Below are 127,941 nucleotides of genomic sequence, written 5' to 3'. Positions count from 1 at the left end.
ACTCAAAAAGACCTATGAGACTAAATTTGTTATGGTGGTAGAGATGAGAGTACTCTAGAAAAACAATGATTACATTTTTGCCAGGATCCGACACCAAAACATCTTGGAAACCATGGTCGTCAGCCATTCAGCAAATATTTAACAGACATCTACTAGGTGCTTTGGTGCATACAGAAAAGAAAGTAAGGAGACTGCCCTTCAAGGAGTTTATTTTTGAGTAGGGTCATAAATATCTATAATACTCTGAGAGATATGTGCAAAAAAGAGTCATAAGAACATTCAGCTCTCAGAGTAGAGTGCATGGAGACAATACTTCCAATAGCAGTGGTCAAGAATTCCAGTTACAAGTGTGCTGATCACATCTGTAATACTGGCACTTTGGGAGGCTGGAGCAGGTGGATTGCTTGAGCCCAGTGTTTGAGATCAGTCTGAGCAACATAGTGAAACCCCCTTCTCTATGAAAGACAAACAGACAGACAGAAAGAAAGAGAAAAGGAAGGAAGGAAGGAAAGAAGGAAAGAAAGAAAGAAAGAAAGCCAGCCAGTATGGTGGAGTGTGCCTATGGTCCCAGCTACTAGGGAGGTTGAGATAGGAGGATTGCTTGAGCCCAGGAAGTTGAGGCTGCAGTGAGCCACAATTGCGCCACTGCACTCCAGCCTAGACAACAAATAAGACTCTGTCTCATTAAAAAAAAAAAAGAAAATATTTAGATAGGCCTTGAAGTGTGGTTAGGATTGGTCAGGGGAAGACAGATATTGAGACACAAAGAAGCTTTTAGCTGAGTTTGTGGAAGTTTATCATCCTTAGAGGGTTTTTCTTTGGTAGGGGAGGAAAAGGGAGTAGTTTTGCTTTGTTTCAGCTACGTTTGCTTTATCCTAAGTTCAGTTCAGCCTAAGGGGGTTATCTCTCCTGAAAAGAAAGCTTTCCAATAAGAGGAGTAGGGTTACTTTACAGTAACATTAAGTATAAAATAATACATTCAATTCCACAAATATATATGCCATCCTTAATTCCTATATGCTCTGTAGAGGATTGCTGGGAGAAGTTGGAGAATGAGGAATGCACCAGAAGCCACAGGACTGGACTGTTTACATTTAGCAAAAGGAAGTGAAGGCCTTCTGCACAGTGGTAAGAGTGCAAGACAAACGGAAGGCAACCAAATGGTGAGTGAACAGTGTGGAAGGAGAGGCGAGGAGGGCAGACGGATATTCCCAGAACTATGCCCGTGATGGGAGAAAGGAGGTTTCAGGCAAACTGGTAGCCAGAGTTAGTTGGGTTCATTGAAAGTATCTATTTTATATATGTTATATATATTATCAGAGAGAGAGAGAGAGAGAGAGCAGGAGAGGGAGAGGGGGAAATGGAAAATGCAGTATCTTGTAGGATCTACTGTTAGAGATTTCCTGCCTTCCTCTGTAGTTAGTAAACGTCACTGCTAAGGACAGAGAGGAGGTCAGAGCAATGACAAAATATGTCAGAAGCTACAACTCGCTAAGAATTGTTTTCATCATTTCCTGGGGAATCAGCATCAGAGCCTTCTAAGATTGGAAGAGGTATTAGGGACCACTTAGTCGAATCCCCTTCTCACAAGTAAGGAAACTGAGGCCACAGGTAAAGTGGCTTTTCCAAAGTCAGATCGTGCACTCACTAGAGTAGACTCCTGGCCTCTCTAGTGGCCCTAGCCCACTGTTGTCCCCACTGTGCTATTCCACAAAATCACTAAATCTCACCTCTTTTTTTTTTTTTTTAATTTTTTGAGACAGTCTCCTTCTGTTTCCCAGGCTGGAGTGCCATGGCATGATCTCGGCTCACTGCAATTCCCGCCTCCTGGGTTCAAGCCATTCCCATGCCTCAGCCTCCCAAGTAGCTGGGATTATAGGCATGCACCACCATGTCCGTTTAATTTTTTTTTTTTTTTTTTTGTATTTTTAGTAGAGACAGGGTTTCACCATGTTGGCCAGGCTGGTCTTGAACTCCTGACCTTAAGTGATCCACCTGCCTCAGCCTCCCAAAGTGCTGGGATTATAAGCTTGAGCCACCGTGCTCTGCCTCACATCTTATTTTTCAAAGCCATGCTAATTTTGTATTCTTCTTTATAACATATACATTTTTGCTTTAGTATGAAAACAATGTTATTATGACTTTATCCAGAAAAACTGATGTTCATGAAGGTTTCACATAATTGCAAAACATTGTTTGAGTTAGGCTCCAGCTTGAGACCTGTGCAGCTCTATACCAAGACAGTGCTTCCTGTTCTGCCACTAGAATTGTTTCTCTGTGGTCCAGGAATGTAGGCTCTCCATGAAAATAAAGCATTTTCCTCTCCTTGCTGAAAAATCAGTTTTCATTAAGGCCTCACCTTGGCCTTAAGAGAGGAGAACCTCCTGTTCTCCCTATAGGGCAATCTGCTCCTGAACATTCACTTGTCCATTCAACAGGTACTTACTGAGTGCCTACTATGTGACAGATGTTGCACTGTGGTAAACGAGACAGCCATGGGCCCTGACCCTACTAAGAGAGATGGAATAAACTATGAGCAGACATTCGTGCCTTAAAAAAATTTTTTTTTAACTTTTGTTTTAAGTTCAGGGGAGTATGTGCACGATGTGCAGGTTTGTTACATAGGGGTAAATGTGAGTCATGGGGGCTTGTTGTATAGATTATTTCATCATCCAGGTATTATGCCTTTCTTGCCTTTTCAGTTCAGCCTTCATCGACTCCGCATGATGAAAATAGTAGTAAATCCTCTGTCTAGAAAAGTCAGTTGGAAAGCAAGAGATGATTCATAAAACGAGACCCTCGGCCGGGCGCAGTGGCTCATGCCTGTAATCCCAGCACTTTGGGAGGCTGAGGCGGGCAGATCATGAGGTCAAGAGATCGAGACCATCCTGGCTAACATGGTGAAACCCTGTCTCTACTAAAACTACAAAAATTAACTGGGCATGATGGTGTATGCCTGTAGTCCCAGCTACTCGGGAGGCTGAGGCAGGAGAATCGCTTGAACCCAGGAGGTGGAGGTTGCAGTGAGCCGAGATCACACCACTGCACTCCAGCCTGGGCGTCACAGCAAGACTCTGTCTCAAAACAAACAAAACAAGACCCTGAACAGCAACTTATCAGTCTGAATGTAATTTTCACTCTGCCAAGACAATGAAGGCTGAACTGAACTATGAGATGAGACATTCTACTTCATTCCATCCTATTTTTGGAAAGATGAGGTGAGTCACTTGTACAAGATCACTTGACCAATTAGTGCCAGAACTAAGACTAGAAAACAGGTCATCAGATTCTCCTGCCCTAGGAATTCTATGGCCAACTGTTGGTTGGGGACACCCAGAGTACCCTGCATGAGCTTTCTGCAGCGTCAGGCATGGGGTTGAGGGATGTGCCGACTTCTTAGGTGGGGCTGGTGAAATGTCTACGGTCTGACTTTACACAGCAGAAAAACATCCTCCTTAGGACTAGAATCTGAGCTGCTGCTGCTTTTGAATTTTGAATCCCTGCCTTGTCCTCGTAAAGAAAATGGAAGTTGGTGGTGTGTCTGTTCTATGCTGTGTTAGGTGTCAAGCCCATCGCCAAGAATAAACAGCTACAGTAGGTGAAGTGGGATTAAGATAGCCCAGGCAAACCCAGAGGTCAGGCACTTTCAATGGGGAACAGAGAAGCAGAAGGGCAAATGCATTGCCAGCGCTGTGATAGCTGCCTAATGCTTCATCCATAGGCTCAATGCTTACCTTTCCGTCTCGCCACGGAGCTCAGCGTCTCCCAGCACAGAGTACAGCCTATGCCCAGACACTAAAAGGCCAGTTATTGTTGAAGATTATGTAAAAAGGCTTGTTGGGAGCTCAAAACAAAAAAAATCACATCACAAAGTTCTGTTTGTTCCTGTTGTCAGACTGAGATATCAACTAGGGAAAGACGGAAGGAAAGACTAAAACCCTGTCAGATAGCACACGAGTCCATGTGCATGAGCCAAAACTGCCTGATCTTTTCATTACCACAGACCAAGCGACTGAGAGTGTTGCTGACTGAGCGGACTGTGTTCTCACTGTGTGATGAGGGCTGGAACTGGTGGGAGATTTTCACACTGGTCCTCATGCACTTCCTGGCTGGAGAAGGAGGTCCTCTTCTGTGTTTCTGTCTTAGTCAACAGTATCCTGCTCACTCAATTGCCCTTGGTGGCTCTGCTTCTCCCTCCACTCCTATATCCTGTCCATGATCTGGTCCTGTCTGTCCTTCCCGCTAAAGCTCTCGAAATCCATCTTCTCTCCATCTCCAATGCCACACCAAGCCACATTCACCTCTCATTCTCGATTTCTGCAACATTCTAACTAGTCTCCCAGCATCTGATCTTGATGACTGCACCCCGCCCCTCTACAAGCAGGGTATCTTTTCAAAGTGCAAATCTAATCTGTTTAAAACCATCAGTGGCTGGCCAGACGCAGTGGCTCAGACCTGTAATCCTAGCACTTTGGGAGGCCAAGAAAGGAGGATTGCTTGAGCTCAGGAGTTTGAGTCCAGCCTGGGCAACATAGTGAGACCCCATCTCAAAAAAAAAAAAAAATGAAAGGCCAGACATGGTGGCTCATGCCTGTAATCCCAGCACTTTGGGAGGCCAAGGTGGGCGGATCACACGGTCAGGAGTTCAAGACCAGCTTGGACAATATAGTGAAACCCTGTCTCTACTAAAAATACAAAAATTAGCTGGGTGTAGTGGCAAGCACCTGTAGTCCCAGCTACTCAGGAGGCTGAGGCAGAAGAATTGCCTGAACCCACGAGGTGGAGGTTGCAGTGAGCTGAGATGCCGCCATTGTACTCCAGCCTAGGTGACAGAGTGAGACTCCTCAAAAAAATAAAAATGAAATAAAATAATAATTTTTTAAAAATCAGTGGCTCGTAGGATAAAAACCAAACTCCTTAACATGACTTACAAAGTGCTGCCTGAGGTCAGTTCTTCCCACCTCTCTATCCTCACCCTGCTGTGTTATTCCCTTTGTTGTGCCCGGGGTGGCCACCCACCCTGCCATCCTCCCAGTTTCTCAAATGCCCCATTCGCTACTGCTTCAGGGCCTTCAGCATATGCTTCTCCTACCTGGAAGGCTCCTCCCACCACCTAGCCTAGATGATTCCTTAATATCCTTTAATTCCTCAGAGAGAATTTCTCTATCCCTCTGGCTAGGTCTGTTACATGCTCTCTTAGCACTGAAACTTTTTCTTTGTAGTATTTATGAAGTTTATTAAATAATTGCCATTTTCTTAATATCTGCCCCTTCTCATATATGCTCACAGTGAGGGCATATACTGTCTCTGTCAGCAGCATCAAGGGCAAGTCACTTGGCACGTGGTAGCCCCCAGACTTAGTTAAATGTGGGGAAAGACATCTTTCACTGGACCACCACTAGTCTGTGTATTTTTTTTTTTTTGGAGATGGATCTCTCTCTCTCTCTCTCTCTCTCTCTCTCTCTCTCTCTCTCTCTCTCTCTCGCTCACTTGGAGTGCAGTGGCACCATCACAGCTTACTGCAGCCACCATCTTCCAGGCTCAAGTGACCCTCCTGCCTCAAACTCCCAAGTAGATGGGACTAGAGGCATATGCCACCATGCCCAGCTATTTTATTTTTATTTTTAGTAGAGATGAGGTCTTGCTATGTTGCCTAGGCTGGTCTCAAACTTCTCTTTTTTTTTTTTTTTGAGACAAGATCTGTCTCCGTCCCCCAGGCTGGAGTGCAGTGGTGCCATCTCGGCTTATTGCAACCTCTGCTTCCCAGGCTCAAGTGATCCTCCCACCTCAGCCTCCTCAGTAGCGCTTTGGAAGGCCAAGGCAGATGAATTGCTTGAGCTCAGGAGTTCGAGACCAGCCTGGGCAACATAGTGAGACTGCCATCTCAAAAACCAAAACAACAACAAAATCAGGCACTGCAGGTGCATGCCACCACGCCCAGCTCATCTTTTCTTTTTTTAGTAGACACAGGGTTTTGCCATGTTGTCCAGGCTAGTCTCGGACTCCTGGGCTCAAGGGATCCATCTGCCTCAGCCTCACAAAGTACTGGGATTACAGGTGTTAGCTATTGCACCCAGCCTCTATTTCTTTTTTAATAATCAGATTGCTCAAAAGAGTTGTTCCCTGCTACTTTCTTTATACTTCCTCACTCTTGTACTCATTGCAGAATTGTTTCTGACTTCTCCACTTTCATAATAATAATAAAAATACAAAGAAGGTCCACAGTGACCTCAACATAGCTAAATTCAGTGAACATGTGTATGTAATATGTGTTGCATATGATATGTAAGGGTTCATACTGGGTAATCAAACAGGTAGAGACATCATTCCTGCCTTCCTGGAGCCCAGAGACAGGGGAGCTAGTGAGTGTCTACAATACAGGAAATCATTGCTTTATGGAAGTACATATAAAATGTGATGAAATCGCACTGCTTCTCTAGGCAGTCTGCTAGAGGAGATGATAACTACTTTTCTAGTAAGTCAGCTGAGCTCTTCAGCTAAGAATTGCAGGAAGAAAAGGAGACTGACAAAGTGAAAAATGCTGAGTGCTTTCAGAGAGAAGAGCACGGGTACAATGAGAAAAGAAAACAAGAGAACTTCCAAGGGGCGTGGAAAAGAGAGGTGCTCAGGGGATTCCTGAACAAGGTGATACTCGATCTAGATGCTGAAACATGAATTGGATGTGGACATTTTGGAAGTCAGGTGGCTAGAAACCTGGTAAGATTCCCTCTCTAAAAGACTGCAATATAGAAGGCAAGAAGTGAATTTCATCTCCAAGTGGGAAGGCCCCACTGATTTTAAGGAATTAGGGGTGAAATGGCAATAGCACCTGTGCAAACACTGAGTGATGTTTCCAGAGGATTGATTGTCAATTAGGTTATTTTCTACCTGTAATCACGTGCACTAAGTGTTTTTACTGAATGGGAAGCACAGAAGCAAAAGGGTAGGGGGAACACTAAGTGTTAATTCGTCCCTTGCAAACTGTCTCCATCTGCTCCATGCGACTTAATCTGTTCTAAATGAGGGAGGGACAATGTAACTGAACGGGTCTTTTGCCCTCTCTAGTTTCTACGGGTTTAACTGAAAAAAAAAAAACGAGGCTTTTCCTGCTCTGCTTCTTAAATGCCCCTCTCTACTCCTGTTTGGGTCTGTTGGCAGAAAGAAAGGGAACAATATTCCATTTGTGAGTGAAAAGAGGACACACGATAGAATGGTTTAGAAATGGAAACAATGCTCCACATAAAGGACTGCTCTTGGCTTCTCCCTCCCTGCACCCCACTGAGTTATTTTGAACTGTCAGGACACTTCCCTCCATCCATTGTCCCAAGGAGCCAGGAATGGTTTCTGTTGACTGGTTTTTAAGTTTCGGCCAATGTCACTATCAACTGGAACATCACAAATTAAAAAGCACGATGGCCCTAGGATGCGGATACAGAAAGCGAACATACAGAGAAAACGGAGAGGGAAAAAAGAATTTGAATTTTTGCTTTCTGGTTTCAGGATCAAGAATGTGAGTGTTGCTGGGGAGGCTTGCTGTGTTATGAGTCATATTGTGGCGGCTCTAGGATCAGTAATGAAAACATTACTGTGATGAGTGAGGTCTAGTCCCTGGCGGGGGAGTGTAGAGAGCACAAGGGCCTGCCTTGGGCTGGCAGCAGCAGATACACAAGACAAAACAATAAATAGTGAAGGTGAAGAAGGCAAGGAGGAAGAACTTAGTAACCCAGAGCTCTTTTGCCAGAGGAGAACAGCCTCTTTCACAGCCGCCTGCTAACCACTGGAAGTGGTAGGAAGGCAGGCCAAAAGAGGTTCTTTATAAAAGCCTAATCCCAGTTACGAAGTTTACAGGCTTCACGGGAGACATTTTGTCGTGTGTCATGCCACATGCTGTTTGAACGAATGAGACTCCACAAATACCTTATAATTTAGTTTCTCTAATAATCTCAGTGGGGCAATATCTTTTATCCTCAACTCTATGACAGATGTTGTAAGGGAAGAGATGGAGTCACCTAGCCTTGTGTGTGCATATGTTCTGTTAAGACATAATTAACATATGTTACCGTATCTCAGTTTGATGATTTTTTTGTTTTGATTTTTGCTTTTTTTTGAGACAGAGTCTTGCTCTGCTGCCCAGGCTGGAGTACAGTGGCGCGATCTCGGCTTACTGCAACCTCTGTCCTTCCAGGTTCCAGCAATTCTCCAGCTTCAGTCTCCCAAGTAGCTAGGATTACAGGTGCGTGCCATCACACCTGGCTAATTTTTGTATTTTTAGCAGTAGTGGGCTTTCACCACGTTTGCCAGACTGGTCTCGAACCCCTGACCAGCCTTGGCCTCCCAAAGTTCTGGGATTATTGGCATGAGCCACTGCACCCGGCCACTCAATTTGATGAGTTTTGACAATTGTATACATTCATGTGACCACCATCCAAAATAAGATATAGAATATTTCCATTATTGCAGAAGGTTCCATTGTGCTCCTTTCTAGCCTTCCCCATTTCCCATCCCCAACAAAACAACTGGCTTTCTGAATTCTATCGCTGTAGATTAGTTTTGCCTGTTCTTGGGTTTCATGTAAATGGAATTGGATGATAGGTAGTCTTCCCCTTCACGTGATGTTTTTGAGATTCAGCCACATTGGTGTCTGTATCAGTAATTTGCTTTTTTGTGAGTAATATTCCATTATATGAATGTATCACAATTTATCCATTCTTTTGTTTATTTCCTGGTGATAGTCATTTGGATTGATTAATATTTGCCTACCATAAATAAGGGTCTCTGGAGTGGGGAGGACATATGTTTTCATTTCTCTTGGGTAAATATCTAAGAGTGAAATTGGTAGTTCATAGGATCAGTGTAAGTCTACCATCATAAGAAACTTCCAGACGGTTCTTCAAAGTGGTTGTAACATTTTGCATTCCCACTAGAATGTATGAGAGTTTCAGGTATCCTGCGTCTTTGACCACAGGTAGGGTAGGGTTGTCAGTCTTTTTTGGTTTAGCCATTCAAGGGAGTGAAATGGTATATCACTGAGGTTGTAATTTGCAACTCCCTGATAATATTGATGTTGTGCACTTTTGCAGCTGCTTCTTGGCCAATCATATTTCTTATTTTGTGAAGTGTTTATTCAAGTCTTTTGTCCATTTTTTGAAGTGCTATTTGCCTTCTTATTGATAATGGGTAGGAGTTTATATATATATATATATATATTTTTTTTTTAAATAAAGACAGAATCTCTTTATGTTCCCAGGCTGGTGTTGAACTCCTGCCCTCAAGCAATCTTCCTGCCTTGGCCTCCCAAATAGCTGGGATTAAAGGTGTGAGCCACTGTGCTTATTATATATTCTAGATATAATTTTAAAATTAGGTTTATGTGTGTAGTTACCTTTGCTACTCTGTGGTTTGTGGGTTCATTTTCTTAATGGTGCCTTTTGAGGTCAGGAGATCAAGACCATCCTGGCTAACACAGTGAAACCCGATCTCTACTAAAAAAAAAAAAAAAAATACAAAAAATTAGCAGGTGTGGTGGCACATGCCTGTAGTCCCAGCTACTCTGGAGGCTGAGGACAGAGAGTCACTTGAACTTGGGAGGTTGAGGTTGCAGTGAGCCGAGATCGCGCTACTGAACTCCATCCTGGGTGACAGAGCGAGACTCTGTCTCAAAAAACAAAAACTGGGAAACAGGCTCATACCTGTAATCCCAGCACTTTGGGAGGCCAAGGCGGTTGGATCATCTGAGGCTGAGAGTTCGAGACCAGCCTGACCAACATGGAGAAACCCCGTTTCTACTAAAAATACAAAAAAAAAAGGTGTCTTTTAGTGAACACATGTTTTACATTTGTATACATATGTTCATATCTTCTGAGTTGGCATCTCCCTCTGTCACCCAGGCTAGGGTACAGTAGAGCCATCATTACTCTCTGCAGTCTTGAACTCTTGGGCTCAAGTGATCCTCCCATCTCAGCTTCCCAAGTAGCTGGGGCTATAGGTGTGCACCATTACACTCTGCTAATTTTTAAACTTTTTGTAGAGATGGAGTTTTGCTATGTTGCCAAGACTGCTCTGGAATTCCTGGCCTCAAGCCATCCTCCCACCTTGGCCTCCCAAAGTGCTGGGATTATAGGGGTGAGCCACCATATGTGGCCCGCAAAAAATTTTAATTTTATTGTAGTCTGGCATAATTTTTTTTTTTTTGGTTAGTGTTTTTTTTTGTATCTAGCCTAAAATAACCTTTGTCTACCTCAAGGTTGTAAAGATAGTGTATGTTTTCTTCTGGATGCTTCACAGTTCTTGGATTTATATTTAGGTGTATGATCCATCTTGAATTAATTTTTTTTTGAGATGGAGTCTTGCTCTGTTGCCCAAGCTGGCATGCAATGGCACGGTCTTAGCTCTGCAACCTGTCTCCCAGTTTCAAGAGATTCTCCTGCCTTAGCCTCCTAAGTAGCTGGGATTACAGGTGCACGCCACCACGCTCAGCTAATTTTTTGTATTTTTAATAGAGACGGAGTTTCACCATCTTGGTCAGGCTAGTCTTGAACTCCTGACCTCGTGGTCCACCCGCCTCGGCCTCCCGAAGCTCTGGGATTATAGGCGTGAGCCACCGCACCCGGACCCATCTTGAATTAATTTTTGTATATGAAATAAAAGAGGAATCAAAATTTATTTTTCCTCATATTGATTTTCATCTGTTCCAACAAATATTTCTTGAAAATACTTTCCTTTTTGGATTATTTCTGGACTATTGTGTTTCATCAATCTATTTGCATAACTCTATGTTATTATTTGTGTGTATGTTTTAAAATTCAGAATGGCAACTCTTTACACTGCTTGCTCCTCAAACCTAAGCATACAGTCATTAATAGTGTCTTATATTTGCTTGATACTTTTCAAGGTCTGTAGTTGGCTTATAGTAGTATGTTAGTAGTATTAATTAAATGCCTCTCATATATCAGTATTATTCTCTGCTCCTCTTTTACATTATTCATTTAATAGTTATAAGCCCTTTCACATAGGTATTATCTGTATGTTATTGATGAAGAAACAAAGGCATAATTAAATAACACCTAAGATCACACAGTCAGTCCTAGAGGTGGGATTCCAAACCAGCTCTTAGAGTTTTTGCCCCTCTCTCTGCTAGGGGCACAATGTGGTAATGTGATCTACTTGTAGCCAAAAGGTGCTCCTTGTACAATTTAGAAGGTATATTGTGTTAAGGTAAAATCTTAACTGTATATATATTTATGCAGCTAGTATTTGTGCTGGGTTTTTTGTTTTGTTTTGTTTTGTTTTTGAGACAAAATTTCACTCTTGTTGCCCAGGCTGGAGTGCAATGGTGTGATCTCGGCTCACTGCAACCTCCACCTCCCGGGTTCAAGCGATTCTCCTGACAGCCTCCCAAGTAGCTGGGATCACAGGCGTGCACCACCGTATCTGGCTAATTTTGTATTTTTAGTAGAGACAGGGTTTCTCCATGTTGGTTAGGCTGGTCTCAAACTCCCAACCTCAGGTGATCCACCTGCCTTGGCCTCCCAAGGTGCTGGGATTACAGGCATGAGCCACCGTGCCCCACTGCGCTGTTGTTTTTATCAGTGTATTGAGAGAAACTTTTGAATCTAAAGAAAAAAAAGGTGAAAAACAAAACAAGACATATTTGATGCTGTGGGAAGAAAGTGTTAGAAGTGAAATCTAATTGTTCATGACATGGAAGGCATAAACAGAGCAGCAAGCTGAGGAATCGGGGGAACTGAGGAAAAGTGGGTCCCATGTGCATTCTCACTGATCTGCCTCTTCCGTGGTCCCAGGTGTCTAATAAAATGAATAAATGCTCAGAATGCTGCCCCCTGCCTTTCTTTCTTGGGTCTGTAAATGACTCCAGTGAGGTGGGAGGTCCCCTCCATTGTTTCTACTTGGAGCCATGGACTCTTTAAGTTTTAATTTAAAAAAAAAAATAGAGCACCAAAGACATTTTCAAGAGAAGCCTTATGTTGCTTCTGAAAGCATTACAATGTAATCAAGAGTTTGCCTCCTTGAGTTCTTTGTAAGTTTGGTTGCCTAGAGAAACAGCCTGGCGGCCTCCAGGGTCATCACTGTGAACAAACAGCAGCTCCGGTGGGATGGTTCACACCTCTTAATCACTTCCAGCGCCAAGACTGCAGGAGTCAAGTGCACAGGAGGAAAAGCGCTAACCTGGTCGAACTAGTTTGACTTTTAAAATGAACCTGAATCATGTTTCTGCTCGCTTTTAAAATATTTCTGGAGTATCATTTAAATGCCACTTTACGCTGAGGCAATTCTTCTGAATGACCAGATGTTAAAAAAATAATAGATCAGATTCTGGTTCTGAATTTTTTCAGCAGCAATCATGAGAGTTGAGTTTTCATTCATTTGTCTGCTCATTCATTAATTCATTTATTCATCTATTCATCATCCAACAGGCATTCGTTGTGCTAAATTCCTTGTGCTAAATTCTGTTTGATGAATATTTGCAATCTTCATGTTATTGTTCAAGTGATCGCCTGTTTTTTGAGAAACAACAAACAGAAATAAGATTATGAAGGCCAGGCATAGTGGCTCATGCCTGTAATCCCAGCACTCTGGGAGGCCGAAGAGGGTAGATCACCTGAGGTCAGGAGTTCAAGACCAGTCTGGCCAACATGGTGAAACCCCATCTCTACTAAAAATACAAAAAATTAGCCAGGCATGGTGGCAGATGCCTGTAATCCCAGCTATGAGGCAGGAGAATCACTTGAACCTGGGAGGTAGAGGTTGCAGTGGGCCGAGATAGTGCCACTGTACTCCAGCCTGGGTGACAGGGACTCTGTCTAAAAAAATAAAAGAAATAAAAAAAGATTATGACTTTGCATAGAAATCAGTTGGGGGATGGAGAGGAGACAGAGAGGTCAGGATATTTTAACTATAAAATATACAGGGCCAGGCACAGTGGCTCACACCTGTAATCCCAACACTTTGGGAGGCTTAGGCAGGTGGATTGCTTGAACTCAGAGTTTGAAACTAGCCTGAGCAACATGCTGAAACCCCATGTCTACAAAAAATACTAAAAATTAGCCAGGTGTGGTGGCACATGCCTGCAGTCCCAGCTACTTGGAGTCTGAGGTGGGAGGGTGGCTTGAGCCCAGCAGGCAGAGCGGCTTGAGCCCAGCAGGCAGAGCGGCTTGAGCCCAGCAGGCAGAGCTTGCAGTGAGCCGAGATCATGCCACTGTACTTCAGTCTGGATGACAGAGCCAGACTCCGTCTCAAAAAAAAAAGTGTACATATACGTGTATATATACATATATATGTATATATATACACTTTTTTTGAGACATATATATGTATATATGTATATATATACACTTTTTTGAGACAGAGTATATATGTATATGTATATGTATATATGTATATACATGGCAGAATATAATTATTCTTATGGTTCTGTTTCAACAGTACGTTACCTTGGAATATTAGTCTCTGGATTTTAATGACATATTTGATTTTAGAACTCATCAGTATTTTTCCACTGGGTGGATCAGTACCTTTTGGGTGGCTTTGAGTACATTATAATATTGTAGTTTGCTTTTTGTGATGTAGTGAGTATTTGAGGGTACTGCAAGGCGAGTATTTGAGATACTTCATTTTTGAAATATTAATAATATCCCCAGTTTCATAAGTTGGTTATGAATGTAAGACTGACAAACAGATCTGACTTTTTGTGGAGGGGGTGGTGGGCAGGAGCAGTATTAAAATTTTCTTCTAAGTTTCTCTAAGTTTCACCAAATAACAGAGGCCTGTGTCTGTTGGTCAGCATTACTGGTTTGTGGAAGTGGCTTTACCCACTTGTATTTGCTCACAGTCATTTTCCAAAATACTTTTAGGTTTTTAGTTAAAGTGCTGTTGCCATGCCAGGTCCCTGAATTATGGCGGATATCTGAGGCCAGGACCAGGGACTGCCAAGGCTAGGCTGGGAATGGAACAATAGGAGAGCCAGACCCGAGAGCTGGCAGGACCCGGGAATGCTTAGAAACTAGCAGTTAAAGATGGAGTCTAGGGAACAGTCGAGAGTCACGCAAATGTTGGAGGTGCCCTTGGCTTCATAAGAGGTCGGGAGGAGCTGGCTGCAAGTAGCCTTTGAAATGGTGCCGAGTTTCTCCTCTGCCAGAAATCCTTTCCCCTGCACTCACTGTGTCAGGCGTGCTGAGCAGGGGAGCCCTGTGGGAAGATGGCCACCAACTCTAGAGAGGGGACCTGTGTGGGCTGCACAGGATTCTGGGGGGCTGACTAGCAGGGGCAGCAGTACTAGTCCTCTTACTCCTGGTCCTGTGCTCCTTCTAATACACCATGCTGCTGCTTCTGATCTGGAAAGCTTTTCTGATTCAATGGCGGCCCCTCATCTTCTTCCATCTCTAAGGAGATTAGTTAGTTACAAGGCAGGAAGTTGAATAGCGTCAGGCTTTAATCTCCTGGTTATTCTGAGGCTGTTTGATGTTAGCTCTTCCTTCAGACTAGGGCTTTGAAAGGGCTTTTTCTTTTTTTCTGTGATAGAGAAATGACCAGGACACAGCCATATATTAAATTCCGAGGGCCCTCACATCTGTTTGCTTTGTGTATCTGTGTACAAATATACATGATGATTCTTAGAGAACTTTGCTTTCTTTTTTCTCTCTCTCTCTTTAATGCATTTGTTTCTCGCTTCTGTTCCCTTTTAGCTCATTTTTATTCCATTAGGTTATAGCTGGGCTGATACTCTGAGGGTGCCTTCTCAGTCTGTGGGGTGAATCCAGGATTAAGAACACAGAGCCTGACAGCCCCGTTAATTGTTTACTTACTTACTGTTTAACACATAATATCAGGCTTGTTTCTCTGTTTCCTAGCAGCTGGAGTGAGAGATCCTCCCGCTCCACCATAAAACCTTCCTGCTGTAGCCTAAGGTGACATATCCAGCCTGAATTTTAGATTCTTACAAAACAAGTTCATATTTAATGTTTTGAAGAGCATCCAACTAGAGTAATAAAATACTATTTAGAACCAGTTTCTAGGGGTTCTATTTTACTAAAAAGAGAGCAAACTGCATAATCGCCACATCAACTGTTCTTAAATGGCGTATCAAAGAACTTCATAACACTGAAAACGTCATGTTTTTACTTGTTTTACAAATTCTATGATCAGTTTTATGGCATGTGTTTGTTTAGTAAATGTCTGATTTTACTCCGTAATACAAAAGTAAAAGCCACTTCTGTTTCTATACCATTACATAAATGTCGATCGTAGGTGTCATTGTGTCATTAGTTCCTATGTGGAATATGGGCCACAGTATGTGGGCTGCACCCCTCACCCATCGAGGTTTCCTTGACAAATAGGTATCATGATCTTTCTGTGAACAATCATACATTCCTGCATAATTAATTGAATCTTTGTGTTGTCCAAGAAAGAAAAACCCAGCTTTAGGATTTTAGCTTGGCTGAGCAGAAACAGCATAATGTTTTGCTCACAGGCTTCCAAGTTTGAATGTGGTATCATTTTTTCAAGCGATAATGGGTTTATCGTTCTGGGTTTGATCACCTCTGCCCTGTGATGTTTTCCTTTGATTTTCAGAGCACTCCAACCATTGTTCAATGGAAGACTCAAAAGAAGCCCTGTGACTCTGGAGCTCACATCTGAATAAGACAGTTTCGAAGGAGAGGGAAGAGAAGTTAGATAAAGATGAGAATTCGGAAGTGGAGAAGTAAGGTGAGAGTTTAGGGCAACATGCCTGCCTGGTGTATTCTAGAGATGCCAGCAAGTCCTATCACAAAAACCTGCAATTAAGCCTCAAAGCACGACAAATTTCCCTCTTATCCAGAGAGAATATTATATCTTTCTAAAGAGGAAGCATATGGAAGCTGCTGGGAAGGCCTTCCAGTGCGATTAAAAGGCAGATAGATCAGAGAACGCAGGGCTCCTGAAGCTGTCTGATCTCTTGCCTGTGATTTGTCTCAAGTGCAACTGACAGCCCCAACTAGCAATTACAATGCAGAGACTGGTATAGCTGGAGACTGGTCCAACAGGGAGGGAAGGCTTGACCATTTACATGCAGTTAATTATTAAGGACTGTCAGATGTCAGAATGGGAATTGGTAATATTGTGGTTAAACGCCCACCACATGTCTAATTCGAGTTGTGCCCACTACCTCCAGCACCAGTTCAAATTAAGTCTACATTAATGTCTGATGACTCACAGCTGTGCAGCATGCGACTCCTTGTACTCTGGGGGTGGGAGGGGGAATTTGCATACCAGTTAGTGCCAGATAATGATTATGAAAGATGTGCACTTCTCTTTGTTGGAATAAGTACCATATCAGCCAAAGCGATCGTTACTGTTTTAAAGCCATCTTCATGCTTAAGAAAATGTTGATCTGTAAATTAGCTTCTTGGTGCAATGAATTTAGTTTAAGAAAGGCAGTTCCAGGTGAAACAATTTGCATGTTGTCAATGGCTGCCAAATAAGCCCCATAGAGATCAGAATATGGCCAAAAGAGAATTGAAATAAAACCTGTCTCTATAATAATTCTCTTTTAAGCTTGATGGGAGTTTATGTTTTGGGCTGCCAAAATACTCTTTTTGTTTTTTTTGGATGATGATGATTTTGAATATGGTGCTCCGAGTGGGCCCTGGAGCTGTGGCCATGGTGTCCACCTGCCTAGCATTTGGTGAAGGGAGTTTTCTGGGGGTCTTCCACCATGCCAATGATCTCACAGCAGGGTTCTACCCATCCAGACAGGCAGAGAGCAGGTGTCACTCGGCTCAGAGGTGCACTCTGATGGTGGCCAGGGACTTCGGAAGCATTGAGAGCGATGGCTGATTTCCAGCAATCCAGAGGGCTGTATGGGGAACCCCTCATGCAGAAATATTTTGGGGTCCTGGGCAAACATATGGTTTTGTGATATGTGGTAAGCGGAGGGGAATGGAAATTGGTGGTGGGAGCCAGGTGGGCATATTGGCATTCCATGCTCTTGGCCATTCCATGGGCTGGCTTGCAAGAAACTCCACGCTAAAGAAGCTGGTGTTAGGCATTATTTCTTATGAAAAAATAAGTACTTCTGAGAAGACCAAAACAGGAATGTTTTGTTTATAAAACAGATGGTATAGACTGTCCTTTATTCAGAAATCATACCATTTTGCACTTTATAAACAAATTGATATGAAATCATTTCAAAAACCAAGTCAGAGCTTAAAAACTCATATTCATTCTTGGTACTAGAGGTGTTTTGTTTCCTTTTACTTAGCTAAAAATAAACATATGTTTAATAACAGACAGATGAAGGAAAAATAGGCCTTTGATAAGGTTTAAGCATTTTCAGTCACGACCAAGGAAGCATTTAGAAAATACAAAAGGGTGTGAATGTGTCACATGCTTGGGTTTCATGCTAAACAGACAGCAGGAGCTATGGAATGGAGACCTCACTTGGGGCCAAGAGACTATCTGTTTCCATTGAAGTTCCTAAAAAAACCCTTTGTGGGGAGGCGGCCTCCAAGTAGGAGCAGAGGGCCAAGTGCAGGCCTTAGCCTGGGCACTCTGGTTAGTGTTCCATTTCTGTCCTCCAAGTGGGTGATTAGAAAGCCCAAACATAATGATCTGTTATGGACAGAGATCACAGTGCCTGCGGTTTCCAGAAGCTGCTGCTGACATGGTCTTGACAAGAGCACCAGTTCAGGGGTCACTTGAGTTGGAGCTATGGGCTTGGCGCTGTGAGAAAACTTCAGTACTGGGGACTGTTGGGCATCACAGAGTGTGAAGTTGCTTTCTTTCTTCAGGTGTTTTGTCTGAGCTAGATTACTGCTTCTCTCTGCTCATCACTTATTTAAAGTAGAGTTATTTCCTGCTGGTACCCAGAGACTTGGTCATGACTACTGAAACCATAATGCTTCCTAAATAATAACGGCATACTGACTGTACAGCAATAATTCTGCCATTCGAGGCCCATCTGAAAGCAACAAGTATGCAGTATGCCTGCAATGCTTGCGTGATAGGACACCTGTTTGCAAGCTCACTTTTCTTTTTGGTCTGTTCCTCTGATTTCCTGTTTTCAGAAACAATAAATAGCCTGCCCTTCTGCTTTGTTAGCAAGTTTTCTGTCTTTCAAAACTGTAAGTTTGATGAGTTGTTTTAGATTTAATGCCACACTTCTTAAAGGGCCTGACTTCCTAGGTGGTAGATGCAGTAGAAAGACTGGGATAGAAATTACATTTGTGTCCTTATGTCTACTGGGTCCTATGAAAACTGGTACCCAGGAAAAAGGATAAATATTTGTCCCAAGATGATGCAAGTTGATAAATTTTTACTAAATTAAAAGGCAGCCTGCAGGAGCCACAGAACATACCAGTCAGTTTTGCTCTGGTGCTAGATATGGTGCCTTGCCTGGGAGTGAACTAGTTCCCCAGTCCTGAAGAATGAAGTCCACTGGGGTTGACGGGGTGACATTATCAGTTGGGAGGGATGGAGGGAAGCTGCCAAGTTTGGCCCAGCCTTGCCGTTTCCTCCTTTACCAGCTGGCCGGCCTTGAGCAAGTTATTTAGCTCTTTAGAAGAATCTCAGTAACTTGCTTTGCAAAGTCGAGGAAGTAAGAACACCCTCATAAGTTTGTTATGAAACGCCGTGACACAGTACACATGGGCATTATCCTAGTGCAGACACATGGCAAGAACTTGACTGATGTGCCTTTCTTTCCTCTGTCTTTCCCCCATTACTTTGTATCATAGTTATCTTAATGACAATATCTTTTCTTTTAGTTTGTATACAGAGTTTTCATAATAGTTTCATGCAGATGATTATTTTTGACAATGTAGTTCTTACTTTTTTAGCTCTTACCGAAAGTGTCACCAATGTGTTTGTAAGGTAACTATCTGTTTTATGTTTGTCTTCTTAGTATGTAGTAGCTGTTTGAGGACAGGGCCCATACCTGCCTAGTTCATTTCAGTATTTTTGGTGCCTCCTGTTACCTGGCACAGAGAACACACTCAAAACCTTTGTTGGGTAAATAAACGAACTCTTACAAAAACCCATACTCTCATGGGGTAGGGGAGAGAGTCCCGTTAGAAACATGGGTGCTTGGTGGACAAACAACGACAACAAACATACAAAAACCCTGTAGCTGTCCAGTCTCCCAGGTCTTCTGATTTCTGCTCTAATAGCCAATAAGCCTTGTTGCTTCTCAATGGCACTGGGTTTTCTCTGGCATGGTCTTGTCCAATACTTAGGTACCTGAGCTAGGGGTCAGTTCGGATGAAAGGACAGCAAGAACAAACAGTGAAAAGTTCATTAAACTACAAGCCTTATAATTTCTGCTTGGAAAATCTTGGGACAAATTAACCATGTGCCTTAATTATCAGCCTCATCTGGGTCATGTCTGCTCTAGGCTTCAACCCTGCTGAATTCTCTCTCATGTCAGGTTTTGTGTACATGACATTTCCTTTATCTTTATCCTCCATTGATACACACTCCCTGCTCTGCTTGCCTGACTCCTGTGTATTCTTCAGAGCTCAACCCAGAGGCCCCGCTCTGTACCACACACATTTAGGTTAGGTCCAGTTTTAGGTGCTTCCGAATTGTGTATTTCACCCTTTAGCTAAAGTGTATCATGCTATATTGTAATTTCCTTACTTATCTGTGTTCTTCTCCAAGCCTTAAGCCTCCAAAGATCAAGAAATAGGTTTATTTCATATGCTTAGGACCTGGAAGACTGCCTGGAATGAAATATTTGGTGCTCAAAAAATTTTGTCAATGGAAAGTCTAAGGTAGAAGGAGAAAGTCCCATGTAAATTCCTCTCTCTCACTGATAACCACTTTAATTTTTGGCAAGACAGATGACATCACCAACATAAAGACAATATAACTGTGTGTGTCACACAGACAATATAACGATATGAGGATTAGAGAAAATATATTAAAATGATGAAAGGCAACAGACTTTCAATTTCATTTGCAAACTAAGCCATGCCATTTACTTATCTTCCCCACTATGGATTGGCTTTTTGAAAATTAGATCAATGAAATTGGTCTGATCCCTCTGGAATTTATTATCCACACACTATTTGGATTTTTCTTAATACAGTTTTTAATCGTTTTTTTTTTTTTTTTGAGACGGAGTCTTGCTCAGTCTCCCAGGCTGCTGGAGTGCAGTGGCACAGTCTCAGCTCAATCTCTACACTGATTATTTGAGTTGCATGTGTCTCCATCACTTTGGTTCCATTTACAAAAGGAAATGAGGCCCACTCGCTTGGATACCTGCATTTTTCTCTGGTCTCCAGCACAGGTGAGCAGCACAGCCCTCATGCATCAGATCTTAGACAGGTTCTTTAGGAGCCTTTCAGTTAAGTGAAGTATGAGAACTTTCAGGGTTTCCAGGATCTAAGCAACCAGGAACAATTCCCCACTGTTTTCAGCAAGACAAACAGAAAAAAAAGAGGGGAGGGGAGAGAAAACCCTGGTCTCTGATAAATAACCTTTCCATATGAAGTGCACATCAGTCTGACACAAGTAATTAGCTGTCAGGTGCTGGGCTTTGCTGTCAGAGGCCAATTTTCAGATTAGTGTTAATTGCAGCCCCCTCCTCCTCGAGGGCCTTTGCTCCCACCCCTCAGCCCTCAGCAGGCTCCCTTCCCCAGCTTGCTGCCAGTGTGACTGTAGCCTAGAGTAATGGAGCTGGCAGGGTGGAATCAATTACTGGCCAGTGAAGATTTTCCCACAGGTCTGGGCTTGGGAAAGGAGGGCTATTCCTGCTGCCTAGACAGCTGGCCTGACTGTCCACTGGGAAAGGAGCCTACCCAAGGAGAGAGAGGGGCTTGCTCAGTGATGAACCGCTGACAGCCCATACATTATTGACAGGATTTGGCAGAGAAGGGCCTCTGCTACTTCTGCTTGTCCTGGTTCCCTTTGAGTTTTGTGCCTGCACTGACTACTGCTTTATCCCAGCATCTTGCTGCCCATATGAAAATACACACACAGAAAAACCCAGTACCTATTTGTTTATGGTCCTTTGTCCAAGAGGAAAAAGAAAAGGAAGATGGGATGGTGTTATTACAGTCTAGCAGCAATATTTGGAAATAAATTATTAGTGCAATTTTTGTACTTAAATTTTTTTGTCATGATGAGAGCCGTGCTTTGTATCATTTTGGTTCAGTTGTAGTCACCCCATGTAATTCATGATGGAACGTGTGCTGGTACCACCTGAGTTTTATGGTCACTTGCAAAGTTTTGAGACATTTTAAAATTTAGTCAGAAGATTCATGTAGGATTGCACTTAAAAAAATCCCAGGCCAGGCATGGTGGTTCATGCCTGTAATCCCAGCACTTTGGGAGGTTGAAGCTGGGGCAACATGGCGAAATCCCATCTGTACAAAAAAATACAAAAATTAGCCAAGCATGGTGATACACACCGTAGTCCCGGCTACTCAGAAGGCTGAGGTGGGAGGATCGCTTGAGCCCTCCCTTATGTGGGAGGTCGAGGCTGCAGACAATAATACAGTTTAGCCTGGGTGACGGAGCAAGACTGTCAAAAAAAAAAAAAAGAAATCCTGCCCCAGGTTTTCTGCTTAGTGATAATAATAAAATCTACATGAAGATGTTTTGTGTTTTGCTCTCAATTTCCACTATCATTTATGTCTTTATCTGAAATTTTGAGCAAGAATAACCACTTGAATGTAGGCAAACTAAAACCCCACAATGTTTTAATAGTACCACTGACTATTCAAAAGCACAGAGTTCATATTAAAGTACCAAAATCCATTTACAATAATATAAACATTTCAGAGTAACTTTAGTCTTTGAAAGATGCATTTAACTGTTCAACTTTCCATAAAATAGACATTAAAACAAGACAAGAAAAGTACACTGAAAGAATGATATAGAAACTAATGATAACAAATTACAACATTTATACAAGAAAATCTTTTCTTAATAACCTCCTAATTGATTTCCCTTTTATAATATGTTGTTTTAGGAAACTAACATTCAGGTTAAATTTTTTTCTTTTTCTGTTTTGTACATAAAATTCTATGGATCTAAGAGAAAGTTTAGCTGTATAATTGGAACAGTCTTTGATTACAGTTACTCAGTTCAAAATTAAATAAAAGTGGATAAATAAGCATGAGTGTGGAATGTAAAAAAAAAAAAAGTGGGATGTTGCAATAAAACAGGTTCGTATCCCTTGAGTGGCAAGTTTCAGATGCTAGGCCTAAAAGGTCTCTTGAAAACCTAACAAATGGGATGAGAAATGCAAGTTTGAGATTCACTTGGCCAAACCTCCTCTAATCAAAGAAAAATGATCATGAGAAAGTTCCCCTAGCTCTCCCTTGTAAAAAGTGATTCCCCGTTCTTTGCCCTGGAGGAAGGCTGGAGTTTGGGGGGCATAGGAGGTGAAATTAAGAATCAAGAATGCTCCCATCTATTCTGTGCATGGGAGGGGAGGGCTAACAGGTGACTTCTTTCAAACCACACCTGAGACAATGTTAAATGATTCTAAATCCTGGAATGAGGGGTTTGTGACCAAAGTTCTGTTGTGGAATGTCCTGGTTAAACTCTATGAAATCTTGAATCCTGGGTGACTGACATTTCAAATGATGTCAATAGTGTCCTTGCTTTATAAAAGTCCTTATCTAACCCTAGAAGAAACCCTAGGCAATACCATTCAGGACATAGTCATAGGCAAACACTTCATGAGTAAAACACCAAAAGCATTGGCAACAAAAGCCAAAATTGACAAATGGGATCTAATTAAACTAAAGAGCTTCTGTGCAGTAAAAGAAACCATCATCAGAGTGAACAGGAACCTACGGAATGGGAGAAAATTTTTGCAATCTATCCATCTGACAAAGGGATAAGTAATATCCAGAATCTATAAAGAACTTAAACAAATTTACAAGAAAAAAACAACTCATCAAAAAGTAGATGAATGATATGAACAGACACTTCTCAAAAGAAGACATTTATGTGGCCAAAAAACGAAAAAAAGCTCATCATTGCTGGTCATTAGAGAAATGCAAATCAAAACCACAATGAGATAACATGTCTCAGTAGTTAGAATGAAGATCATTAAAAAGCCAGGAAACAGATGCTGGCAAGGATGTGGAGAAATAGGAACGCTTTTACACTGTTGGTGGAAGTGTAAATTAGTTCAACCATTGTGGAAGACAGTGTGGCAATTCCTCAAAGATCTAGAACCAGAAATATCATTTGACTCAGCAATCCCATTACTGGGTATATACCCAAAGGATTATAAATCATTCTACTATAAAGACACATGCACACGTATGTTTATTGCAGCACTATTCATAATAGCAAAGATTTGGAACCAGCCCAAATGCTCATCAATGATAGACTGGATAAAGAAAATGTGGCACATATACACCATGGAATACTATGCAGCCATAAAAAGGATGAGTTTATGTCCTTTGCAAGGACATAGACGAAGCTGGGAACCATCATTCTCAGCAAACTAACACAGGAACAGAAAACCAAACACTGCATATTCTCACTCATAAGTGGGAGTTGAATAATGAGAACACATGGACATAGGGAGGGGAACATCACACACTGGGCCTTTCAGGTGATGGGGGGCTAGGGGAGGGATAACATTAGCAAAAATATCTAATGTACAGATTGATGGGTGCAGCAAACCACCATGGTATGTGTATACTTATGTAACAAACCTGCACATTCTGCACATGTATCCCAGTACTTAAAGTATAATTAAAAAGAAACAAAACAGCCCTATCAAATCATTCTGCCTTGGCTGGGTGTGGTGGCCCACATCTGTAATTCCACCACTTGCACTTTGGGAGGCCAAGGCATGAGAATTGCTGGAGGCCAAGAGTTCAAGACTAGCCTGAGCAACACAGCGAGACCTCATTTCTACTAGAAATTTTAAAAATTAGCTGGGTGTGGTTGTGGTTGTGCATGCTTGTAGTCCTAGCTGCTCAGGAGGCTGAGGTGGGAGAATCCCTTGAGCTCAGGAGTTTGAGGTTGCAGTGGGCTGTGGTCATTGCCACTGCACTCCAGCCCAGGAGACAGAGACCCTGTCTCAAAAAAAACAAACAACAATGACAAAAATTAAAACCAAATTATTGTGTGTGTTTTTTTAAAATCTAAGATGGAACAGTAGTTCTGTGATGTGATTCAATCATTCAATTTCTGTTTTTAGAACATTGACCAACTTTGTCCCATGATTTTGTTGGCTGCAAAATATTATTCTCCCTATTTTGAAAAAAATGGAGCTACACAGCAGGACTAAGGCCTGCTCTTCTGTGCCGCTGTAGTGTCCTAACAAACCTATTAGACCATTTATTACATTCTAAGGTTCCCAGACACTCACCTCCTCCATCAGAGGCCCTGCTGCCCACTGGGGCACTGTTTGAGGTGGGTCAGGTCTGTCAAGCTACTCATAGGACAACCTTCTCTAAATTTCAAATGATGGGGTGATATTTGGGGACATCTTCATCCCCTTTCTTTCTGAGATCAAGAGCTGTCACTTACTTCCAGGACTCTTCTTCCATTTAGGAGGAAGGAGAAGTTACCAAATACTCCAGTCTTCTATTAAGATGACACAGTGTGGCACAGAGAGAGGCAGGAAAAAGTTGTTATCGAAAATACTGGGCTATTTTGATTATTGGGAAGCATTTTAAAACAAAAGCTTTTGGATTATATATTTATAGAGATCATTTACACTTTGGTCATTCAACTCTATAATAAACATATCTATGTAGCAGGAATAATGTCTTTTATAAACATTCAGTTAATGCTTTTGAATTCCCTTCTTTGCATCTCCTACCATCTGATAGCTTCCCACCCCTAAGGAATCAAGTGAAAAGGGCAGATAGGGAGAGCCCTTAACAATGAGCTTGACTGGGTGCAGTGGCTCATGCCTGTAATCCCAGCACTTTGGGAGGCCAAGATGCGGGGGGATCACCTGAGGTCAGGAGTTCGAGACCAGCCTGGCCAACATGATGAAACCCTATCTCTATTAAAAATACAGGAAATAAAAATAGCTGGGCATGGTGGCAGGTGCCTGCAATCCCAGTTACTTCGGAGGCTGAGGCACGAGAATCACCTGAACCCAGGAGGCAGAGGTTGCAGTGAGCTGAAATCACACCACTGCACTCTAGCCCGGGCAGCAGAATGAGAGTCCATCTGTCCAAACAAACAGGCTTTAAACCAAGAAGAAAGGGGGATTGTTTTAGGTTCCTTTGGCTCTTCATTAGTCCCTGGAGAGCCAGCTTTTCCCAGCAGATTATGAAGATTGCCCCACAGTTTAAATGCCTCTTCAAAAGACCAAAGTGTTAAATTATTAGAAAGGTTGCCTCTTTGAGCCAGTTTTGGGGAGAAGGGGAGAGGGAGGAAGGGAATAGAGAAAGAGTGAAGATGGGTCGGGCGCGGTGGCTCACGCCTATAATCCCAGCACTTTGGGAGGCCGAGGCAGGTGGATCACGAGGTCAAGAGATCGAGACCATCCTGGTCAACAAGGTGAAACCCCGTCTCTACTAAAAATACAGAAATTAGCTGGGCATGGTGGTGCAAGCCTGTAGTCCCAGCTACTTGGGAGACTGAGGCAGGAGAATTGCTTGAACCTAGGAGGCAGAGGTTGCATTGAGCCGAGATCGCACCATTGCACTCCAGCCTGGGTAACAAGAGCGAAACTCTGTCTCAAAAAAGAAAAAAAAAAAAAAGAAAAAGAGTGAAGATGGGTGTTCCTTTCTCCCCTCTGTATGTTTCAGTCTTTGAGGGATAGATAAGTTAAAGTTGGGGACCACCAAGATCTGGGGTCTCTTTCCTCGCTTCTCATCTGGGACTTGGGAACAATTCACTTTGCTGGGGCCCAGTACCACCATTAAGCATAGTTCAGTCTGTGGGGCAGTGTGGTTAGATGGAGAGAGGGTCCACCTGGAGCTGCCCTTGGGAGTCAGTGAGTCCCCAAGGGGCCTACTGTGGGAGGATGAGGGGGTCTTTTTTTTTTTTGAGATGGAGTCTCTCCCAGGCTGGAGTGCAGTGGCATTATCTCAGCTCACTGCAACCTTTGCCTCCTGGGTTCAAACGATTCTCCTGCCTCAGCCTCTGAGTAGCTGAGACTACAGGCGCCCACCACCACACCTGGCTTTTTTTTTTTTTTTTTTTTTTTGCATTTTTAGTAGAGACGGGGTTTCACCATAGTGGCCAGGCTGGTCTTGAACTCCTGACCTTGTGATCCGCCCACCTCGACCTCCCAAACTGCTGGGAGGTGTGAGCCACTAGGCCCAGCTGAGGTGAGGAGGTCTTACAGTAATAACTGTAGGACTGGGAAGCCAAGTGGAAAATGGGGCAGAAACCTGGAGGAGTCAGTGGCCAACAAAAGCCAAGGGGAGGCAGATTCAGCAGGGAAGAGTCCCTGTGCCCTGACTGGCTAAGAAAGAATAGACTGCAAGTTTATCAGCTGCAGGATATTAGCAACGGACACCAGCTGAATGCTCAGGAACCACTCAAGCCAATGATTCCCTGACGGACCTTGGAACAGCCACCGTGCAGCTGGTCCAGAGAACAGCCGGCCAGTCCTGGGGCCCGGTCACCCTGCCTCCACCAGCTCAGGGGACTGCTGAGTACACAAGCCGGTCTTCTGGGCAGGACTGAGGGAGGAGAAGCAAAAAGGGAGAGACTAACCTAGCGAACTGGTTAAGCATATTGCACTGAATTAAAGCTAAGACGGAGATTTAGTTACTGTTTTCTCACTTCCTAGCCACTGGGGCCAAATCAAATCAAGTGCAGAGGAAACAATAAACACATTTTCTCTGCATGTCCGAGGTGCCGTGTATTTGCGGCCCCTCTACTCCCACAAGTTTTCTCAGAAACTGAAATCCTCTAAGCCCGGATCACACACGTCTACGTGGATTGGCAAGGTGAGCGAGGCCTCTGCTGCTCAGGCTTCTGTTTTCTCATGTGTAAAGTGACAGCAGATGTTAAGATGTTCTCTCATGTTTTTTTCACCCACAAAATTCTATAACTAAATAGGAAGAGAAAAATATGCTCCATGGTCCTGGGTGGGATGTGGTAGCGCTTTTCAAATCTTTCCACGAGTTTTCCAGTGGCAGAGAAGAGAGAGATTGTGCCTTCCAGGGTTGTCATGTTTATGGCTTAAAGCAGTCCCCTGCAGGCAGGAGATTTTTTTTTATATTTCTGTGTTTTATTTTAAAAAAAGTATATAGACCTTATATTTTATAAAATATGTATGTTTGTTTTAATACAAAAATAATGCTTTACGTACCATTGACTAAAACTGATGCACTGGAAGATACTCCACATTTAATCCTTGGCTTCGATTACTTTCTGGCATGCTGCTCTAACCCTGGGGAACACTTGTGAGAAGCCCGGGTTGGGAACACCGTGAGGATTCACCTAGGCTGGCATATTTTTCAATGTAGAAGGTCAAGTCCTAGATCTAGTGACCAGAAAGAAGAAACCACCCCCTGCCCCTACCTCTACCTTCTACCTCCTACCTCCTCATGGGGCTTCAGTTTCCCCAGGAAGAAACTGAAGGGTAGGGTAGCCCTTGAAGAAGAGCAAGCAGAGATACTGGTCCAGGTCTGGTTTTTCATTTTTAAAGACAGGATCTTGCTCTGTTGTCTGGGCTGGAATGCAGTGGCACAATCATAGCTCACTGCAGCCTCTGACTCCTAAACTCAAGCGATCCTCCTGATCCAGCTTCCAGTGTAGCTAGGAATACATGCATGTGCCACCACATCCAGATAATTTTTTAACAAATAACTTTTTGTAGAGATTGGGGCGGGGGTCTAACTATGTTACTCAGGCTGGTCTCGAACTCCTGGCCTCAAGTGATCTTCCGTACCTCAGCCTCCCAAAGCATTGGGATTACAGGAGTGAGCGTGGGATTACACAGCTCCTGGCTATGGTGGAATTTCATCACAACCCTAATCTGCTCCCCTTCCCCACTCCTCCTATTTCCATAAACACAGAGGATATGGCCCTCGCACCTCTGAATAGTTCTGGCCCCTTAAAGGTTTTGAAATATGTGTGTACTGTCAAAGGAGGCCAGGTTAATGACTTGTGGAAAATCCCGTCATTAACCAAGTCAAAAATACCAGTTTTGCCTTTTGCATTTTCAGTTTTCTTGCCTTGCTTTTGGGGATTAAATTCTTATCACTTAAAAAAAAAATTGAGGATAATAGCAAACCAACACAGAAACAGAAAACCAAATACTGCATGTTCTCACTTATAAATGGGAGCTAAAGCTGGGCGCAGTGACTCACACCTGTAATCCTAGCACTTTGGGAGGCTGAGACCGGGGGATCACCTGAGGTCGGGAGTTTGAGACCAGCCTGACCAACATGGAGAAACCCATGTTTGTACTACTATAAGTACAAAATTAGCCGGGTGTGGTGGTGCATGTCTGTAATCCCAGCTACTCAGGAGGCTGAGGGAGGAGAATCGCTTGAACCCGGGAGGTGGAGGTTGAGGTGAGCGGAGATCTCGCCATTGCACTCCAGCCTGGGCAACAAGAGCAAAAACTCTATCACAAAAATAAATAAACAAATAAATAGGAGCTAAATGATGAGAACACATGGACAGAAAGAAGGGAGCAACACACACTGGGGCCTGTCAGAGAGTGGAGGGTGGGAGGAGAGAGAGGATCAGGAAAAATATCTAATGGATACTAGGCTTCATACTTGGGCAATGAAATAATCTGTACAAAACCCCCACGACACAAGTTTCCCTATGTAACAAACCTGTGCTTGTAACCCTGAACTTAATATCAGCATTTGAAAAATAGAAATAAATAAATAAATCCATATTTCCACTAAATGTAGATGTAAACATCCAATTTCCTGAAGCAGAATATGCTATACATATTTGCTTCAAAATAGTAAAATAATAAGGAAAAAAAAAAGAATCAAGATAGAATAAGAATGAATATAACCTTCCAGGATTCTTTTGGGTAGTGTCCCTGCCCTGATTATGGCCGCTAGGGAATAAATGAATGTGTGTACACGTGTGTACACACAGGCGCTCATGTGTGCTTGCACACACTCAAACACACGCACATTCACCCTCACATGCCCCAACCACCACGCTAGTCTCACCCCACAGCAAACATGATGAATTCACATCCTGAGGGGGTGTACCACCAACAAAATCTGACCGGAGGAAACAATTTCAATTCAATCAGAGGCCTCCTGTGGTTGAAGTTTACAAGAAGTGCTGCCAAATCCCACTCTTTTGGCGGACAAACTGTGCAGACATCGGGCCTGTCGGGAGGGTGAGGCGAATTTCTTACTTTTAAAAAACAGTCAATCCAAGATGTTTGTATTATTTCAATACTGTTTTTCCTATGGAGCCAGGGGTTGCTGGGGTGGGGGTGGGAAGTTCTTTCCTTGTTCCTGATATTTTCCAGAGATCAAAATTAAAACACAATGCGCTAAGAGTAATCAGCAAGCCTTCAGAAGAATTGCATGTACTTTTGATTTCTATACAAACCCACACAACACTTCTTTAACCCTTAATTAGGTGCAGAGGTGCACAGCTGAGCAGGGAGATTTAGATCTCTGCACAGATATCAGCTTCCTAAACCTGCATATTTAGCTGGTAATTTGGAGGCCATAAACACCAGGAAGTGTTTTTCCTTTAGCTGTTAGCATTTGGTCCTGAAGAGGTAACAGAAGTCAATTTGTGGTCTTTGGAAAGTTTCTGTGTGAGACCCACAGCATGGACATGGGCTTGTAAGACTTTTGATTAACCATGCATCCTTCTACTCCAACAGCAAGTGAAACCCCACCTCAATGATCCAGGCACTGTGCCTGGTACTAGGCATACAGAATGATAACAGAAAGAATTGCCCTCAGGGAGCTTTCTGTCTAGAAGGGGAGGCACAAGCAGAGAATGAAATGCAGATTATTAAATGATAGGAGAAGTGGGTTCTTTAGGTTTTTCTGGGTAGCAAGGAGCAGAATGCCACTCAAATACCTCATATAAAGGCAACAGGAATCACATGGAACCAGAATCAGTTTTCTTGATAGGCTCTGGGCAAGTTGAAATGCCATGTCAAAATGAAGAAGAGGTGTAGGGTTCCAGGCAGTTCTTTTATTTTTTTGAGACAGAGTCTCGCTCTGTCAATCAGGATGGAGTGCAGTGGCATGATCTTGGCTCACTGCAACCTCAACCTCCCAGATTCAATCAATTCTTCTGCCTCAGCCTCCTTAGTAGCTGGGTGTAGCGTGCACCACCATACACGGCTGATTTTTGTATTTTTAGTAGACACAGGGTTTCACAATGTTGGCCATGCTGGTCTCAAACTCCTGGCCTTAGGTGATCCACCCACCTCACCCACCTCAGCCTTGAAGAGTGTTGGAATTTCAGGTGTGAGCATCTGGCCCAGGCAGTCTTAATAACTACTCTTCCCTCAGCCACACCTGTTGTGGTGACTCAGCTCCTCTCAGCTTTTTCCACGTCCTCTTCCTAATCTCACTCTACCAGAGTACCTTCCCTATGGCATGGCTCTGACTTACTCATTCTGGTTGCTTACCTATGGCTTCCCCTGACTGCCTTGGGAGATCTGAATACTGTCTTCTCTCTTGTGTCTTTCAGCTTCTTCGCCTAATACCAAATGTCCAATCTGACGCTCCAGATGAGAGGATACTATAGTCTCATATGGTCAACTCATCTCTTTTAGGCAAAGTTATTATTCCTGCCCACGTAGATGCTACCAATAGATTGAATCTCCTTGCATGGTCCTGTCTGCTGTGGCCACGGGACTGGGCATCCTGCATTGCAAGTTATGTGTGAGAGGTAGACACAGTGACTCCCTGAAGGGAGCTCTTGGACAGACCCCTAGTAGAGGGGACTGTGGCCAAAGCAGTAGCTGTGGATACGGACATAAACACAGAGGGTTATGGGAACACAGAGGAGGGCAACTAACTCAGCCAGGCAGCTTAGGAACAGCTTTGCAGAGGAACCTACCCCAACACTGAGCTCAAGGGAGGATAGAAAGTTGCTCCAGAGGGGGCCCTCAGGGCGATGGGGATGGAGGTAGAATAACAGTAACCCTGACAGAGGAAACTTTAGTGTGAATGTCGTGTGTGTGTGTGTGTGTGTGTGTGTGTGTGTGTGTTTTGGGGGGTGGTGGTGCTATTACAGTTGTTTGATTGATTGGTTTGGTTTTTTATTTTTATTTTTGAGATGGAATCTCGCTCTGTTGCCCAGGCTGTTGTGCAGTGGAATGATCTTGGCTCACTGCAACCTCCAATGCCAGGGTTCAAGCAATTCTCCTGCCTCAGCCTCTCGAGTAGTTGGGATTACAGGCATACACCATCATGCCTGGCTAATTTTTATATTTTTGGTAGAGACAGGGTTTCACCATGTTGGCCAGGCTGGTCTTGAACTCCTGACCTCAGGTGATCTGCCCACCTTAGTCTCCCAAAGTGCTGGGATTACAGGCGTGAGCCATCGCGCCCAGCTTGTTTGGTTTGGTTTTAACTCAAGCTGAGAATCTCTGCCTTTGCTTTGTAAAATTAGTAACTTATTCTAATTTATTATGATTACTGGCATCTTTAGATTTATTCCTTCCTCTTTTTCTGTAATTTCTATTTTGAGTCAATTTGGACATTTTCAAATACAGCAAGGAAAAAATTTTGGACTATACTTTGTGCTTGTCCTTATCCTCATTTTACAACGTGCTATCTTTTACTAGGCGCAACCCTGGCTGGAACCAAACAAAGATTATGAAAGGCCAAAAATGACCCAGGGGAATGGCTGGAGTTTGTGTCCCTGCAGAAAACAGGGCATTATGAAATTAACTTGTAATGGAGGATTGAAAGGCTTGGACATTTGGTTTTGAAAGTACACATTGTAAGCTTTTTTTTTCCAAAGTTATACATACTTGTAGTTTAAAAGTCCACTCGTTCCACAAGGGCTGCTCAGAAAAACAACAGCTTCCAATCTCCCTTCCCTGTTTTCCCCTTCCCCAAATGTAGCCACTCTCCTCTGTCAGCTGACTTTTTCTGTTTGCCTCCATATCTCTAGATAACATGATTGCAGAGCTACAGTTTGATTCTTCCTTCAGTTTTAAGAATTGAATCTTAACTTCCTCTTACGGAAGATGAGGATTTAATGCTCTTTACTGCACCCCACCCAGATAAATTTTCTATTTCCCCATGCCTAACCTTCTTAAAATGGTAATATTGCAATATAAGTAATGAACATATATGCTATTCATAGTAGAGCCATTTAAGAAAACCATGATTAATTTTTCTACACAATTTATTGTTTTCTCTGGTTAACAAGTGTTTTATTTTTCTCCATTGTATGGATTTGTTTCTTTTTCTTTTCATAGATTTAGGAATTCAATCCCAGAATCTCCATCATTTGTCTAATTACCTCTTGAAATGTTCATTCTCTCAAGTCCATCTTCTTAAAGAAGTTTCTCGTGGAGCTGGACCTGCTCCCGCTGGGCTGGTGACCTCTGTGACTGGTGCACAGCGGCCGTCTCAGATCTCCCTTCCCCCAGATTCCCATCGCCTCTCAATATTGAGCCTCCTGTTTTCCATCTCCTCTTTTTCATTTTGTTCTCTCGCTTTGCTCCAGAATACTTTCTAGCAGCTTCTTGAGAAAGAGTAAGTGGGAGGTGAATTTTGGTGTTGCGTGTGTTTGCTTCAGCTTTGAGCTGCCACTCAGTACTGCGTACTGAGTGGCTTAACAACACAAATGTATTTTCTCACAGTGCTGGAAGCTAAATGTTCCATATTAAGGCAGTAGCCGATTCAGTTCCTGGTGGAAACTGTCTTCCTGGCTTCTAAGCAGTAGACAGTACCCTTCTCGCTCTGTCCTCACAAGGCATTTCTTTGGAACGTGTGCCTAGGAAGGGAGAGAGAGACAGAAGAAAGACAGAGATAGAGACAGAAGAAATTCTCCCTCCTCCACCCTTTTTTTTTGAGACAGGGTCTTGCTTTGTCACTTAGGCAGGAGTGCACTGGCACAATCACAGCTCACTGCAACCTCAAACTCCTGGCCTCAAGCGATCCTCCTGCCTCAGCCTCACTGGGTAGCTGGGACTACAAGTGTGACACACCACGCCCAACTCAATCTCTTCTCATAAGAACATAAATCCTATTACATCAGGGCCCTGCCCTTATGACTTCATCTAAACTTAACTCTTCCTTAGAGGCCCTGGTCTCCAAATATAGCCACACTGTGGCAGGGGACGGGGGGTTAGGACTTCAACATGTGAATTTCGGGGGGACATAAACATTCAGTTCATAATACGTGTATTTTTTTTAAAGGACACCTTAATCTATTTAATATTTTCTTGTTATTTTGACAAGGTATGCAGTTCTAGGTGAGAAACAATTTTCTTTTGGGATTTAGAGGTCATCACTCCATTTATTGTTTTGGGTCACTTGCCCTGTTGCTATTGGGAAGTCTGAAGTCATTCTGATCTGTAATCGTTATTACAAGAACTGTTTCTCTGAATTACCATTTGTGAAATCTTTGTCCTCAGCCTAAAATTTAACAATGATATGTCTTCATGTGGTTTTATTTTCATTCATTGTGCTGGCACTTAGAGGCCTTTCTCAACCAGAAACTCAGATACATTTTGTTGAATTCTTTCTTTAATTATTTTCTTTTTTCTCCTCTGAAGTTCTCTTATTCTAGAACTTAAATTTTTACAGATTGCACCTCGTGGGTTGATCCTTAATTGTCTTCTCTCCCCACTCCCTGCCTTTTTATTTTTGTATTATCCTGGAATATTTCTATAACTTTAATGTCTAAACTTTCTACACAGTTTTTAATTTCACGTTTTAAACTTTTAAATTCAAACTTTTTAATTTTTTTAACTTGGGAAATAAAAATTATATATATTTATGGTATACAACATGATGGTTTTGATATATGTATGCATTGTGGAATGGCTAAGTCAAGCTAAATGATATCATATTTGTTTAATTTCAAAGGGCACTTTTTTGCTTTTTAGATGTTTCTTTTTGTTGTTATTTTATATCATTTTGGTTCTATTTCTCAGATTTATTTTTTTTTAACTTTTAGAAGATATTAATCTAAAATGTTTAAGGTCATTTACATTTTTTTTCTTTTACATGCATAGTCTTGAGTTTCTCTAAGACACTCTTTCTATTTGCAGACTCTGAAAGGATCTGGCCTTTCCCCCTCATCTCCACCCTGTTTTGGGTGGGCAGACCACCCTTTTAGAGCTGCTGGCCTAATTGTTGTGGCTGCAGTGAGGGCAACCAGTGGAATGGATGGTAGAGGAAGCAATAGTGCAGTGGGGAGATGTAAATGGAGAAGCGATGAAGATAAGGAGGACAGGCCTTCCAGGGCCCTTGTTCATAGCTCATAGAGATCAGCAATTACAATTGGATAATTACTAATTGCAAATTACAGACATTTATAAGAAAGTAGCTCATTTTAGAATAAGGTGTAAAGAAAAAGATACAATTTGATATCTGTATGAAATTCAACTATCAGTTAACCTTGCCTGTTCTAGCTCTAATTTCATCTCAGATGCAGAAGAAACAATCCTTCCTGACTCCATGTTTTCTGAGAATCAGTGCCTTTTAGCACACATGAGTTCTCTGTTTCTGGATTAAGAGATAGAATGTTGCAGGGTACTTGGTCAACAAAGAGCTGGATTTATGGCTTTTTCCAGCTTTTATTCATAAAAAAACCTCCTGGAAATAAAAGGCACTCTTGTGCCTTGTGGGCATTTCAGATTTGCTGTGAACATTCTTTACTCACTATGAGTACTTTTATTTTCTGTTTCATAAAGGAGAAAGGGCTTTCTGCTTTATGATATGAAAAATTGGAAAGGAAAACTACTTTGTGTTTGGTTTTTACCATTATCTTTTTTAAAAAAAACTTTTAATTTCACAGGTACATGTGCAGAATGTGCAGGTTTGTTAAATGTGTGTCATGGGGGTTTGTTGTACAAATTATTTAATCACTCCAGTATTAAGTCTAGTATCTTCTAGCTGTTTTTCCTGATCCTCTTCCTCCTCCCACCCTCCACCCTCTGATAGGCCCCAGTGTGTGTTGTGCCCCTTTATGTGTCCACGTGGTTCTCATCATTTAGCTCCCACTTATAATATGAGAACATGCCATACTTGGTTTTCTGTTCCTGCATTAGTTTGCTAAGGATAATGGCCTCCAGCTCCATCTATGTTCCTGCAAAAGTTAGGATCTCATTCTTTTTTATGGATGCATAGTATTCCATGGTGTATATGTGCCACATTTTCTTTATCCAGTCTATCATTGATGGGCATTTGGTTTGGTTCAGTGTCTTTACTATTGTGAATTGTGCTGCAATAAACATATACATACATGTGTCTTTACAATAGAATGATTTATATTCTTTTGGGTATATACCTAGTAACAGAATTGCTGGGTTGAATGGTATTTCTGTCTTTAGGTCTTTGAAGAATCACCAAACTGTCTTCCAGAATGGTTGAACTAAATTACACTCCCACCAACAGTGTATACACATTCCTTTTTCTCCACAGCTTCATCAGCATCTGTTATTTTTTGACTTTTTAATAATATCCATTCTGACTGATGTGAGATCTCATTGTGGTTTTGATTTGCATTTCTCTAATGATCAGTGATGTTGAGCTCTTTCTCATATGTTTATTGGCCACATGAATGTCTTCTTTTCAGAAGTATCTGTTCATGTCCTTTGCCCACTTTTTAATGGGTTTTTTTTTTCTTCTAAATTTAAATTCCTTGTAGAACCTGGATATTAGACTTTGTCAGATGAGTAGATTGCAAAATTTTTCTCCCATTCTGTAGGTTATCTGTTCATTCTGTTGATAGTTTCTTTGGCTGTGTAAAAGGTCTTTAGTTTAATTAGATCCCATTTGTCAATTTTTGCTTTTGTTGCCATTGCTTTTGGCATCTTCGTCATGAAATCTTAGCCCATGCCTATGTCCTGAATGATATTGCCTAGGTTGTCTTCCAGGGTTTTTATAGTTTTGGGTTTTTTTTTTTTTTTTTTGACACAGAGTCTTACTCTGTTGCCAGGCACCAGGCTGAAGTGCAGTGGTGCGATCTTGGCTCACTGCAACCACTGCCTCCTGGGTTCAAGCAATTCTCCTGCTTCAGCCTCCCGAGTAGCTGGGACTACAGGTGCGCGCCACCACGCCCAGCTAATTTTTGTATTTTAGTGGAGATGGGGTTTCACTATGTTGGCCAGGATGGTCACGATCTCTTGACCTTGTGATCTCCCCACCTCGGCCTCCCAAAATCCTGGGATTACAGGCATGATATAGTTTTGGGTTTTATATTTAAGTCTTTAATCCACCTTGAATTAATTTTCGTATATGGTATAAGGAAGGGGTCCAGTTTCAACTTTGTATTTATGGCTAGCCAGTTATCCCAGCACCATTTATTGAATATTTGATATGGATTGAAAGGATTCCCTATTTGTCAGGTTTGTTGAAGATCAGATAGTTGTAGGTGTATGGTCTTATTTCTGGGTTCTCTATTCTATTGCATTGGTCTATATGTCTGCCCTTGTACCAGTACCATGCTGTTTTGGTTACTGTAGCCCTATGGTATAGTTTGAAGTCAAGTAGCATGATGCCTCCAGCTTTGTTCTTTTTGCTTAGGATTACCTTGGCTATTTGGGCTCTTTTTTGAGTTGACATAAGTTTTAAAATAGTTTTCTCTAATTCTGTGAAGAATGCCGGTGGTAATTTAATGGGAATCACATTGAATCTATAAATTGCTTTGGGCAGTGTGGCCACTTTAATAATATTGAATCTTCATATACATGAGCACGGAATGTTTTTCCATTTGTTTGTGTCATCTCTGATATCTTTGAGCAGTGGTTTGTAGTTCTTCTTGAAGAGATCTTTCACCACCCTTGTATTGTTACAATACATGTATTGTAAAATATCTGTATTCCTTGGTATTTTATTATTTTTATGGCAATTGTGAATGAGAATTTGTTTGTGATTTGGCTCTTGGCTTGACTGTTGGTGTATAGGAACACTAGCGATTTTTGCACATTGATTTTTTATCCTGAGACTTTGCTGAAGTTGCTCATCAACTTAGAAAACTTTTGGGCTGAAATGAAGAGGTTTTCTAGATATAGGATCATTTTATCTGCAAACAGAGATGGTTTGACTTCCTTTCTTCCTATTTGAATGCCCTTTATTTCTTTCTCTTGCCCAATTGCCCTGGCCAGAACTTCCAATACTATGTTGAATAGGAGTGGTGACAGATGGCATCCTTGTCTTGTGTCGGCTTTCAAGGGGAATACTTCTAGTTTTTGCCCATTCACTATGATATTGGCTGTAGCTTTGTCATATATGGCTCTTATTGTTTTGCGGTATGTTCCTTCAATACCTAGTTTAGTGAGAGTTTTTAACATGAAGGGATGTTGAGTTTTATCGAAAACCTTTTCTTTATTGAGATAATCATGTGGTTTTTGTCTTTATTGAGATAATCATGTGGTTTCTGTTTCTGTGATGAATCATATTTATTGATTTGTATATGTCAAACCAACTTTGCATCCCAGGACGAAGCCTACTTGATTGTGGTGGATAAGCTTTTATGATGTGCTGCTGGATTCAGTTTGCCAGTGTTTTGTTGAGGATCTTTGCACTGATGTTCATCAAGGATGTTGGCCTGAAGTTTTTGTTGTTTTTGTAACTCTGGCAGGTTTTGGTATTAGGATGATGCTGGCCTCATGGAATGAGTTAGGGAGGTGTCCCTCCTCCTCAATTTTTTAGAATAATTTCAGTAGGAATGGTACCAGCTCTTCTTTGTATATCTGGTACAATTCAGCTGTGAATTCATCTGGTCCTGGACTTTTATTGGTTGGTGAGCAATTTATTACTGCTTCAATTTCAAAAGTTGTTATTGGTCTCCTCAGGGATTAAATTTCTTCCTTCAGTCTTGGGAGGGTGTATGTGCCTAGGAATTTATCTATTTCTTCTAGATTTTCTAGTTTATGTGCATAAAGGTGTTTAAATTCTCTGACGGTTGTTTGTATTTCTGTGGAATCAGTGGTAATGTCCCCTTTAATTCTGATTGTTTTTATTTAAATCTCTCTCTTTTTTATTATTCTAGCTAGTGGTCTATCTATTTTATTAATTTTTTTCAAAAATCAGTTCCTGGATTAATCTTTTTAATAATAATGTGTGTGTGTATATGTGTGTGTGTGTGTGTCTGTCTGTATGTCTCCTTCAGTTCAGCTCTGATTTTAGTTATTTCTTGTCTTCTGCTAGCTTTGGGATTTGTTTGTTGTTGTTATTCTAATTCTTTTTGTTGCGGTTTTAAGTTGTTAACTTGAGATCTTTCTAACTTTTTGATGTGGGCATTTAGTGTTATAAATTTCCCTCTTAACACTGCCTTAGCTGTGTCCCAGAGATTCTGGTATGTTGTATCTTTGCTCTTATTAGTTTCAAAGAACTTCTTGATTTCTACTTTAATTTCATTATTTACTCAGAAGTAATCGTATAGGCCAGGTGCGGTGGTTTGTGCCTGTAATCCCAGGATTTTGGGAGGCTGAGGCAGGTGGATCACTTGAGGTCAGGAGTTCAAGACCAACCTGGCCAACATGGTGAAACCCTGTCTTTACTAAAAATACAAAAATTAGCTGGGCATGGTGGCACGTGCCTGTAATCCCAGCTATTTGGGGAGCTGAGGCACAAGAATGACTTTAATTCAGGAGGCAGAGGTTGCAGTGGGCTGAGATCGCACTGCTGCACTGCAGCCTGAGCAACAGAGCAAGACAGAGTCTCAAAATAAAAAATTTATCATATTAGTCTGTTCTCACATTGCTGTAAGGAAATACCCAAGACTGGGTAATTTATAAAGAAAAGGGTTTGAACTGACTAAGTTCAGCATGGCTGGGGAAGCCTCAGGAAACTTACAATCATGGTAGAAGGGAAAGCAAACACATCCTTCTTCATATGGTGGCAGCAAGGAGAAGTGCCAAGACAAAAGGGAAAAAGACCCTGATAAAACTGTCAGATCTCATGATGAGCTCACTCACTATCACAAGAACATCAGCATGAGGGTAATTGCCTCATGATTCATTTACCTCCCAACAGTCCCTCCCATGACATGTGGGGATTATGGGAACTACGTTTCAAGATGAGATTTGGGTAGTGACACAGCCAAACCATATCAGCCAATCAGGAGTAGATTATTCAATTTCCATGTAACTGTATGGTTTTGAGTGAATTTCTTAGTCATGAGTTCTAATTTGATTGTGCTGTGGTCCAAGAGACTGTTATGATTTCAGTTCTTTTGCATTTGCCGAGGAGTGTTTTAATTCCGATTATGTGATTGATTTTAGAGTAAATGTCATGTAGTGAGGAGAAGAATGTAAATTTTACTGTTTTAGAGTGAAGAGTTCTATAGATATCTATCAGGTCCATTGGATCCAGAGCTGAGTTCAGATCCTGAATTTCTTTGTTAATTTTCTGTCTCAGTGATCTGTCTGATATTGTCAGTGGGGTATTAAGATCTCCCACTGTTATTGTGTGGGAATCTAAGTCTCTTTGAAGGTCTATAAGAACTTGCTTTATGAATCTGTGTGCTCCTGTGTTAGATACATATATATTTAGGATAGTTAGATCTTTTTGTTGTTGTTGAATTGAATCCTTTACCATTATATATAATGCCCTTCTTTGTCTTTTTTGGTCTTTGCTGATTTAAAGTCTGTTTTGTCAGACTAGGATTGCAACCCCTGCTTTTTTCTGTTAAAGTCTGTTTTTGTCAACAAGGATTGCAATTCCTGCTTTTTTCTGTTTTCGATTTGCTTGGTAAATTTTCTTCCATCCTTTTATTTTGAACCTATGTGTTTCATTGCATGTGAGATGGGTTTCTTGAAGACAACATATCAGTGGGTCTTGGTTTTCAATCCAGCTTGCCATTCTGTGTATTTTAATTGAAGGCATTTAGCCCATTCACATTTAAGGTTAGTATTGATATGTGTGGATTTGATTCTGTCATCAGGATGTTAGCTGGTTATTTTGCAGACTTGTTTATGCGCTTGCTTTATACTGTCACTGATCTGTATACTTCAGAGTGCTTTTGTAGTGGCTGGTAACAGTTTTTACTTTCCATATTCAGTGCTTCCTGCAGGAGCTCTTGTAAGGCAGGTCTGGTGATAAAGAATCTCCTCAGCACTTGCTTGTCTAAAAAGGATCTTATTTCTTCTTTGCTCATGAAGCTTGGTTTTGGTGACTGTGAACTTCTGGGTTGGAATTTCTTTTCTTTAAGAATGTTGAATATTGGCTCCTAATCTCTTCTAGCTTGTAGGATTTCCACTGAGAGGTCCACTGTTAGTCTGATGGGCTTTCCTTTGTAGGTGACCTGGCTTTTCTCTCTGGCTGCCCTTAGCAACATTTTTTCTTTCATTTTGATCTTGGGGAATCTGATGATTATGTGTCTCAGGGATAATCTCCTCATGGACTATCTTACTGGGGTTCTCTGGAATTCCTGAATTTCAATGTTGCCCTGTCTAGCTAGGATGGGGAATCCTCATGAATAATATCCTAAAATAGGTTTTCCAGATTGGTTCCATTCTAGAAGCCCATCTCTTTCAGATACACTAATCAGTTGTAGATTCGGTCTTTTTCATAATCCCATATTTCTTGGAGGTGTTGTTCATTCCTTTTCATTCTTTTTTCTCTATTCTTTTTTTTTTTTTTTTTTTTTTTTTTTTTTTTTTGAGACGGAGTTTCGCTCGTTACCCAGGCTGGAGTGCAATGGCGCGATCTCGGCTCACCGCAACCTCCGCCTCCTGGGTTCAAGCAATTCTCCTGCCTCAGCCTCCTGAGTAGCTGGGATTACAGGCACGCGCCACCATGCCCAGCTAATTTTTTGTATTAGTAGAGACGGGGTTTCACCATGTTGACCAGGATGGTCTCGATCTCTTGACCTCGTGATCCACCCGCCTCGGCCTCCCAAAGTGCTGGGATTACAGGCTTGAGCCACCGCGCCCGGCCTTTTTTTCTCTATTCTTGTCTGCCTGTCTTATTTCAGAAAGACAGTCTGCAAGCTCTCAGGTTCTTTCCTCTACTTGGTCTATTCTTCTATTAATACTTGCGATTACATTATGAAATTCTTGTGGGGTGTTTTTCAGCCCTATCAGGTGAGATACATTCCTCTCTATGCTGGCTATTTTGTCTGTCAGCTCCTGCAATGTTTTATCATGATTTTTAGCTTCCTTGCATTGGCTTACAGTATGCTCCTTTAGCTCAGTGAAATTCATCTTTATCTACATTCCAAATTCTATTTTTGTCATTTCAGCCATCTAACCCTCAGCCCAGTTCTGAACCCCTGAGGTGATGGCAGTCATTTGGAGAAGAGGAGGCATTCTGTTGTTTTGAGTTTTTAGCATTCTTACACTGATTCTTTCTCATCTTTGTGGGCTTATCTACCTTAAATCCTTGAGATTGTTGACCTTTAGATGGGGCTTTTTTTTTTCTTTTAACAGTCTCACCACTTTTCTGTAGGGCTGGTGCAGTTTGCTAGGGGTTCACTCCAGTCCCTAGTCACCTCAGATTTTCCAGTACCTGGAGGTATCACCAGTGAAACCTGCAAAACAGCAAAGATGGCAGCCTTTCCCTTCCTCTGGGAGCTACATCCCAGGGGGGTACAGACCTGTTGCTGGCCTGAACACATCTGTAGGAAGTGGCTGGAGACCATGGTTGGGAGGTCTCATCCAGTCAGGAAGAATGGGATTTGGGACTTGCTTCAAGATATAGACTAGCCATGCTTTCATAGAGTAACTGTGCTATGCTGGGGTACCGCTTCTGCCCCGGGTCGGCTTGGGCTCTCCAAAGACTGTAGGCTCAAATGTCTAAGTTGCCCAAACAGCAAAGATGGCAGTGCACTCCTTTCTCCTGGATCTACATCCAGGGAGAAATCAAATATCTGTCAGACTGGAGAACAGGGGCAGGGGTGGCTGGAGGCCCCAGTTGGGAGGAGTTCCTACCCAGTGAGGAGGGACAGATTGCGGACCTGCTTAAAGAAGCAGTCTGGCCACATTTTGGTAGAGCAGCTGTGCTGTGCTGGGAATCCCTTCTGTCCCCAGTTGGTTTGGACTCTTTAAAACCTACAGGTTGGAATGGCTGAGTCACCCAAACAGCAAAGATGGTGACTTCCCCTTCCCCCTGGGAACTCTGTCCTGTTCCAGCTAGGCACAACACTGTTGCCAGTGGCTGGCTAAAATTCCAAGCCAGTGGGTCTTACCCTGTGAGGCACCATGGAAGTGGAGCCCACAGACCATCACTGTTTGCGCTCTGGATTCAGCCCCCTCCTAGGTGTGGGTATGGAGGTCCAACCTTTCACCTTGTCTTAATTGCAGTCCTCTTTGCTGGGGAGCCCAGAGCCAGCGTATGTAAAGCTCCTGGGTCTCTGTGTATGCCTGAGCAGCTGCTCCACGGAGCTCTGTGTGTCAGACCAAAGTCCCTGGTGGAATGGACTCTTGAGGGGATCTCCTGACCTGAGGGTTGCAAAGATCCATGGGAGAAGTATGGTTTACTGGGGTTGCACATTCACTTACCACTTCCCTAGGCAGTGGTAGATTCCCTTGGCTCTGTGTCACTCCCAGATGAGCCATCACCCTGCCCTGCTTTTCTCTATTCTACATGGGTTGAGCTGTTTCCCTAATTGGTCCCAATCCAAGTACCTGGATATTTCAGTTGAAGTTGCTGTATTTACTCACGCCTTTAGTTTCTGTCCATGAAAGCCTCTCCATGAGAGCCTCTGTAGCTGGTTCTAGTCAGCCATCGTGGCTCTGAGTGTCTTTTATCTTACTTAATCCTCTATCTTTTATCTTACTTAATCCTTTTATATCTAAAAGATAAATATATAAATAATAAAAATATATTATTTAGATAAAGATAAAGATACAAATAATATATATCCTCTGAGATATATATAATATATATTATAAATATATAAATAATATATATTTATATTAAATATATATTTTTAGATATATTATTTAGATAAAGATAAAGATAAATATATATTATTACTAACTCCATTTTACAAACAAGGAAATGGAGACGCAGAGAGATCAAATTACTTGCCTAAGATCACACAGTCATTGCCATAACCAAATGTGAACCCAGGTCTGTCTGACTTTCAAGGCCCATTGATTCTGGGTCATCTTCCTCTATATGCCTGTAAGCAAAAAGCCAGGACCATCCCTGCAAGTTTGTCTTAGTGCATTGGAGCTGCTATAAGAAATTACTATAGCCTGGGTGGCTTATAAATAGCAGAAATTTATTTCTCACAGTTCTATAGGTTAGAAAATTCAAGATCAAGGTGCTGGCAGATTCAGTGTCTGGTGAGAGCCCTCTTCCTGTTTCATAGATGGTGTCTTCTCACTGTGTCCTCATGCGGCAAAATAATGAGGGAGCTACCTGGAGTCTTTTATAAGGGCACTAATTCTATTCGTGAGGGCTCCACCCTCATGAGCTCATCATTGCTCCAAAACTCCAGCTCCAAATATTATCACATTGGTAATTAGGTTTCAACATATGAATTTTGGTCTATAGCAATGTTTATGTCCCAAATCCTCTTAATTCTCATTTCTTCCCCCAGTGTCTTCCTTTTAAAACTCCTCTGTTTTGAAGCTTGATCTTATCTAGAAATTAATATTGAATGCTTAACTAAAATTTAATCATGTCAGATAGGTTTTTAACATAGTGTTTTACAAGCTGAAGTTCACAACCTATTAATGGGCCATTAAATTAATTTAAAATATTGACACCAGCATTTAAAAAAAAATAGAATAGAATGGAAAATATTTCTATTCCTATGATTATTTATATACATATTCACTGCATGTAGGAAAGGGTTAGTACTCTTACACATGTGTGTATTTGTGCACTGGGTCATAATGTAGAATGTTCTTCCTATTCTGGGTCATGGTTAGAAAGAGTCTTTACTCATTACCAAATTGTCTTTCATAAACAATCCAAGCCATTTTTTGGAATATACGTACATACATATATATATATATATATATGTATATATATTTAATTTTTTAAATTATACTTTAAGTTCTGGGGTACATGTGCAGAACATGCAGGCTTGTTACATAGGTATGCACGTGCCATGGCAGTTTGCTGCATAAGCAGTTTAAGCCATTTTTCAGAATATATATTTGAAAAACATATTTTAAACAAAATATACAATGCCCGTGGGATGAATATCTCTCATAGTCTGACCCTTGCTACCTTATATAGTCTTATTCTGAGCCATTTTTGTCTATAAATGCTTTCTATTTTAACTCTACCAAATTAATTTTACAAAAAACTTTATCTAATTATAATTTGTATCCAATAAAATGCATGGATTTCAAGTGCTTGGCTTGATGTTTTGTATACATCAGTTTAACTACCATGATAAATAATACACAAAGCACTTTCATCGCCCTAAAAGACTCCCATGTGCCCCACTTGCCAACCCTAGCCCCAAGCAACTCTGGCACTGCTCTATAACAATAAAGTACTTTTGCCTTTTCTAGAATTTTATACATATAACATATATAATGTTTTTGTCTGAATTTCTTCACTTAATTTGATGCTTTTGAGACAACAATGTTCTTATATGTATCTGTAGATCATTCTTCTCATTGATGAATAGTAGTCCATTGCATGAATATAGCACAACTTGCTTATTAATCTGAAGGTAGATGTTTGGCTTGTCTCCAGTTCTTAGCTATTAATAACAAATGAACATTTGGGTAAAGTAATTTGTGTAACATATTTCAATATAGGTGGAAGATATCTAGGAGTACAATTGCTGGGTTGTGTGATAGCTGTATGTTTAACTGTATAAGAAATTGCCAACCCATTTTTCAAAGTGGTTATACTATTTTACATTCCCAGTAGTAATGCATGACTGTTCTAGTTGCTCTATATCCTCACCAACACTTGGTTGTATAAAACTTCTAAATTTTTAGCGATTCTAATAGGTGTGTGGTGGTTTCTCATTGTGGTTTTAATTTCCATTGTCTGATGACTCCGAATATTGAGCATCTTTTTTTTTTTTTTTTTGAGATGGAGTTTCACTCTTGTTGCGCAGGCTGGAGTGCAATGCCGTAACCTCAGCTCACTGCACCCTCTGCCTCCCAGGTTCAAGTGATTCTCTTGCCTCAGCCTCCCAAGTAGCTGAGATTACAGGCGCACATCACCATGCCCAGCTAATTTTCTATTTTTTAGTAGAGATGGGGTTTCACCATGTTGGTCAGACTGGTCTCAAACTCCTGACCTTAGGTGATTCACTTGCCTCAGCTACCCAAAGTGCTGGGATTATAGGCATGAGCCACTGTGCCCGGCCAAGCATCTTTTTATGTACTCTTTGGCCATTTGTTTATTTTCTTTTGCGAAATGTCTGTACAAATCTTTTGCTAATTTTTTTGCCTGTTTATTATTGAGTTGTGTTTATATATTCTGAATAGCAGTCATTTGTTAGATACATGGATTGCAAATATTTCCTTCTGGTCTTTGGCCTGTCAATTCATTTTCTTGTTGGTGTCTTTTGAAGAGCAAAGATTTTGAATCTTAGTGAAGGAAATTGTATCAATTTTTTATGGTGCTTTTTGTGTCCTCAGGTTATGAAGGTTTTCTCCTAGATATTTTATAGTTTTAGATTTTATATTTTGATATGTGATTATGATTGATTTCTAGTTAATTTTTTGTGTATAGCAGGAGTTTTGGATTGAGGTTCATTCTTTCCCATATGTATATATAGTTGTTTTTGCACCATTTGTTGAAAAGTCTTTTATTCCCATTGAATTATTCTTATGCTTTGTCAATAATTAATTGCCCATACATGTGTAAGTCTGTTTCTGGGTTTTCTTTCTATTCCAAGCATCTATATGTCTGTCCTCACACCAGCACCATACTGTCTTGATTACTGTAGATTTATGATAAGTCTTGAAATCAAGTAGTGTAAGTCTCCTAACTTTGCTCTTCTTTTTAAATTTTGTTTTGGCCATCCTAGGACCTTTCCAATTCCATATATATTTTAGAATCTATTTGTCAATTTTTACCAAAAACCTGCGAAAATTTTAACTGGAATAACTGATTTGAACCTGTAGATCATTAGGGGAGAACTGATGCCTTAATTGTTTTAATAATACTGATCATTCAGTTCATAAACAGGGGATACCCTTAATTAATTTAGCTCTCTACTTTCTTTTTCTTTTTTTTGTTTTTGTTTTTGAGATAGTCTCACTCTGATACCCAGGCTAGAGTGCAGTGGTGTGATCTCAGCTCACTGCAACCTCCGCCTCCTGGGTTGAAGCGATTCTCCTGCCTCAGCCTCACAAGTAGTTGGGAGTACAGGCACATCCCATCATGCCTGGCTAAATTTTGTATCTTTAATAGAGACGAGGCTTCATCATGTTGGTCAGGCTGATCTCAAACTCCCGACTTCAAGTGATCCGCCTGCCTCCTCAGCCTCCCAAAGTGCTAAAATTATAGGCATGAACCACTGTGCCAGGCCTCTACTTTCTCTTGGGAATGTTTTATAGTTTTCAGAATACAAATATTGCACTTATTATATTTATCCCTAAATATTTCATTTTTTACACTATTATAGATAAGAAAACATTTTCACTTTCTGATTTTTTAATAGATGTTATGTTTTAGCACAGTTTTACGTTCACAGCAAAATTGAGCACAAGATACAGAGATGTTTCTTATATATCCCATATTCCCACATACACACAGCCACACTACTTTCAGATTCCCACACAAAAATGGTAATGGTAAAATCAGTGAGCCTATAGTGACCCATTACCATCACACAAAATCCATAATTTATTAGGGTTCACTCTTGGTGTTGTATATTCTGTGGGTTTTGACACATGTATAATGATATGTATTCCCCACTATAAAATTATACAAAATAGTTTCACTGCCCTAAAAATCCTCTGTGTCCTGCCTAGTCATCACTCCTTTCTCCCTAATTCCTGACAACCACTGATTGTTTTACTGTCTCCATAGTTTTGCTTCTTCCAGAATATCTAATAGTCAGAATCATAAAACTTGTAGCATTTTCTGATTCGCTTTCACTTGGTAACATGCGTTTAAGTTTCCTCCATATCTTTTCATGGTTTAATAGCTCATTTCTTTTTAGCATTTCATAATATTTCATTGTCAGAATATACCACAGTCGACCCACTTACACACTTAAGAATATCTTGGTTACTTTCAGATTTGGGCAATTATAAATAAATCTGTTATAAACATTCATATGTAAGTTTTGGCTTGGACATAGGTTTTCAACTCATTTGGGAGCACAATTGCCAAAATCATGTGGTAAGAGTTTGTAAGTTTTGTAGGAAACTGCCAAACTGTCTTTTAAATTGGCTGTACCATTTTATATTCCTACCAATAGTGAATGAGAGTTCCTGTTGCTCCACATCCTCACCAGCATTTAGTGTCATCAATGTTTTGGATTGTGGCTATTTTAATGGGTGTGTAGTAGTATCTTGTTGTTGTTTTAATTTGTAATTTCCTAATGATATAGGATGTTGAGCATTTTTTCATATGCATATTTGCCATCTGTGTATATATTCTTCGGTGAGGTACCTGTTCAGGTATTTTATCCATTTTAAATCAGGTTTTAAAAATCATTGAATTTTAATTAAGAGTTCTTTGTATGTTTTAGATAACTGTTTTATTAGTGTTTCATAAATATTTTCTCCTAGTCTGTGGCTTGTCTTCTCATTTTCTTGACAATGCCTTTCTCAGAGAAGAGGTTTTAATTTTAATGAAGTCCCACTTTATCTATCTATCTATCTATCTATCTGTATATCTATCTATCTATCTATTCATCCATCCAGATAGGGTCTCATTATGTTGCCTGGGCTGATCTCAAATTTTCAAGTGATCCTCCTCTCTTGGCCTCCCAAAGTGTTGGGACTACAGGCATGAGACCCTGTTCCCAGCCTCATCAATTTATTATTTCAAGGATTATGCCAATTTTTTGCTAGTATATAAAAATATGCAATTGATTTTAATATATTATCTTATGATACTCACTTATCAGTTATTTTATTATTTATTTTATAACATTTTTATAGAACCCTTGAGAATCTTGACAACACAATCATGTCATGTGCAAATAACAACAGTTTTAATTCTTCCTTTACGGTCTGCATGCCTCTAATTTTTTTTTTTTTTTTGTCTTATTGCATTGGCTAAAACCTACAGTACTATAGTGAATAGAAGTGCTGAGAACAGACATCCTTCCTTTGTTCTAAACCTTAGAAGAAATACATTCAGTCTTTTGCCATTAAATATGTTGTTAGCTCTAGATTTTTTTGTAGACATCCTTCATCTGGTTGAGAAAGGTCCTTTCTATTCATAGCTTTTTCTGATTTTCTTTTTTTAAATCAGGAGTAAAAGTGTTGAATTTTGTCAAGGGATGATTGTCATTTTTCTTTTTTGATTTTTTAATATAGTAAAGTATATTGGCTGATTTTCAAATGTCAGACCAACCTTGCATTCCTAAGAAAAATCCCACTTGGTTGTGATGCATTATCCTTTTTATACTTTGCTGTATTTCATTTGTTAATATTTTGTTACAGATATCTGTGTCTATGCTCATGAGAATATTAATCTATAATATTTTTTATGTGTGATGCCTGTCTTATTCTGGTATCAGGGTAATTCTGAACTCATAAAATAGTCATAAATGTTATCTCCTTTTTTATTTTCTAAGAAGTTTATTGTCTATATACAATGGTTATAATTTCTTTATTAGATATTTGGTAGAACTACTAGTGGAGCCATCTGGACCCGGAGTTTTACTTTGGGGAAAATTTTTTAATATCAATTCCATTTCTTAAATAGACATAGAACTTTTCACATTAACTATTTCTTCTTCAGTGAGCTATGGTAGCTTGTATCTTTCAAGGACTTTGTCTATTTCACTGAAGCTGTGAAATTTATAGGCATAACATTGTTCATAATATTCCATGGTTACCTTTTAATGTCTGTAGAATCTGCTCCTACTTTCATTCTTGATATTGGTAATTTGTGTCATCTCTTTTCTTTCCACTGTTTAGTCTCATGAAACGTTTTTCAATTTAATCAATCATTTCAAATAACTAGCTTTTTATTTTATTTTTAACTTTTTTAATTTTTTTTTTTTTTTTAGACAAAGTCTTACTCTGTTGCCCAGGCTGGAGTGCAATGGCACCATCTTGGTTCACTGCAGCCTCTGCCTCATGGGTTCAAGTGATTCTCGTACCTCAACCTCCTGAGTAGCTAGGATTACAGGTGCATGCCACCATGTCTGGCTAATTTTTGTTGTTTAGTAGAGACAGGGTTTTGCCATGTTGGCCAGGCTGGTCTTGAACCTCTGACCTCAGGTGATCCACCTGCCTTGGCCTCCCAAAGTGCTGGGATTACAAGCATGGGCCACTGTGCCTGGCCCAGCTTTTGATTTCATTTTCTCTAAAGCTTTTGTGTTTTTGATTTCATTAATTTCTGCTGTTACCTTTATTATGATGTCCTCTGCATGAGTTGGGTTTATTTGTTCTTCTTTTTTCAAATTTATTAAGGTAAAAGTTTACATCATTTCTGAGACTTTTTCTTTTTCTCATATAAGCATTTAGTGCTATAAATTTCCCTCATGGCCCTGTTTTAGCTGCATCTCATACATTTTGATATGCTGTTTTCATTTTCATCTACTTCACAATACAGAAGATATCTTATGATTTTTTTCTATGACCTGTGAATTATCTAGAAGCATTGCTGTTTTTAATTTTTATTTAAATATTTGGTAGCTTTAAATATAATCTTTTGTTATTGATTTCTAATTTAATTCCTTTTTGACTAGAAAAATATTTTTTGTTATTTTTTCCCAATCTTCCCATCCTTTGCTAGAAAAATATTTTATTAACTTATTTATTATTGCTTCCTTACTTTATAAAGCAATTTTGCTTAATTCTCTTTTTCTCTCTGGACTGACCTGTTCTGCTTCAGAAAGTTCTAGGCATAAAAAGACTGCTCCAGCCCTGGCTCTGAGTGACCTCTCTGCTCTGGGGCCCAAAACCGGGTAATCCCTGGGTTCCAATTCTAAATTTTCAGAAGAGTGTCTGATATGATCAGCCTGGGCTGGGTCTGACCTGGGGAAGTTGCTGGCACATAAAATTAACAAGGTCTGGTCTATCCCTTTAACAGAGCTGTGGCCAAAAATAGTTTTTAATAATGACACATTGACTGGATAGCACCTCAGAAGTTTAGTATACTGGCTGAGCACCGTAGCTCATGCCTGTAATGCCAGTACTTTGGGAGGCTGAGGCAGGTGGATCACCTGAGGTCAGGAGTTTGAGACCAGCCTGGCCAACATGGCGAAACCTCATCTCTACTATAAATACAAAAATTAGCTGGGTGTTGTGGCATATGCCTATAATCCCAGCTATTTGGAAGGCAGGGGAATCACTTGAGCCTGGGAGACGGAGGTTGCAGTGAGCTGTGGGCGAGCCATTGCACTCCAGCCTGGGCGACAGAGCAAGACACTGTCTTAAAAAAAAAAAGTTCAGTATACTTATTCAGCAGAAACACTTCTCAGATTTTATAATTGGTAAAAAGAAAAAGAAAGCCTTAAAATAAAATTGGGACCCCAGCCTTCAAAGAGCATGACTCTTTTTCATAGTTCCTTTGATGGTTAAGTTTGATTTCTCAAGCTGGAATATGCAGTGATATTACGGGGCTATTGAAAGTCATAGGATAAACATGGTGCATCTTCTTGTTTTTGTTTTTGTTTTTGAGGCAGAGTCTCACTCAGCCACCTAGGCTGGAGTACAGTGGCGCAATCTTGGCTCACTGCAACCTCTGCCTCCCAGGTTCAAGCGATTCCCCTGCCTTAACCTCCTAAGTAGCTGGGATTACAGGCGAGGGCCACCATGCCCAGCTAATTTTTATATTTTTAATATAGATGGGGTTTCACCATGTTGGCCAAGATGGTCTCAATCTCTTGACCTCATGATCCACTCACCTTGACCTCCCAAAGTGCTGGGATTACAGGCGTGAGCCACCCCACCTAGCCCAGGTGCATCTCCTTGAAGCATCCATTTTACGAGAAGTTTTGGGAAATTTTTATTTTAAAACAAACATAAATGTATGATGCAATAGACTGCAAAACAGCTCAAGATTTTTAAAGACATGGACCAGAACTTGGATTTCATAGTGGTGGATGGATGCTTTGTGAAAAAATTCCTGTAGCTTCTCTGTAAGGAGCCCTGGAAAACTCAATGAAAAATGTCAAGAATCCTATTTAGAATCATAATCTTCACCTTGTTAGCATTTAAGTAACATTTCAGTCTACATCATGTACAACTTATGCGTGTATTTTTCATTTAATACTAAGCCAGTTTCTCCAGGGCATCTATAGATACCAATTATGGGATTAATCTCAGCATGCTTATTGCACACTTATGACATACGAGGTCAAGTATGTCTTCTGAATATAGTTTATTTTGCATTTATCTTGCTAAGATAAATGGGGAGGAAGTGGGGAAGATAGAGGTGAAAGTGAATGGAAATGACAAAGTTATTTCCAGTCTTGAAAGAGGGAAGGATGGGGAAGTGATAAGGAAGTGGGATAGTGTTCCAGAAGCAATGCCTGGGACTAGACATGCTGGTTCTCTTGCAATTGAATTAGGATATCAGGGGAAATGCCTTGACAGTCATTAAGGAGAGTAAACACAGACATCTCTTGGACTGAAACCCATGTCCATTACCTCACTCCACACCTTTCGTCCTTCCTCCTGCTCAAATTTATAGTTGAGCAATCACTAAATTGGTAACAAAATACCAAGAACTGGAAAAGGAAATGAGAATTACTTATTAGCCTCCATTTTCTTCAAGGAAAATACTGCAGATTACTGCACATATAAGAGGAAGCCCTAAATTACATGATGTATCTGGTTATGACAAGCACACTGTACAGTAAGTAATACAATGTAGTCACTTCAGGTGTTTTCCTTTCCAGTTATGAAGGCATTAATATTGAAAGGTGTTTAAGAGACAAAGAAGCTTTGTAAACATGTCAGACCTCTCTGATGTTGAAAGGGATGTATTTCAGAATACGCAGCCTCGCGGGTAACTGGCCTATAAACACCTGCTCTGTTTTGCAGTTGATCCCTAATTCTCTGCTCTTATTGCTGGGTTAGCTTGATTCTTTGAACCCTGTTAAAGTGTAAATATCTCTGGAAAAGTTATTAATTTTTCTTCATTATAGTGTAGTTGTGAAAGCAGAAAGGAAAGAGGCTTCCTTGTAACTAGAACCAAGATCATCTTCGTTCTAGTTGTCACTGAATTTCTGTGACCGATGGGCATAGCCCTTCTTTCAATCTCCATGACCTCATCTGAACATAAAGGGGCTGAGATAGAAGAACTCTAGTGTCTTTTTAAGGTTCAACTTTCTGTGAGTCTATGAGAAAAGACAATGTGGGTAGGACCATTTTTGGAATGGGATCTGAGTTTCTGTGCTCGGAACAAAGGAATGGGGATACGGGTACCCAATGTCAGACTTTTCTCATAGTGTCCTTCTGTCAAGGGAAACTCCTGGGGCTGTATACCTGTGATCATAACAGTGATAAAAACTATCGTTAGGGCCAGGATGGTGGCTCACGCATGTAATCCCAGCACTTTGGGAGGCCAAGGCGGGTGGATCATGAGGTCAGGAAATTGAGACCATCCTGGCGATGGTGAAACCCCATCTCTACTAAAATACAAAAAATTAGCCGGGTGTGGTGGCACATGCCTGTAGTCCCAGCTACTCAGGAGGCTGAGGCAGGGGAATCACTTGAATCTGGGAGACGGAGGTTGCAGTGAGCAGAGATTGTGCCACTGCACTCCAGCCTGGTGACTGACAACAAAAACAAAACACAAACTATCGTTAGTGCCTGTTCTGTGCGTCTGCTGACTTGATATAATTTACCTCAACTACTCATGATTCAGAACTGCTGATATGTAGGACCATGACGCACACATTCTTGAATCAGCTTCTAAATCCTTTACTCATTCTTAAGAACCAGTCAATACAAGTCTTTACCTCTGTTGTGAGATGGGACAGATGTGTTTGGGATTATTCATCCCGTTAGTCTTACCTCATCTCAATAACTTGCCAAGCAGAAAAGGCGACGACAGACCTGCATCTGCAAGAAAGTGAACTGGTTCACATTTAATTGGTTTAGAACTTACGGGATAGCCAGGTGGGTCTATCCAGCAGGCAATTGGCAATCCAAGTCCAGCACAGAGGAAAGAGCTGGATTTAGGAGTCATTTATATATAGGGAGTTGTTGATACCTAGAACTTTACCTTTTCAAAAAACATAATAATGCATGTGTATTTATATTTCTTATCATCTGCGGCACAAATTAGATGACATGACACGGAATTTTAAAAAGTTTTTGAAGGATGTATATGTTTCAAAAGTCCTAAACGTGACTACGTCTTGTCAAGTGGCCAGGGAGAAGGTTGAGGGCTAAAGTCAAGGTCAGGGTTAAGCTCTGGAGACGGCAGTTTTTGATTCTGATTGCGTTCCTAGTGGATCTCTCCATTTCTAAAATAGGGACACTTTAGTCTCAGTCGTATTCCAATTCAGACAGAGTTCCCTAGTCAGTGGGAGGTTTGGGGAACATTTTCAGTGTCTGTGGGATATAGGTGCAGGGGTGAGAGGCAAGCAGGACGAGGGGCCTGGTGTGGCTTCTGCCCCCTGCTCAGGAAGGTGAGTGGGAGGACTCCTCCCCCACACCCCTGGCCTTTCCCGGTGGGCATCAATGAGCTCAGGGTCTCCTTGCAAGGGGGCTGGGCTCTCTGACTACAGGCATGCCACTGACGTAGAGGTAATTAACGGATAGTTTCTACCATGACCTGCTGACCCCTTTATAGGAACCACTGTGAAGATAAAACGACGTTCTGTTTTCTTTTTTCTTAGTGTCTCCAGTGCCTGAAACCTTTGCAGTCATCACACTATTTCGTGTTTATCATTAATCTTCCAGTTGAAAGCATCCCCTTTTCTCTCCTCGTGTTCCTGCCCTGGTCCATCTACAGTTCAGGTGACGGACCCTCTCAGAAAATGCTCCCTGTGAAGCCAAAATGTGGTGAGTTAGACGGGGCCGTTTCCAGCACGCCCCTCATCACCCCGTGCCTGTGCAGTGTCATCTACTTCTGATAACAGCCTTGGGCTGAGGGTGCAGGGGAGGATGGTTTTATGCCACGGATACCTCATTCGTCAATGCTGTCTTCTGAATCTTTCTCTTCACGTCCATTATCACAGGCCTAGAACAATTGTTTTTATTAGACAGTTTAATACATTGCCTCTTAGACCAGCAGGCGAACCCGAGCATCTTTCTGACTCCTGTGCTGTCATTAACATGCTTCTTAACTCAAAACAGCTGTTCCTCCCCTTCCGCCTCCCCCTCCTCTTCTCTCCCAACCTTTGCTCCTCAGACAAACTTTGCTTATTCAGAAACTTTGGCGGAAAAGATTTTTGAGTAAATGAGAATTCTGGAAAGATAAGGATTTGTCTCTTTCAGCATGGACACCTTTTAATTTTAACCATTTTGATGAAAATCTTTACAAAATCCGTTGTTTAGTACCTTCTTAAACAGAAAATAGGATGAAATTTAATTTTTCTCTTGATGCCTTGAGATCATCATAGTGAACAAGATATCGTTATTCTGCTGAAATGCAACAGGGCCCTGAGGGTCTTTTGGACCACATAAAGGGTCCCCAATTTTCTGATTCTGAAGTTATTTTGAAAACTTTTAAATAGACTCTCTGTCTCCCTGCTTTTCATCAGTCCATTAACCTATCACTCTGGTTATCAATGCACCCTATTTTCAGAAGTTCTTTTCCCCTAATTTTCTAATTTTCAACTTACTTTGTGGTGAACATAGAAGACCAATATAGACACACGCTTAAACATGTGGGCACACAGATGTGCATTAGAACTAGATGTAAAGAGGTGTGAGGAGGCATCTGAGAGTTTTCTATGAGCAAATGGATCCCGTTGCAAGTTCTGTATTTTGGTTTCCCAGAGACTGCTTTTGATAAATTGTTTGCTCATTTTAGAAATAGAAAGTTGCAAGACAAATGAGTTTAATAAAGATGAAAAGCTCCCAGATTTCTAGGAGTCATTTACCTTTCTAGAAAGTTCTTCCTCAGTTCATTTTTTTTTCTCTTAACCGCGAGTGTAGGTAATGGTTACTAAAAGGAGATTCCTTTTATGAGAGGCCTGTCATTTCATTATCCCAACTTCACGTACAAATGATTTTACTATCTTCAAAATGTGATCATGATATTCTCAAACTACAGTCATTTAAAAAAAAAACCTACCAGGTGCAAAAACAAACTGCAACCACAACAGCGAAATCCCTCTCTCTCCCTCATTGTCCTCTTTGGCAAAGTTCTGTGGAAAGCTGAATAAATGAACAGGGCCATTTGACAGAGTGTAACCCACACCAGCCCTGTTGTGCAATGCCTTGAACGTAAGTCCTTTTCAACTAAACAGAGGTATATTTTCTTTTATATTGTTGACTTTGACCCTGAAGCTTAGCAAAGAACACTTGTGCAACATTTTCTGGATCAATTTATCATCCGCTCAGAGCAGACGTGCATTTTTCTCATCATTAAAGGGAAAGCAAACCCATCTCCGTAATCCCGCATTCCGCTTTGTTTCTTTCCAGTCCTTCATGTTGTAGATTCTGAAATATTAATGAAGGGATGTGAGAGTAATGTGCTCTATCCTCACATCCAGCCCCAGTGGGAGCAAGGATATGGCCAGGGAATGGGAGAATGAGCAATTTCCTCATTTTGCAAAACAGTGGTGCTCAAAGTCAGGTTGTTGGATTCCATCTCTGAATATCCCAAGGTGGTAATCTAAAATCCAGATTCCTAGGCTAATCTACACCTATGGAATCAATGTTTCTGGAGGATGGGGCTTTGCCACTTACATTTTAAATGGATGCATTTAAAACTGATTGGAGTAGATGGTGTCCGAGCTTTTTCTTTACTTAATGAATTCTATGCTGCTGACTCTTATGTGAATACTGGTAATAGTTAATCTACTTACAGGCTGGGCATCATGGCTCGTACCTATAATCGCAGATCTTTGGGAGGCCAAGGCAGGAGAATCGCTTGAGCTCAGGAGATTGAGACCAGTTTGGGCAACAGAGAACTTGTTTCTATATAAAAAAAAAGATTAAATTTAAAAATGTACTTATAGAATACTCATAATAAAGTTTATTATCGTAATAATAATAACTTTTGTTTGTATAGCAGCATTTTTTAACTTTTCAAAGTGTTTTCCTATTTTCCTATATATAACCCCCAGAAGTGGGCAGGGGAGGTATCATTACCTCCATTTTAGAGCTGTAATAAGGTCCCTGAAGCTTAATGACTTGTGCCAACTACATTGTAACTTAGTGGTCAGGAGTCAGGACTGGCATGCAGATCTTCTGTCCTCATTTCACTGCACATTTGCTGTTCTAAGATCTAAGACACAAGAGGAATCTTTATTAAAGTGACCCTTAAAAATGGACTTGAGCTGAAATCAGCGCCTTCCAAGCTGCTCCACGTGCTGTCAAGTGTGCTGTGCATTTGCTACTGAGAGACGAAAGCACAGACAAACATGCCCTGCAAACTGGGAGAGAAATGGCAATCTTCAAAACAAAGGAATCTCGTTCCTCTTCTGTTCAACCCCTTCAATTTTCTGATCCACTCCCTCTTTCTTGTAAAGACTTAAACTCTGAAATAATTATATAAAATTAAGTTGGTAAAAGCCAGGCTCATTTCCTTAAGATTCATGTGTTAACATTTGGGGCAGTTTTCTCAGGACTCAGGGAGATGATTATTTCCAAGGTTGGCTGCGGGAAGTTCCTCTTCCCTAGGGAGAAGCAAGCCTCCTTCTCAGGACACCTACCTCGGTGACACAGCCTAACTGTAAGCAGAAGTTCATAAAAAAAGTTGATTTTTTTAAGTGCTGGAGACTTTTCTCTTTTTACTTCTGGTCATAACTACCCACTGTCCAAAAAAAGGAGACACAGCAGGCTCTAAACTCTCTCCGAAGCTGAATGCAAGTTGAGTGTCTGGGAGTCTGAGGGAGGTGCGGGAAACACTTTCCAGCACCAGGGGTCTGTTTTTATCTGTAGATCAAGATAAGCAAGTCGGAGGATTGTTAGCAGAAAGGAATCTCTTTGGGCAAATTATAATTCTCTTAAAAGAAAAGAGCATGAAGGTGGGAGCTTGCCGGGCACCAATGTATGCAGTAAAATGAATGAAAGTTTGGAAGACGAGGATCCTTTGCATTGGAAAATGGCTTGGGTGCCCATGCTGAAGCCACGCTGAATTTCCTGTGTTCCTGCAGCAGCCTGGGAGGAGACCGGCAGAGTCACATTCAGGTGGTGCTTGCCTGCCTTGACACACCATTTCTAATTATGACGCCTTTGTAAACCCCTTCCCTTTTGCTTCACAGGGCTTATAAAGGTACCCTCAAACCTCTGCCTTCCTGTGCCTCCCTGCCCCGAGGTAGAAATCCTCCTCTTGCAGGAAGTACAAAGCAAAGTTCAAAGCTTTCATGGTCAAAAGAAAGTGTGCCTGATCCAGGATAACATGATTAGGTAACAATTAGGCTAAAAAAAAAAAAAAAAAAAAAGCCAGGGCCCTGCATCACTGGCCAGTGCTGGCCTTCTGCAATCTCTGCTTTTCTAAAAGATGCTTTTTATTTCCTTGTTCAGTATGAAGATGCAATCCCAATTTGAATCCATTTAGGGTCAAAGTCACAGGCAGCTCTGGGCTCTCAGGGGATGGAGAGCTCTGATGAGTCTGTGATGGAATGTCCCCACCAAATACAGAGGCTAAGGGATGGAGCTTAAGGGAGGGATGACAAAGAAAGGAAGCAAGGGTCTGCAGACCCAGGGCAGGCCCTGTTGCTCTGGTGGCTTTCTGCAGGACTGCCAGGCTTGTTTCCTCACTATAAAACAAGCCCAGTTCAACCCACGTTAAAAGGGGGTTAAAAGAGGTCATAAATCTTTCTGGGCACTGATGATCCATGGAAAACGTGGCCTGATGTCTTTGACATCTGTTTCGGGTTCTCAGCCTCAGCTGGCTCCACTGCCCTTTCTCCTGCGATAACTCACAGGCCCCATTCAGGCCGACGAGTGGCAGGTATAGAGTGTCTCCCCTCGGAGCACTGGGGATGAGGGGTGAGCGTCCGGGCAGCAGGCGAGCCCCCAAGGCTGGCCCACTGACACCGTAAGTCTATACCCAGGGGCTGGTGGAGGGGAGGCTGTGGGATTGACGGTGTAAATGGGCAGCACACACAGCCCGCAGAGGGGAGGCCGGCGGCGGGTGGGAGAGCGCTGGCTGAGGTTGGTCACACGGAGATTGAATTTCAGCCGAATTAGATCAGAGCTGTGGGAAACAGCACCTCCTTCACACACACAGCCGGTCTCATAGGAAGATGTGGGAGGGCGGCTGGGGAGACAGAGGCAGGCAGCTGCGATGAAATACTGAAGTCCTCTCACAGCAGCTAACAGCTAACTTAATTACTCAACTACCTCTCCCCAGCGTACTGGCCAGACTTCGCAGACTCTGGGGTTTTAGACTGAAAGACTCCATGGTGCCAGGGAAAGATGGGGTGGTCAGCATTTAAAACACACCGTGGTTTGGGAGTGAGGCTGGGTGTGTCTCTAAAGGAGGAAAAGCATGATTATAAATGTACAAGAACTTTTAGATCCACAGCGATAGAAGGCAAACTCCAGAAGGGATTTCCGTGGCTTTCACTGCTACCTTTAGGGGTTTGATGTTTTATAGCATTTCATTAACATGCAATGCGAGCTCTCAATACCATAACTGTGTTCGCTACTGCTGCTAGAAACTGTTCCTCTAATCCCCTTTCTCTGCTTAATAACCCGACGCCATTTCAGTGACCCAGAATACCAGCTTTTCTTGGGGAGGCATTGGAGGAGTGGAAAATTGGGAGAAAGTTTTAGAATTAAAATGGGAACACTTGCAGTCCTATTAAAAAGGGCAAGAAGTCAGCTGCTTTGAAATTCACCCCCTCAGCAGGGGTGGGGAAAGCCTTTCCAGGAGACAGTGGGAACACATTTGTTCCCTAAGCTGGCACCAGAGTGGCTTTCTCCAGGGCAGCCAGGGTCTGGCATTCTGTGTACACCCTTTGAATCAGGGAGCCTTCAAATGATCCTTTTTTCTCTTCCTGTCATTCAACAAGAGGCTGGCGGCAAAAATTCCTACAGCAGCTTCTCCTGAACCAGGCAGAAAACAGCCCTGAGGCTGCTCGGTGCTCCCTAATCTCCTGGTTTGCACATCCATTTTGAGCCTGCTCCTGATGAGGAGAAAATGATCTCAACTGCTCACTAAAGGTCCCAGGTTTGTCACGATGCCGGGGTCTTTCTGCGTAGCCCTCCTTTTCTCAGACTGAGCAGCTTCTGGAGTTTTGTACAATGCCTGGGCCTGAGGAAACCTGCCAGGATGTCCCCAGTAGGATGAATGATCATCCCCCTGTAACAGACAGCAATACCCGGAGCAGAGACAGAGTCCACGCTGTGAGATCTGACTCAGTGTTTGAATTCTTAGGAGCTCACCACTTTGTTGGATTTCTCATGACTGAAAAAAAGAGACCATTCAGATCTGGACAAGAACTTAGGTGCTGTTTTGGATTCCCCTAGATTAGGTGGGTACCCAAAAGAGTGCGTGGAAAAACTGCAGGGAATCTGAGTCCTCTGAAATGGGATGAAAAATTTATATGTCAAAATTGTGTTTATTTCCTCCAGCCCCAGGAAGAGAGCCCTATATATACTGTTGAACAGATCTGTTGATTTTCAAGATTCCAAGACTTCTCTAGACTTCAGAACTACTGTTTTATATTAAATATTTTGCAAAGGTAATTTTAAGAGGGAGCATAGATTTCCCTCCATCACAGGCTCTGCAAAGTACAATGCACTGTCTGCTGTCTACTTTGCCACATGGAGCCTGGCTGCTTGACTCGTGTAACTCAACGTAAACAGTAACCAAGAGAGGATGCACACAAGCAGGCAGGGTATGCCCACAGGGTCACTGCTTGGCATGGCTCTGCTGCTGCTGGAGAATGGTTCTCTCTCAGATGGATCTATTCTGTTAATCCCTCTGTCCCAGAATTTGTAGTCCCAAGGCAGTGCTGTGGGAAGACATATTAACAAAAAGAAAGAGCATAAATGAGAACCCTAAAGAGGTTACAGGGTTCAGGCTTGATGAACCTCTTAGATAAGAAAGTTAGGTAGATATAGAGCAAGATTTGCATTCATCACATGGGAAGAGTGTACGCGGGCCTGTGGGTACAAACCCCTTTCTGCCAGGGTAGGGAAGGTTCTTGGGGGAAAGGTGGTTGTCATAATACATCTTAAACAATAACAAAGATGCCAGAATCCCATAGTTTCCCTTTTTGGAGTTGATATTTGGATGCAAATTACAGGCATGTTTTGCCTTAAAAAAAAGTCCAGTGTTAGGCTGGGTGCAGTGGCTTATCCCTGTAATCCCAGCACTTTGGGAGGCCAAGGCAGGCAGATCACCTGAAGTCAGGAGTTCGAGACCAGCCTGGCAAACATGGTGAAACCCCCGTCTCTACTAAAAATATAAAATTTGTTGGGTCTGGTGGCATTCATTTGTAATCCCAGCTACTCGGGAGGCTGAGGCACAAGAATCACTTAAACCCACGAGGCAGAGGTTGCAGTGAGCTGAGATTGCGCCACTGCACTCCAGCCTGGGCAAGAAGAGCGAAATTCCATCTCAAAAAAAGAAAAAAGAAAAGAAAATCCAATGTTGGTAAATTGATTTCCCAAAGCAGATAAATTGATTTCCCAAAGCAGATAAATTGGGAAATTGGGTGTGGTGATTGTTTATATTAAATAGTAAATACTGGCTGGGCACAATGGCTCACACCTGTCATCCCAGCACCTTGAAAGACCGAGGCGGCCGATCACTTGAGGCCAGGAGTTCAAGACCAGCCTGGGCAACATGGTAAAACCCTGTCTCTACAAAAACAAAACAAAACAAAACAAAACAGAACAAAAATTAGCCAGGCATGGTTGTGTGCCCCTGTAGTTCCAGATACTCAGGAGGCTGAGGTGAGAGGATCTCAGTGTGAGGAGATTGAAGCTTCAGTGAGGTGTGATTGTGCCACTGCACTCTAGCCTAGATGACAGCATGAGACCTTGTCTCAAAAAAAAAAGAACAAAAACACAAAAACCTGAAAAACAGCAAAAACTAGCTACCATTGATGCAGGACTCACATAAGCAGAGCTTTACATACTTTATCTCAAGCAATTCTTCTGACAGTACAATGAAATGGGTACTATTTCTCCATTTTTCAGATGAGGAACTTAAGGTTTAGAGAGTTTAAGTTCCTTTCAGAAGGTTACTTCTCTACCAAGTGCCAGAGAGAACCAGCATTGAAAGCCAGATCAGTCTACCTCCAAAGACTATTCTCTCAAATTCTCTACTATCAGCTCTTCAGTGCAGTGGGATTTGATGCTTTCCCAGAAATATCAAGACCCTAAATGCATCTTAAACACAATTTGATTTTCAAAGGTAGAAAAAAAAGGAACGAAGTTTTACCAAGTGCCTACTGTCCAGATAGTATGTCAGGGGATATGACTATGTCATTTTGTAAAAATTTAAATTTTATAAAATATTCAATTCTTGTGGAATATTTTCAAAATACACCTGTCAGTTACAGTTAGGTACACACACGCAAATCCTCTCCCTCAAGCAGTCTCATAAACTAGTCAAAGCCTTCCAGGGCAGAGGGCAGACTTTGCTCCCTATTTTATCCTCTTTGTGCATAGAATATTTGTCTTGGGCCGATGCATAATTACTGAATGAATTAGTGAGTACAAACATGAACCTATTTTGAGGACAGTCATCAGAAAGTCTTATTTCTTAAAATGGAAGTAGCTCACCCTGGCTATGATGGATATATGGAGAATGCTCAATAAACACCCAAAGTAAGGTCTTAACGCAGAAGACTAAGACAGATGAGAAATAAGACAAGGCTATGGAGCTATTGTTTTTGAAATTTGGAAAACTATACTTTGTTTTTCTAATGTTTGGTTGTTTCTATTCAGATTGGGGAAATTAAAAGCTCGTACTTGTTCAAAGTTTTACCCGATGAACATTATACCTACCCCTTTCAGAGATCTCATTGAATGAGTCCGTCTGTGATTTTTTTTCAGCACTGTGATCCAAATGATATCCAAACATAACATTCCCCCTCCTACCCCTGCCCCCTCAGTGCATGTGTGTTTGGTGAATGTTAATGTGCCCAGGGTCTTTGATATTGGGAAGTTACCATTCATTTTTTTGGTTGGAAATGCAAATAGTCCATCAAAATGTAATGCTTTTGGTGAACCAGAGATTGAAAGAATGGACCAGTTTTAAGGACAGTAATCATGGACTTAATTTGCAGCTCAAGAAAGATCATTTCTGCTGAGTAGTATCCTGAAGCAAATACTACCAAGGGGAGCTATGGACTTTCCAGACTTAATATTCTTAAAACTATGGATAAACATCCCTCTTGAGAAACGCAGGTATTCACATGCTTAAAGACCGAGGTTTGGTACATATGCTATCTTTTTTTTTTTTTTTTCTTGAGGCAGGGTCTTGCTTTATTGCCTAGACTGGAGTGTAGTGACACAGTCATAGCTCACTGCAGCCTTGGCCTCCCAAAGTGTTGGGATTACAGATGTGAGCCACTGCACCTGGCCTGCAGATGCTATCTGAAGGCTGCTTGCATGTCTCTGGTGTGGTCAGAGCTAATGGGTTGTAAAGTCATAAGCAAGTTAGCTGCTCCTTGTTTTAGCTCAATCTCTGTCTGCCCTTATGTCTTCAAGGCCAATAGCAGAGAGTGGTAGCCTCCAGAAGAGGAAACAATCATTGGACCCAGAGTTCTTCACTGCCTGCTCCACAGATTACAGTTCACTATCCCAATTAGATTGTTCCAGGGACCCTCCCTCCCTTCTTTCCTTCCTTCCACTGACTCATTGATCCATTCATTCAACAATTGATTGAGCCTCTCCCTATGGCCTTATAGCAGCCCCCATCTGGGGGGAGGACACACATCAGTAAGCCCTTAGAGTCTAGTATGCAATCGAGGGTTACAGCTATCACAGCTGTTGGGACAGCAGAGTAGAGGGACACCTGACTGTTGGCAGTCAGGGACAAGGAGATTTTCCTAGAGGAAGGGAGCTTAAGCTGAGCCTTTCAATTCTTTTTTTTTTTTTTTTTTTTTTTGGAGACAGGTTCTCACTCTGTTCCCCAGACTGGAGTATATTGGTGCGATCTTAGCTCACCCCAACCTCTGCCTCCCAGGCTCAAATGATCCTCCTGCCTCAGCCTCCTGAGTAGTTGGGATTACAGACACATGCCACTAACACCCAGCTAATTTTTGTATTTTTAGTAGAGATGGGGTTCACCATGTTGGTCAGGCTGGTCTTGAACTCCTGACCTCAAATGATCCACCTGCCTCGGCCTTCCAAAATTCTGGGATTACAGGTGTGAGCCACTGTGCCTGGCCTGAGCTGAGCCTTTAAGAAAATAAGAAAAGTTTGCTAGGAAGAAAAGAAATGGTAAGGCTCTCCAGGCTGATGGAATACCATGTGTGAAAAAGCATGGGCATGGGGAAGAGGGGAGAAGTAGGCAGAAGAAATGGTGGCAGAGGCCAAGAAGGGAAGTAGCCCTGCCTGGACTCCAGGCTGTGTGCAGAGCCATGATAGGAGATGAGGTCAGATAAGAATAACAATCGCTAACATTTATTAAACACCTGCTATTTTCCAGGCACTGTCCTAATGGCTTTATGTGTTTTGACTTAGTTAATCATGGCAACAGCCTTATGAGGTGTGTATAAATATCACTGCTGTTTTCCAGAATCACAGGGAGATCGAGTATTTTGCCCAAGAGCACACAGCTAGAGAGTGGAGAAGTCAGGTTTCAACCCAGACTGATTGACTCCAGAGCGTGTGCTACTCATGGCTATGCCAGACTGCCCTGATGGCCTCAGGTTTGCCTTGCCAATTGACAAAGGTGACTCTTCCCTACCCATTGGCCCATGGTTAGAGGTTACCATGACTGTGGAGATAGGGTTCTCGTGTCATTCTCTCCTTCCTTAGACCACAGGGAGTGAAGCTGCTCACACTGTTTAGTACAGAAAGCCATTGCAGCGGGTAGGGACCATATTGGTTTTATTCATCAATGAAAATTCAGTACCAAGCCCAGTGCCTGGTATACAGTAAGCACTCACTGAATACTTATGGAAGAAACAACAAATGAATTCATGGATTTTTATCTATTAAATATATGGAAGTGAATTCAGACTTCTTCAGGATTATGTTTACCTTCACTTTTGAGATGTAAATTAACAAAAAACGAGATTCCACTAAAACCCTGTCACATGTATATATTTGGAAATCTGTGAAACAGTCAACCCCAAACCAAAATTTGCATAAGATTAACTTATTTCTTTCAATTTGCAACATGGATTGTGGGGTGTGCGTGTGTCTGTGTATGCATGTGTGTTCCATGTGTACCATGTGAATTTGCTTTAATATGTACATTCTGTAATTCACAAATGGTTCCAGCTTCCTACTCTTCCAGTTAAAATAAACAAAAAGGAGGGTCCTGAGTGTCTATGATTTTCATAAGACCTCCTATGCTGTTTCTTCTGCAGATGATCAACAGTTGCCTGCCTTCAACTTTGGAGCGCACAAGAACTAGGTAGGTAATAGAATTAGCTCACACTAACATCCAGGCATGGAATTTGCTCAGTGACATTAATGCATCGATTGCTTCCTATATATTTCAGTGTCATAAACAAAGTTGCTCTTTCCTTTGCAAAACGAAAAGAGCACAGTGGAAACAGAGAAGTGTGTCTTCTGTTTGGTCAGCAAGGCAGGAAAGGCCTTGTGTGCTCTGTCCATCAACACTGATAAGCTGTGACATCGGGAGGCTGGGAGGACACCCAGCTGTTCCACCTACACTAAATCCCAGGGTGCATGATCCTGCTCAGGAAGCAAAGGGAGCTCAAACAGGGAAAGATGAACACCATGAGCACAAATAGTCTTCTACTTGAAGTTTCTTAAATTATTTGAGTATCCATATATTTGAGCTTCAGGAGATCATTATCGTTATTTTCTGGGTTTCTTCCTTGTAGCTCAAAGAGTATGTGTTTTGAGCCACCCTTTGTGAGATATTTGGCCTAGGTTTGCACTTCTAACACATGTCAGTAAACTGATATAGCTCAAGAACATCTCTTTTCCCAGAGTTACCTGTTATTTTTCACTAAAAGGCGTCAGTCAAAACTCAGAAATGTGTTTTGAGCATTTCAGTTGGTGTGGCCCCGCTACAAAAGCCTTCTTCCAAAAGAGTCCAAATATTAAGGAATCCAGCAAAACTAGAACAAGATGCATCATAATTGGTTTCTGTGAATTAAGAAACAATTGATTTTTAATTTCTTAAGTATAATAGTATTTGATTTCTTAAGTAATTTGTGATTAAGTATAATAGTATTTGATGCATTTTATTCAATTGTGAAGAGTATTAATGATTCTAACAAGTTTTATGTGCTTTATTGGTTTCAAATGCCTCCTACAAAGTTTATATTTGTTCATTTGGTTCTCGTTAGCCCTTTCTGAAATGAAGAAAATTATCATTATGCTACTCTTGCAGATGAGGAGACTGAAGTTCAGGGAACATACCAGGCTCAGGGATTTGCCTTAGAGGCAGCCTGGGAAAAGTAAAGGAGCAAGAACTTGAACCTAGTTCAAGTTCCAAAACCCATTTTCCTCTTATCCACTCAATGGATAAATCAAGAAAAGTGAGAAACTTATTCTTGAGTGTCTAACACAGGCTAGGCAATTTTATACATACTATTTCATTTATAAACTGCAGGTAGGGAGCTATTATCAGGGATAAAGAAATTAAGATTCCAAGAGGGCCAATAACTTAATAGATGCTTGGTAAGTGACAGAGCCCTCTCAGTGAAAAATAACAGGTAACTCTGGGAAAGATACAGGTAACTCTTGAACTATATCAGCTTACTGAAATTCGTGCAAACCTAGGCAGAATATCTCACAAAAGAAAGCTTATTTGTAAAAAGTGGAGTTTGGTTGGCTTTTTCTTTCTATTCTGAGGAATATTTTCTTTTCCTTTTCAGAAAGTCCAGGTCAGGAACCGTATCTTTGCCCAGCCACCTGCAAACAGACTTGAGAACAATGTAAATCGCCCTCTGCAGGATATTGATTCTGATGGAGCAAATGTTGATTAAGCAGAATGGTGGCTTTTTTTAACTGGAGGAATTCCAGATCTTTCCTTAGGCCCATCTCTCCAGGGAAATGAGCTCTATCCTCAAAAATCTACAGAAAACCTGAGTAAGAATGAAGATTTATGATGGGAGACGCTGGGCGGAAGACGGCTGGCTATCTGGTAGGCTATCTAGAAGCTCATCTTTGTGTTATTAGAGAAACACTCCTGCTCTTGACAGGATATGGTCTGCTTATCACATAATCTTCTCAAGTTTCATTCCCATTCTGCTTACAAATGCCCCAAATATAAAGAGATGCATTTCATCAAGACAGCCTTTTAAGAGGCAGTTGATCCCAGCTGTTGCCGTCTATCTTAAACACCTACCTTTTCACCCTAGTGTGGGGTTTACATGTCGATAAGGGATGTAAAAAAGAGAACTTGAGAAATCTCAGCAGAGGAAAAACACTGAGGCTGCCTCTGGGGATTGGAGCAGGAGTAGAAAGCTCAGGAAGCTCTAAGTTCCAGAACGCCCCTCCTTTTCAGAGAGGAGCCCTGGGGAGATGCTGGCCTCAGGCCTTGAGCTGACCTCAAATACCAGGGACTGTAAACTCTTCTCCAGGCACCTAAGCTGAGGGATTCATTGCCTGCTACTCTGGCATTTTCTTGTCAAGAGCCGGTGGTAAATCGAAGTGAAAGATGCAGGTAGGAACTGGAAAGCCAGACCCGGAAGGTTTTGGCTCAGCCACGGACCCTCCATCCTGGCATTGTCCATGCTCATCCATGATGAATACTCAATACCTGATTTCATGACATACATATGTAGACCTGGGATGCATTCCCAGACTGCCAAGTGGGATATGCTGGCAAATGACCTGGGAGTTTTCTTTCACTCCTGGGTCTGCAAGCTCAGAAAGCCAGGGGCTCTTGGGGACTGCTAAGTCCGGAAGGCTTTCATGCAGAATACTGAGGGGGAGGTTAGAATTAAGTATTAAGTGGGCAAAACAGGAGGGGTGGTTTCAGAGACCTGCTTGGGTCCTGGTGCAGCCTGTTGTAGCTGATAGGGACGGAGGCGGGGAAGTATCTCCTTTGTTGGAGAAGAAATTAACCTGTGACTGTGAATCCAGTCAGCTCCCTCCTAAAGGCTGGGCTGCAGTATTTGAAGTCGGGACTGGTGTGTTTTGGGAAGCTGGCTGCATCAGGTTCCCATTAGTCCAGACAGCCGCACCAGTGAGTTCACACCACGACATGGTAACAATTAAGCCTTCTGCTACTGGTCCTTACCCTGGGGTGAGGCTCTTTTCCTTTTCTTTTTTACCAATGTGACTTAAAGTTGCCCTGGTTTCCTTGTGGCTCGATTTCCTGCAGATTCCTGTTACTTCATGTCTAATCTTCTGAGACCACTCATTAGACCACACAAATTGTAACAATTGTCTCCAGCACACAGATCCTGTTCCAGACCCTCCATGTACCTAGGAAAAAGACTATCTCTCTGAAACGTGAGAGTTACTTCCTGTGTAAATAGGCGAATTACAAAAAATCAGAGGTATAACTATTAGGGAAAATAAACTAATTATACACCCATACCCTGAGACATGCTAAAATTATTTTCTTCCTTTTTTTTTAAAAAAAAAATAGTGGGTTAGAACAATTATTTCCCTTTTCAGTGATGAGAGAGATAATACATGGACAAATGACTGTAGTATGAAGCAGAAAAACAAAGATATCACTAAATTCTATGGTTTTCCCAAGCAAGAAAAATATTTCTTTATAGAGAATAAGCCAGATGAGAGAAATTCCCATTTGAACTGAACCTTGACAAATAGGCGGAATTTGGATACATGGAAGTTGATCGAAAGAAGAAAGAGGCATTTAAAAGAGGGAACAAAAGCAACAGAAATGTGGGCATTTTCTTAAGACTTACTGTGGCTTAAACACTGATAGACACTGTGGAAAATAAAATAGTGTATAGATGCCTGTTGGTTTACAATGAAGTTATGTCCTGATAAGCCCATTGTAAGATGAAAATATAAGATGAAAATGCATTTAGGGTCCAGGCGTGGTGGCTCACGCCTATAATTCCAGCATTTTGGGAAGCCAATATAGTGAACCCCGTCTCTACTAAAAATACAAAAATTAGCTGGGTGTGGTGGCGTGTGCCTGTAGTCCCAGCTACTCTGGAGGCTGAAGCAGGAGAATTGCTTCAACCAGGGAGGCAGAGGTTGCAGTGAGCTGGGATCATGCCACTGATTCCAGCCTGGGTGACAGAGTGAAAATCCGTCTAAAAAAAAAAGAAAGAACATGCATTTAATATACCTACCCTACTGAACATCAGAGCTTAGCCTAGCCTACTTAAACATGCTCAGAACATTTCCATTAGCCCATAGTTGGACAAAATCATCTGGCAACACAGTGCACTGTAGAGTATCACTTGTTTACCCACGTGATCCTGTGGCTGCCTGGCACAGGATCTGATCTGGCTGCTGTAGCTCACTGCCCAGCATTGAGAGAGAGAGAATTACACTGGGTAGCTCACTGCACAGCATTGACAGAGAGAATTACACTGCTTTCTACTGAGTGTATATTGTTTTTATTCCTTTGTAAAGTTGAAAAATCTTTAAGTCAAACTATTGTAAGTTGGGGACTATCTACATGACATAGATCCTGCCTTCAAGAGGGCTTCATTTGAGTTGAAGTGATAAAACAAACACAGGACAAAAATAACTTAGAGAACAATGTAAGACGCATATGACCTTAAATCACTGTAGACCTAGGTAACATTTAATTGTGGTATGTACATGATAAATAAATACGATTTCAAGTGAAGAGTTGTCAAAGTTTGGTGAAATAGCAAGACCAGACTTGAAGGGGGTGACGTTTAGTTAGATGCTTAGGGCTGAAGGAAAGACATTAAGAGAAAGGAGAAAATGAATAAACTGAGAATAAGGGAGGCCACATGCTGCAGACGTGATTCTCCAGCTTCAGGGTGCATCAGACTCATCCAGAGAACTTGTTAACACACATGTCCCTGAGTTCCACAGCTCTTTCTGATTTAGTAGGTCTGGTATGAGGTGTGATGAGTTGCATTCTGGCAGCCTCCCTAGTGATGCTGATGTACCTGGTCTGGAAGCTCACACTTTGAGAACTGCTGGGGACAGATCAGCATGCCCAGAGCACAAGCATTTACTTGGGGCAAATAGTGGGAAATCAGACTGTACAAGGGAAGTCTACCAGAGAAGTATTAAAAATCAGTTTGCTCTTAACTTCCTTCTTTTTCCTAACTGTTGATTTCTCATCTGAACAAAACCATAAGCACTCTTGATTTTTTCTGTTCCCAAATGGCTTCTTGGTTTAGCATGAGTTACTGAAAAAGAACAAAATCATGGTTTTATGCCTCCAGAAGAACTTTCATGGTTAAAGCTGGATATCATTTCAGAAGACAGCTTCCATGAATCCCTCTGCAAGATGCATATTCTTAAATAGCTTTGCCTCTTCCAGGAAGTATGTTCTGTTATGGCATTGGTGTTAAGGAGCTTTACACATTGAAGGGCCACTGTCAGGGCCAACCCCCTTGAAACCCAAGTATTAAAAACACTGACTAAAGAGACATTGCAAAACGATGCCCTCTTTGATTGCTTTCCTAAGAGAGTCACATTACTTATTACCTCAAATGTTTTACAAACAGCAGTTATAATCCTTATTACATTATCTTTTTGCTGTTGTATATTTAAATAAAAACTTACCATCATTATTTCCCTCTATTTTTATAGAAAAAAGATATAATCCAGATTAACATGGGGGCGTGGGGGGAGATGTCCAAACTTGAAAAAATTTTTAAAATGTCTTTATCTTTATTCTGTTTGAAATAAAACAATATCATAATCTTCTTTCTACTTCATGAGGTTTTAAAAATGAGTTTTTCCTAGAGTTTGTTAGCTTGATGGAGGTGGGAATGTTTTCCTGTAGACGGTCTCTCTTACATGTGTTTAAAGATCAAGCTATAATATGCCATAGTCTGTAGACAGAAATGCACAGTGCACTCTCCAAAATTTTCTTCAATCCTTTGACTATTGAAGATGATAAGAGTTCTGTAGTTTGCAAATGACAGTGATTAAAGAACAACACAATATACACAGTTCATAGCATGATCATATTTATGAAGTACTAATTTCATATAAATGCCAAAAATATATACTGATTATACTGTTCAAATTTTGAATTGAGCAAATAAAACAAACTAGCTAAGAAGAGAATTTATTTTATAACAATGAACCACATTTATCATTTGTTATCTTTTCTCAGGATTTAATGGGTGAAGGGTAACTAAAGTAAATAACTTTTAAGGTATTTCTTTATGTAGAAAGAAATGACATATTTCAGTTCCATAATGAAATTAGGGACTGATATGGTTTGGCTGTGTCCCCACCCAAGTATCATCTTGAATGGTAGTTCCCATAATCCCCAGGTATCATGGGAGGGACCCAGTGGGAGGTAATGGAATCAGAGGGGTGGTTCATTCCCATGCTGTTCTTGTGATAGAGAATAAGTCTTATGAGAGCTGATGGTTTCGTAAAGGGCAGGTCTCCTGTACACGCTCTCTTGTTAGATGTGCCTTTGCTTCTCCTTTGCCTTCAGCTATGATTGTGAGACCTCCCCAGTCATGAGGAACTGTGAGTCCATTACATCTCTTTACATCTCTTTTTCTTTATAAATTACCCAGTCTTGGATGTTTCTTCATGGCAGCATGAAAATGGACTAATACAGGGACTAAAGGTGCTCATTGCAGTGCTTAGAAAGGAAATTTTGCAGCACAGGTAATAGAGAAGTAGGAAACTATTATATGCATTGAGAGCTGGACAGGAATTTTCAGGGGCTGGGTTGACTGTGGCGCCTGCCTGGAAACCCATGGTGGCTTAATGACAGGGTGAGACCAGAATCCCGGATTTGTCAGAATTGCTGACTCCCTCACTGGGACCCTCTCCAGACTATACTAAGGAGCAGCTTCTTTTTAGAAGAGAATTTTTTTTTTTGTAAATTTAATCTCATATTTATTACCTACTGACACATTAAGCATCTTTGTAAAAACATCTTGAGTGAAAATAAGTTGAATACAACGAAGAAAATTTGATTTCTCCTCTAACCCAATATCAAAGATGATGTTTCAATTTTGTTTTTCTTAGCCATGTGTATTTTTCTGTGAAGAAAATGTATTAAATTGAGATCAGGTTCCCATTTTTTTTTTTTTTAAGACAGAGTCTCGCTCTGTCACCCAGGCTGGAGTGCAGTGTCCTGATCTCTGCAACCTCTACCTCGCAGGCTATAGTGATTCTGCTGCCTCAGCCTCCTGAGCAGATGCCATCACAGGCACCCACCACCACACCCAGATAATTTTTGTATTTTTAGCAGAGACAGGGTTTCACCAGGTTAGCCAGGCTGTTCTCAAACTCCTGGCATGAAGTGATCTGCCTGCCTGCCCTGGCCTCCCACAGAGCAGGGATTACAGGCTTGCACCACTGTGCCTGGCCAGGTTTCCATTTATTTTTGACATGTAGTGCTTATTTTCAGTCTCATGTTAGTGCCTTTGTACATTATGTTTGTGAGCTACAGACATGGGGTTCTCCACTATAACACATAAAACTGTTAGTGGGACCTGTGTCAGGTATCTCTCTGAAGGAAGAAGACTAGATTTTAAATAAATAAGTCAGTTGATTCATTCAGTGATTGTTCTTGCTTTCTGTACCTCACCTGGGGAGAACATACTCCTATTTTTTTGTTGTTGTTTTTGAGATGGAGTCTCACTCTGTCACCCAGGCTGGAGTGCAATGGCGCGATCTCAGCTCACTGCAACCTCCACCTCCTGGGTTCAGGTGATTCTTCTGCCTCAGCCTCCCGAGTAGCTGGGACTACAGTTGCTATCATGCCCAGCTAATTTCTTTTGTGTTTTTAGTAGAGATGGGGTTTTACCATCTTGACCAGGCTAGTCTTGAACTCCTGACCTCATGATCCATCTGCCTCAGTCTCCCAAAGTTCTGGGATTACAGGCGTGAGCCACCACGCCCGGCCCCTCCTATTTTACATTCTATTGCTCAAAACTCTTTTAGAACCCCTCCAGTATTTGTCCTCAAGCTAGCTGTTGCATTTCTTCAAAAATTTGGTCTTATTATTTTATTGTAATTTTACTTACTTAATTATTTATTTTTTGAGGCAGGTCTTGTTCTGTCTCCCAGGCTTTGAGTGCAGTTGTGTGATCGTGGCTTACTGCTGCCTCGACCTCCTGGGCTCAAGCAATTCTCTGACCTCAGCCCCCTGAGTAGATGGGATCACAGGTATGCACCACCATGCTTGGCTAATTTTTAGTTTTTATGTAGAGGTGGGGTCTTTCTATGTTATCCAGGCTGGTCTCAAACTCCTGGCCTCAAGTGATCCTCCCACCTTGGACTCCCAAAATGTTGAAATTACAGGTGTGAACCATTGTATCCAGCCTTGTCATTTTATTCTTGACCAGAAACACATAACTCAGTTTGGTCAACTACTTCATTTATCAAACAATGGTTTTTAAAATTTTTTATTTTAAGTTCCGGGGTCCATGTGCAGGATGTGTAGGTTTGTTACATAGGTAAATGAGTGCCATGGTGGTTTGCTGCAGTTATCAACCTATCACCTAGGTATTAAGCCTAGCATGCATTCGCTATTTTTCCTAATGCTCTCCCTTTCCCTAACCCACTCCCCAACAGGCCCCATGTGTTGTTCCCCTCCCCGTGTCCATGTGTTCTCATTGTTCAGCTCCCACTTATAAGTGAGAACATGTGGTGTTTGGTTTACTGTTCCTGTGTTAGTTTGCTGAGGATTATGGCATCTAGCTTCATCCATGTCTCTGCAAAGGACATGATCTTATTTCTTTTTATGGCTGCATAGTATTCCATGGTGTATATGTACCACATTTTTTTTTTATCCAGCCTATCAGTGATGGGCATTTGAGTTGATTTCATGTTTTTGCTGTTGTGAATAGTGCTGCAATGAACATATACATGCATGTATCTTTGTAATAGAATGATTTCTATTTCTTTGGGTGTGTACCCAGTAATGGGATTGCTGGGTAAAATGGTATTTCTGGTTCTAGATCTTTGAGGAATCACCTCATGGTCTTCCATAATGGTTGAACTAATTCACATTCTCACCAACAGTGTAAAAGCCTTCCTATTTCTCTGCAACCTTGCCAACATGTCTTGTTTCTTGAAATTTTTTTTTTTTTTTTTTTTTTTGAGACGGAGTCTTGCTGTGTTGCTCAGGCTAGAGAGCAGTGGCACGATCTCAGCTCACTGCAACCTCTGCCTCCCAGGTTCAAGCAATTCTCCTGCCTCAGCCTCTCGAGTAGCTTCTTGTGCACCATTCGCTCCACACAGCCTCAATCTGCGTCCACCCGCTTGACCACACTTGGTTTCAGTTATAGGATCAATGCAGGAGAACCACCCGGGTGTGCATCCATCCAGTCATCTCCCTGGCTAGATGTACAGCCTTGGACAAGTCACCGCCCTCTCAGCACCCCAGCCTGCCTCCTAATGTGAAAAATGGAGACAATACTTTTGCTTCTTAATAAACATAATAATGACATAATAACAGAATGGTAATTTGATTAGATTCTGGTAAGGTTAATACATAAGAGGAGCTACAAAGAGAGTGAACTGGTAATAGACAAAGGAAGAGAAGAGGATTCATTCCATCTCTCTGGAATGGCTTTGTCTCCCATCTGATACCCAGTAGGTCCCAGTGAGTCATTCTTAACCCTGTTGACAATCAGCTTCTTGCTCAGATCTCTCCTGACTGTCCACCTCCACTGATGCGAATGGTCTCTTTATCCCTGGTACTCCGGCAATTTAACCGTAGTACCTCTCAAGTGGTGCTGTGCTTGCCCTGTCTTGCTCAGCGGTTAGTCACGAGCATGTCCCATGTCCCCCACATCCCTGTGACATCTCACAGGCAAAGGGTCTGTTTTACTTGTATATTAGTGTGCTAGAGCAGCCAACACAAAGGACCACAGGCTGGGTGGCAGAAATTAATTTTCTCACGGTTCTGGAGGCTACAAATCTGAGATCAAGGTGTTGGCAAGGCTTTTCTCCCGTGGCCTGTCTCCTTGGCTGCACATGGCCGTCTTCTCCCTGTGTCTTCACATCATCTTCCCTTTATGTTTGTCTGTGTCCTAATCTCTTCTTCTTATAGGCACACAGCTAGATGGGATTAGGCTGCACCTGTATGACCTCGTTTCCACTTAACTATCTTTTTTTTTTTTAAAGATGGAGTCTGGCTCTGTTGCCCAGGCTGGAGTGCAATGGTGCAATCTTGGCTCACTGCAACCTCTGCCTCCTGGGTTCAAGTGATTCTCCCGCTTCAACCTCCTGAGTAGCTAAGATTACAAGTGCCAGCCACCACACCAGCTAATTTTTGTATTTTTAGTAGAAATAGGGTTTCCCCGTGTTGGCCAGGGTGGTCTCAAACTCCTGACCTCAGGTAATTCTCCTGCCTCAGCCTCCGAAGTGCTAAGATTACAGCCATTGCACCTGGCCTCACTTAACTATTTTTTTAAAGGCTCTTTTTTTCCGAATACAGTCACATTCTGATGTACTAGGAGGTTAGGACTTTAGCAGGGGAATTTGATGGGCGTGTTGTCACAGTTCAGCTCACAACACTTATTTTTGATAGCACACGGTATGTAACATGGTGCCAGCCACAATTGCGTCCTTCATTAATTAAACAATCTGGGAAGAAACCAGGGGAGGGGAAACAAGTCAGGAAGTAGAGGAAACTAATCCCTAAAATCTGTTTCCCATATGATCTTGGGGAAATAGTAGAGAAAGCAAGAGAGTTTATTCGTCACCTCTAATGTTTTCCTTTCAATCACACATCATCATACAACAGGATTATTTCATTAGACTTGGGTTTCATTCTTCTTGCAAAATGATACCCCTGGGAAGGATGACATAATAAAAAGTCAAAATGGAGCAAGGCAGATTCTGCTTTTGTTGCTCACAACGATGAAGCCTTCATGGCCCGGCACATAGTCAGTACATGTTAGCGATTGTTGTGAAGACAAGGACGCTTATCTTGTTCACTGCTATACTCTCCGGCCTCACACAGTACTTAACAAAAGGTGGAAGCTCCACGTATTTGTTAAATAAGTGGATATCGCCTCTGAGGTTCTCGTTCCTCATCTCTGAAAAGAACTAATATTTACTGAGCACTTACTGTGTACGAGGCCTTGGGCTACCTGTTTAGATGGATTATTTTATTTAATCCTCACAGCAATCATGTGAGGTAAGTACTCTTTATTCCCAGTTTTCAGATGCAGAAAGTGAGGCAATGAGAGTTAATAACTGGTCAAGTTCACACAGTTAACAAGCGGTGAGCTCTGACTTTGTTGTACTCAAATTTGAAGTACTAACCAACGTATTATATTGCCGCCTTCATTTCTATAAAGAGGATAAAAATTTCCACCTCACAGCCTTGTTGAGAGGAATTAATGGGAATTCGTAAAGTGCCTAATATACAGTAGGAGCTCAATAAATATCAAACCCTCCACTTCACTCTGCGCAGCTTATGTTACTGTGTAGACAGTGCTGTGGGATCAGTCCTCTAACTAAAAACTATTCCTAAATCCTCTATTAACCCAAACACCCTGCAGCTGCTGCCCCATTTTTCCTGCTTCCTTTCATAGTGAAATTACTCCATACTAAAGAGATGTCTGTACTTCCTTTCCTCATCTCCCGTTTGGTCTTAGCAAGATAACCGAACACTCCCAACAAGTTCACTCCAGCAGCTCTTTCCTGTTTCTTTTTTTTTTTCAGTCTTGTAGCATTATTCAACAGAGCCAATCACTCTCTCTTTCTGAAAGCTTCTTCTCAAAGCTCCCTAATTTTGTTTTGCTTCCCTGGATGCTTCTTTGTCTCCTTTGCTGGTTCTGTCACCTCCATTCTAAGTCTAAATGTTGAAGGATCCCAGGCCTGAACTTTTTTTTTTTTTTTTTGAGACGGGTTCTTGCTCTGTCTCCCGGTCTGGAAGGTAGTGGCATCATCTTGGCTCATTGCAGCCTTAAACTCCTGGGCTCAAGCTCTCCTCCTGCCTCAGCCTCCTAAGTAGTTGGGACCACAGGTGTGCATCACAACACCCAGCTAATTATTATTTATTTTTTGTAGAGACAGCATCTCACTATGTTGCCCAGGTTGGTCTCCAGCTCCTGGCTTCAAGCAATCCTCCTGCCTCAGCTTCCGAAGTGCTGGGATTACAGATGTGAGCCACTGCACCTGGCCTCAACTCCTTTATCTATATTCTCTGGCTAAGAAATCACATCCAGACCCATGACTTAAATGCCATGGGTATGTGGATGGTTCAAAAATGTCTGTGTCCAGTCCTCATTTCTCCCTGGAGCTTCAGATTCATGTATCCAGCTTCCCATATGACACTATCACTTGCAATTGTAGTGGGCGTCTCAAACGTCACATAAAATACAATGGATTCAGCATTCCCTTCCTTTTTCGACCCAGACCTCTTACATTCTTCCCGCTTCATGCAGTGGCTCCATCTTCCACACAGTTGTTCAGAACAAAGATCCAGGAGTCACCTGTAAGTCTTTTCCCCTTATTCTACATTTGCTCCATCAGTGAGTCCTGTTGAAGGGTTTACTGCCAAAACATATCTCAAATCCATCCATCTCAAATCTCGTCATTGGTATTAAAATAAAATTCAGAGGCTAGCACTGTGGATCATGCCTGTAATCCCAGCACTTTGGGAGGCCGAGAGGGTGGATCACGAGGTCAGGAGTTTGACCATCCTGGCCAACATGGTGAAATCCCATCTCTACTAAAAACACAAAAAAATTAGCTGGGCATGGTGGTGCACACCTGTAGTCTTAGCTACTCGGGAGGCTGAGGCAGGAGAATTACTTGAATCTGGGAGGCAGAGGTTGCAGTGAGCTGAGATCGTGCCTCTGTACTCCAGCCTGGCAACAGACCAAGACTCTGTCTCAAAAAAAACAAAAACAACAACAACAAAAATATCAGAGTTTTGGGCAGATTTACAGGCTTCCCCAGGGTCTAGCCCCCTCCCACTAGGGCCTCCACCGTGGTTGAAATCCCCCTCATTCCTGGTGCTTCAGGCACATCTTCTCTGTTCCTTGAACATGGGCTGACCTATTTCTGTCTAAAGGCCTTTGCACTTGCTAGCTTTTCCTGCCTGGATTTTTTTTCCCCGGTTACATGGCCGGCTCATTTTTATCATTTAGGTCTCAACTAAAATGTCATCTCCTTAGAGAAGACTTCCATAATCACATTGGTTAAAGTAGCTTTTTTTTTTTGAGACAGAGGCTCGCTCTATCACCCAGGCTGGAGTGCAATGGCGCAGTCTCAGCTCACTGCTGCCTCTGCCTCCCAGGTTCAACTGATTGTCCTGCCTCAGCCTCCTGAGTAGCTGGGACTATAGGTGAGTGCCACCACACCCAGCTAATTTTTGTATTTTTGCTAGAGACGGGGTTTCACTATGTTAGCTAGGCTGGTCTCGAGCTCCTGACCTCGTGATCTGCCCTCCTTCGTCTCCCAAAGTGCTGGTATTACAGGCGTGAGCCACCGCTCCCGGTCTAAAGTAGCTTCTGACCCACAATGGTACATCTTTTTAGTAGTTGGTAAAGTGTTTGGTTGCAAATAAGAACAAACCTAACAAATGCCTAATGGATAGAGCTTTATTTTTCTCGCACAGAGGAAAATGTCCAGGGTGGTTAGGTGAAGCCTCTGCAGGGTTCAGTGATGACAGCAGGGACGCAGGCTTCTTCTTGCTTTCTAGTCTGTGGTAGTCATTAACATCATGACATTCTTCCATGTGATGATCACTCTGTGATTGCAAGATAGCTGCTGCGCCTCTGGGCGTTATGTCTTTCTTTCAAACATGGAGAAGGGAGAGTTTAAAGGATCAAAGTCTTTTCTTATGTGGTTCTGCATTTTATGGGGCAGAAAAGTTCTCCTCAGGGTATTTTGTTTGGAGTCACGGATTTGTGTCACACTGCTACTCCCTTAGCAGTGAGGGAGGTTGGGGAATAATAAATAAGACATGTAAGTAAATATGGGAAGTATTTTCATTACAAAACTTCCAAATACAAAGCACAGTGTCATATGCTTAGGTGCCTGTGTGACAAGAGGTTACGCAAGGCGAGAAGAACGTGTTCTTTCCCTTTCTTCATGGCTTATAGCCATGGCCGGGAGGCACAGAGATCACAGAACCTACTGAACTTGTTGAGGTCTCCAGTGAGGTGGCCACATCTTCAGCACCTTGTTCCTGAGCACCCTGAAAACATCTCCAAGGATGCTCAGAAGCAAGCAGGAGAGACCTAGGGGGCATGGAGGTCCTACAACAGTGGGTAGGAAGGAGAGCTTGAGATGTTGGTTTCACTATTTAGCCCCACATCCCCATCTCAGCCTAATGAAGCCCATAGAAAATGGGCTCATACATTTGTTGAACAAATATTTATTGCCAGGCACTGTACTAGATGCTGAAGGTAGAGCAAGGAACAAAATAGATAAAATCCTTACTTTCATAGAACTTAGATTATACAGGGAGAGTCTCCGTCTGTTTGGGCTGCTATAACAAAATGCCATAATGTGGATAACTCACAAACAATAGAAATTTGTTTTTCACAGTTCTGAGGCTGAGAAATTCAAAATCAAAATGCTGGCAGATTCAGCATCTGGTGAGGACCTTCCTTCCTGGTTCATCGACACTGTCTTTTCTGTATCCTCACATGGCAGAAGGGGCAAGGGTCTCTCAGTCTCTTGGGGGTCTTTTTTATAATGGCACTAAATCAATTCATGAGGGCTCCACCTTCATGACCTGATCACCTCTCAAAGGCCCCACCTCCTCACATACCATTATACTTGGGGTTTAGGATTTTAACCAATGAATTTTGGGGAGACACAACATTCAACCCACAGCAAGGAGAGACAGAAAATTAACAGACTTTGACAATAAAATTTCTGGAAGGACTAAAAATTGGATATAGAAAGAAAAGTTCATTGAGACTATTTCATCAAGAGTCAAAAGAGAAGTTTGGGGAGTGTCACTCTTAGGAGGAAGATACCACCTATTTTCCATCCGCACTTAGATGACTGCAAGTCATAACCAGCATCTCTGTGAGCCACGCCAGACCTTCCAAGGCCAACCCTCTTTGTCCTCTCACTGCACACCTAGAGCCTCATGGCCTTTGCCGCACATGTGGCCTGGCATCGTGATTTATGAGTGTGTTGTCTCTGTGGCGGGACTGTGAGCTCTGCAGCACCTCGTGTAATGACAAGCCCATTGCAGGGGCTCCAGAAATATCTGGTGACCATCACTCTGGTGACAGAGTGAATGAATGGAGTCACGTTGCAACAGGTGAGGTTTAGGTCAGACGTAAATGCTTCTTGTCAGGCACATGAAATGCTAAAACAGCTGTGAGGGGGAGGTTGTGGTTCACACCATGTCAGGCTTCAGCTCAGGGAGGATTAACCCGTTGGCTGCAGCAGGGTTGCTGGGAATGGGTTATTCTCAGCCACTGCACAGATTGGAGGGTCATGAGGTCAGTCCAGCTAACTGTCCAAAGAGGGCCTGTGCAAATACACAGGGTTTTAGAAGCCTAGCAATAGAGGGTGTCATAATGCATGAGACTCTGATGAATCTTAGGCCAAATCCTGAAAACCATTTACTACCTTGACCAGAAAAAGAAAGATGGTGTGTGATCAGTTCAAGTTCTGCAAAATGTGTGGAATTTTCATGAATGGCTCTCATTTTACCCAGGCTGTTCCCATTTTAAAAAGTAATATATGTCTTGCAATCATCCCTTCCAGGCAGGTAAAACTGATGGATATGCAGAGGCCATTTGATATCTCTGGAGACTATGGATGCAAGGGAATGAGAAATGAAGCACACTGTTTATTTGGCAGCCCTGAAAAAGAAGAGTTGTTTTTTGTTGTTTTTTTTTTAAAGAAGTGTTACAGCTCTTTTAGAATTTGTCTAGCTGTTTTTGCTGGAATTGAAAGCTCCATTGAAAAAAATTAAAAAGAAAGAAAGAGGACTAAGGCTGGGTGTGGTGACTCACCCCTATAATCCCAGCACTTTGGGAGGCCATGGTGGTCAGATCATGAGGTCAGGAGTTTGAGAACAGCCTGGTCAACATGGTGAAACCCCATCTCTACTAAAGATACAAAAAATTAGCCAGGTGTGGTGGTGCGCACCTGTAATCCCAGCTACTCAGGAGGCTGAGGCAGGAGAAGTGGTTGAACTCAGAAGGTGGAAGTTGCAGTGAGCTGAGATCATGCCATTGCACTGCAGCCTGGGTGACAGGGCGAAAAAAGAAAGGGAGGACTAAATAATGAGAGCACACCTTGGCCATTGTTTGTCTACTTTGACAAAGAGCATAGTAGAAATGCATTGTATATTATGATCCAGCCCACAGTAAGGATGCATCACCTACCTACCTACCTGAACTGAGTATTTCATAAAAAATACTTACCTTCATGATGTGCAATGTATTCCAATATTTTCTACTATACTCTTTTTCTCATTTTTAGAAACACTGGTCATTGCCTATTAAATTGAGTGGGCAGTGGCTGTCAATTTGCAATACACTGCCCCAGGTGACTTTAGAATGATTTACTGATACGGTTAGTTGGGATTGAAATTGCATTCTGTAATGTGGGTTGCTGGAACATCTCAGCACTTCAGTCTGTGCAGAGAATGTTGATGTTTGCTTTTGTATTGCTCCAGGCAGGTTTAGGAGCCTGTTAACCGCACGCCCAAGCCATCCTGGGTGAAAGGTCAAGAGTCTGCGTGAGCAGCGTCACCTCCTGCAGGTCCCTCAGCCTCAAGGAGTCGTCCCCATCTCCACCCACAAAATAGAAATCTGTCAAAATCTCATTGATTCAATAAATTTATAATTTATTTAGGGGTTATTACAAATGCTTGTCTCAGAAATGCAAATTTAGTCAAATAATCATTTTGAGTGCCTACACAGAAAATTTCCAGATTTTCCCTCTGTACCCTAAAATGCTAATTGAGGTTGGGGCATTGGGAAAATGAAACTCCTCCCACCCCCCCACCACTACTCTTACCTCCCTCTTTCAGGCAAAAGCTGAATTCAAAGAATTTGTAGTGGCAATTTCTTTGGGTTAGACAGTGAACATTTGGCCTCAAACTGGTAGGAAGAAGCGCAGTGCACCCCCACGTAAAAAGGGCAGGGCTAATATGTAAAAAAATTCTTTTACCAGTAACATTGTGCTGAGAAAAAGGAATGTTTTGAGTATTAGATATCAGTGTTCGTGTTATCAAGGCAGAGATGCCCTTAAGATCCACTAGGTGAGGAAACAAGAGGTCTGGATCTCTTTTGGTGAGAAGCTTAAACCCGAATGGAAGGATTCATCCTCACCTTTGCTCTGGGACCTGGTCAGACAGGAACTCATTTTGTTCACCAGCATATACTTAGTCATGAGGGTCCGGCCTAGTCTGCCTACTTAAAAAGCAAACGTGGGACAAATGACAGAGAAAGGCTGGAATCAATGCCTTCCTGGGAGGCCTGTACCTTGTTGCTTTCTCTTTATGCGGCATGAGGGCAGGTGACAGGAGCCAGAAGGTCTACGCTATCCTCTGACACTATGATTCTCCTCCCAGATGGTGCCAGCTCCCCAGTATCGGGCTTCATGTGTGCACTTGCCAGGTCATATGGTGGTCGGGGTGGCCAGGGTAAGGGGTAATGTGTGCCCAATCTCTTTCTTTCCAGCTCTGGTGTAGGCTGTGACGTGGAATCCTCCAGTTAGAGGTGCAGAGATTGAATAGAGAAAAACGTAGTCCTGCCAGACGCAGTGGCTCATGCCTGTTATCCCAGCACTTTGGGAGGCCAAGGCGGGCAGATCACCTGAGGTCAGGAGTTCAAGACCAGCCTTACCCCGTCTCTACTAACAATACAAAAATTAGCCAGGCGTGTTGGCATGTGCCTGTAATCCCAGCTATTCAGGAGGCTGAGGCAGGGGAATTGTTTGAACTCAGGAGGCGTAGATTGCAGTGAGCCGAGATCACAACCACTGCACTCCAGCCTGGGTGACAGAGTGAGACTCTATCTTAAAAAAAAAAAAAAAAAAAAAAACCCAGAGGGAAAGTCTCAGCCCTTTGATAGCACCAGGGCTCAGCAAAGGCACCTCTTGAGGAAGGAAGATGGAGTGTAGTAACATCTGCATTATAATGATGCTAAGATTTTGGTGAGATCTGCTCTTAGTCGTAACATGATTTGGCTGATTTTTACTTCCAGTCTGGTATAATTATCTTTACGAATCCAGTCATCTACTGCCTTAAAGATAGAAAAACTCCTGGGTTTCTTAAATAGAATTTCCAGTCTTGAAGTTTTTTGTTTTTGTTTTTTCCCCCTGAAATGCTGGCTGTGCTTTCAGGAAATTAGACCTTATTTAAAGCCCCAACATATCTAGTTCTTTATGTTAGAGAAGACACGATGTTTGGAACATATGTAGGAGATTGGCTGAGATTTATATATCTATAAGATCAATGCCAGTTGCCTGGAGTATAGTTCCTATGGGGCCGGACCATGCTTTCTGCTTGTGAACTGTATGAGGGTCAGCAACAGTACACAATACAATACATGTGAACTATTGAATAGATGGACTGATCTTGCTGGTGGGGTAGAGTCACTGTGACTCAGAAGAGGCTTATTACTGCTAGGACTTATGTAATTACAAGGAATCTAAAATGAAACAGTACTCATTGTTAAGAGTAAAACCAACTATATCTTCTCAACGAGAGATTATAGTAAATGGGTGGCCCTATTTTCGGAAAGATTTACAAGATTATTAATAGGCATAAGGCCTATAAGAAGTCTAACAGTGTATTTATTTTATAGAGAATTTCAAGGCCAAAACTGTTAATAAAGTTAAAATGAAATAATTTCCATGACTATAAATTGTCTTTTTTTTTTTTTTTAAGATGGAGTCTTGCTCTGTCTCCCAGACTGCAGTGCAGTGGTGCAATCTGGGCTCACTGCAACCTCTGCCTCCTCGATTCAAGTGATTCTCCTGCCTCAATCCTGAGTAGCTAGGACAAAAGGCACACATCATCATGCCCAGTTAATTTTTGTATTTTTCGTAGGGTTTCACCATGTTGGCCAGGCTGGTCCTGAACTCCTGACCTCAGGTGATCCACTCGCCTTGCCCTCCCAAGTGCTGGGATTACAGGCATGAGCCACTGCACCTGGCCTGGATTGCTTTTTTTTTTTGAGACGGAGTTTCACTCTTGTTACCCAGGCTGGAGTGCAATGGCACAATCTCGGCTCACCGCCACCTCCGCCTCCTGGGCAGGCAATTCTCCCTGCCTCAGCCTCCTGAGTAGCTGGGATTACAGGCACGCACCACCATGCCCAGCTAATTTTTTGCATTTTTAGTAGAGACGGGGTTTCACCATGGTGACCAGGATGGTCTCGATCTCTTGACCTCGTGATCTGCCTGCCTCGGCCTCCCAAAGTGCTGGGATTACAGGCATGAGCCACCGTGCCCGGCCCCCCCCCTTTTTTTTTTTTAAAAAACAACAACAACAACAACATTTTTTTCTCTAGCAATCCTGCAAAGACTCATGAGTATTTTTTTTTTAATTTTTTAAAACTACATTTAAAAACATAAATAAATAAAAATTAAAAAATAAAAACTACATTTAACAGATGAGGAAACTAAAATAGGAAGAATTTAGAATTCAAGATTGTTAATTTCCAGTTTTGAATAGTTTTCAAAACATTTTCTCTTAGATGATCTCATAACATTGTCATAACGATCCTATAAGATGGTGCTATTAGGATTAATTCTATTGAGGTGGAAAAAGACTAGGAGAAGCTGAAAGCTTGAAGCTCCATACTGCCTTGCCTCTGTCCCCAAAGACATGTGCTGAAGCCAAGGCAAAGTCTTTTGCCCCTCAGCCCCGGGGCATGGCCGGGACCCAGGCTGGACTGGTTGGAGGGCTCCCAGTGACAGAGCAGAGGCAGCAATGTGGTCAGTAGGCTCCAAGCTTTACTTAATTCTCAGCCTTCTGTTTTTCTGCCCTGGGTCCAAGGAGAAGCTGGTTCAAGAAAATATGAGATAAACAAAGGAGAGGAAAAGAAGATTCTTTCTAAGCCTATAGCAGGCCTGGCTTATTTTTTTACTTAATCAGAGCAGCATAGCTCCTAGGCTAGAGTAGCCCAGGACCTATCCTGAGTTACTGGCCATGAGGGATTTGCAATTCAAAGAGATTATAATTCTTTAGAGGGTAAGACCATACTCCTCACCACTTGGCTCAGGAACAAGCCTTTGATTCATTCATCTCAGCCCTCATTCTCCTTAGGGAATAGAGGAGTGGGGATAAAGGAAGAATATAAGATAGACTTGCACCCCTTATAGGCTAAAACTCATTCGTGTATTATAACGGAAGATACCAAGATTCAGAAGTTCAAGTGGCTTGTCCCAAGTCATGCAGCTGAGCACAAATAGGCTGCAAACTTGTTCCTCTCACTCCAGGCCCAATACAATAATGGCACCCATCCTAGCCTTCTGTTTGACCTATAGAATTACATTCCCTGCTCTCCCCACTCCCCATTTCCTGCTGAGTCAGGACACATGGAATAGATTGTACACACTGGGCCATTGCCACTAAAGAGCTGTGAAACAGAATGGAGGGAATACATGTGAGTATAGTTCCTTATGTACAGAGGAATGAAAGGATCTAATAGATGAAGAAAGATTTGAAGGAGCTAAGTAGGTGGAACTGAGTTACTTGATGACTTTGAGGGATATGACATCAGGCTGTACACATTTGAAGGACAGAAATACCTGGAAAGATGAACTATTTAGCATGGACTATGGGATATAACGAATGAATGAGCAATATGAAGTTAAAACATAAACTGGATAATGAAAAAATAATTAATGGAGGTAATTCTCTTTTCCTTTTTTTTTTGAGATGGAGTCTCACTCTGTTGCCCAGGCTGGAGTGCAATGGTATGATCTGAGCTCACTGCAGCTTCTGCCTCCCAGGTTCAAGTGATTCTCCTGCCTCAGCCTCCTGAGTAGTTGGGACTACAGGCATGAGCCACCATCCCTGGCCCCCTTTTTTTTCTCTTAGGGATGAGAGTAGTACACAGACTTCAGGGATCTGATATAATCTTAGAAGTTATTTTTTTTCAAACAATCCTTTATTGCAGTGGGATTAAATAGAACAAATGAAGCTTTCTATCCCAGCTAAATTTAACAGCCCATTTTATATAAGCTTCGCACAAATTCCTCTTCTTTCAAATCTTCTCTCTCTGTCTACTATTGACTTTTAACTCCTGACTGCACTGATTCTCACTGGGCATATTGCAGTAGTCTCCAGCCATCTCCTTGTATTGGGATTTGCCAACTAATTTACCCTCCATGTGGCTGAGGAATAAGCTGTTTACTAACTAGAACAATGGTTTAAAACCACACTTCCTGGCCAGGCATAGTGGCTCATGCCTGTAATCCCAGCACTTTGGGAGGCCTAGGCAGGTGAATCACTTGAGGCCAGGAGTTTGAGACCAGCCTGGCTAACACAGCGAAACCCCATCTGTATTAAAAATACAAAAATTAGCTGGGCATGGTGACGCGTGCCTGTAATCCCAGCTACCTGGGAAGCTGAGGCACCAGAATTGCTTGAAGCTGGAAGGCAGAGGTTGCAGGGAGCTGAGATTGTGCCACTGCACTCCAGCCTGGGTGTCAGTGAGACTCATTCTCAAAAACAAACAAACACAAAATCCCTCACACATCCTACTATTGAAGACTTTATATTGCAAGTAACAAAAAGCCTGACTCATCCTGCTTAAATAGAAAATTTACCCTCTGGGCATGGTGACTCATGTCAGTAATCCCAGCACTTTGGGAGGCTGAGGCACACAGATCACTTGAGCTCAGGAGTTTGAGACCAGCCTGGGCAACAGGGTAGAACCCTGTATCTACAAAAAATAGAAAAATTAGCCGGGCAAGATGGCATGGTGGCATGTGCCTGTAGTTCCAGCTAGCTGGGAGACTGAGATGGGAGGATCACTTGAGCCTGGGAAGTGGAGTTTGCAGTGAACCATGATCATGCCTCTGTATTCCAATCTAGACAACAAAGTGAGACCCTATCTCAAACAAACAAACAAACAAACAAACAAAACTCAATAAAAACATGCTTTCCAGGTTCATGTAACAGGAAGGTCCAGAGATGGGAGAACTGACTCAATGATGTGACCAAGGACTAAGTTTCTTTATGTCGCCCTGCCATGCCTCCTGAGGTGCCAGCTTCTTTCTGTACTGAGGCTGGCTGGTCCTGTGCTTGCAAGAAAAAGGCCACAACTTGTGGACTAGACACTTCCACACTTTCAAAGGGAGAGAGAAAGAGAGAGAGAGTTCTGTCCCAGAATGCTGGACAAGAGTTTTAACATTCACTTGATTGGATAGGGTTGGGTCACAGGCCCAACCTCACACTCATCTTGTGTCCAGGGGAATGGAAAGTGTTGATGGGCTTAAGCAAATCAGGAGCTACTCTGCACCTGGGTGTGGGATTAACTTCATCAGAAGTACACAGGTTGACTAGGGATGGAAGATTACAGAACATCTGAGGCTATAGGAGGGACTGAAAGCTGGGTGGGCCACTAGAGACCCTCCACAGTTGAGCTAATGACCATTTGCCCAGTCATAATTCCCAACATACCCACCCACTTAATTCCCACCTTACACCTAGGGTGTAGGCATACCCAAGAGCCACATGTGACTATTCCTTGTTCCCTGAAAATCCACTTCTATGTCTTGCTCAAGCTATTCTGAAATCTACAATATGCCACCTGCCCCCCAGCGTGTTACATAACTACTTCACCTGAAGATCTAGCTCAAAACCCATTTTTCTATGATGTGATGCTTTTTCAGATCCTTCATTAAATAAATATTTCCTCCTGCATTTTCCAATTCATCTACTTCTTCATGCCACCAGCTGTGCAATCCTGGGCAACATATTTAACTTCTCTGAGCATCAGTTTATTCTGAAAGATATAGACAATACTAGTACATATTTCAAGAGTCATTGTGAGGATTAAATAAATTAATACAGTAGTCCCCTCTAATCTGTGAGTGATATTTTCCAAGACCCCCAGTGGATGCTTGAAACCTTGGGTAGTACTGAACCCTATACATATTGTACTATGTGGTTTTGATCTGATTAAGTGTCTAACAGGCAGGTAGCATGTGGATAAGCTGGACAAAGAGATGATTCACATCCTGGACAGAACAGAGCAGGACAGCATGAGATTTCATCATGCTACTCAGAAGAGTGTGTAATTTCAAACTTGTAATTGTTTATTTCTGAAATTTTTCACTTAATAGTTTTAGACAACAGTTGACTGTTGGTAACTGAAATCATGGAAAGCAAAACTGCAGATAAGAAGTGGAATACATATAAGCCCTTAGAAGAGTGGCTTGAGTCTAGTAAGCATCAGTACATGTTTTTATTTTGCATTTTATATACCAATGAGCCTTGTGGTAAACTATATTCATGTTTGTCTCTTCAATAGATTGTGTGTTGCTGGAGTACTAACACATATTCGCCAATATATTTTTCTCTGACTTGTTTAACAATTGTTTAAGTTGATACATGGTAATTGTACATATTTTAAAGGTACATGTAATATTTTGATACATGCATACAATGTGTAATGTTCAAATCAGGGAAACTGGAATATCCATCATCTAAAACATTTATTATTTATTTGTGTTGGAAACATTCCAAATGTTCTCTTCTAGCTATTTTTCTTTTCTTTTCTTTTTTGAGACAGAGTTTTGCTCTTGTTGCCCAGGCTGGAGTGCAATGGCGTGATCTCGGCTCACCACAACCTACGCCTCCCAGGTTCAAGCAATTCTTCTGCCTCAACCTCCCAAGTAGCTGGGATTACAGGCATGTGCCACCATGCCCGGCTAATTTTGTATTTTTAATAAAGACGGGGTTTCTCCATGTTGGTCAGGCTGGTCTTGAACTCCCAACCTCAGGTGAGCTGCCCACCTTGGCCTCCCAAAGTGCTGGGATTACAGGCGTGAGCCACCGCACCCGGCGTCTTTAGCTATTTTGAAATACACAATAAATTATTGCTAACTGTAGATACCCTATGGTGCTATGAAACATTAGAACGTATTCTTTTAATCTAACTGTATGTTTTTACCCATAAACAACCTCTGTATCCCCCAACAGCTGCTTTCCAGCCTCTGATAACCATCATTCTACTCTGTTCCTCCATGACATCAACTTTTTTAGCTCCCACATATGAGTGAGAATGTGCAATATTGTCTTTCTTGGCTTATTTTGCTTTTTATAGTGTCCTCCATAGAACACTCTGGCGTCCTCCATTTTTATAATGTTCTCCGTGCTCATTCCTCTTGCTGCAAATGATAGAATTCCATCATTTTATGGCTGAATAGTATTTTATTGTGTATATATATCTATATAAACATATATAGATATATATACACACACACCACATTTTCTTTGTCCATTCATTCATTGATGGATATTTAAGTTGGTTCCATATCTTAGCTCCTCAGAGGAGCTGAGGGTGGAGGTTTGTGTCTTTTAGGATGAACTGAGGCATGTTGTCACTCAAATTTTGCCCCATGACTAGATAAGGAAATTCTTGTTATGCCTGTTATAACATCATCCTTCCATATTCTTTCTCTATCTCTCTCTTTTTTTTAAGACGAAGTTTCACTCTTATTGCCCAGGCTGGAGTGCAGTGGTGCGATCTTGGCTCACTGCAACCTCTGCCTCCCAGGTTCAAGTAATTATCTTGCCCCAGCCTCCCAAATAGCTGGGATTACAGGCATGTGCTACCAATGCCTGGCTAATTTTGTAGTTTCAGTAGAGCTGAGTTTTCACCATGTTGGCTACGCTGATTTTGAACTCCTGACCCCAGGTGATCCACCCACCTTGTCCTCCCAAAGTGCTGGGATTACAGGCATAAGCCACCACGCCCGACCCATATTTTTTTTCTTACTTTGTCTTCAGGCCTATTCGAATGAACCAAGGCATTTTGGAATTAGTTGGGAGGCTTTGGAGTAATTCAGATGAGAGACCTCATTGGTAGCCTGAACAGGATCATTATTAGTAATAGGGACGGAGATAGGTGTATAGGTTTCAAAATACGTAGGAAAGAGAGTAGACTGGTCTCTCTGCTTCCAAAGAAATGCTCAATTGCTCCTTACAAAATCATCTCAACCTTATGCTGGAAGCCCAGATGAAATACTGAATGTGTAAAGTGACTGTGACATTTGTTGTCACTTGGTGATTCAGTCTTTACTGGGCTTTCCCACCTCCCAAATGCTGCTTGTGCAATTATTATGCTGTCACGAAGAGGTTGCAATGCACTGCAAACATTTGCTCCAAATGCACGGTTTAATTTAAGGTGTGTTTGGAATTCACAATTACCTAGCAAATAATAATCTTAGATCTTGAGAAACAATGTAGTGTAGTGGTTAGGAACATAGATGATGGAGTCAAACTGTCTTGGTTCAAGTCTCAGCTCTACCTGTATAAGCTGTGTGACATTGAATCAATTACTTAATCTCACTCTGCACCTCACTTTTCTCATCTGCAAAGTTAAGATGATTGTGATGATAACAGTAAAATCTATTTCACCAGCTTATTAGCAAGTTAATTATATGTGAAATGCTTAATAATGTACCTGGCACACAGGGAGAACTCTTTGGTTGCTGATTATTTTTAAAGGAATAAATCCTTAAGGTAAAATTCTATACCTTTCTTCCTTATATCAACACTCTCTAAACGCAATCGCATGCTCAGGTTTGGATTAGAAAGTTTCTTCGTAGCACAGCCCTGTAACTTGATATAGAATCAAAAGCCCATCCCAGAGGGTGGTGCTGACCTTTAGGGCTGCTTAACACCAAAGCTGCCGTCTCTGGGACCCCTCAGGACTTGGCTCCATCTCAGCCACCAGTGGCCTTGTTTAACCGATTACATCCAATTAAAGAGAAGCTCTTAATTTGTCTTCCTAGCACTTAGAATTGGCTAAGATGTTTGACATCACTTCCTGAAGCCAAGATCCCCTGCTTCCTCTTTCCCGCAGAAGAAAAGCAAAAAGAAACAAATACTCAAATGGAGGAGGAATCTTCAAAGTCTTTAAAAATGTTTACTGGAAGATGATTTCTCCCTCTTTTACCTTTGATATATTTGTAAATCAGTTATATAATAAATAATACTGGGGAACCAGAAATATCTGCTATAAATATTTTAGAATATTTTCTTCCAGGTTTTAAAATTGTATTTATAGATTGTATTTGACATAGTTGTAATCAAAGTATAGATACAATTTTGTATTCTGAACTTTGTTTCATTCAACTTTATACATATTTCCCATGTTGCTATCAATTTTTTTTGTAAAAATTTGTAATAGTTTTGTGGTATTTCACTATATTTAATTACTTATTATTCCAGTATTGAACACTTAGTTTTAAAAGTATGTCTAGGCCAGGCGCTGTGGCTCAGGCCTGTAATCCCAGCACTTTGGGAGGTTGAGGTGGAGGGCTCACTTGAGGTCAGGAGTTTGAGACCAGCCTGGCCAACATGGTGAAACCCCCTCTATACTAAAAATACAAAAATTAGCCAGGCGTGGCGGTGGGTGCCTGTTATCCCAGCTACTCAGGAGGCTGACAAGAGAATCCCTTGAGCCCGGGAGGCGGAGGTTGCAGCGAGCTGAGATTGTGCCATTGCACTCCAGCCTGGGTGACAGAGGCAAGACTCCTTCTGAAAAAAAAAAAAGTATCTATTGTCTTCATTTTCCCCTAGTATTTTTGGCTTCTTTTTAGGATCCATTTTAGTCAATGGAATATGTAGGTAAAGGGTGTGAACATTTTTCTTTTTTTTGAGACAGTGTCCTTCTGTCACTCAGGCTGGAGTGCAGTGTTATGATCTCGGCTCACTGCAACTTTTGCCTCCTGGGTTGAAGCGATTCTCGTGCCTCAGCCTCCCGAGTAGCTGGGATTACAGGCATCATCCCCCCAGCTGGTTTTTGTATTTTCAGTCGAGACGGATTTCACCATGTTGGTCAGGCTGGTCTCAAACTCTTGACCTCAGGTGATCCACCCACCTTGGCCTCCTAAAGTGCTGGGATTACAGGTGTGAGCCACCATGCCCAGCTGGGTGTGAACATTTTTAAGGCTCTTGATTCACACTGTCCATTCTAAAATGTCTGCCCTAACTTACCTCCTCACCAACAATGGGTGAGAGTTCCATCAACAGAAGAGAAAGAGATTTTATCCTAGTACTGTCCAGAGGAAGCTGGTAGGGTTATTGCCCTCCCTCATTAATCCCTTCCCACCTTTTATTCTGATTAACTTAAAAACAACACATAACAAACATTACCATTTTAACCATTGTTAAGTGTACTTCGACAATGTTAAGTATATTCACATTGTTGTGAAACAAATCTCCGGGAGTTTTTCATCTTGCATATCTGATACCCTATACCCATGAAATGACACCCCTTTCCTCCTCCTCACAAACCCTGGCAAGCACCTGCTTGTGCTCTGTTTCTGTGAATTTGACTACTTTCGATTAAGTGGGATCATCCAGTCCTCCTGAGGTGCTTTTGGAGCAGCGTATCTAGGAATTACACAGCATGTCTTTGAATAACAACATTTTGTTCAATGTTGTTTTGTTATACCATTAATGAGGAAAAAAATAATTCCTGGCCAGAGCCACTGTGTGTGGAGCTTGTGAATTCTCCCCATAACTACGTGAGTTTTCTCTGGGTCCTCCCGTTTCCTCCTGCATCTAAAGATGAGCATATTATGTTCATTGCAGGTCTGAACTGTCTCCGTCTGAGTGAGTGCGGGTGTGTGTGTGTGCACCCTGTGATGGGTAGCGTCCTGTCCAGGGTCAGTTCCCACCTTGTGCCCTGAACTACCTACCTGGATGGGCTCCAGGGGCTTGTGACACTGAATTGGAATTACTGGGTGAATAATTATCTTACTAGTTTTTATTCATCTTTCTTTTTATTTTTTCTCCCTTATTGCCAACAATATTAATCTTTCTTAGATGTATGTGTAGCTCCCTTTTATTCCATGTTGACTATTACAAGTACTTTGGGTCTTTATTTAGAAGTTTGTTGATGTTTTTGTAACCAGAAACATGCTGTGGGAACTTAACTCTTGCTTATATCAATTAACCAATGGTAAAACTGGCTTCTTTATACATTTCACTTGAAGTTGCAGCTTCCAAGAACCTATTGATGACATTAAGTGAGGACTTACCGCATTTGCAAAGCGGTGGTCACACAGTTGTTTGGTGAGTAAGAGGCAGGACTACGCCACCCTCCTGTCTCTTATTGCTGCTGATCCCATCTCTGGTCCCACCCCTTCCCATGTGAGCTCCATATACACATATCCACATTCCTCTTAGATATCCCTATTTGGATGCCTTCCAGTCACTTCTATCACAACATGGCCTGAACTAAGCTCATCATCTCACTCCATGTCAAGCCTATTCTTTGTCCTCCAGGTTGCTTATCCCAGTGAATGCTACCATCATGCATCCAGGTGTACAACTTGGAAAGCTGGAGTCATCTCACATTCTTTCCAGTTGCTTACTGCCAAAGTCAAGTCAGTTCCCATGCTCTGTCAGTTCCACCTTCGAAGTATCTCTTGGCTCATCCCATTCTTCATTTCAGTCTCTTATAATATCTCTTATTGCTGTGTCATTGGGTTAGTCCCCAATCTCCTCTCCCTGCTGTAGCCTGAGTCCCTTCAATCCCGCCTCCAAATTGCTGCCCAAGTAATCTTTCTAAAAGACTAATTTAATTATATTGATCCTTTGCTTAAAATATTTTAAAGCTAGGCCAGGTGCAGTGGCTCACGCCTGTAATCCCAGCACTTTGGGAGGCAAAGGTAGGAGAATTGCTTGAACCTGGGAGGTGGAAGTTGTTGTGAGCCGAGATTGCACCATTGCACTCCAGCCTGGGCGACAAGAGTGAAACTCCGTTTCAAAAAAAAAAAAAAAAAAAATTAAGGCTGTTAGGGTAAAGTCCAAATTCCTCAGCAAGACTTTCCATGGTTCCTGTCTCTCTGGCTCATTCACGCCTACTCCTGGAGCCCTGTGCTGCTGCTGGACACACCTGCTTGCAGAGTGCCTCATACTCCATCACTGACCTGGAGGCCTTTTGTACACCCTGCTACTTCTTTTTTTTTTTTTTTTTTTTTTTGGAATGCCCTTTCCTCCCTTCTTCTCTTGGATAATTATTTGTCAGGTAAGTGTCAGATAAAGGAATCATTGCTTCTCCAGAAAGTCTTCCCAAATTCCCCTGCCTGGATCTGTGTCTCTTTTCTGGCCTCATAGTCTCAAGTACAGACCTCCATTTCTGAGTCATCCTTAATTGTTGCTCTACATACATATTTGTCTCCTCAGTTAGATTTGTAAGCTACTTAAGGATAGGTTCTGGATGTTTTATCTCTGTCTCTAGCCCTAGCCCAGTGCCCAGCACATAGGAAATGCTCTGAGCATCCTTGCTAAATGCATGTTGAGTGGAGTTACTCTTGACCTCATACCTCCAAAAGAAAGGACAAAATCTCCTTCCTATTGCTACCACATATAAGGTGAGTTCTTATAAATGCCCACTTTCCTCTTGTTTATAGGAAAGTATGGATATGATGGTATCTTCAAAGTAAGTAGAGTCTTCCATTAGGAGAATCAGAGCGGTCCTAAATCTTGCAGAAGCCAAGAAACATAGAAAGTACCATTTTCTTGTAATGCCCCCATTTATGTATTTATTTCAAACTTAATACCGTCCTCTGTTAGTCTCTTGACAACTCTGCACCCCCTCTAAAAGTATAGTGCCAAAGTGAATAAAACTCAGAAGCTTAGGTCCAAGGGCAAGTCACTGACTCAAAAGTCGTGACTTGCTTCACTTTTTTTTTCTCCTAGTGTACAATGATGCTTGTGCTTGCTTTATTCAGAAGGTGAAGACAGATTTTTTTAAAACTGCACATAAATGGAGGAAATGAAAAAATTCCTCCATTATCCCAATCTTGACGAGATTAACTGATCAAAATTGTGAAAGGCATTTTGTAAAGCATGAGAGATCTAATGGGAATTTCTCATTTAATCCTGTTTCTTCCACGATTCCCGCTCTTACTCCCCTCTTCCATTCCCCACCCCACCCCTTAGCCCCAGCTTTAGTTGCTATTGCAATTCAGTGGCATTTGCTCCGCAACCAGCATTTCATCCCCTTCCCTTCCTTTCCCTCTCCCACCCTCTTGGGAGGCCAAGAAGGAGGCGCAGAGGAGGAGGAGTAGAGAGAAAGAAGCCCCAGTAGTATTCAGCCTGCCCGGCTCCCTACAGGAAGTGATCTTTCTGCTTTTAGGTCAGCCACACGCCTCCCAGCCAGCCAGCAGCTCTAACTAATTAGCACACGTGATGGGAATTGGAAACAAAGTCGCCAACAATAGGAGCGTGGGAACCCGAGCTGCGCTGCAATTACAGCGCCCCTCCTCCCCCGCCCGGATCGGCGGCGGGCGACGCGCCACCCGCCCGCCCAGGGAGGGCCCGCCAGGTCCGGGCGCCCGGGGCTCCGGGCCGCGTCCGTCCAGTGGGTCGCGCTGCTCGCCTCCGCCCTGTGGGGGTCTGCGCACAATAGGGGGAAAGCGTGTTTAGGGAACCTCAGCGCTTGTCAGGTCACGCGAGAGGTCAGTTCTCCTTTGTTGGGAGAGGGCGAGGGAAGAAAACGGTCATCAGATATATCCTCCTTGTGATAGTTTAGGGGCCTGGACAGCTCAGGAGCCCGCGGGCCCACGGTGGGGACTGGGGACTCTGCGGGACGTGTGCCTACGGGCTGTCAGGGCGCCGCGGGGAACGCGCTTTCTTATAGTATTTACGGGAGAAGTGGACCCTGCCCTTTCGGCGTCCTGCTGTGAGGGGCTGTTGCAGGGGCGCCAAAGAGCGGCGACCACGGGCGGGACAGCGAGGGCCAGGAGCTGGGGCTTCTAGGGGGACGCCTCTAACCTGGGCTCGCCCTAACGAGCCGGTGGCCCCGCGCGCATGCGCCTAGCGGTCGCCTCGGAGGCGGTGGTTTCAGAGGTAGGCTGATGGAAATTTGCATCTGAAGTTTCCCAGTGCACTACATTCCGATGATTTTTTTTTTTTTTTTTTTTTAAAGAATAACAGCTTTATTTAGAATTCACATACCACGCAATTAAAGTGTATGATTCGGCCAGCCGCGGTGGCTCACGCCCGTAATCCCAGCACTTTGGGAGGCCGAGGTGGGCGGATCACTTGAGGTCAGGAGTTTGAGACCAGCCTGACCAACATCGTGAAACCCCGTCTCTCCTAAAATACATTAGCCGGGCGTGGTGGCTAATTATTACAGGTGCGCACCTGTAATTACAGGTGGGCATCTGTAATTCCAGCTACTCGGGAGGCAGAGACAGGAGAGTCGCTTGAACCCGGGAGGCAGAGATTGCAGTGAGCTGAGATTGCGCCACTGCACTCCAGCCTGGGCGACAGAGAGAGCCTCCGTCTCTAAATAAATAAATAAAATAAAATATTTTAAAAGATGTATGGTTCAACGGACTTTAGGGTATTTACAGATATGTGCAGCCATCACCAATCAGTTTTAGAACATTTTCGTCCTCAGATTCCCCAAACCTGTCCTCTTTAGCTATTAATCCACCCCATAATGCTAACCTCTCCCATTCCCTAGTTCTAAGCAACCGCGAATCTATTTTCTGTCTCTTTCAGATTTGCCTATTTTAGACATTTCATACAAATGGAATCCTATGTCATCGTTTGTGTCTGGTTTCTTTAAGCATGTTTTCAGGGTTCATCCAGGTTGTAGCATGTATCCATAGTTTTTCCTTTTTATTGCTGGGTAGAAACACGTTTTGTTTATCCATTCATCAGTTGATGGGCATTTGAATCGTTTCCACCTTTTGGCCCTTATGGTGCTATGAACATGTATATGCAGGTCTTTGTGTGAGCATGTTTCCACTTCTCTTGGGTAAATAGATAACTTAGGAGCAGAATTGCTTCGTTGATGGTAAATTTATGTTTAACTTCTAAGGAAGCTGCCAAACTGCTTCCAAACTGGCAATAAATTCCCAACCGTTAGGGCTTAGTTTTTCTCCAGCTTCCCACCAATATTTGCTATTGTTTGTCTTTTTGGTTATGGCTGCTCTAGTGGGTGTAAAGTCAGTCCTAAGCTACAGGAGATTTGGTGAACCCTAAGCTCTTTTCCAGTGCTAAATTTCTGAGGCATAAGAAGTGGACCTTGCATAGTATAGTCTAGCAGGGTCATGAATGGCAATTTACTTAATCAGCTGCCAAAACACAATAGTATCACTATTTTCTGTGAAAATTGAAGTAGAAAGTGATTATTTACAAACATGTATCTAAGTGATATCATAGAGCTGTTCAAGAAAGCCCCAGTTAAGAGCCGACTCCTTTTGATACTCTCCCTGTCTACACCCCAACTCTACTCCCAAATCTCAGCTTTTACTGTCTGTAGCAGACAAGTTAATTCCATGCTATGTGATTAAAAATGACCCTGTATACTCAGAAACACCAAGTGGCAGTAAAATGTTACTCTAGGTTGTGTTGTCCAAACCCAGGGTTATTTTCTCGCAGGCAGGGTGTTTGATCAGGCTTCAAGTTTATTTAGATATAAGCATAATTTCTCATTTATAGGAAACTACTTTTATAATAATAGTTATAATGTTTCTGTTTACATGATTACCCCACCCAAAGGGGTGGGCTACCATGTAACGATAAAAAAATTCAGACAGTATGTTGCATTTATAGCAATAAAATGGGTGGGGAGAATCCCCTCCTGGCTTAACCTAGTCTTTTCCTTTCCTTCCCTTTCCCTTTTCCTTTTTCTTTCCCTTTCCCTTCCTTTCCTTTCTGAGATAGGGTCTTGCTCTGTTGCCCAGGCTAGAGTGCAGTGGTACAGTCATAGCTCACCATAACCTTGAATCCTTGGACTAAAGCAATCCTCCCACCTCAGCTTCCTGAGTAGCTGGGATTACAGACATGAGCACTGTGCCTGGCCCTGTTTCTTAAATTCAGAAATGACAGTCATGATCTTACATTTATTTCAATGTAGTATATTTCTTCAGTAAAGATACTGCATATGGCAGTTGAAATATATTCATGAGCATTGTGCCTGGCCCTGTTTCTTAAATTCAGAAATGACAGTCATGATCTTACATTTATTTCAATGTAGTATATTTCTTCAGTAAAGATACTGCATATGGCAGTTGAAATATATTCTGGTTAGAATAGGCCATTTTAAATACAGATGAGAAGCAAACATGACAGGTGATACATTTACTGTGTCTTCACCTTGCTTGGATTTGCAGTGATTCCAGGTCTTGGCTGCATATCAGAATCACCTGGGAAACTTTAAAAACATACTTATCCCAGACCCCAACCCAAACTAATTATATCCCAATCTGCTTTTGTTTGTTCTGTTTTTGAGAATGGAGCCAACTTCAGTATTTTTTGCCAGCTCTCCAGTAGATTCCAAATACAGCCAGGGTTGAAGTTAGTCTTACCCAGTGGTTCTCCAAGTATGGTCCCAGGACTGACAGCATCATCTGGGAACTTGACTGAAATGCAAATTCTTGGCCCCAACCCAGACTTACAGAAGCAAAAACTCCATGAGAGGGGCCCAGCAATCTGTGTTTTAATAGTCCTTCAGGTAATGTGTGCTGAAGTTTGATAACTACTGACATAAGTGGAAATTCTCCACTTTGACTGCATGTGGGAGACACCTGAGAAATTCAAAAACTACTGATGCCTGGGTTTGCACCTCAAGAGATTGTAATTTTAATTGTTTTGAGGTGTGGCCTGTGAATTGAAATGAAAAAAAAAAGCAAGCTTCCCAGATAATTCTAGTATGTGGCCAAGTTGTGAATCATAGACAACAGCAATTCTTAAAGTATGGTCCCAAGGATACAGCATCAGCATCATCTGAGAATTGTTTGAACTACAAATTCTTGAGTCCACCCAGATCTACTGACTCACATACTATGTAGGGGAGACCCCAAATCTATGTCTATTATTAAACTCTCCATGTAATTCTAATACTCACTAATGGTTGAGACCACTGGTTTAAACATTGCAGTTCTAGGGTCTCAATATATATTCCAGTTTTGGGGGTGGATCATAGTACATTACACAATTTTGAACTACAGGCCCTGGAGAAACAGTTTCTCTGTTAAAATAATTTATATATATTCTTAAATTCTCTTATTACCATTGTAATTTACTCTTTGTTATTTTGCCTTTGTAGATTTGAAGGCTGATCTCATCTATGCTTTTATCTTTTATCTGTTCATTTATTTAGGTTGCAGAGGTCTGAACATTTCATTTTGACATAGGGGAAATAATGGCTTCCTTTCTTCTCGATGGAGCTCTTCCCTTGGGAAACATTTTGAGAGTTCATGGTTTCTCAAGATAAGCAGCAACTGTCTTAAACATCAAACCATTACCACCATCAACAAAACCACCTGAAACCTCATATAGATCAATTTAGGAATTTAACATGTGTCGTGAATTAATCAGGAAAGTACAAAGTTCTTACGTAAAAGAGCTTGGCTGATTTTAGAGACACATAGCTGAATACTGTGTAACTCATGATGATCTTTTGATGAATAGCCTTGAAGCCAAGAAATTCCTTTTCTCCTCAGTTATTTTCTATTAGAGCCAGGTTTCTCCATCAGCAAAGACAAATGGTTTTCTAGAGCAGTGGTTCTCAATGTGTGGTCTTTTGTCCACCACCAGCAACATCTCCTCCTCCAGGTGGTTCTGATGCCTGCTAAAAGTTAAGAACCAGTTTTAGAGCAAGAAAACGGAGTAATTTTTGATTCACTACCTATTAGGGCAGTATTTTCTCCATCCAATAACTGCCAAGTATTGCTCAATATTTTTTTCATATTTTTTCCCCTTATTCTTTCCATTCCTGAAGCCATACTCTTAATCCAGGTTCATTCCTAGCAGATTCCCAACTCCAGGACTTTTGCCCTCTATGTGTGTATTCTTTTTGTATCACCTCAACTATGTACGATGAACATTCAAAGTCTCCCCCTTCTGTTCATAAACCTAACTAGATTGTCTTATTCCATTTCATGTTCTTTGTCCTCATAGGCTTCATAATCACTTTCCAGTGGGCCATTCCACTCCTGCCCTGTTTTCTTATGAGACCCCCTTCTCTTCCAGTATATGGCACAGACCACCACAACCCTCTCCCGCTTTCTCTCGGAACTTCATGAACCTACAAATAAAGGTAATGGGAAAAATGGCAATAAAGTGCCCTTGTCCATTGTACTGAAGCGTCTAATCCTGCACAATTCTTTCTCCAGTCATCATCTATGAACATATTCTTACTCTCTGTCTTGCACTAAAAAATTTGAGGCCCAAAGATCAGACTCCATGAGTAAACACATGGAAGAAGCAATATAAAAATTATTCCTAGAGATCAAGATGGACAATCAGGAGAAAATGCTGAAGATGAGACTATAATGTGCTCTTGTCAGTCTGCTGTGTGCATACATGTGCACCCAAGTGTCTAATTCAAGAAGGCAGAGTATATACAGCCTCCAGTATAGTGCCCTGTGTAGAAAACATTAACAATCATAAAGCAAGATCATGTGTTTGTGTATGTGCATGTGAAATTAAGAAATCAATTCTTCTAGTCAAATTTCAAGGGAAAAAGCCCAATAAGTGTTGCAATGGTCAATAAATAGTACCAGGACAGTAGGATAAGTCTCTGTGTTTTAAACAAAAAATTTTAGAAGAAACAAAAGTGGTTTGAATTAAGTACTAAAAAAATTTAACATGAACTGATAGAGTAAACTTTTGGTTAGTGACCAATTTAAGGACTACCTATTAACAATTTTCACTTTTCTTTTTTTTTTTAAGAGACGGGGTCTCACTATGTTGCCGAGGCTGGAGTACAGTGGCCATTCACAGGCACGATCCCACTACTGATCAGCACGGGAGTTTTGACGTGCTCTGTTTCCGACCTGGGCTGGTTCACCCCTCCTTAGGCAACCTGGTGGTCCCCCACTCCCGGGAGGTCACTATATTGATGCTGAACTTAGTGTGGACACCCGATCGGCATAGCGCACTACAGCTCAGAACTCCTGGGCTCAAGAGATCCTCCCACCTCAGCCTCCCGTGTAGCTGGGACTACAGGCATGCACCACTGTGCCTGGCGTTTTTCAGTTTTTTTAATACCAAGGAAATATTAAATGAACTCTTAAAACCGGGTATCAAAATTATCTGAGGCATATATTTTACAGAGAACAAAAGCTTTTAACTCAGAGCTGTGAGTTGTCAGAAAAATATGCTTGAAGATTCAGTATTTTTGATAAATCTTTTCAAAGGTCCTTTACATAGTATTGTGCAAATGTGCATGGATTGAGAAAATAACATGTGATGGATGGCACAGACAAATCAAGCTGTCTTCAAAACTGAATATATTTTGCTTTTTAAAAATTAGGCCAGGTGTCGTGGCTCACACCTGTAATCCCAGCATTTCGGGAGGCTGAGGCTGGTGGATCGCTTGAGACCAAGAGTTTGAGACCAGCCTGGGCAATATGGAGAGATCACTTCTGCATAAAAATTTAAAAATATTGGCTGGGCATGGTGACATGCACCTGTCATCCTAGCTACTCTGGAGGCTGAGGAGGGAGGATTACTTGAGCCCAGCAGTTTGAGGTTATAGTGAGCTGTGATTGCACTACTGCGGTCTGGCCTGGGCAACAGAGGGAAGCCCCACCCTCGACATTTTGTGGCATATATTTGAACCCTTGAAAAATTCTACCAACTCATCTGTCTCTATTCCACTATCTTTCCTCATTGGAAAAAAACATTACTTTTATTCTATATACTATGTATTATGATTACTAAATACGATGTTACAAACATAAAACCCAAATGGTTAAATTATGGAAGTCTTCTAATAGTGTTTTTATGTGGTAAAAGAAAAGTTTATTCAAGCATTCATTCTATTGAGATCCAAGGAAGTGAGTTGTGTTCTTCAGCGCGCACTCTCAGGGAGGATGAGCACACAGCCTGCTGCACTTGGGAAAGCTATTGACTGAGGGATAGTTGCAAGGTTGGTGAAAGGAAACCCCAGGAACAATGAACTCTGGGGATTTGGCTTGAGAGGTAGATGGGTTGAAAGCCTAAAGGGGTCCTAGGCTCATTTGTCTTGTGCATTGGTGATAGGGTCAGTAGAGCCAGTTCTCCACAGTGGGAATGTCCAGCAGAGACAAAGCACCCCTTCCTTTCACTGTCATTTGACAAGAAGATCAAAAAGGATAAGAACAGGGGAGAAAATTACAGACTGAAAATGCAAGCTCCTCTTAAATGGCGATACTTACCAGAAATACCAAGCTCTTTGTCATTTATTTGGAAAGGAGCTTGCCTTACTTCTTTAACTTATCTATAATGGATTTGAAAAAGAAAAATCTTTGAAAAATAGAAAAATATATTTTGCTCTAAAAATAGGCCTTTTAAGTGGCAAAAATTTGTATATTTTGTTTTGCTCCTTCAGTTACTGGCAAGTAAAATAGAATACATTCTAAAAGCTGAGAAATAGAACACTTATCTATAACAAAAATACCTACTTACAAACATACATTAAGATTCTATAAAAGTTTTGAAATAGGAATTGTTTTAGCTCAGGCTGCCATAACAAAATGCTATAGACTGAGTGGTTGAAACAATAGAAGTTTATTTTCTCATAGGTCTGGAAGTTGGAGGTCTAAGATGAAGGTTCCAGCATGGCCAGGTTCTGGTGAGGGCCCTCCTGGCTTGCGGATAGCTGCCTTCTCACTGTGTCCTCACGTGGGGCAGAGAGGGAGAGAGGGAGGGAAAGGAAGTGGGGGAGAGAGAGGGAAAGGAAGGAGGGGTGGGGGGAGAGAGGGAGAGAGAGAGACAGAGAGAGAGAGAGAGAGAGAGAGAGAGAAAGATGGTACCAGGAGAGAATGAATTAGTTCTCTGGTGTCTCTTCTTATAAGGGCACTAGTCCCATTGTAGAGATTCCAGCCTCATAACCTCATCTAAACCTAATTATCTCCCAAAAGGCCCCAACTCCAAATACTATTACATTGGGGGTTAGTACTTCAGCATATTAATTTGGGGTAACACAGTTCAGGAATGATATTCAATCATGTTTCAGTTCTTTCTTATCTTGTAACTAGAATATTACCTGGCCCCACTAGGCTTTGACTACAGATGAGGTTACATTAATGCCTAAATTCCAATGATTCTTAACCCTTCCTGCCAGACTATAGGACTTTGGCCCCTTTCTAAGTTCTCAGCCCTGCCTGGGTAATGCCTCATTGATATTCAATGCTGTTTGTCAATGAGATCTTCCTCTTGAAGGCCTGTGCACTGCCTCTATAGCTAAGCCCTAGTCATCACTACGTACCTTCATAGTGCCATTTGGCAGTGTATATGCATGTATATGTGGGGGGCATGGGGTGGTGGTACAGAATTAACCTGTCCCAGTTCTCTGCGGCATATTGTCATTTGGGTGCTGATGTAACATTATTATTGTTGTTATTTTTACCAGAATTATCTACTATATAAATAACTCCTTCAGCTTTTGGTCCTAAGCCTTTTCTCTAATGTGACTCAAAAATCTATCCTCTCAAGATAAAATATTTGCAGACTATGCATCCAACAGGGAACGTATCCAGAGTTTACATGGAACTCAACAACAACAACAACAACAACAACAACAACAAATAACCCTATTAAAAAGTGGGCAAAGGATATGAATAAACATTTTGCAAAGAAGACATCCAAATGCACAACAGGCATATGAAACAATGCTCGACATCACTATCAAAGAAATGCAAATTGAAGCCACAGTGAGATATCATCTTACTCCAGTCTGAATGGCTATTATTAAAAAGTCAAAAAATAACAGATGTTGGTGAGGATATAAAGAAAATAGAACTCATATGCTGTTGGTGGGAATGTAAGTTAGTACAACTATGGAAAACTTTATGGAGGCTGCTCAAAGAACAAAAAATAACGACCATTTGATCCAGCAATCCCACTACCAGGTATATATTCAGGAAAAGAAATCATTGTATCAAAAGGATACCTGCACACATGCACACATATATTTATCACAGCACTATTTACAATAGCAAAAATATAGAATCAATCTAAGGGTCTATCAATGGATGATTTAATTTAAAAATGTGGTATATATACACAGTGAAATACTATTCATCCATAAAAAATGAAATCATCTATTTTGCAGCTATAAGGATGGAACTGGAGGTCATTCTCTCTAACTGAAACAACTCTGAAGCAGAAAGTCAGATGCTTGTTTTCACTTTTTAAGTGAGAGCTAAATAATGTGTACACATGGACATAGGGTGTGGAATGATAGGCATAGGAGCCTCAGAAGAGTAGGGGAATGGAAGGGAGATGGGTGATGAGAAACTACTTAATGGATACAATGTACATTACTTGAGTGATAGATACACTAAAAGTCAAGACTTCACTACTGCACAATATAGCCATGGAAAAGAATTGCACTTGTACCATTTAAATTTATACACTTTTTGTTTTTTGAAAAAAAGGTAAAAAACCTCTGTTCTCTCTTCTTTTCTCCCTCCTTTCTGCCCTGTGCTCCTGAATCAAAAGGTAAAAATATTTAATAAAAACGTTTTCAATTTAAAACCAAAGCTCCGGTGTGTATCAGTTTGGGCAAACAGATCACTTAGTGTATCGGCAGCCCTCTAGTTTCATAGATGTAGAGTCTGTGGATTCCAATTTGGGGCTCACGTGGAACCTCCTGCTATACTTTAATTCTTTTTCTAGTGGTGCCAAAGGCATATACTTTAATAATTTAAAATCATTTTGGACTTATTTATAATAAATAACTAAGAACACAAAAAGCAATAAATTAGGAAATTCTTGAAAACCAGATCCAAAGAAGTCGTATATCCCAACTGTTGCAGGATTATCTCAGCATCCAGGCTACCCAGGAAAATTTACTTCCACTAAATGCAGCTTGGTACAAAGTCCAGGGAGTGATACTCCCCAGATTGCTTTTGTGACATCCTAAGATTTATCTCATTTATATCTAGAGCTATCTTGGACATGTAAAAGTAAAAACTAGTTGAATTATTTAAATTAGGAAAATATTCTGCAAGTTACTATTTTAATTGAGAAAATAATATGCTGTATGTTAATATTTGTATCATTTTAACTGAGAAAAGAATACAGTGTAAATTATTCTTTGAGGAAAAGAGGGTGTCATGGACTCATACCAATGGCAGAGATTCAGATACAACTTTGGGCAAATCTCTTACTTCCTTTTGCGTGGGCTTCCTTTTCTAAAGCTGGAGAAAATAACTCCCCATTCCTGGGTTCCTGTGAGAATTCAATCAGTTATACGTGAAGTTCTTAAAACGGTTTCTGGTATATGGTGCCATGAAGTGCCATGAAGGTGTTTGTTATTACAAAGTATTTAAAAGGTAATACAAATTATTTTTAAGTAATTGGATTCTTTGATTAGTCAGCAAATAACTTTCAGAAATAGGAAGTCAGATGCTTGCTGTCATTTATAAGTTGGAGTTAAATAATGTGTACACATGGAAACTGTGGAATCAGAGACACAGGGGACTCAGAAAGGTTGGGGATGGAAGAGGAATGGGTGATGAGACATTACTCAGTAAAAGTTCTATTTCAGCATTTGACTTAGTAATAATTTGTATTAAGTTGCTTTTCACTTACGATTAATTTTTTTTGTGGGTCAGTCATCTTTAACCAAAAGCAAAATGCATCCACCCTTATACTATAACAGTTTCCCAACGTGTGTCCCTTGGTATGCAGTTTCAATGGAATGTTAGCATATGTTATGTGGGGAAAAAAAAAGGTGCTGTCATTGGTGAGTTTGGGAAGTGCTGAGTTAGACAAATGTAAATAAGGCTTCTTTAGTAAGAATGTCTCTGAGCTTTTCATGCTGTAATGTGCCCCAAGATCTTACAGGTGGTTTCCCACATGTATTTGGAAACAGATTCTTTTATTTACAAAGGATCTTGAGAAATTAATGTTCTATGAAATGCATGTTGGTATTTTAAATATACATATTTTAAAAGATGGAGTTGATCACTGTGAAGGGATTCACTGGCAGGCACGAGAGGCTCAGGAAAGCTCAGGAAGAAGGCCAGGAGTTCCAGACTTGCTGGCCCAGCAAGGCTCAGGAAGAAGCATCCCATATTCTAAACATCATCATCATCACCATAACATAAGCATAAAGCATAACATTTGTGTGGCACTTGAAAAAATGCGTTGTCTCATTTTACCTTTCGAAAAACCAAATGAACGCTGAGCTATTATTTTATGGATGAGGAAACTGAGGTTGAGAGGTGAAGGTGTGGTGACAAGCTCAAGGACACACAGCTAGTAAAGAGTGACTTGAACCCAGGCAGGTGACTTGAAATCCCCGCTTTTTCCACTGTACCATACCACAGCCTGTTAGGGTTCCAATCAAACAGCTCCTTCAAGGGAAACACCAAGGCATCTTACATCTGACCTCAATTAGGAAAGTTGATAGTGGAAGTGCACTTTTGCATGGCATGACATGCCACAAGGCAATCTGCTGCTTAAGATGCTGCATCTAGAGAAAGCAGCAAGCATGAGGAACAAAGGAAAACTGGCACTTGGTCAACATTCCTGTGTTCTCATGAAGGAACTCCATGAACTCCATGAGTTCACTCCTAACTTATACATGTATTTATAGCACTACATGCCCAGGAGATGTTTCTTAATAAGAGATTCAAAAAACACAACTCTCACTAATAATGAATAGTAGATGCTTATATTACTCAAAATAATCCAGTTCTCTTAATAAGAAGCACTGTTTCCTTCTCCTGATGTTAAAAGGAGATTGCTTTCTAGAGACTCTGTTTTAATATATCCAGTTACCAAATAATTATTTATACTGCCTTTCAACCTCATTAGATGTGTAACACAGTATGAGAAGGAAACACAGAAGTAACTTAGTGCTCAGAGTTTATATACTCATGGGCAGAGCAGGTGTATTAAAAGCCAATAATAACAGATGATGTTTATTGGGTGTTAACTAATGGCCAAACATTGTTGTAAAGTGCTTCACATAATTGATCATATTTAATTCGTGACATTGAAAAGTATTATTATTACTGTTATTATTATTTAGATGGAATCTCGGTCTGTTGCCCAGGCTGAAATGTGGTGGTGTGTTCTAGGCTCACTGCAACCTCTGCCTCCCAGGTTCAAGCGATTTTCCTGCCTCAGCCTCCTGCGTAGCTGGGATTACAGGTAACTGTCACCATGCTCAGCTAATTTTTTTGTATTTTTAGTAAAGATGGGGTTTCACCACCCTGGCCAGGCTGATCTCGAACTCCTGACCTTGTGGTCTGCTCACCTCGGCCTCCCAAAGCGCTGGGATTACAGGCGTGAACCACTGCGCCCTGCTGGAAAGTAACTATTATTAATATCACCATTTTACAGATAAGATTATTGAGGCTTAAATGTCACAAGCTAAGAACTTGTGAGCAGCTTGCTAGAGATTGTGGCTTTTCTGCCTGATTGCTCTAGGCATGGCTGAGTGCCCAGCACAGACTAGGGGCTTTATACAAGTTTGTGAAGCAAATACATAAGCAAGCCGCGCTAAATGTTTCAGCTAACCACTGGCTTGCTTCACCTGAAAGTTGTTTTGACAAAGACCTTTGCCTCAGAATGGATACAGCACTTAGACTAAAAGGTCAGAGAGAGAGGCAGCCCCTGCTTTCTCAGAGGTGCAGGTGTAGCCTCTGGTTCTCTTGAGTACCATGTCCGATGCTTGTTCAATTGAGATCACCTGCACCCGCCAGCAAACTGACAGAGAAAGGGCCTCATGAAGTGTATCCAAGTAGGGACCTCCACAACAGCCAATGCTGTCATCAATGAATCATTGAAGATTCTGGGCTTCCTCCTGGGCAGTCCCACACCCAGCTACTGCTTGCTTCCCTTCCAACAACCTGGCCACCCCAAGCCTCGTTCATAGAGAAATGCTGCAGCTGGAGTTTGAATATGAACTGTTTCTCTCTGGAGGTTCTACCAGTTTACCTCTGGGGAGGCCCCCAACTGGGCCTGGCCTTGTGAGTGAATTCCCAAATCTGGAGTGTCTCTCTCTTCCAGGACATCTGGAGTATCTCTTCTGCAAGGGAATGCAGATAAAAGCAGCCTGCAGAATGGTAAGTAAATAACTGAACTCAGACTCTACAAACCAGGCAAGAAAATGAGCCTTTGAGTGAAATCAAAAAGGGTGATCCTTCAGGACAGATGAATTGTAAAAGGCAATGCTTGCCCACTTCCCCACCCCTAATTGGTAAGAGGTCCTTTTCCTGAGGGGCCAGGCCTGGGCAGTCCCATTTAAGCTGGAGAATGGGTCAATTCACTAGAGGTACCTTGCATTCAGGGTAGCAGTGACTTTTAAAGTCGTTCTTTGCTTAAAACTTCCAGGGATAAATCCCCTCTACATAGCAGATGGGAGAAAATTGGGGCTGGTGCCCTTAGTGGAACTCTCTTCTCTGATCCTATCACCCATGGTAGGTAGGTCTCCACCCCTTTCTTCCTGGTTATTACTGAACCACCTAGTTCACCTCTTCTTTATCTTAAGTCCCTTCCGAACTCCGAACAGGCCTTCCCAGACCTCATAACGAATCCTCACCCCTTGTTTATCCTTACCAAGGAGTGCTTGCAAGCACTGAAGTATCCATAACTATTTTAGTTGTGTATTCTCTGTCTTGTCCCTAGGATGTGAGTTCTAGGAGTGCAGGCTGGATGACTTTTGGGTCACCTTTGTTTTCAGGCCCTAGCACAGCTCATGGCACATGGAAGAATACATATTTATTGGATTCACTGAAAAATGAGAGTCAAAGTTAAGAAGCAGGACAACCTCATTTTTATTTATTTATTTTTGAGACAGAATTTTGCTCTTCTTGCCCAGGCTGGAGTGCAATAGCACCATCTCGGCTCACCGCAACCTCTGCCTCCTGGATTTGAGCAATTCTCCTGCCTCAGCCTCCCAAGTAGCTGGGATTACAGGCATGTGCCACCATGCCCGGCTAACTTTGTATTTTTAGTAGAGATGGGGTGTTTTCATGTTGGTCAGGCTGGTCTTGAACTCCCGACCTCAGGTGATCTGCCTGCCTTGGTCTCCCAAAGTGCTGGGATTACAGGTGTGAGCCGCTGTGCCCGGCCTTCATTTTTAATTTTTTAAGAGACAGAGTCTCTGTTACCAAGGCTGGAGTGCTGTGGCATGACTATAGTTCATTGCAGCCTCGACCTCCTGGGCTCAAGCCTCTGGAGTAGACAGGACAGCAGCCACCATGCCTGGTGAATTTTTAAATTTTCTCTAGAGATGGGGATCTTGCTGTGTTGCCCAGCTTGGTCTGGAACTCCTGGCCTCAAGTAGTCTTCCCACCTCAGCTCCCTGAGCAGCTAGGACTACAGGTGCATGTCATGTCTGGCTAATTTTTAATTTTCTTTTTTAAGAAATGGGGGTCTTGCTGTGTTGCCCAGGCTTATCTGGAACTCCTGGACTGAAGCAATCTTTCTGCGTCAACCTCTCAAATTGTTGGGATTACAGGTGTGAGCCACTGCGCCTGGTCATAGAGAACTTCCTTTTTGACAGAAAAGTAATCATGAATATGTGAACAATATTTCATTTAGATGCCAGTGTAGAGCTAAGCATCCCTAACTCCACTTGGTCTTTTCCTCGCACTCAACATCTGCAGCTTGTCCATGCCTCTCCACGGCAGCAGAAATGGGCCAAAGCAGGAAAGGCTGACTAACTGTAGATGCCAGAGGCTGGGAAAATTTACAGAGCCAGAGGGGAAGTAGACACACTGGTTCTGGGGAAGGATGGCCTGTTTACTTTTGGGAAAGAAATGGAAGGTGAGAGGGACTTCTGGAAGGCAGAGGAGGGCAGGTGGGATGGTTTCCTATGCCTGGAGCATCAAGTTCTGGGAGGGAAGAGGCAAGGAGTAGTGATGGATGCCCTGGACTGAAGACTGGGAGAGCCAGGAAGGAGCCTTAAAATTGGCACCTCCAGAGAGAAAGCCCAGTGGTGGGATTGACCTTGGACTGACAACTGACAGGCAGCATGCGGTGGAGTTTCAGGAAGTCAGAGGTCTGGGGTGCCAGCAACAAACTCACGATGGCTGATGGAAGGGCCCAGCCTAGACAGGGAAGCAGACAGGCTAGGGCTGGAGGCGATGTGAAGTGGAATAAGGCTCCGTGGGAGCCAGTAGGTTGTATTTCCTGTTTGTATGTGTTGGGGGCGGGTGTGGAGGTGGGGAGGTGCCCAGAGAGGAACTATGGATTGGGCCTAGGCGGGCCAGTCAGAGTGTTTGGCATCCAGGGTGTTTTAAGATGGCATTGAGGCCGTGCGTGGTGGCTCACGCCTGTAATCCCAGCACTTTGAGAGGCCGAGGCGGGCAGATCACCTGAGGTCAGGAGTTTGAAACCAGCCTGGCCAACATGGTGAAACTTAGTCTCTACTAAAAATAATAATTAAAAAAAATTAGCTGAGTGTGGTGGTGCACGCCTGTAATCCCAGTTACTCGGGAGGCTGAGGCAGGAGAATCGCTTGAACCTGGGAGGCAGAGGTTCCAGTGAGCTGAGATCGCCCCACTGCACTCCAGCCTGGGCGACAGAGTGAGAGAGAGAGAGAGAAAAAAAAGATGGCATTGAGATCAATAAAGTAGTCTAGAAACCAGGAAGCTTTTTGCAAAGAGCAAATGCCTTTTGTTATCCTCATCGATATGTATTAAGCTTTCCCTCACAGACAGGACTACAAGCTCCAGAGGGGATCTGAGAGGAATGTGAATTGCTCTGCACCTTTGTAAGGGGCAGAAGACCGGATTTTCAAATTTAAAACCATCATCCTGTTTCTGGAATCAGAAATCAGTTTAGAGATTTACAAACGTATTTTTAAAAAATCTGTCTTGCTGGGGGATTCGGGAGGGGGACTTCACGTAGCACCCAGTACACGCCACGCCAAGCCACCAAAGCCAGAGATGTGTGTGTGTCTGGGGTCACAGACGTGCATTCCCTCAGCAAGGCCGGCCTTAGACGCAAACGCCAGCACCGCCACCCTGTCGCCCGCTGAGAGGATCTGGCCGCCAACGCCAGAGCGGGGGAAGGCGGGGGGACAACAAAAAACCCCAGCATAATGGACATCCCCAGTGACAATTGGGTTTTTTCCCCCCAGTCAGCCGAGAAAACAAGTGCTCTACTTCCCCGGAAATGAGATGCACAGGGGTATTTATTTCATCCCGCGGCTGGGAAGCCCCTGCGGAAAGGAATCTGGCTGCCTGTGCGGCCTGGATCCCAGAAATCCAAAAAGAACGTCCCCTGAGCCCACAGCTTGCTCCTCCATGTGACCAGCCGCTGGGCTGGTAGCCACCGTGGACGCGCCCGGCGCCCCGTCTCCCGGCTCCCTGCGGGTTCCGCGGAGCCGCCGGCGCGCGGCCCGGCCAGGTGCACCCGGCACGGCCCCGCCAACAGCGCGCGCCTCCAGCCGCCGGGCACGGGCGGCCACGCAGGCGAGATTTACGGTGGCGCTGGGCCGTGGCTTCCGGGGCCGGCTGGCGCCCAGGCTCCGATTACAGGTTCACACCGGGGGCCCGGCCCGCAGCCGCCCAGTCCCCGCCGGCGCGCCCTCGCGCGGCCCGGCTCCCCGCCTGCCTATTCTTCTCCATTCATGCGGACGCCCAGCACCGCCGCCGCCGCCGCCAGCGCGGCCGCCGTCGCCGTCGCCGTCCGCCCGGATTGGCTGGCGGCCGCGGCGCCAGCACTTTCCCACGGCCCGCGGCGCGTGCGGCTCACCGGAGGCGCTGCAGGCGCGGCCCTGGCGCGCGGCCAGGCCAATCGGGGCGCGCGGGGCGGGAAGGGGCCGCGGCCGCCGGCGGGCTTGTGTCCTGGCCCGGCCTCCCGCGCCTCCCTGCCGCCCGCGCCTCCTCCTTCCCCAGAGTGCAAGCCCGGCGGAGCCCCCGCGGAGCCGACGCACCGCCGCCGGGCAGGGGTGGGCGCGGAGGGCGGGGGCGCGGTCCGCTCGCGCCCTCCGCCTCCCTCCCGCCCCTTCCCGGAGCGGCTGTCAATCAGCGGCGCGAGAAGCCGGATTGGTCGGGGGGCGGCTGTTGCCCTGGAGCTGCCGCCCCGCCTCCCCTCCCCCTCGCCCGCCTTCCCCACTCCCTCGCCCTCCCCAGGGCCCTGGGAAGGGGCTTAGCGTGGGAAAGGATGGTTGAGTTTTAACCAGAGGCAAAGCGTGAGCGGGATCAGTGTGTGCGGAACGCGAGCAGCCGAGCGCGGAGAGGCGCCACAGTAGTTAACTCCTCCCTGCCCGCCGCGCAGACCCTCCCCTGGAGCCCCCGGGCAGCCAGCATGAAGCGAGCTCACCCCGAGTACAGCTCCTCGGACAGCGAGCTGGACGAGACCATCGAGGTGGAGAAGGAGAGTGCGGACGAGAATGGGTGAGCTGGCGGCGGCGGAGCGGAGCCAGAGCTGGAGGCGATTGCCGGCCGGCCGCAGTGACAGCGGGCGAGGACCCTTGGCGCGCCGATGCCCTGCGCTGACCTCAGCGCGTCGCGGGCTGGCGGCCGCCTGCGGCCAGGGAGACTCCCGCGGCGCTTTCCAGGCCAAGTTGCAAAACAGTCTGAGTGCGGGGAGGGAGCGGGGGCGATCTCTTAGATCACCTCCCTTCGTTTAACGGCAATTTCAGTTTTTGTTCGTTTTTTTTCTCTTTTCAGAAACTTGAGTTCGGCTCTAGGTTCCATGTCCCCAACTACATCTTCTCAGATTTTGGCCAGAAAAAGACGGAGAGGAGTGAGTCTCTTTGCAGTCTCCTTTTATTTTTGTTAATTAACTGAAATAACCACCTTTTTTGTCTTTGAAATTCACAGTCGTAATGGAAATGCCTTCCTTTGTTTTGCTTGCCTTCTGCAGATAATTGAGAAGCGCCGACGCGACCGGATCAATAACAGTTTGTCTGAGCTGAGAAGGCTGGTGCCCAGTGCTTTTGAGAAGCAGGTAATGGAGCAAGTAGGTAAAGCTCTCCGCGTAGCTATCTGCACCCTCTGACTCCTTCCGAACCCCATTAATCTCATCCGCCTTGGAAAATAGCCGTGTCGCTGTGCCTAGATGAATTCGTACAGAGATGCCAACGAATTTTGTGAAGACAACTGATTTTGTTTTAGTCCATACTTTACGATTTACAAAGCATATATATTTGCATGTATGTATTCATATTTTAAGTTGTTTCCCAAAGGACCTTGTGCCAAATCAATCTTTTGCCATTCTCATCTTTAGGGATCTGCTAAGCTAGAAAAAGCCGAGATCCTGCAGATGACCGTGGATCACCTGAAAATGCTGCATACCGCAGGAGGGAAAGGTACATCTCCTAGACCTGGTGGGGGCTCTGAGTGGTTGGCATAGAGTGAGCAGGATTGGTGCAGTAGCTGCCTGATGTTTCTTTGGTGGTGGGGAGAGAAAGGTATGTGGTGTATGCAGTTTCCTGTCAGTACATTTTGAAATGCCCATAGAATCTTCTCCAGTGAATTCACCACTCCAATTCTCTGCAGATTGAGCTAGTGCATCTTTTGGAAAAGACCTATTATTTGTGAGGTCTTCAAAAGTTGTGACAGCCCTGATTCATATCAGGTAGCTCTCACATTTGTCCATTGCTGTTTTGAGAAAAAGCATTCAAAAACAATATGTGATCTTATTTTGGTATATGGGATTGAAAAAAAATGTGCTGTCACATGCCTCTTGAGGAAAGAAATGTATTGTGGTTAAGTAGAGAAAAACTAACAGGAGACCAAGGTCTGTGTGTCTGTCTCCAGCAGGAAAATGCTTTACTGAGGTCCAAGTGCCTAAAAGCTCCACGATGATAACTTACATCTGTGTGTCTAATGAATTTCACTGCTCTGTGGTTTCTCTGTCCTTGATGTATTTTTTGTTGTTGTTGAGGGAAAACATTAAAGGAATGAACATAGTTTCATCTGCTGGTAGGGTATAATTCCAGTTTCTGCTCTGCAGCTTCTAATTGGACTTTGAACTTGCATTAGCAAACACATTCTGCTCATGTTGATTAATGCAAAGATTTCGGTCGACTCCAAAATATTTAGACTTTCGGAAGAACCCTTGAGTGTTGTTTTTAAGGGATGCAGGTATCTGTCAGGAAGGGCAGCCTCTGGGATTGAAAGAAATGCGGGAAATGAGCAAAGCCCTGAGATTTTTTTCTTTTGTTCTTTTCCTTAGGTTACTTTGACGCGCACGCCCTTGCTATGGACTATCGGAGTTTGGGGTTTCGGGAATGCCTGGCAGAAGTTGCCCGTTACCTGAGCATCATTGAAGGACTAGATGCCTCTGACCCGCTTCGAGTTCGACTGGTCTCGCATCTCAACAACTACGCCTCCCAGCGCGAAGCCGCGAGCGGCGCCCACGCGGGCCTCGGACACATTCCCTGGGGGGCCGCCTTCGGACATCACCATCACATCGCGCACCCGCTGTTGCTGCCCCAGAACGGCCACGGGAACGCGGGCACCACGGCCTCGCCCACGGAATCGCACCACCAGGGCAGGCTGGGCTCGGCACATCCGGAGGCGCCTGCTTTGCGAGCGCCCCCTAGCGGCAGCCTCGGACCGGTGCTCCCTGTGATCACCTCCGCCTCCAAACTGTCGCCGCCTTTGCTCTCCTCAGTGGCCTCCCTGTCGGCCTTCCCCTTCTCTTTCGGCTCCTTCCACTTACTGTCTCCCAATGCACTGAGCCCTTCAGCACCCACGCAGGCTGCAAACCTTGGCAAGCCCTATAGACCTTGGGGAACGGAGATTGGAGCTTTTTAAAGAACTGATGTAGAATGTGGGAGGGGAAAGTTTGAAATCCCAGCTGGGCTGGACTGTTGCCAACATCACCTTAAAGTCGTCAGTAAAAGGAAAAAGGTACACTTTCAGATAATTTTTTTTAAAGACTAAAGGTTTGTTGGTTTACTTTTTTCTTTTTTAATTTTTTTCATCATGTCATGTATTAGCAGTTTTTAAAAACTAGTTAAATTTTGTTCAAAACATTACATTGAAATAGTGAGTATAAGCCAACACTTTGTGATAGGTTTGCACTGTGCCTAATTTACTTTGTAAACCAGAACGATTCCGTTTTTGCCTCAAAATTTGGGGAATCTTAACATTTACTATTTTTGGTCTGTTTTTCTCCTTGTATAGTTATGGTCTGTTTTTAGAATTAATTTTCCAAACCACTATGCTTAATGTTAACATGATTCTATTTGTTACTATTTTGACAGATTAAGGTGTTGTATAAATAATATTCTTTTGGGGGGAGGGGAACTATATTGAATTTTATATTTCTGAACAAAGCGTTGACAAATCAGATGATCAGCTTTATCCAAGAAAGAAGACTAGTAAATTCTCTGCCTCCTATAGCAGAAAGGTGAATGTACATACTGTTGGTGGCCCTGAATCAATATGACCAGCTGCTGGTGTCTGCCAGGACTGGCAGTTCTGATTTAGTTAGGCGAGAGCAGCTGATAGTTAGGTCTCATTTGGAGTGTTGGTGGAAAGGAAACTGAAGGTAATTGAATAGAATACGCCTGCATTTACCAACCCCAGCAATGCAATGAATTTTTAATCACACGGATCTCAAATTCACAAATGTTAACATGGATAAGGGACCATGGTGTGCAAGCGGTCAATTGAGTAGTACAGTGGAACCTGTTAAATGCATCCTAATTTTCCTGGAACTGCCATATTTTCTTTTTGGAAATTTTTATGTGAGTTTTCCTTTTGGTGCATGGAACTGTGGTTGCCGAGATATTTAAAAGGGCTTTCCTGCCTCCTTCTCTTTGATTTATTTAATTTGATTTGGGCTATAAAATATCATTTTTCAGGTTTATTCTTTTAGCAGGTGTAGTTAAACGACCTCCACTGAACTGGGTTTGACCTCTGTTGTACTGATGTGTTGTGACTAAATAAAAAAGAAAGAACAGTATTCTGTGGTCTATGTCTTATATACCTCAGCCTTTCCCCCTCTTGGCTAAGAAAACATAAACTTTCCTTGGTTTTCATTTTTGCTGATCAGTTTGGATGTTTACCAGTTTCATTCTTCTTGGACTTCTAAACGGTGTGAATTCGTGAAATTGAATAAGGTGACTTCATTACAATGCAGAGCTTTGGCCTGCCTCCCACAAGGGGACATGGCCCTTTTGCTCTTATGTCAGATGGTCTGGCCCTAAACTGGCCATCTGCGGACTAGGAAAGCAGAAATCAGACTGAGACTTACAGGGGTGGAAGGGAGCTTGGATGAAATATTTAAAAACCGTGTTGACTATTTGACACATAGTTACTGAGAGTACCTACTATGTGCTCAGTTCTATGCTGAGAGAATGAAAATTTATTTCTTTTTATTTTTTTAAATGGCAAAATAGGAACACCCAAATGTTGCTATCCCTGAGACCCCATGCAGGGGCTGGGAAATCTGTGTCCTGATGAGCAGTGGCAGGGTGTAATTCTGCACCTGCACAGCTCCAGGAGTCTTTGCTGGTCTTGTTTCCAAGGAATTCGTTTAACTCTTTAGTTGCATTGGACTCCTGAGCTGTGTAGCGAGGAAGCTGACATATGCTTTAGGTTAGAACAAAACACTGCCAGCACGAGGCTGTATTCTGGGCCCCAGGGGAGAGAAGTGTCTTCCCATTGCCTTAAAAGAAGTTCTCTGCCAATTACGGAGTGCTCCTAAGGAGTTTGCCTTGATCCTGAGGGTAGTGGGGAGGAGAGGGAGAAAACCCATGCTGGCAGATGATAAAATAAAGCCTTCCTTTTCTTTGCCCAAACACAGAGCTCCTCCTCCCATTTGGTGAAAAAAACACAGAAAGCAAAGAGAAGTTTGGACTTTGAATTTGAGCATCGACTTCTGGTCCCTGTGAAGGGATGGGAGACTGGCATTTTTGTGATTGTGGGTTTCCAATCCTTTGAAAGCTTTCTGTGCATGGCCTCAGACGTTGATCCCTCTTGTGATGCACAGCCCTGCTCTCAGCATTGCCTGCGCCACGCAGACACTCTTTCTGTCTGTCATAAGGCTGTGATGAAAAGTGTTATGCTAATTTCTGCCAAGTGTCAGTTTAATTTTAGCAACCGCGATTTCCAGTGACATTACAGCATTACTGAACAGCATTGAGCTTCGACTGTCTCTTACCGTTACATAGGTTTAGATGGCTGCTAATGTGGCAAGAAGTAAAGCCTCTCATTTGCTGGCTCTGCTGAAAGAGTGTGACACTGTAAAACATGTAGCACTTTCATTTGTCTCAACCATGACAGCTAGATCTGGTTAGTACTTTTATCTTTTAGCGGGAGGTCTGGCAGTTCATTTCCAGATTACTTGCTTTTCCATGGAAATATTCTGGTTTCTTTTCAAGCCCTTTCAAGGTGAAAGTATCTGAGGATGGTGTAGGTGGAGTGTGAGCTTCCTGGGAAGCAGGATGGAATATGACTATGTACCAATAGTGAATAAAAAAATTAATTTAAGAAAACTCCCATTTCTATTAGGAATTGATGCAATAAAAAAAAAAATATCAGATTATCAGGGCCAGCACATATACACACACACACACACACACACATATACATATACACACGTATATATATACACAAATATACGTATATATACATATATATACATCGTTATATACTTATATATACATATACATATATATATATATATATATTTTTTTTTTTTTTTTTTTTCTGAGATGGACTGTTGCTCTTGCTGCCCGGGCTGGAGTGCAATGGTGCGATCTCGGCTTACTGCAACCTCTGCCTCCCAGGTTTTATAAGCGATTCTCCTGTCTCAGCCTCCCGAGTAGCTGGGATTACAGGCATGTGCCACCACGCCGGCTAATTTTTGTATGTTTAGTACAGATGGGGCTTTTCCATGTTGTTCAGGCTGGTTTTGAACTCTCAACCTCAGGTGATCCACCCACCTCGGCCTCCCAAAGTGCCAGGATTATAGGCGCGAACCACCACACCTGGCCAGGACCAGCATATCTTTGTGTTATATGTATATTTATAATACATCTACCAGTGTAAACAAAATTTTTTCAGAGAATGCATAAATTTACCTTATAAGGAAAATAGCATCATTGGTTATAAAGAATCTTGAAGGGTCTCAATAATTACTCACTTATTTTCATTTAATGTATTACCATGAATTAATATGATGAAGTAGATAGATGGGCAGAATTCTTGTATTTAAAAAAGCTTCTAAAAGAAGAATCCAAGAAATAATTGTTTCTAATGTATTCAGTCTAGCTAAATTAGGATGTGATTTTTATTCAGGTTTTCATTGCCCCACTCTGTGACTCACTAAAATCATGATATTTTAAATATAGATTACTTAACTTTGAAATCCCTCAGGAAATGTTTTATCTCCTAGTTACACTTTTCCCCAGCCCTTCCCATCTATACCAGTATCACAGCTTTGATGCCTTCATTAGTTCCTAGTGATGATTTGTAATTGAAATCACTTCAGAGCTAGTATCATCTGAGACACTGCTTCAAATGTGCCCCAATTTCATTTACAACTGGAGTCCCAGGGAATGAGAGCATCTTGGAAAGGGGACCAGAATTTTGGCTCCTGCTTTTACCTAATTGGGTGACACTGGATAAGTCGTTGCAATTCTCTGAACCCTACTTTCCTCATTCTGAACCCCATTTTCCTCATCTGCCAAATAAAGAGGTTGGACTCGGTGAGAGTCCTAGGTGCCATGTGAGAGAGACTGGCACTACTGGGGAGGGATGGTGAGTGATGACCCAGGGAGCATGTCACATGTTCCCAGCACCCATTCTGTCTCCAGGTATGGCTGAAGGGTCAGGCCAATTGTTCCTATGTGGGAATTTTGGTCCAGCATTAGCAGATCTTTCAAGTTTTCAAGGGCATCTCCAAATTTGGATTTTTAGGTGAAATTGTCCGATCTTTATTGGTTGGTCATTAATTCACCAAAACCTGTCTGCCAGCAAGACTGAGCCATGGGCAACAACTATTTCTCAGCTTCCGGGACTCTAACCTGAATGGCTCTGTGGAGGGTTAGACTTTTCTCATCTTTATCATGCATGGTTTGAATACGCTGCAATAAATGGGTAAACATAAGCTAAAATAAAATAAACACTGCAGTCATTAGGCAGCTGTAGGTGGTATCATGTAAAGATTATGGGCAGAGTTTTTTTACCAAATTACTTCTGGATTGTCCAATTTCCTCAAGGTAAAGTAAAACAAGGAGAGAGAAGCTTGATGCTTCACAGAAATCTCTTCCAAAGGTGCTCTCAACTTGGTCCTTTCGTTCCCTTTACCATGGATAGAGACGAGTTCTCAGCCTGGCAGCCTGAAATGAAAGAGTGAGTGTGTAGCTCGCTTGTGACTCAGCACACTGAAGTACTAAAGGCGCCATCTGATTTCAGGAAGTAAGAGTCTCAGCAAAAAGCAAGCTGTTTTGAACTTCAACTTGAAATATAATGCCGGCCTTGATCTTGATGAGCTGCAGGGCTTTTCTCTCAGATCCTTCTGTGTTCTGCTCTGGGGTGGGGGTGGGGGGAGGCGAGAAGAAAGCCGAGGAAAAAGAAACTCAGGGCTTTTTTTTTGAGCTGTCTGTAGGTATTGACAGGCACTTGCCACAGAACTGTTCCCCCAAGCCTGTAAATCCCAGCGAAATTCAAGGTAAACAAAGTCCCTAAGAGATGGGTCTGAGAAACACGGACAGGTTTCTGGATTTTGTGTTAATCCCCTGCCACATTATGCCGCTTTATCATTTGGTTGTGAAATTTCCCATTGAATTTACTCCTACGTTAGTATTTTTTGTTACAGTCAAGTTAAAAGACCACGCCTAAATTTGAAAACTCTTAATGGTTGGTAGGTTATCTATGGCTTGATCTAGCAGAAGAGACTTGAAAACGTTATATTTTAGCCAGAAAGAGGCTGGCGGTTACCTCTGATAGAGCTGCTACCTGAACAGTTTCTGTAGCTACTTTTAGTTTTGTTTGTTTTTTAAAAAATACCTGCCCCAGGCATGGTTTTGTTTCTGGTGCATAGGAATGTTCCATAAATGCAGAATTGAATCATAAAATTAAAGAATGACATATCTGAGCCTTTGATCATCCTCTTTGACCTCATTTCCTACCACTCACCCCTCCTCACTGCTCCAGCCACACTTGCTCTCTGCTGTTGTGGGAACGTGCTCTGGAAGTCTGCATCTCCAGGCCTTTGCACTGGCCGTTCCCTGTGCCTGGAATGCTTTCCCCGCAATGCTCTGCTAACCTATCTGTAATCTCTACTTGGGGCTCTGCTCAAAGGTCACCTTCCCCACCTGGTCTTTCCTTACAACTCTATTTAAAACAATCATCCCACTCTCACCCTCTCATCCCCACTTACGCCTCTCCCTACCGCCTCCCTTTCTTTTAGGCCTGGCTTCTTCCCTCCCTGTAGAAAGTAGGTGAGTACAAATAAGTAGGTCAGTGAGTGAATGAATGAGTAGGTGAATGAGTGAATGAATTCTACCCCTGACCATAGTCGTCACTAAGAAGCAGAGCAAAAGAGAGCCTGACAGGCAGCTCTTTATCCTCCAGCCCCCACCTTCAGTACTCCCAGGGAAGGTCATTTTATGTTTTGCTTCAGTACTTCCTCTTCACGATTATAAAATTCTGCTTTTATTTGTTGATTTTAAATGTATTTATTTTTATTTTTAGATAGAGACAGGGTCTTGGTATGCTGCCCAGGCTGGTCTCAAACTTCTGGACTCAAACGATCCTCCCGCCTTGGCTTCCTAAAATGTTGGGATTACAGGTGTGAGCCACTGTGTCCAGCCAAAATTCTGCTTAAAAAAAAAAAGCAGACTCAAACATCATTCTTCAATTCTATATCCTTATTTATTTATTTCCACTGTGTGCCTAGTAGAAATGTAGGGATATTATTGGTCACTTTTCTTTTCTTTTTTGGAGTCAGAGTCTCGCTCTCCACCTCCCAGGTTCAAGCAATTCTCCTGCCTCAGCCTTCTGAGTAGCCGGGACTACAGGCACCTGCCACCGTGCCCGGCTAATTTTTGTATTTAGTAGAGACGACATTTCACCGTGTTGCCCAGGGTGCTCTCGAACTCCTAAACTCAGGTAATCCTCCTGCCTCAGCCTCCCAAAATGCTAGAATTACAGGCATGAGCCACTGCATCTGACCATCTTTCTTATATCTCCCACAAAATCCCCCACTCTTCTCTGAAGACATAGGCTTTCAATTGAGCTTCACTTCCACCTCTTCTCCAGTTAGGGTGTCTTAGTGTTTTTGATATTTCCCCATTTTAGTACAACCTTTGGGATGGGGGTGGGGGAGCACAGCAACTGTATTTTTATTTTTTTATTTTTATTTTATTTTTTGAGATGGAGTCTTGCTTTGTTGTCCAGGTTGAAGTACAATGGCACAATCTCAGCTCACTGCAACTTCTGCCTCCCAGGTTCAAGCAATTCTCTTGCCTTAGCCTCTTGAGTAGCTGGGATTACAGGCACACTCACTACACCTGGCAAATTTTTGTATTTTTAGTAGAGATGAGAGTTTGTCATGTTGGTCAGGCTGGTCTTCAACTCCTGACCTCAGGTGATCCACCCACCTGGGCCTCCCAAAGTGCTGGGATTTCAGGAGTGAGCCATCACACCCATTCAACTGTATTTATAAAAATAGAGGGAAGAACAGAAGTTCTATCATGAGAACAGAGTACATATCACTCAGGGTTCGTAGGAGAGCAACACAGATGAAGCATTTAGACGAAACGTGAAGAGTTTAAGGAAAGTAAGACATTATAGTCTGTGATAAGCTGGAGGCCGAAAGGCAACTAGGAAATCATTCATTTCCATATGTAAAGAGAGGGTCTTATGAAGGTAGAGGCCAGAGGTTCTCAGATGGGGTCCTGCATCCTCACACAGGGCAGAGACCCATGGGGTTGAGATGGGGTGGGGGGCCTGCAATCCTGACCGTGGTTCTGGCCATCAAGCAGCTGTAACAGGATTTTGAGTACAGCTTTTTCTGCTGTCCGGGAATAAACTGAGTGCACAGAAGCAGTAAGTACCTCATATTCTAAGGAACCCAAATCCACTTGGGACCCAATACTTCTGACAGGGTTTTTAATAGGAGCCTAAATTCTCCTTTCCATGTTCGACAATAGCCCCCATAGCTGAACCTCATCCCAGCTCACATGAGAAGATGGGGAAAGGGATGAGAAAGGAGATCACGGACATCATGAGGAATGGCCTGGCTTCTCCCCTCCCTGTAGAAAGTAGGTGAGTTGAAAGTTTCATGAGGGATTGCAGTGGCTGCCTGAGGCTCCAGGATTCATAGAAAGTGGGTTTGAAGCTTAAACTGCTGTCAAAGTTGAAGGGAAGCAGCTGCCTCCTTCTCTTCGCAGGGTGTGGTTCTTGGAAATGCAGGGGATTAGGATGAAGCTGAACATCTCCCCTAAAATACCACGCACATCACCCACTTGGAAAGCATCACATCAGCAGAGGCCTCTGGTAGCAGATGGAAAACAACAGAGCCAGAGTGAGAACGAGAGTGCCTGGCAGCCTCCCCCAACTTATGTGAGAAGATGTTTCCTTCCCTCTTCTCCCTTCTCCCATCCTCAGTGCCAGTGTAGTTAACCTTGGGAAGGGAAGGTGTGGAGGAATACAAGACTCAGAACTGGCCTAGAGCATGAATCCCCACCCAGACATTCCGAGGTGCTGGAGGAAGAGGAGCTGAAGGCTAGGCAATGTCTCTTCCTGCTGTCCCTGACACCCAAGTCCTCCTCCCACATTTTAGCTGATGACAGGATGGGGAAAGTTTTAAATGAGAAATGAGATTGACATTTTAAAATATACTGAGTTTTTGTTTATGGAAAATGATAAGGAAATTCTTTAGTCTGTCCAAGACATGATTAAGAGAGAGCAAAGGGAGATTTGTCAGAATATGGTTGAAAGCAGTTATTGTAAAAATAAAACAACCCTCAAAAGCCCCACTATTTCTTATTCCTCACTCAATGGAGAAGTGCGTGTTTAGTTCAAGAAATGACACTCTAGCAAATGGAAGAAGGTTGGGCACAGGATTGCCTTATCCGTGTTGATAATTTCAGGGAATAGTGAAACATGGAAGAGATAATGGAAGAATGAATTTTTAAAAAGAGGAGATGGGTTTTCTATACTATTAACCAATGAGTTTAATGTTAATACAGGGCAAAGTTTTAAGGTGAATTATTAACATGGTCACCTGGAGCACGTATTAAAAAAAGTGATGCCCAGGCACGGTGGCTCACGCCTGTAATCCCAACACTTTGGGAGGCCAAGATGGTAGGTTCACTTGAGAAGGAGTTTCAGATTATTCTGGGCAACATGGTAAGACCCTGTCTCTACCAACAACCCCCACACCAAAAAAACCAAAACAAAACAAAAAACAGTAGCTGGCCATGGTGGCATGTGCCTGTAGTCTCAGCTACTGGGGAGGCTGAAACAGGAGGATCCCACGAGCCCAAGGGTTCAAGGCTGAAGTGAGCTATGACCATGCCACTGTACTTCAGCCTGGGTGACAGAGCAAAACCCTATTTCAAAAACAAACAAACAAATAAATAGACAAATAATAAATAAAAGTGATGAAAACCAGCAGCTACCAAGAGTTCACAAAGAATAAGCCATGCCTTAGAAACTTCCATTCCTTTGGAAAAGGCTTACTGTGCTGGGCTATGGGAGGATACTGCAGAATAGTGTATCTATACTGCTGTGAGGTGTTTGACTAAGTGTTTTACCGTTTCCCAGAACAGTACTAGAAATGTTAGCTGCATGAAGGGACAGTTAGAAGGCTCAGGAATTAGTTAAGTGACAACAATTCTTTATTTAGTGTCTGTATCATGCCCCCCACATTGTGCTGGGGGCTTTTCACACATTATCTGTAATCTTTAAGAACGGTTACTTCGAAAGGTCAGTGTTGTCATCTCTGTTTACAGATGAATAAACTGAGATTTTGCAAGATGAAGACACTCATCCAAAATCTTCCAACAGTTAAGCAAAGCTAAGATTTAATGCCAAATATGAAGTCCACACTTTAAAAAATTTAACACTCAAATTTAACTCATCAGTTGATTGATTTTTAACTTGGCAAGGGTCTCCTGTGATGTTTTCTAATGATTACAGTAGCCTGAAAGTGAAGCAAATTTTTGGGGGAGAAGATGAGTTCCCTGAGATACAGGATATATATTTTTCTTTTTTATTTATTATTATTTTTTTATGTTCCCTATCCCCCCTTTTTATTTATTTATTTATTTATTTATTTATTTATTTATTTATTTATTTATTTTAATGGAGATACAGGATATTGAAGCAGAGTTTGGTCCACCCTGAATGTGGTGAATGGGCTTCACTAGAGGTTCAAACTCAGGCTTTCCAAGGGTGATGGATACATGGATACAGGTGTTTTAAAGGCATCGGTCTCTAGATGTTGAATTACCATGTATGTAGTTCTTGACTTGCTAGTTCAGCCTCCCGAATGCTATGCTCACAGAAGCCTTTCCCCTTAATTATAAAAGTGGTGGGAAGCCATACCCCTCACCCATCCCAAATCCGCAGACTCAGAAACTTTCAGGATGCCAGACAAAGGGACAATTCTAAAACTTGGTTTCAGGAAAGTCTTCCTTAATGATCATTGAGAAACTATCATCTCACCACTGGCTTCCTGTTTATGCCCATTTACACATATTTTTGTTATGGATGAAACACGGATTAGAAAACAAAGTATTCAAATGTTCTAAATTTAGAAATATTGAAGAGAGGGATGGTGGGAGAGATAGCAATGATCATTTAATAACCTCTCCTCTTCCACTTTCAAATGTCATCCAAGACTGCATCCTTCTCTAGAGTCAGTAAGAACAAAGCAAAGACAGCATCGTAGGACATGTGGATGCCTGAGGGAACACACACTGGGGTCTGTTGTGGGTGGTGCTGGGGGAGGAAGAGCATCAGGGAAAATACCTAATGCATGTAGGGCTTAATACCTAGGTGATGGGTTGATAGGTGCCGCAAACCACCATGGCACATGCTTACCTATGTGACAAACCTGTGCAACCTGCACCTGTACCCCAGAACTTAAAATAAAAATTTAAAAAAAAATCATGAATGCCTAAATGACTTTTTTTCTCCTTTCATGTAGGTAAACCGAAGCATTTCTTTTCAGTTAACCTCAATACTCATTCTTTAGGTCTTTCTAGGTTGAAGAGAAAGTGGTATCAGTAAGAGTTCCTTTAATAAGACTTGGTAAATTTTTTTAGCATATTTCCCAGAAATTGAGAAAGAAACTGACTAGTGACTATGTAACAAATATTTGTGAAAATTAGGTACTTTCCAATTCTTTGCCTTTGTCAAAATGAAGATCATCCTAAATTGTCAGCTACTAGAACATTACTAATAATTTTGATTATGGATCATCTAAATATAATTATTGGCAATATTTATTTATACATGAACTACTTGAGAGGGAGCCTATTCATTTTAGTAAGAAGCGATGCACATTTAATAACAGTTTACTCCCAATAATAAAGTTATCAAAATATTATTTTATTAATTGTATAGTAATAATTACAATAATATCTCAGTCCAGAAACTAACTTCCTTCCTTCCTTCCTTCCTTCTTCCTTCCTTTCTTCCTCTATCACTTAGAACCTTATGGTCTCAAGAAATAAAAACTGAATTTATATACAAATCTCTATCAGAGAGAACTATGATTTGTGATGAAGAAAATACTTTCAAGCATAAAAATATATTACTAGGATAAAACTCAGTAGGAACATGAAATGGCAATAGGAATTCAAAGAGAAAAAAATGATGTAAAAATTCCCACTATCCAAGAGGAGCCTGTGTTTGTATTTTCAAAAAGAATAATGGCTGTAATCAAATCATTATGATATTAGCGTTCATCAGATGCCTTTAACATTTTATTAGACGTCAACATTAAATCCTAAAAATGGCATTTTTGGCCACTACTTAAACTTCAGACAATATTTTTTTATGCAAATCATAACCACATTGAGATACCATCTTACACTAGTTAGAAAATATTTTTAATGTCAATTTTATTTTGTTTTATTTTCAGCTTTATCTGGGTATAACTGACAAACTGTATATATTTAAGGTGTATAACTTGATGTTTTTATGTATGTATGCATTGTGAAATGATTACCACAATCAAATTAATAAACAGATCCATCACCTCACATAGTTACATTTGTGTGTGTGTGTGTGTGTCTGTTAAGAATACTTAAAATCTACCTTCTTAGTGAATTTCAAACATGTAATGCAGTATTATTAACTACAGTCACGATGCTGTACATTAGTTCTCTAACTTATTCATCCTGCATAACTGAAACTTTGTACCCATTGACCAACATCTCCCCATTCCCCCCACTTCCCCACCCTCTGGCAGCCACTGTCCTACTCTGTTTCTATTTTAGATTCCACATATAAGCGAGATCATGCAGTCAGTGTTTATCTCTCTGTGTCTGGTGTATTTCACTTAGCATGATGTCCTGCAGATTCATCCATGTTGTTGCAAATGACAAAATTTTCTTTTTTTTAAAACGCTGAATATTCATACACACACACACACACACACACACACAAAATCCATTCATCCATTGATGAACACTTAGGTTGATTCCATATCTTGGCTATTGTGAGTAATGTTGCAATGAACACTAATTGCAGACATCTCTTTGAAATACTGATTTTATTTCTTTTGGATATATACCTGGATGGTATAGTAGTTTTATTTTTAATTTTTTGAGGAACCTCCATATTGTTTTCCATAATGGTTATACTAATTTACATTCCCACCAACATTGTGCAAGGATTCCCTTTTCTTCACAAGTTCACCAACATTTGTTATCTTTTGTCTGTTTTATAATATTCATCCTAACGGGTGTGAGGAGCTAATGCATTGTAGTTTTAATTTGTATTTCCCTAAGGATTGGTGAAAATGAGCATTTTTTTTTCATATACCTGTTGGCCATTTGTATGTCTTCTTTTGAGAAATGTCTTTTCAAGACCTTTGCTCATTTTAAAATCGGGTTGTTTTCTTGCTATTGAGTTGCTTGAGTTCCTTATATATTTTGGGTATTAACCCCTTGTCAGATGCATAGTTTGCAAATATTTCTCCCATTTAGTAGGTTGCTTCTTCACTGTTTTGACTGTTTCCTTTTACTGAGCAGAAGGTTTTTTAGTTTGATTCAATCCAGCTTGACTATTTTTGCTTTTGTCGCCTGCACGTTGGTGTCATATTAAAAGAAATCATTGCCCACACTAGTGTCAATAAGCTTTTTCCCTATGTTTTTTCTAGAGGTTTATAATTTTAGGTTTCACATTTAAGTTTTTAATCCATTTTCAGTTTATTTCTGTGGATGGTGTGAAGAGCCCAGTTTCATTCTTCTGCATGTGGATATCCAGTTTTCCCAGCACCATTAGTTGAAGAGACTATTCTTTCCCCATTGTGTGTTCTTGGCAGTGTTGATGAAGAACAGTTGACTGGAGATGCATGGCTTTATTGCTGGATTCTATATTCTGTTCCATTGGTTTATATGCCTGGCAGCTTCCCCTCTCCCCTCCCCTCCCCTCCCCTCCCCTCCCCTCCCCTCCCTTCCCCACTTCTTCCCTCCCTCCCTCCCTTCCTTCCCTCCTTCCTTCCTTTCTTCCTTCCTGAAAATTAAAATCCATTGATGAGGAAATTAAAGAAGACACAGCTCCCCCTCCTTTTCCTTCTTCTTCTTCTACCTTCCTCTTCCTCTTCCTCCTCCTTCTTCTTCGTCTTCTTTCCTTCCTTCTCCGTCTCCTTCATCCCCTTCCCCTTCTCTTCTTCCTCTTCCCCTTCTTCCCCTTCCTCCTCCTCCTTCTTTCTTCTTCATTTTCTCCTTCTTCTTTTCTTCCTCCTCCTCCTCCTTCTTTCTTTCTTCTTCTTCCCCTTCTTCTTCTTCTTTGCTAGTGCAATCCTGTTTTAACTACTGTAGCTTTGTAATATATTTTGAAATCAGCAAATCTGATTTCAAAATCTATTACAGCTTTGTTCTTTTTGCTCAACATTGCTTTAGCTGTTTGTAATCTTTGGTGGTTTCATATGAATTTTAGGATTTTTTTTTTTCTATAAAGAATGCCTTTGGGATTTTGACAGAGATCACACTGAATCTGTACATCACTTTGGGTAGTATGGACATTTTAACAATATTAATTTTTTTCTTTGGAGATAAGGTCTTGCTCTGTCACCTAGGCTGGAGTGCAGTGGCACAATGTTGACTCACAGCAGCCTTGACCCCTGGTCTCAAGCAATCCTCCCACTTCAGCTTCCTGAGTAGCTGGGACTACAGACCCATGTCACCATACCTGGCTAATTTTTGTATTTTTCATAGAGATAGGGTTTCACCATGTAGCCCAGACTGGTCTTG

General features: G+C 42.2%; 1 protein-coding gene, 1 long non-coding RNA gene and 1 pseudogene across 5 annotated transcripts; all 3 read left to right on the top strand.

Moving 5' to 3' along the window:
* The first annotated feature begins 8,120 nt into the window (after positions 1-8,120).
* LOC105716352 (uncharacterized) lies at positions 8,121-66,984 on the top strand. 2 transcript variants are annotated; one of them, XR_010345495.1, is made up of 3 exons: positions 8,121-8,233; positions 64,741-64,787; positions 66,226-66,984. It is a non-coding gene; the product is annotated as an uncharacterized LOC105716352 (long non-coding RNA). The 2 variants fall into 2 exon arrangements; XR_010345496.1 differs by lacking the exon at positions 8,121-8,233 and adding an exon at positions 15,467-15,723.
* Positions 66,985-80,309: 13,325 nt separating this feature from the next.
* On the top strand, positions 80,310-80,367 carry LOC135278156 (U7 small nuclear RNA; annotated as a pseudogene).
* A 31,322-nt stretch (positions 80,368-111,689) lies between these two features.
* HEY1 (hes related family bHLH transcription factor with YRPW motif 1) lies at positions 111,690-115,460 on the top strand. 3 transcript variants are annotated; one of them, XM_012450936.3, is made up of 5 exons: positions 111,690-111,934; positions 112,211-112,286; positions 112,407-112,490; positions 112,770-112,851; positions 113,721-115,460. In XM_012450936.3, exons 1-5 carry the CDS (start codon positions 111,846-111,848, stop codon positions 114,302-114,304), a joined length of 915 nt encoding a protein of 304 aa, XP_012306359.1. In that variant the 5' UTR covers positions 111,690-111,845; the 3' UTR covers positions 114,305-115,460. The 3 variants fall into 3 exon arrangements, with proteins under 3 accessions (XP_012306359.1, XP_012306358.1, XP_012306360.1); XM_012450935.3 differs by having other exon boundaries at positions 112,407-112,502; XM_012450937.3 differs by lacking the exons at positions 111,690-111,934; positions 112,211-112,286; positions 112,407-112,490; positions 112,770-112,851 and adding an exon at positions 112,864-113,282.
* The last annotated feature ends 12,481 nt before the right edge of the window (positions 115,461-127,941 follow it).

The sequence above is a fragment of the Aotus nancymaae genome, unplaced genomic scaffold (genome assembly GCF_030222135.1).
Source record: "Aotus nancymaae isolate 86718 unplaced genomic scaffold, 86718_ANA_hifiasm-v0.15.2.pri h1tg000036l, whole genome shotgun sequence".
Lineage (NCBI taxonomy): Eukaryota > Metazoa > Chordata > Mammalia > Primates > Aotidae > Aotus > Aotus nancymaae.
The sequence above is the reverse complement of the archived record's forward strand: the minus strand, read 5'-3'. Positions and strand labels throughout refer to the sequence as shown.

Excerpts from the sequence above, each read along its gene's own strand:
- HEY1 (XM_012450935.3), top strand. The coding sequence starts at position 111,846 with ATGAAGCGAGCTCACCCCGAGTACAGCTCCTCGGACAGCGAGCTGGAC. Across the intron at positions 112,503-112,769 it reads AGAAGCAGGTAATGGAGCAA|GGATCTGCTAAGCTAGAAAA; the intron begins GTAGGTAAAGCT and ends TCTCATCTTTAG. Across the intron at positions 112,852-113,720 it reads GCATACCGCAGGAGGGAAAG|GTTACTTTGACGCGCACGCC; the intron begins GTACATCTCCTA and ends TCTTTTCCTTAG.